This window comes from Dysidea avara, chromosome 1 (genome assembly GCF_963678975.1).
Source record: "Dysidea avara chromosome 1, odDysAvar1.4, whole genome shotgun sequence".
Lineage (NCBI taxonomy): Eukaryota > Metazoa > Porifera > Demospongiae > Dictyoceratida > Dysideidae > Dysidea > Dysidea avara.
The window spans coordinates 37,156,366-37,300,544 of NC_089272.1; the positions used below are offsets into that span (position 1 = coordinate 37,156,366).

Here is a 144,179-nt window from a genome sequence, read left to right on the forward strand (position 1 = left end):
AAAATGCATGCCACAGAAAAGGTTGACTTACAATAATAGAACAGTCGATGCCACTTATATGGCATTAAGTAGTTATCTGACACGGCTGTTATTATAGTTTACAATGCAGCCAATTTCTTAATGCACAACAAGTACTTTTTACATTTAGCCAGTTGTCAATATGCCAAGGTTTATCATTATCCATAGAAAGTAACAAAACATTGGAACTGTGGCAAAAAAAAAATTGAGCATAGCTAATAGGCAAAAATTTTTAGCACTGCAGCATAGCATAATAGGCTAAATTAACAGCATAATAGGCTGGTGCCTAAACCCAAAGCCACTTACAACCTTGCTTATACAACTAGTCTTTTGGCTACAACTCACACTGGGCCCCTCTCGTGGTTTACCGCATGCATGGGCGTGGTCTAGGCCGCTTGCCCATGATTAACTTGCACCGTCTTAGACTCGAGCTTCGTGAAAGTTACGCGTAACCGTGAACGCGAAGTTGACTGAATTCAGTTATCATCTTTTATCGGGTACGTTAGTATAGCTACTATACTAAACTACTACAATTATTATGATAATGGAAGGAATGATGGCCACGGTGGGACCAGAAATTTAATACAGGTGGTTGCATGGAAAAATGCTGGTTAATGGTAGCCAGGTCATTTTTCTTTTTTGTTAGGCTTCATGCGGCCTTAATGGCACTCCCTTTCACTTCTACAGAAGTATATATAAACTAAAAAATGCTTTAGCTACCTACTAAACACTGGCTACACTGCAGAATAGAGATCAAGCAACACTGAACTAGATCAATGGTAAGGGGATTCCTGGAGACTTAGTCTGCCACCGGCATTACTAAAGAATAATTATGAGGAGCTCCACTTTGCTCTTTACAATTGTGCCAGGTGCTCAGTAGTATTGACACCCATACCCATATTATACCACCAGAACTAACTAGAGGGGGTGTGGAGAGTAAAACCGCCATGCTAACTAGGTTTTATAATCTATTTGCAAAACTCACTCAGTCACTGTCATACCAGCATCACATTGCATGTGGCATTTAAGAAAGGGAAAGTGTAGCTATAGGCTTATGCTGTTTCCAGCATTCATCTCAGATGGAGCCAGTCTGTCCAATTACTCCGATACATGTACAGGTGGAATAAATAAGTTACTAAATCTACTCATGTGAAAGAATGCTGTATCAATTGCCTTACAATGCATGCAACTGTGCCTGACTGTTTTCTTTGAGGAGCTATTTGACACTGTGTTAAAAGTATCCTTGACAACCAACTATGCAGGAGCTAAAGGGGAGCTAGTTGTGACTTTGGACTAGTTGTAAATGGTCATGGTGAAGTTAGAATAAAATAGAAACCTGCAGCAAAGAAAGTGCTACAAGTTCAAAGTTATTTATGTACGTATGCATGTCTCTTATTCAAATGACCTCAGCATCCAATCTTGTGATAGCCATTTCCCAAAAATTTCTCCTTTGTGGTATGTACATTGTTTGATTAAAATTGCTTTACAATTTTACAATCCAATCTAGCCATACAGTGTAGATATACTCTTCATTCTTTTTTACAGTTCACTATATATAAAAATTAACCTCAAATTCCAATTGCACAATACAGAGTACACTGTTAAAATGAAGAGTAACCACAACTCTCAAAGAGTTCCCAGTGTATAGGGAGGATTTAACACCCCTGGAGAGTAACCATTACTCTAAAGGAGTAACTGGGGAGTAACACTTGCTCTGAAGGTAGTGTCACTTACTCTTCAGAGTAATGGTTATTCTCTTCAGAGTGTTGGTTACTCTCCATGGGGTGTTAAATCCTCCCTACACTGGGAACTCTTCAGAGTGGTGGTTACTCTTTATTTTTAACAGTGTAGTGTTTCAATTACAGTTGCTTCCAAACCCAATCCTATACCTACTGGTTAACTGTAAGGCTGTTTTAAATTTCCTCCCTAAAATTCCTTCCAGATCTTAAGTTTTTACACAATCTTTCAATGGTTCAGTCCAATATTTGGTTAAAATAATAATTTTCATTATAGATATTTTTCAAATATTTCCCTGGGGGTATGCCCCCAGCTGGAACATGTGAGTTAGCCTGCCATCTTTGTTGCATGACACTTTACCACATAAAGTCCTCTCTTCACTATAATTGTTTTAAGTATGAACCATAAGACTGTAGAACACAAATGTGACCTGGTCTGACAAAACCAGTCTTATAGACTTTCTAAATCCAATGGCATAATGGTTCTACATCAAGTATGTGTTATGCAACAGCTATAAACTGACATCAAAGTTTGTAGTTGTTACCTCATTCACAAGACAAATCATGAGTTGTCAGGTCATGCCAATTAGAAAGGCTGTAAGACTGGTTGTGCCAGACTGGGTCACTCACTACTGGAACATTTTGTTGTGAAAATGTAATGAAGTGGGTCATGAAATTTAAAATTTTCATGACCTGGGTACTGAAAAACTACTGAAAATTGGTTTGATTAATTAAATTGTGATGAAAAGATCTTGAATCATTTTTTCAGTAGTTGTGAATTAGTTATGAAATTGGTACTGAAAATTCAATGAAAAAAATTTCACAAGTTTTTAAAGACGACTGAAAACCTTTTTCTCACAATTGTTTCATAGAATTTTCCATACTGATTTCATGATTGATTCAGAAAAAGTAATGAAAAATAATTCAGGTTCATTTCATCACAATATAATTAATGACACCAATTTTCAGTAGTTTTCCAGTACCCAGGTCGTGAATATTTTAAACTTCACAACCCACTTCATTACATTTTCACAACAAAATGTTCCAATAGTGACTATCTAATCCAAAACAGCCAAGCTGTAAAAAAAGAGTGTGACCCTGAGAAAGGCTATGGTGAAAAAAGATGTGAAATCCAAGGTGGCGTCCAAGAAATGGCTGTGATGGTAGGTTAATGGTAAAAATTTTAATAACGACAATTCAGGTGAATTTTGTGCCAAGACCAAGCGGCACCAAATTCACCTGAATTGTTGTTATTAAAATTTTTACCATTAACCTACCATCACAGCCATTTCTTGGCCGCCACCTTGGATTTCACATCTTTTTTCACCATAGCCTTTCTCAGGGCCGCACTCTTTTTTTACAGCTTGGCTGTTTTGGATTAGATTTCACTTCTTTTTGTATTTGTATACCCCATGCAAAGCCGGCCTATGGCCGGCTTTAGGGCTTTTTAACCTGTCATTTTTTCTTTACTACAGGAAGAAGAAAAGATGAAGCAGGGTGATTTCTTTGTAGCTGACCTCTCTGCAAGGTGACCCTTCTAGCTGATCTCTCTACCGGATGACTTGTTTGTAGCTGAACTCTCTACAGGGTGGTTTGTTTGTAGCTGAACTCTCTACAAGGTAACTTCTTCTAGCTGATCTTTCTACAGGGTGATTTGTTTGTAGCTGAATTCTCTACAGGGCGATTTGTTTGCAGCTAAACTACTGAACTCTGTACAATGTAACTTCTTCTAGCTGAACTCTCTACGGGTGGCTTGTTTCTAGCTGATCTCTCTACAGGGTGGCTTGTTTCTAGCTGACTCTCTACAGGGTGATTTGTTTGTAGCTGAACTCTCTACAAGGTAACTTCTTCTAGCTGATCTTTCTACAGGGTGATTTGTTTGTAGCTGAATTCTCTACAAGGCAATTTGTTTGCAGCTGAACTCTCTACATGGTAGTTTCTTTGTAGCTGAACTCTCTAAAATGTGACTTCTTCTAGCTGAACTCTCTACAGGGTGACTTGATTCTAGCTGATCTCTCTACAGTGTAACTTGTTTCTAGCTGAACTCTCTACAGGGTGATTTGTTTGTGGCTGAATTCTCTACAAGGTAACTTCTTCTAGCTGATCTTTCTACAGGGTGATTTGTTTGTAGCTGAATTCTCTACAGGGAAATTTGTTTGCAGCTGAACTCTGTACATGGTAGTTTCTTTGTAGCTGAACTCTCTACAATGTAACTTCTTCTAGCTGAACTCTCTACAAGGTGACTTGTTTGTAGTTGAACCCTCTACAGGGTGATTTGTTTGTAGCTGAACTCTCTACAAGGTAACTTCTTTTAGCTGATCTTTCTACAGGATGATTTGTTTGTCTCTACAGGGCAATTTGTTTGCAGCTGAACTCTGTACATGGTAGTCTCTTTGTAGCTGAACTCTCTACAACGTAATTTCTTCTAGCTGAACTCTCCACAGGGTAACTTGTTTCTAACTGAACTCTCTACAGGGTGATTTATTTGTAGCTGAACTCTCTACAAAGTAACTTCTTCTAGCTGATCTTTCTACAGGGTGATTTGTTTGTAGCTGAATTCTCTACAGGGAAATTTGTTTGCAGCTGAACTCTGTACATGGTAGTTTCTTTGTAGCTGAACTCTCTACAATGTAACTTCTTCTAGCTGAACTCTCTACAGGGTGACTTGTTTCTAGCTGATCTTTCTACAGGGTGACATGTTTCTAGCTGAACTCTCTACAGGGTGATTTGTTTGTAGCTGGACTCTCTACAAGGTAACTTCTTCTAGCTGATCTTTCTACAAGGTGATTTGTCTGTAGCTGAATTCTCTACAGGGCAATTTGTTTGCTGCTGAACTCTCTACATGGTAGTTTCTTGTAGCTGAACTCTCTACAATGTGACTTCTTCTAGCTGAACTCTCTACAGGGTGACTTGTTTCTAGCTGATCTCTCTACAGTGTAACTTGTTTCTAGCTGAACTCTCTACAGGGTGATTTGTTTGTAGCTGAATTCTCTACAAGGTAACTTCTTCTAGCTGATCTTTCTACAGGGTGATTTGTTTGTAGCTGAATTCTCTACAGGGCAATTTGTTTGCAGGTGAACTCTGTACATGGTAGTTTCTTTGTAGCTGAACTCTCTACAATGTAACTTCTTCTAGCTGAACTCTCTACAAGGTGACTTGTTTGTAGTTGAACCCTCTACAGGGTGATTTGTTTGTAGCTGAACTCTCTACAAGGTAACTTCTTCTAGCTGATCTTTCTACAGGATGATTTGTTTGTCTCTACAGGGCAATTTGTTTGCAGCTGAACTCTGTACATGGTAGTCTCTTTGTAGCTGAACTCTCTACAACGTAATTTCTTCTAGCTGAACTCTCTACAGGGTGACTTGTTTCTAACTGAACTCTCTACAGGGTGATTTGTTTGTAGCTGAACTCTCTACAAAGTAACTTCTTCTAGCTGATCTTTCTACAGGGTGATTTGTTTGTAGCTGAATTCTCTACAGGGAAATTTGTTTGCAGCTGAACTCTGTACATGGTAGTTTCTTTGTAGCTAAACTCTCTACAATGTAACTTCTTCTAGCTGAACTCTCTACAGGGTGACTTGTTTGTAGTTGAACCCTCTACAGGGTGATTTGTTTGTAGCTGAACTCTCTACAAGGTAACTTCTTCTAGCTGATCTTTCTACAGGATGATTTGTTTCTAGCTGATCTCTCTACAGGGTGACTTGTTTGTAGTTGAACTATCTACAGGGTTATTTGTTTGTAGCTGAACTCTCTACAATGTAACTTCTTCTCTCTACATGATGGTTTCTTTGTAACTGAACTCTCTACAAGGTAACTTCTCCTAGCTGATCTCTCTACAGGGCAATTTGTTTGTAGCTGAATTCTCTACAGGGTGATTTATTTCAGCTGAACTCTCTACATGTTGGCTTCTTTGTAGCTGAACTCTCTATTAGGTACCTTCTTCTAGCTGATCTGACTACAGGGTGACTTGTTTGTAGCTGAATTCCCTACAGAATAACTTGCAATGTAATATAACTGCTTTTCGTGATGCAATTGCGCTTCGCTATCATTGGCTACCATCTGCCTGCCCTACTTCCTGTGTCTGTGGTCACTCTTTTACCATAGAACATGCTCTGTCTTGCCCAAAGGGTGGGTTTCCTTCTCTGAGACATAATGAAGTGCGTGATCTAACTGCCAATTTACTTTCCGAGGCCTGTAACAATGTTGTCACTGAACCCCACCTTCAGCCTCTTTCTGGTGAGACCCTTCAATACAAAATAGCTAATCGTGATGATAACGCAAGGCTTGAAATTGCAGCTAATGATTTTTGGGGAGGACGGTTTGAGAGGTCATACTTTGATGTCAGAATTTTTAACCCTAGTGCACCCTCAAATCAACCCCTACACTCTGCATACCGACGTCATGACAAGGAAAAGAGACGTGAATACCAACAACGGGTTCATGAAGTAGAGAATGCCTCATTTACTCCCTTAATTTTTACCACTACTGGTGGAATGGGTGATGCTGCTACTCAGTTTTATAAGAGATTGGCCAACCTTTTGAGTGCAAAGCACAGTCTTTCCTACGGAATAGTGATGGGATGGCTGAGATGCAAATTGAGCTTCTCTTTGTTGAGGTCTGCAATTATGTGCATTTGCGGTGCCAGGTCCAGTTTGCGCTGTCCCATTGCTGAGGCACCGATTGCAGTGCAGGTCGCTGAGGCCCATATGTAAGATAATTTGTTTTTGTTTATTATGTACTGTTTTATCTTATGTCATTAATTAGTGATTAAAAAAATGTAATATAACTGAGTAAATTATACATGCAGCTGAATGCTTTATTAGGGTGACTGTTCTATTAGAGTATCTCGATCTCGCATTTGCTGCACATAGTTGCCTTTCGAATCATAACTCAGTGATTTGTAATCCGATTCTTCTGTACTACTGCAAGAACTTTCCATGATGATTATTCCAGCTACATACTGATTTTCAGCTCGTTGCTCTAAGCGGTTTGCCTGGTAGACACGAAAACTAATAGTTTTTTTATTCATAAAAATCGATCGCGTAATTTTGACACAGGTTGGGTTTTGTGTCATATCTCCATGGTCTTTATTCCGATTCCTTTCAAACCACAAAAAGGCACTCCTACGATGGTTGCTCCATCTACATATCAATTTTCAACTGATTCCTCCAAGGAGTTTACCCTGTAGGCGTGACAGACCTTCGACCTTATTTTACGCAAATAATTGGTCATAACTCCGTGAATGTTCATCGGATTCCTACCAAAGTTGGTACAGAGATCCGCCTTAATAAGCCCTTTAAGTGTGCCAAATTTCATCCCGATCCGAGCACGCATTCGTGTTTTATGGCAGATTTTGCGAAGTGTGCGAAATGAAGAAGTAGAAGAAGAAAAAAACGAAGAAATTAAAACGAAATTTTGTTCGCTCGTATCTCGGAAATGGCTGGAGCGATTTTCTTCAAATTTGGTATGTATACTCCCCTAACTGGGCGGCACGTCTCTAGCAATTTGGTTCCAATCGGATAAGGGATCACAGAGCTACATAGGTGTGAAAATTGCGTTTTCTTTCTTCCTGTTAATGTACTCACGGTGTGGCGCGCCGGCTTCTTGGGCCGCACGACACACTATCGTGTGTCTTGATACTTCAAAACACACAAAGTAAAGTTATTTAGTATTGATAAAATGTAGCTGTTACACATCGATATTCCCCACTGTTCTGCAAATTAGGTCTGGCTAATTGCAAAAAGATAGCTTTTTGTAGCCACTGTTACTGCATTATAATTTTAGTTGACCTTCCTCTACTGTAGGTGATCCCAGTTGGGTATATAGCTAGCTACATTTTATGGAATAGAATCCAATTATAGATTTATATGTGGTATAAAATAAATGATGCGGTTGTTGTGCTGTTTTTGCTTGTTTGCTACTGCATGTTGCTACTACTGCTGCTTGTTTGCTACTGCAAATGTAATCAATGCCTAACTCATGGTAATTAGGTAAATACACTCAAGTAGTCAACCCAAAGTGATGTCTGCTGTTGCTGTTGCTGCTTATTGCTACAGGGTTGACTACAGTACTTGTGCTTAAATCTCTTGCAGAATAGTGAGCAGCTAAAAACTCAGCTGTTATAATTTGCCACTAAACAAACAAACTGAAAACCACAACGCAAGCTGCTAGACTACTTGCCGCATTACATAGTGGGCTGGTGTTTTATTTATTAAGACTTTACAGCACAAGTGCTGAAGGTCTGTAAGGCTCCTGGTCCTACAGCCTGTTTTAAGTTGATACAGATAGTACTGTATGGTGGAGAAAGGAGAAAAAATCCATGGCTGGACTTGGGCAGCCTCGAACCTGCAGCCATCCATATGTTGCTCAAAATGGCTGTCCAGTACAATCAAAACACTATACTAACTACACAAAAACACTGTTAGCTACTCCACCTTGACAATGAAACACTAATAATTTAATGCCATGCCCTTTGCCGTACACTGTTATCAAACATCAGTAAGTATTTAGATCTATGATTCATCAACACTTAATTTGTAAAAGCTGACAAAGTGTGGATTCATCAACTTTTCCTTCCATACTTTTTACAGTACCTCTTAGCTACAGTACTGTAACTCAAGCACTTCAAATACACTCCTCAAGGAAAGTGTCTGATACAGAAAATTAATGCTTCAATATGGTTTTGTTGCATGAAGGAGAGGACAATCAGCATGACTGTGGATAAAAGCAAACTCAAGGTGCAAAGTACTCATCAGGATCCCAAAATCCCAAAAAGGTACATGCCAGATGGGATGGGGAGTTAGGCATTGTGGTGTAAATAGCGGCTGTGAAATGTCTCCAGTCTTTGACTGTGGTCTAGCAGACAGACCAAAAATTGGGTTATGGATTTAAAAAAAAATTATGTTGATGCTCCATTTTCTTAGTTTTATACTACGTACATAGATATTTGATATTAGATACACTAGCGCTCTTTCCTAAAAGTGGTGGCAGCTAGATGCCCTTTAGTTTGGGAGATTCCACTATACAGTACTGTTATAATATAGTTCAGACTACAGGTTTATTGCACATAATTAATTTTGTTTTTGTTTTTGCAAGACCAGCTCTGAATGGGGGCAACCCCCCCCCCAGCTCTTTCTGCATTACACTCATTCCTTAGCTAGGTTAGTATATTTAGACTAACAGTGTAAGAAGCTATATAGCTACACACGCGCGTATGTTGTTTAGCGAACCTTACCATCGAACAAAGTTCTTGTGAGCTATGTATAATACTACTTTGTACTGCATGAAATAGGTTAGCACTTAGATACTGTGCTACATCAACCTACCAGCTCTCAAACATGGAATTTTTTGGGATATTTTAAGGATGCCTTATCGTCTAGATGGTGTAATTGAAGCCTCACCACAGCAACAGTGTAACTGGCCAATAAGCTCATGCAGTTTGAATACTGCAAGAACTATCTATGTATAAAAGACCAGCTACTACTGTATTGAGTGAATTGTACATAGTTATTGCTAAATGATCTATTTTATTGTGCAGGAAAAATTTCATTATGATGGAATACAGTATACTACTATTGGTCATTATCTGTGAGGCAACTGCACAAAGTATGTACATATATGTGTGTAGATGTACAGAAACATGTATGCATGTTCCTAGCTGTGCTAAACAAGTTGGTATGCTACTTCATGTATATAGCTGCTCAGTTAACCTTTAAAAACTGAATGTTCTGTAATTATCGATATTAAAAATTAGATGTCTTGCATGGCTGTAAACAAAGCAATGTAAATTTCCATACAGTTAATACTGCTGTGCTGTATTATATGCTATTAAAGTGCTATAATGGTGAGCACAGTGCTATATCAAGGTAGTTATAGTACTGTGCGTAGGCTTGAGATGATTAGTTACGCAGTGCCCGACCCTAAAATTGAGACAGCTAGGATGATTAACCGGAGAAGAAAGTACCCAAGAGGCGGAAACTCTAACAGGTCAAAGGAAATTCTCACACATTTGAACAGCTCTTGAAACTTGGAAGTTCTTTAAAGCATTGCCTTCAGTGCTCATGCCATACAAAAAATATGTAGCACTCAAAGAGTGCATGGTCTTGAAACGAAATATAACACTTGTGCTATATTTGTCTCTCACCCACTATTTTTGTGCTGTATTGTTTGCATAGCACTCGTAGCAATGCTTTAACTAATATTTATAATAACCTATGGTATGTTCACGTTGAGCTGAATCCTCAAAAACATTTAATAACTCATGGATGCAATTACACACGATCTTGAAATTTGGCTCATTTGTAGTACTGCTTGACCCACTAAAAATATTTCAAAATCTTGCTGTTCAAATGTTTGACATAATATTTACGGCCAATCAAAAGTTTCACAATACATTTCCTATGGAGAAGCCATATAAGTACAATGTCCATTACAGCACTTTCCCAAACTTGTAATGGAGCCAAACTGTACATGTCTGTTGTTGACACCTTTGCTGTTACCAATAATCATCTGGTTGGCTGAAATGTTAACTCTGTTGAGAAAAAATCCACTTTTGCTGTTTTTCAGGATTCAGCTCAACGTGAACATACTATAGGTTTTGATATTGTTATAACTAAAATACTTTCATATAGCTAGTCGTGATGATACTGATTGCAACTAAATTATAATATTGTATTTGAAATGTTGATAGCTAATAATTATGGGTAGGAAATAGCGGAAATGGGAAAAGCCAGCAGAAAAAGGTTATTATTTCGGTATACAGGTTAGATTTTACAATGCAATACTTCTTTGCAGAAATGTGACCCAGTCTGACAAAACCGGGCTTATCGCCTATTCAAAAGTATCGAGAAATGCCGGTTTTAAGTATTTAGTGTGTTGTAGCTCGCCAATGGTTGAAGCTATGTGTACCAAATTTTCACACATTTTACACCAATTCCTTACCTTCCAGAGCATCACTGTGCAAGTAGCCAACAATAAGTTTCCCGCCATTTTAGATAGTTTTTAAACCAAGGTTGACTCAGTGTATCAGGCAAGCTGCAAATTGGGTGGAAGGGGGGGGCCTGGAAGGTGGGCAAGATGGTGTTCAAAAATTGAAAAGGAAGGCCAGGGGATGAATCAGGCCAAGTTTTGAGCCATTGAGGTCTCAAAACTGGCTAAAATGAAAGGAAATTCACAGCAGAGGTACTAATTCAACACCACAGAGCTGTACAGCCACATACAGTCATTCCCAGGCTGACCAGAGCTCCATTAAGGCCCCACACCACACGTACGGATCGCCACTGGGCTTGGGAAAAGCAGCCAGCAAAACCAGACCACTCAAGTCTAGCTGATTTTAAATGTGGAATTAGATAGTTTATTCATGTAGCTGTGTGTCCTGGGTGAAAAATCGAATCTGCTGACATGGGCAATAAGACCGGTTTTCTCAGACTGGGTCATAAATGTTGAATCATTTCACTAAAATGATTGTAATTACGTAACACTCCAATAGAGTAGTCACCTGCATTAAATTGCTCTAATAGAGTAGTCAAGAATGTTTTTTTTTTAAATAAATGTCTTACCAAGGATTGTAAACCTGTGAATTTAATGGACTATAGCTGGTAAAGACTGGGTATTATAGACTATAGCTAGCTAAGTTTCCAACAGTGAAAGCTAGCTACTTCCTTGAAACCATTAAATAGATTAAACTATTAACATGAATATGTTTACAAAGTATTCTGTAGTTATTTGATATAGCTATAATATAGTGCTGCATATAGATGTAGGGAGTTGTCTTATAGCCTTAGAGTAAAAGTCATATGATGGGGTATGTGGCAGCTGCAATATGATTATCAAGCTGGAGTGAGTGACTCCAGTGATTAAGGATACTATGAACAGTCACGAGGCCTCCTCATAGAGCCGCTTTAGCCTCCTCATAGAGCCGCTTTAGCCTCCTCATAGAGCCGCTTTAGCCTGATAAGCATACTTACCCAGTCATTGTAAAGAAGCTGCAGGTGCAGTTTCTGAAACCTATAATAACTATAATAAGGTTACTATGTAACCCTCTTCATGTTATAAAGCTGTAGTAAAATGTTTGTATATATAATAAGGTTTATAGGAAGTAGTTAGCTTTCAGCATTGACAACTTAGCTTATGTTGCAAAATCCAACCTGTATATTGACAAGATGACTTTATCAAACATTCTGTTAGCCATTCCCATTCCCACTTTCTGTTCTTGTCCTATTCCCATTTTCCTAGGATTATACTTACTATAAATAAACAATTGCTATAATAGGTAACCATTCTCATAAGTGTTATACATAAATCCATCTTCCATTTGAGTCCACACCACCAGTGACTTGTAGTCTATAGCAAACAGTGTATAATATTATTGTGCTGTCTAAAGAATGCCATGGTTGTACATTGGATGAAGATAATGAAACAATATTAAAACTAAAATCCAAACTAACCAAGACTGAACTAAGTTTATCAAAAGTTCAAAACTAAAAATTGATACTGTTTTCATTAGAAAACTATAAACTAAAATTAATTTCCCTATACACTATGCATGTTTTACTCTATAACAAACTTTTAAGGTCAAAGCTTTCCATGCAGTAAAATGGAAAAGCAAATTATTAATGCTTTCAAAAAAAACAGTTTTACTTCTTCACTTGCACACATGCCCTCACGTACACACGTGTGCATACAAACACACATGCATACACACTGACATGCACACACACACACACACACGCACACACACACACACACACACACACACACACGTACACACATATATGTTTTAAAAGATACTTGTATGTGTATATTGAATGTTTGTTGAGTTTCAAGATGCTGCCATTGTTTTGGCATCCTTTGACCTGTAGCTATAGAGCTGACTGACTTGGTACTCATAGCTGTTCTGTGACTACACTTACATCACAATAATAGCTACAATAACAGTGACTAACCAACAAGCTTGTTAGGCTAACACAGCTGTAGAAGTTATGATTGACAACACAATGGAAATGTGAACAGTTGACACGGTAATTGTAGGACTAACCACAACTTGAATATATATTAGCTGCATATATCTAGACATCTTTGCTACTAGATATCTTTGCTGCTCTCAACAGATAAGGATAAAATTTTAACAGCTCATTGGTTTTCATTCTAAACAGCAGAAAAATTCATAAAATGAAATCTTAGAAAAATACTAACTGGTTGAGTTTTTGTTAGAAAGTACTGTATGTAGTTTGGTTTATATTAATAAAGTGTTTAGTACTTTAAATCAACTGTACTCTAATACAATTGTGTTCATTTTTATTGTTACAGATCTTGTTATTACTAGTGGGCCTGTGGATGCAATAGCATGTATTGGAGACACTGTTAATATTCCTTGTGGGTTTGTTAATGAAAGTGGCAGTGTTAGACCAGACTGGAGGATTATTAGGAGGAATAATGATGGCATTGTTATTAGTGATATGAGTGTAACTGGATTATCCATCATCACTAATCCTAATGATGGTCTACAGTGGATAGTTGATCCACCCGGTGGATTAAATCATACTAATAGTGTACTAGTTGTTGGTCCAGTGGATGAGTCTCACAACCAGTCATCATATCAGTGTTATTTCACATTGTTAACTGATGATAATGTTTTTGCCAATGTTACTAGTACTAGTATTGGAACTCTGACAGTGTATGGTTAGTATTATAAATATATATTTTAAACAGTAGAATTATATATATGTAGTAAACTACAAAGATTATATATGAATGGTACATTCATATCAGCTAATAGCAAAACAATTAGTATTTTTAATGCTAGTGGGTTTTTTGCAATAAAAAGCACTTGAAAGGGAATTTATCATTACTATAGTTAGCAAAAAGCAAACTTGATTCTTAAGTTACAACTGTCAAGTAGTAAATTATTATTCAATTTGTTCAAGTGCCAGTGAAAGGAATGTCTAAAGTAAGGAAGCTTGCCTTTACCATCCACTGTGTCTGGGCATTCAACAAAGTTAGGATTAAAATTCAGATACCTTGTATTCATAGACTTTATGTGCACCTAGTAGGATTATGATTATGATTATGATTATATACTGGGTCGAGACAGCATAGCTGATGCAGGTAATTACTTCCAAACTTAACTCTTTCGTGGTTCCCTTGTTGGATAACATTTTAATCTGGCAAAATAAAGGGCTTTTTTGGTGAACCTTGTAGTATCAAACAGTATGGTAGTACTGCTTAAGTAGGAATCACCCCTAAAGTGATGTGCACCATCTAAAATGTCCCTTTAAAGTCATCCTAGAGACATCCTATGCGACAACAATCACCTTTATCAAATAGTATTAGTCCATCTAACATCAAATACAGCATTAGAAACAAGAAAAGGTTTACAAGCAGCTGAATATAGAGTTAAAAATTTTTTTTTTCATCTGCCTGCCTAATTGACTACAGTCACAAGGCTGGAGGCCAAACAAAGTAGCACATGGCCACCATTTTATGCCACAATAGCAAACTCACCATAGGCATGTGCTTTTTGGGGTTCCGACAAGTGTGTGCTCTCTGCACCTTGTATTTTCTTTTATCTTCAATTCAACAGTCACACATGTATAGCTGTATATGCTACAACATAAACTACTATAAATGATTAAATGATGTAGGGATTCAAGTGATAAACAAGAGATGAATGATGGTATCACAGCAGGAAAATCCCCACTTTGGCATTAAACAAAATAAGTGCTATAACATGCCATTTCCCACCAAGCTATATAAATAATTATACTGTATTCATCTCTTGTTTCACTACTTTTTATCGCTTGGATCCTTACTTCATTTTAGAATTTTATAGTGATCTATATGGTTTATGCTATATATTTTCCCATATGATAGACTACCTGCTGGACCTAGCAAAATTACTCTAGTACTCATTGATGTCACATCTATAAAAAAATTGAACCACTCTCTCCAAATTTAGGTAGCATCATGAAACAAAATCGCACACAGAGTTTCATTTGACTCCTGTGTTATGGTTGCCTTTTGTAGTGATTGTGCAATAATTTTGACATTGCACTAATGTATTCACATCTGTGTATTTCATTGAACTAATAATGGTTTACCCAAACTGGTATAGAGTTATTATAACCAACTGATCATTATTAGCAATGCAATTGTGTTTTCTTCTCTGCAAAGGCCAGCAAAGCAAATTTCATATTGATTTCACAATTTCTGCACCCAGGCCTTTTGAAGGCCGTACCCTTTTTTATGCAGCTTGGCCATTTTTTCATGAATTATCTTATCCCTATAAGGATAAAAACATCAATGGCTGCCACCTTTGATTTCATATAACTTGGCTGTTTTGCATAGATTTCACTTATTTTTGTATTTTCAGTACTACCATAAACTCATCATTGTTCTTCTTCCAGTATCTGCAGATACAAATATGATGATACAAGGTAAACCAATGCTCTACCAATAAAGAAAAATACTCATCAATCTAATACCCAATAAATAATTAATACTGATAATTGCTCTATAATTTTGTGCTTGCTTATTAATGGCTATGGCTATATAAAGTTGCATTATAATACCACACAAAAACAGCCAAGCTGTGAAAAATGGTGCGGCCTTAAAAAGCCTGGGTGGAAAAAGTTGTGAAATCAAAGGTGGTGGCCAAGAAATGGCTGCAATGATGTTAATGTTAAAAACATTTAATAATGGTTGTGTGCATTGTTAAAATTTATTAGCATTAACATCATTGCAGCCATTTCTTGGCCACCACCTTTAATTTCACAACTTTTTTCACCCAGGCTTTTTAAGGCCGCACCATTTTTTCACAGCTTGGCTGTTTTTGTGTGGATTTCACTCCTTTTTGTACTTTATAAGACCCCAAACCAGCCTATGGCTGACTTTGAGGTTTGTTTTTACTCACATTTCTTCTTTTCTATGTAGATACAATGATGATTATTGAACACAAACTTATAAATGTATTTCATTGCATGAATATTTGATAATATTATTGTAATACTCTACTAATAGAGTGCACATTTTTTTTGAGGACTTCTAATAGAACATACATAGAATGTTCTAGAACAATCTAGTACTTCTATTGGTAGATCTATGAATTACAAACGTTTGATTATAAGCAGATTTCAACTAGAAATTTCATTTATAAAGCAGAAATTAAGTAAGGTGATCAGCCAAGGTAGCAGTGGTTTAGTGGCTAAGGATGCAGGTGTTAGGTATGGAGGTCCCTGGTTCGAACTCTGGTAAGTTTTTTTTTTAATTTTTTGCACACCTTTTTTACCTTGTGGTGACTGCTCTATTAGAGTATTTATTTGCAACAGTAGACATTTTAGCCCAAAGCTAGGTCAAAGATTTCAGATCCAGGTTGAAACGGTTTCTATTCTAGTGTATTAAGATTGATTGTTTAATTTTGTAGTTGTATTGTGTATGATGTTTTGTTTGTGATTATTGTTGTTTTGTAACTGTATGGGTTTTATGTAAGGGTATCACCTTGTACAGGCATCTGCCTTTTGTGTATCCCTTTAAGGTTACGGGATACTGTAAACCCCACATGTACACTAGATCAATCATTTTTCATGATTAGGGGTTTGCTTTTTCTTAATGCATTGTTATCAAATATTTATGCATTCTTAACTTCTCATTAATCGACATGAATTTCAAATGTTGTTAAGGAAACATGAGTTGTCTCCATGCCAATTAGTGAAAACTGTGAACCAAAAATCAGACCAATGAAGAACCATGAGAACTTACTAACAATTCTAAGGTTTGAAGAACATCACTTGTGAGGGACTGACAAGAGGATTTGTGAATAATGTGTATAGTTGCTGAAATATGACTACAATATGGCCTAAAGCAAGATCCTGTGGTCACAAAATTAATTTTAATTGATATCACAAGCACTAGAAACATTATTTCTAACAAATGGCTCCGTCAAGCACTAGACAAGAAGCCAAACTAGAAGCCTGTTTATACAAAATGATAACAATTAGTTTGACAGTCCTGATTTTTGGTTCAGGAAAATATTGCCATTAAACAGCAAAACTACGCATGCGCTTACAGGTGCGCCAGTTGCTAAGTGTGTTGTTTCTATGTTATCTTGTACTGTTAGTTACGTGTGTTTTTTTGTACCTTGTAACTGTCCAGTCAGCATGCTATTATTCTCCCAACAATTTAAGCCTGTTACCACCGATACACAACACAACAACACCAAGCCCGCCTTAATTACATAATAAAATTTATGTTTGACAGTCGCTCACTATCCCGTAACCTTAAACAATTTGATAATAAATAATGTTTAATAACAAATTCCTTCCAAGTTAGGTATGCATGATTGTACTATAGTATTTGTCAATTATTTTGCAGTGACTGTTCTGTTAGAGTATCGTGATAAGTTGCAAATGCTCAACTTCTTTAGCAAAGCAAATCCTGCACCTTTTATGCTAGAATGCAATATCCAGCCTGTTGTATCACAAGTTCTATTGGCTTAGTACTTATTATGGTGATTATGATGATGACAATTGGTCTTATTCATAGTATACTATCCCACCGATCTATACCAAAATGGCTATAATATTGGCTTTGATTCGATGGAGTTACAATACGTAGTATTGTATTGCAGAGTAATTTCATTATTTAGCAGCAATCACATTGTTCCCAGCAACTTAGACAATCCATGGTCAACAGTTTTTCTACTTCTTCAATTGTCACCTTACACAACAGCTGTTAAAACGTATACGTAATTACAAGCATGCATATGTACCTTGGTGTAATAATGTACTACAATAAATATGTGTGTACACTGATCCCCCGTATATGTGACCGGATTTGCGAAAAGGGGTCTTCCACACACATCCAATTCTATGACCTTGAAAGACCATAACGTTGTGTTCAAGCAAGATACAAACCTGAAATTTTCTTCATCCATTAACCTGTGTTGGTATACTCACTATCATCCAAATTTGAAGGCAATAACTTTTCCCAATCTGAAGTTATGAATTGCCAAAGTTCGTAAATTGGATGTGTGTGGAAGACCCCTTTTTGCAAATCCGGTCACATATGTATTTGTTGTATAGGAAATCCACCATCTCCAGGAGACATCACAATTACTGAAGGTTGTTTGAGTATTATTACATCATGGGATCCATTCACTAGTGACCCAGTATGTGGACCAGTGTCATATGATGTGACAATATCACCATCTGATGGAGTGACGATGATCAGAATAAATGACACCTCCTACAATTTCACTGGAGTAACACCTGATAATAATTATACAGTCACTGTGACTGGTAGAAATTATGTTGGTGTGGGGGAGCCTGCTAAAGTGATAGTGAATGCTCCAATTATAACAAATGTTCTTCCTTATGGTAAATACAGTGTACGTTTGTATATATAGTACATAACAAGTACGTATTATCTATTATGTATACTGTGTGTCCTTTTCCAGTAAGTACTGCATAGTTTGCACTAACTGTAAGACAGTTTGTAGAAATCATGATTAATATATTTGTGCCTTACTAATGCTTATAATAATATATCCATCAAATTTTCACCTTCCAGGCACCATGTGCATGTACTGACAGTGAAACTGTCGAAACTCACTTATTATACACACAGTAGCATTGTAGTATACAGTATTTACATTGAACTGATACTGAAGTCAACACCACTTATATGATAGTTGCATGTTTACTTGATCTTCCATATAACTCTTACTGTATTTTCATACAGCACTGTATGGAAAATATGCACTTTGATCCTACCACACTCCCAGGGTTTAAACACAGGTTTATAATAAGTGGCAACTGTAAACAAGGGCGAATACGTGTGGTGCTAAAGCACCCCCTCCGATATTATTACTTATACGCTAGAGCTAGGAAGCTAGTAGAAACTACAGATGTACAGTAATTCTACTACAAGCATGGAGAATTAAAAGATGGAAGGAGCAAAAGGAAGGACTAATCTATTACTATAATTAATGGAAGGCAGTCAAAATCGTATTTAGGAGGAAGGACTTAAACTGAAACTGATAAGAATCAGAATACCCTAATAGAACAGTCATGCTACTATTCCAATAGGACATCCAAAATGATTTCATTAGAACCATAATGAGTGTGTGAGCTGAAATCAAACCTCTTCTTCTTGATCTGTGCACTGTTATCTCTCACCATTCGTCAAACATCCTGCCTGCCATACCAATTGCTTCAATTATAATGTAATGAGGATTTTGAGATAGGAGTGCAAAGAGAAGGTCTTATTAATATAACAAACAGTGTCAGGTTACAGAGGTATTTTGGATCATAGTGGTGTTGATTAGCAAGATAGAACCTAGGCTAAATGCATGCTCCACAAGCTGAGTGTGCTACATAGTATATGTGCCTGATAGCAACCCCACCCCCTTGTGAATTCCTAGTTCTGTCCCTGGTAAATCTGATCACCATATTAATTATTTTACTTTGGGTGGGAAGATAAAAGTGTCTACAACAAGTACTGTATATTCCATACAGTAACAGTTAGTTACTGTACATAAAAGTACTGTATGAGAGATAATTGGACAAAATACAATATACTTGGTTTTAGATATGCAGTACAGTTGTCATGAAAACAACTCCACTCAGACAGTACGATGATCATGTGCATGATGTTTTAAATTGCTAAAACTAGCCAAACTATTCTTACCAGTTCGTTCTAAGACTAGAAATAGATTATATGAACACTTTCTGAGAGTCTGATCACCAAACATTGATGCGGTTCAGGCACTCGGTTCTGACTCGACATGAATGGCTCCAACCAAGACAACCAGGAAGTACAATATCTATAACATATTGTGCTTTGTGTGGGAAAATCAAAGTGCCACTGTGTACTGTATTTTCCATACAGTACCAGTGCAAATACAGTACAGTCTTACAGAATAGTTATGTAAGGAATGTTACAAAACCAATCCCACTCAGACAACATGATTGATCATGTGACATTGTACATCACTAAACTAGCCAGTTGGTTCTACGACACATACAATAGACACTTACTGATAATCTGATCACTGAATATTGAAGCAGTTTGGGCAAGCGAGATGAACACTCCAAGCAAGACCAGCAAGTACAATATAATTTTCACTTAAAGCATGCACCACCTCTTCTTCTGTGTATGGAGAATGCAGCACTTAGTAGGTATCTCGAGGCAAATACAGCACTCAACTTTGCCTTGTGCAGTATTAACATCTCAACATGCCCCCTCATGCTGTATTTTCCATACACATGCATGGAAGTGCTTTAACTATGGATGATTATGTATTGAGAAAAAGATCAATTTACTGCCATACTTATAGTCATTGCCATAGAGTTGATTAAACACACTGATTATATATAATAGTATAGCTACGTGCCTATATACAGTGTTTGTGGGTCATCTTACAGTATGTACTTACTATATATTACATGTATAATACATACCTCTATAATAAAATTATTTAATTCTTTTCACAGTGAGCAACTTGAGAAACACCAGAACAACACATGATACAGTCACTGTGAGGTGGGATGATAATGCTGGTATTTGTAGTGGACTTGTAACATACTTTGTTACCATATCAACTGCCGATGAAACTGTGCTTGTTTCTGTGGCTATCAGAAATTATCTACAGTTTACCTTCACAGATTTGATGAGCAATACATCATACAAAGTTACTGTTTTAGGTACTAATGAATTTGGAAATGGAACAGATACTATGATAAATGTGATCACAGGAGCAGTACCACTAGATAGAGAAGGTATCAAGACACATGGTTGTGTGTCGTGCGGCCAAGAAAACTGGCGCACCACACTGTGAGTATATAGATATTGACAGGAAGAAAGAAAACAGTTTTTGCATGCATGCATAGCTCCATGGCCCCTTCTCCAAAGCACACACTTTTTGCATTATAGCTGTCAGCCAGGATAGGCCACACAGCAAATTTGATTAAATTCGCAACAGCCATTTTCAAGATATGGGTGTTCAAAGTTTTCTTTTAATTTCTTTGTTTTTTCTTCTTAAGCCGTACGGGGGCTACAATTTATTTTCGTACACTTAGCAAAAAGTGCTATAAAACACGAATGCATAACTCAATTGCCTTGACCATAGGCACATATGAAGAGCGTGTAACAGTGGATTCACATACCAAGTTTGCTGTGAATCTGAGGAATGTCTAAGGAGTTATGAGCATTTATTCACGTAACAAAAGATAAAACTTCTGTCACGGCTACAGGGTAAACCGAGTATAGGAATAACTTGAAAATTGGTGTGTGCATAGGCTGATCATAGCAGTGCCTTTTGATAGTTTGAATAGCAATAGAGTTACAGCGACAAAGTTATAAAGCAAAAACCAAACAACAGGATTGAGATACTCTAATAGAGCAGTTGCCACGGGGTAAAAAAGGTGTACAAAAAATGTCGAAAAAAAAGCTTACCAGAGTTTGAACCAGGGACCTCCATATCTAACACCTGCATCCTTAACCACTGCCATCTTGGCTGATCACCTCACTTACTTTCTACTTTATAAACGAAATTTCTAATTTAAATCTGCTTATAATTAAACGTTTGTAATTTGATAGAACATTCTATGTATGTTCTATTAGAAGTCCTCAAAAAATGTGTAGAGTATTACAATATTATCAAATATTGAAGTAAATTATGCGATGCAATCATTTGAGTCCGTCTTCAATAATCATCATTGTGTCTGTATAGAAAAGAAGAAATGTGAATAAAAACAAATTTTAAAGTCAGCCATAGGCTGGTTTTGGGGCCTTACAAAGTACAAAAAGAAGTAAAATCCACACAAAAACAGCCAAGCTGTGAAAAATGATGCAGCCTTAAAAAGCCTGGGTGAAAAAAAGCTGTAAAATCAAAAGTGGTGCCCAAGAAATGGCTAAAATGATGTTAATGCTAAAAATTTTTAATAATGGCTGTGTGCATTGTTTAAAATTTACTAGCATTAACATCATTGCAGCCATTTCTTGACTGCCACTTTTGATTTCACAACTTTTTTCACCCTGGCTTTTTAAGGCTGCATCATTTTTCACAGCTTGACTGTTTTTGTGTGGATTTTACTTCTTTTTGTACTTTGTAAGGCCCCAAAACCAGCCTATGGCTGACTTTAAAATTTGTTTTTATTCACATTTCTTCTTTTCTATACAGACACAATGATGATTATTGAAGATGGACTCATAAATGTATTGTATCGCATAATTTATTTTGGCACCATTTTTTCACAGCTTGGCTGTTTTGTGTGGATAAACTTATACAATAAAATTTGTGATTGAAACCTAGTGAGTGTATATATGTACGTAATAATATACAGCTAAACAAATCAGGCTATAACAAGGGGATAACTATTGTCTGAGAAATACAATGCTCTTGGGTGGTTAGTGGCAATTACAGGGAATTTTGAGACATGCTGTACTTTTACTGTTGGAATCAGTTCTGATTTGTAAAAGTTGTATTTATTCAATGGCATGCCTTATTTGAATTGAAATACTCCACTTAAAAAATGTATATACCTATTATTTTGTACGCATTGAATACTGAACTGACAGTCGGTTCAATACTGTACTGACCAGCATTGAACCGACAGTAAAACTTGACAAAAAGTTTCTAAAACAACAACAAAAAAAATGCTGGGCTCAAACCCTAGACTACCAGTTTGTTAAGTCAGTGTGCTACACTGGAAACCAAGGCTGAACCCAACACAACCCTAACATTAACTTGATGTTTCCTGTTAAACATAGTAATGTTTTTCACTGTCTGTATGAGTTTGAGGAGAGCTAGCTTTACCAGGATGCTTGCTTCACTCGCTCCAACCCTAGGCCGCCTCGAACTCACCAAAAACTTACAACTAGCGTGTTTGATACTAGAGTAATTTGTGTTATAGAAAAAGAACTTTCGGTTCAGTAACCACTTTCTATTAACTTTTGTAATTGGTCTGGTATGTGTAGTACCAAAAGAAGAGAGTACCTAACACAGTACAGACCAAACTAATGGTTTAACTGGCCATTGTACAAAGATACATCACAAAACATAGAAAAAAATAAGTAGGTGCATAAATTTGCTGTACAAGGCTCTTTCCTTTATTTTCCATTGGTCACTATACAAAATGTTGCACGTTGCCAGATGCACATTTTATCAAGGATTCTGATAAATGCAACCCCATCCCTGTAAACTAAAGTATGCAGAAGTTATGGTGCGTTATTTAAAAGATGGTGTCATTTTCTGTAATATTTTGATTTTGTAAAAAAAATGATGTACAGTGAGTGTCAAAAGTTTTTGATATAGTACTGGCAGTATGTACTTCTTAACACATCTGATGGAATATCATTGACTCATTTGTGGAGGTCCTGTACTGTACTCCTGATTGATTGGTAACTGGAATAGGCAGTTTGTGGCTGATAATATCCCAGGGAAATGAAACACCACAGCTCCAGTAAAAACAAAATAATATTGCATTAATTATTGGCTACAAGTACTAACATGAATTTAAAAAATCATGACAAGTACTGGGTTGTCAATGAAAAATTCATAGTGATCACACACAATAATTTGGTGGGGTATATATTCATTCCAATCTCAGTTGGTCTTATTGAAGAAAAACAACTCATCTGATAATATGTGGTGGATGATCATGGTACTGCAAAGTGGAGCGATGAAATTAGCAGGTATTGTAGGTACATGGTCCATAGTGAGGTGGCATTTTTTACAAGGTTATAAAACAATTGCTATTAAAGCAATGCTGTTCTAGAGACCAATATAGTGTAGATATATGTGTATCATGTCTGAAACACTGTTTGTTAACCGATAGTCTCCCATGCCTCATCTTGCTGCTTTTTGTTGGATTTTCAACTAGATATATCTGGTGGGCGGGCGTCAAGGGCAGATTTGGGAGGGTAGTGCATAAGGTGCTGAAGCACACCCCTGCTAAAATTTTACCACATGCATAGTAGAAGCTACAGTACAGGTGCATTGCATCTTAAGCAACGAGAAAAGAGAAGAGCCAATCCCTTCTAGGAATCAACAAGAGGGGTTTATATTTTAGGGATAAAACTTCTAACTTTACCATGCCTCATGTAAAAGAAGTGAAAGTGGAGTCATATAGCTATATAGCAACATTAATAGTGTTTGTTGCAGCCCATTTTCTAGGAATGTAAGACACCAATACCTGCCTAGGTACTTCATTTAACTCACCGGCATAGGTGGTGAACATGCACTAGCTAGCTATTAAGTTAGTTATGCTATTGTTTTGGTGACAGTATATCAGCAGTTAACAATGAATTCTTGTGTGCATACTATAGTGATATTACAGCTAATTAACTAGTGTGTGGTTAACCACCGAGTCTCTTGGTAATTAGTACTAAGAGACTTGTACTTCAAAGTATTGCTCACATACCATTTTCTAATAACCTATAAGACTGGTGTGTATGGTGAAATTGAACACTTCTTCTTGACTTGTGTACAGGATATGTCACCAATGTACCAAACATCATGTCATACTAACAACTGTAAAAGTTAATCCTGTTCCTTTATGTACCATGAATCCTAAGACATCGATTCCTCTTGAAGGATAGAAATAACCTTCTTTTGGTTAAATATAACAAGTATTAGGAAAAATTAATTTTAAGTTTGATTACAGATCATAGAATTAAAATGTAGCGTAACAAGGGAAGTCGCCTATACCAGAAGATATACTAGTGGGTATTAATCCCTATACCCACAACTGAATTAGGAAATTAATGTCCACTATTATATTTTTAGCTATAGGCAGCCTACCTTGTTTCACTACTTTTTATTCCTATGATCCCTTATCAAATTTAAAATTCCTAATACTTGAATGTTTGTTTACTCACTATTTTGACTGGTGAACCCATGCATACTGCATTTGAACGGAAAGAATGGACCAGGCTTATAATTGTTTCCCCTGAACGTGTGCCCCAAATATAAATTACTGAAATAGCAAAGTAGCCATTCCGCATTGTTTTCAGTTATGTCCTTCCCGTTACACAGCATTACATATGAAGTAACACTAGGAGAATGACCTCTGCAATCAGTCAGTCACAATGGAAATTCAATTCATGGGGAAGCCATCACATGGCACTACCACCAATTGACACCTTCAGCAAAGATAAATGGGACACAAAGGAGGACACAGGCAAGTACATGAAGCATACATTGTACATGCTGCGGTATGTCAAAAGGCACCAGTCAAGCTGATGCGACATCAAACAGTGAAAAACTAATCCTGTAGCCTTAGCTGTTATAGAGTTACACTTGTCTGAAGGAGTCAGTCAAGCAGTCGGTCAATATAAAATTCCAATAAAATTAATTTTTGTAGGAACTGTTTGAAAGTGTTTTAGGTCATATTGAAGGCCTTGGTTATACACTGACTAGACACCATGAAGGTATTGCAAAATAGTTTTAGGGTGATAGTTTTGGCCAGAAAGGATAATATCAGTTGTAGCTACTTTGAACCTGATCAAGCTCCACACAGTTTACATAGATAGCTTATTAGAACAAACAAAATGTGACCACTTCTACTTGTATTGTACATTTGAAAGTACATTTATAAGTAAGTTCTTTTCTAATGATCTTTTAGCAGATAGGCCAAGAAGTGCCTTTAATACCAACTTTCCATAGGAGATGCTTTACAAATAACCACAGTATGAATCAAAAATTCCATTCAACCATAAGTAATTCCCCTCAACCATAAGTAATTCCCCTCACTGGTGAATATAAATAGAAATCTCTTTGAAGGCAGTTGCAACATCATTTTCAGGTATATTCTATCTGTTATAAACGAACAAATAACAGTATGAGAAGAACCTCTACAATCAGTCCACTTACTGTGGAAATAACGGACAATTCTTGCAACAGCCAGTTTGCACTGAAGCCACAGCCACTGCACTTTACCATAAATCAACACCTTCGAGGGAGTGTAGGATACAGGACAAATTAAGGTAAGTCCATGATGCAGGCACGTCTCATGCCAAAGTGATGTTGAACAGTGAAAAAATATATATATCCTGTAGCATCAACTATAGTTATGCTTGAAGGAATAAAATTTCATAGAAACTTGCTGAATTAGTTTGGGGTTGCTCTGAAGGAATTTTTTGAGCTTTGTAATGCTTAACCAATACCACCAAGCTGTATTGAAGGAAAACTGAGGCTGTCTTTTGGGTGATTTTGAAAGGCAAACTCCATGATCCCTAATATCAGTACTACTATACTGTGTAATAAGGTTTAGTCAAAACTATTGCCAAATTTAATTTCAGAAAGCTAAAGTTGCAGTGGGGGCATAAAGCATGCTCCATATTCTGAGTGCACTTTTATGTACCTCTAGCTACTAGTTGTATCAACCAGTTGCTACATTACTTAGCTACCACTATAAATGACCCTAGCTTAGCACTCCCCTTTGGGAAATCTTTGATTCGCCTATGTATTATCCTCCATCCCCTAGCAATAGCATACTCTTACAAAAATGCTGAAATAATCTCTGTAACTCAATCAGTTGCAATTAAATTTGTAGTTTTTTTTTGGTGAACAGTTATGTAATCTGTGTGTTAACTTATACACCATGCTTCAAGATGTTATTTTTAAAATTACAGATGTTTATGAGTGCCAACACTATTATAATGACTTTAATATAATAATCTATTCATACAGGTGCTAGTGAATCATCAGATGATGATGACCTCTCAACAGGAGCAGCAGTTGCTATCAGTGTAGTGGTCACATTTATTATCACACTTGTTGTTACTGCTGTAATGACGTATATCATCACCAGAATGTATTATAAGCATCAACCAGAGAAAATTGTTAGGAAAAATAACAATGAAAACAGTGCTACTCAAGATAACAGTCAGTTTGTTCTAATGGGTCGAGATGTCAAAATGGATACTAATCCATCTTATGCTCTTATAGACAAAGACACTATCAAAATGGATACTAACCCATCTTATGCTGTTACTAAGTGACTCATGCTTTAATGTACTGTACAATCCATGGTCATATAGTTCGAGTTATTGATGTATGTGTGGGATCATGATTGGTATTATTCACTGTATACTGGTTTTTACTTTGCTTATTATAATCTAATATGAAGTGCTATCCCACTAGGGACCTGTAAGAAGGCTAGGCCTGTTAATACAGGGAGTCAGAAACATGTAGCTGAAACATGAATAATGCAGAACAAAATCCCAGACCCAGTGGTGACTTGATCCCCCACAACATACAATGTAGGCATGCGCTAAGGGAGCTACAACAGCCGGGATCAGAGATCTTCTCTGCATTCAACCACTACTTAAATATTAATACATATTCTTGCTAGCTTTGTGTTTGCTAGGTTTGTGTATATAATAGACTTCAATAGACATTAAGTTAGAATAGACTTCAATATCAAGACACACGGTAGTGTGTCGTGCGGCCCAAGAAGCCGGCGCGCCACACCGTGAGTATATTTACAGGAAGAAAGTAAACGCGATTTTCACACCTTTGTAGCTCCGTGATTCCTTATCCTATTAAAACCAAAGTTGTTACAGAAATGCCGGCGAGGTAGGGGAGTCCACATACCAAATTTGAAGAAAATCGCTCCAGCCATTCCCGAGATACGAGCGGCCAAAGTTTGGGTTTTTTTTCTTCGTTTTTTTCTTCTACTTCTTTTCGCACTTTGCAAAATCCGCAATAAAACATGAATGCGTGCTTGGATCGGGCTGAAATTTGGCACACTTAAAGGGCTCATTAAGGCGAATCTCAGGACCAGGTTTGGTAGGAATCCGATGAACATTCACGGAGTTATGACCGATTATTTGCGTAAAATAAGGTCGAAGGTCTGTCACGCCCACAGGGTAAACCGCTTGAAGGAATGAGCTGAAAATTGCTATGTAGATGGAGTAACTATCGTAGGAGTGCCTTTTTGTGGTTTGAAAGGAATCTATTTAAAGGCCATCGAGATATGACACAAAATCCAACCTATGTCACAATTACGCGATCGACTTTTATGAATAAAAAAACTATTAGTTTTCACGCCTACCAGGCAAACCGCTTAGAACAGTGAGCTGAAAATCGGTGTGTAGCTGGAATAATTATCATAGAAAGTCCTTGCAGTAGTACAGAAGAATCGGATTACAAACCACTGAGTTATGATTCCAAAGTCAACTACGTGTAGCATATGCGAGATAGAGATACTCTAATAGAACAGTCACCCTAATAAAGCATTCAGCTACGTTTATAACTTACTCCATTATAGAATTATATGGCATTGCAAGTTATTCTGTAGGGAGTTCAGCTACAAAAAGTTAATCTTATAGACAATTCAGCTACAAGCAAGTCATCCTGTAGAGAGTTCAGCTACAAATATGTTGCTGTAGAGATTCAGAACATTATAAGTCACACTGAAGAGAATTCAAGTCACCTTGTAGAGAGTTCAGCTACAACAAGTCACTCTGTAGAGAATTCAGCTACAAACAAGTCACTGCGTAAAGGGTTCAGCTACAAAAAAGCTACCTAGTAGAGAGTTCATCTAGATCAGCTACAAACAAGTTACTTTATGCAATGTTCAGCTACAAGTAAGTCACTCTGTAGAGAGTTCAGCTACAAAGAAGTCACTCTGTAGTACAAACAAGTCACCGTGGAGAGAGAGTTCAGCAACCAATCAAAAAACCACCATGTAAAAGAGTTCAGCTATACAAACAAGATATAACTCTATAGAGAGATCAGGTAGAACTTAACAGATCACACTGTAGAGAGTTCAGCTAGAAACAAGTCATCCAGACTGAGTAGAGAGATCAACTAGAAAACACCACCTTGTAGAGAGTTCAAATTACCCTGCAGATAGTTCAGCTACAAACAAATCACCCTATAGAGAGATCAGCTAGAAGAAGTCACCTTGTAAAGAGTTTAGCTACAAAGAAACTACCATGTAGAGAATTCAGCTATGAACAGATCACCCTGTCGAGAGTTCAGCTAGAAACAAGTCATCCTGTAGAGAGATTAGCTAGAAGAAGTTACCTTGTAGAGAGTTCAGCTACAAAGAAACAACCATGTAGAAAGTTCAACTGCAAACAAATCAAACTGTACAGAGTTCAGCTACAAACAAATCACTCTGCAGAGAGATCAGCTAGAAACAAGTCACCCTGTAGAGAAATCAACTAGAAGAAGTTACCTTGTAGAGAGTTCAGCTGCAAACAAACCATCATGTAGAGACTTCAGCTGCAAACAAATCATCCTGTAGAGAGTTCAGCTACGAAAGGATCACCCTGTAGAGAGTTCAGCTAGAAACAAGTCATCCTGTAGAGAGATCAGCTAGAAGAAGCTACCTTGTAGAGAGTTCAGCTACAAAGAAACCACCATGTAGAGAGTTCAGCTGCAAACAAGTCGAATTGTAGAGAGTTTAGCTACCAACAAATCACCCTGTAGAGAGTTCAGCTAGAAACAAGTTATCCTGTAAAGAGATCAGCTAGAAGAGGTTACCTTGTAGAGGATTCAGTTATGAACAAACCATCATGTAGAAAGTTCAGCTGCAAACGAATCACCCTGCAGAGAGTTCAGCTACGAGAAGATCACCCTATAGAGAGTTCAGCTAGAAGAAGTCACCTTGCAGAGAATTCAGCTGCAAAGAAACCACCATGTAGATAGTTCAGCTGTAAACAAATCATCCTGTAGAGAGTTCAGCTACGAACAGATCACCCGGTAGAGTTCAGCTAGAAACAAGTCACCCTGCAGAGAGATCAGCTAGAAACAAGTCATCCTGTAGAGGGACCAGCTAGAACAAGTCACTTTGTATGTAGAAAGTTCAACTACAAAAAAAATCACCCTGTAGAGAGGTCAGCTACAAACAAATCTCCCTGTAGAGAGATCAGCTAGAAGAAGTTACCTTGTAGAGAGTTCAGCTACAAAGAAACCATAATGTAGAGAGCTCAGCTGCAAACAAATCACCTGTAGAGAGTTCAGCTACAAACAAATCACCCTCTAGAAAGATCAGCTAAAAGAAGTCACCCTGTAGAGAGTTCAGTTACAAAGAAACCACCATGTAAAGAGTTCAGCTACAAACTAGTGACCTTGTAGAGACATCAGTTACCTTGTAGAGAGTTCAACTACAAAGAACCATCATGTAGAGAGTTCAGCTGCAAACAAATCACCTGTAGAGAATTCAGCTACAAACAAATCTCTCTGTAGAGAGATCAGCTAGAAGAAGTTTCGTTCAGCTACAAACAAATCACCCTGTAGAAAGATCAGCTAGAAGAAGTTACCTTGTGGGGAGTTCAGCTACAAAGAAACCATCATGTAGAGAGTTCAGCTGCAAACAAATCACCTGTAGAGAGTTCAGCTACAAACAAATCTCTCTGTAGAGAGATCAGCTAGAAGAAATTACCTTGTAGAGAGTTCAGCTACAAAGAAACCATCATGTAGAGAGTTCAGCTGCAAACAAATCACCTGTAGAGAGTTCAGCTACAAACAAATCTCCCTGTAGAAAGGTCAGCTAGAAGAAGTCACCTTGTAGAGAGTTCAGCTACAAAGAACCATCATGTAGAGAGTTCAGCTGCAAACAAATCACCTGTAGAGAGTTCAGCTACAAACAAATCTCTCTGTAGAGAGATCAGCTAGAAGAAGTTACCTTGTAGAGAGTTCAGCTACAAAGAAACCATCATGTAGAGAGTTCAGCTGCAAACAAATCACCTGTATAGAGTTCAGCTACAAGCAAATCTCCCTGTAGAGAGATCAGCTAGAAGAAGTTTCCTTGTAGAGAGTTCAGCTACAAACAAATCACCCTGTAGAAAGATCAGCTAGAAGAAGTTACCTTGTGGAGAGTTCAGCTACAAAGAAACCATCATGTAGAGAGTTCAGCTGCAAACAAATCACCTGTAGAGAGTTCAGCTACAAACAAATCACCCTGTAGAGAGATCAGCTAGAAGAAGTTACCTTGTGGAGAGTTCAGCTACAAAGAAACCATCAGTAGAGAGTTAATTATAAGGTGCAAACAAATCGCCTGTAGAGAGTTCAGCTACAAACAAATCTCTCTGTAGAGAGATCAGCTAGAAGAAGTTACCTTGTAGAAAGTTCAGCTACAAAGAAACCATCATGTAGAGAAAACAAATCACCTGTAGAGAGTTCAGCTACAAACAAATCTCCCTATAGAAAGGTCAGCTAGAAGAAGTCACCTTGTAGAGAGTTCAGCTACAAAGAAACCATCATGTAGAGAGTTCAGCTGCAAACAAATCACCTGTATAGAGTTCAGCTACAAACAAATCTCCCTGTAGAGAGATCAGCTAGAAGAAGTTTCCTTGTAGAGAGTTCAGTTACAACAAATCACCCTGTAGAAAGATCAGCTAGAAGAAGTTACCTTGTGGAGAGTTCAGCTACAAAGAAGCCATCATGTAGAGAGTTCAGCTGCAAACAAATCACCTGTAGAAAGTTCAGCTACAAAGAAACCATTCTGTAGAGAGATCAGCTAGAAGAAGTTACTTGTATATTGTTCAGTTATACAAACAATTCACCCTGTAGAGAGAGCAGCAAGAAGAAGTCACTTTGTAGAGTGTTCAGTTACAAAGAAACCACCATGGAGAGTTCTGTAATAAATATATGTATTATATATATAATTTGTACATTTACTGATAAAATCAGAAATATTTAAAGTACATCAGCTTCATCTTTTCTTCTTCCTGTGGAAAAGAAAAAAAGACAGGTTAAAAAAGTTCCAAAGCCGGCCTATGGCCGGCTTTGGGGTATACAAATACAAAAAGAAGTGAAATCTAATCCAAAACAGCCAGCTGTAAAAAAAGTGTGCGGCCCTCAAAAAGGCTATGGTGAAAAAAGATGTGAAATCCAAGGTGGCGGCCAAGAAATGGCTGTGATGGTAGGTTAATGGTAAAAATTTTAATAACGGCAATTTAGGTGAATTTTTTGCCAAGACCAAGCGGCACAAAAATTCACCTGAATTGTTGTTATTGAAATTTTTACCATTAACCTACCATCACAGCCATTTCTTGGCCGCCACCTTGGATTTCACATCTTTTTTCACCATAGCCTTTTTGAGGGCCACACACTTTTTTTACAGCTGGCTGTTTTGGATTAGATATAATAGACATTAAGTTAGAGATACGTCAACTAGTTGCCAAACTTCTTGGCAGAATAGACTGGTAAATGCATTGAGAAAAATATAGGTAGGATTTATAAAGTGGGGATAATCACTTTACACAAAAGATGTAGATACTCTAATAGAACAGTTACTGCACATTGCTATTGCAGTTGGAATGGCCAATTAACATTAACTAATGCTTAGCAAATTTGAGCAAACTAAATGGAAAATAAAAGAATTGCTAACAAAAAAAACCCAAAAAACAAAACTAGATTGATCCCTACAACGTAATGAGAATGCAGTGCACAGGCCTAGCTAAAGGTTACACAATTTCATATTAATTTGCAAGAAATAAATGATACTTAAAATTGAAATACAATACTAATATGTAATAATTAACCCTCCATGATTATGCAAATTCTTATTGTATTTACAATTGCTTGCATGCATAGCTAAATACAGTTTTCATATAATAAAAAAAAACTGCTTTAAGAAAAAAATAATATGGCCTTGATAATGAGGTGGCCTTATTAAAGAGGTTACGAAGCTACTATGTGTTAGGTGCTACCTGATGTGACTACCACTAAGTGAGATTTTCATCAACATTATGTACTCTCAAGAGTAAATATTTAATGAGGAACAGAATGCTTTATAAAAGAATCATGTAATAATGATGAACTTTACTGCTAAGCTATACTTATAGGTTTGTACAGTAAGTGGTAAGTCACAGTAAATGTCGCAGTGTCCTTCAGTAGAGATGACTCCAACAGCTCCAGTTTCTTTGGATCTATACTTTTAGTGTCCGGCAAGTAGTGGTGGCATTTGTGTAACCTAATCCTACTCCATAAGATGGATCAGCTTGGCACATACGTACATCAGTCTTCCAAATCATACGTGTCTTGTAAGGGACCTACATACAAAACACACAAAATGATGTCTTGTGTGCTTGAATGTAAAATTAGTATGTTACAAATTTTACAGTAGACAGTGGGTCATGTTAGAAGTTGTACATACATCATGTAGGCATTGTATTATAATGGACAGGAATGGTCTTCCTTACTAAAATCCACAAAACCTGTGTCACACAACATGAAGTGTTCAAATAAGAGGTTTGTTCAGCACATTTACTTACATACAAAACTCTGTTAAACTACTCTAATAGAGCATACACTAAGGCTGTAATTTGTTGACACATGCTCCAATAATATAATTACTAGTATATTAAAAATAACTTACTCTAAAAATAAAGTAGGGATCCAAGTGATAAAAAGTAGTGAAACAAGAGATGAATGGTGGTATTGCAGCATAGCTCGGTGGGAAATCCCTACATTGGCATGTTATAACAATAGACCTTTTTGTTTAAGGCAGTGGAATGTTGTGTGATAACATAATTGGTCTATGACATGGCTTCTGGAGTGCAATGTTACCTTCAATGACTAATACATTAACATTGATATTGGCAGTGTTTATACCAGTACAGCTGCCGTATATATCGCTACAGTAACAATTTCGTATGAATGGGTAAGCGTTGGTGAGTGGTGGATTATTACTTTCAGTGCTAATCTGCGAGTAATTAGTGAGATTATCAAGTTGAAGCTGTCTTAGCTTTATTGCCATGTTAGATGAATGCTAGTCCTGTATCATTCACTGAAACAGCATGAAAGGAGAGTAGTGTATACAGGTAGCCCAGCAATGTAGCAGATCAACAGCATGGCACTCACAAGCTATCCAAGAGCTACAAAAGTGTCAAATAAATTCCCAGCAGTGCGTAGATTCCTAGCATCACTGCCAGCTATTTTTACTTTCTTTAGCCTCTCTAGTACACTGGTTTCTCTATACAATAACTACCATCAAAGTTTGGGAACACTGCACTGGTCTAACGGCACCTTCACCATTGCTCCAGGTATGTCGGCACTATAAGACCACTATTTTCTGTTGTTGCTATCCTTAGCTTGGCTTAAATGGTTGTTAGTGGCGAAAATGGTGGTGAACTATCATTAGCACTAGAATTATCACCAGTGGCTTCGTTAACTACAGCACTAAATGAAGAGATTAAGTACATGAACAGCTGTATAGACAACTTCTGCAACTCGAAGATAACGCAATGAGACAAAGTTATTCCTGAGAGAGGAAAACCACATCTAACATCTAAAGAAACTTGGGAAGCATATACGGTAGTATGAAAGTTTTAGCTTTAAAAAAATGTGTTTTTGTACAGGAGTCAATTGGAACCACGAGTTGTGGTTAACAATATTGCACTCCGGAAAAGTGAAGGAAGTAGTTATTACTAATGACATTTTTGGTTAGTTAAATGAAAAGGCCTATTATTTTGCTCAATGCCAAAGTAGGGATTTTCCCATCAAGGTTATCAGAGAAGCTGAAAATCTGCGTATTTTGCATGGTGCAGAATGGAATAGTGTGCAAACACAGTTCACAGCTACTTGTGAAGGAAAGACTAGTTAAAGATCATAATAGAACAATATTCTAACAGAACGTTCACAAATGCATTAGTACTCTAATAGAGCAGCCAAGACAAAATAAGCATAATTGTACACAACTCAGCATAACAGTGTAAATTTTGGAGCAATGCTCAAAAGCATAATTGGCTCAGGTCTACTATGGAGACCTTGAATACAATTTCTCTTTTCGATTGTTGCAGAGCTGCCATTTGCACTCCACTTTGTACGGTACACTTTACATTACATGATGATGTCTCCATATACTAATATCAAGCCACTGGGTTCACCACACTATTAAATTGCATATACGTAGGAAAAGCTTTTGACCGGCACCTAGTTTTCAATGAAACCCATCAAAGTTGCTCAATACAAATCCTATGAGCTATGTCATACCCAAGCTTTTGATGAGCCTTGACAACAAACAACTTGCAATGAAAGTTTAAATGAGTTGAGAGGCTGAGGTGTAAAATTCGTAATGTTGCAAGTGCTGTGTCATGTGTTTAAACCAATGGGTCTCCTGAAATCTCAGGAATCTCTTTCCCTGGCTAATTAATTAGGCCCCTACTCTACGATAAAACTCAAACACACACACACACAAACACACGTACAACATGTGACTAAAGCAAGAGAGTAACAACATGGCAAGTCTATATGATCATCTTCAAATTTCTGAGTTTTATTTCGTAGGTGGTAGGCAGGTAGCTTTTCAATACACATAATTATTAATGATGTGTGTATTTCCTGTAAATAAGAACAGATGCCTCGACTGAGTTGACTACCCAGTACCCAATCTTAAAATACAATATACAGGCTACACACATGCATGATAGGCACGCGTATGCACACACACACACACACACACACACACACACACTCAAAGCAAAGCAAAACCTCCGATAGCCATGCAAAACATAGCTATTGTCGCCCAGTGAACCAGCACTGGGATGCCTGTACACCACTCAGGCACTTGAGCCTTGTGCAGGAAAATCCTCCTGGGGCAGGGCTAGTAACCCATAGGAGGACTGTCCAGGACTGGAACCTAAAGTTCCACAACGACTCCAACATCACTAAGTGAGACAAGGACAGTTCGGCATTTGCTTCCCCAGTTTACACCAAGTACCCATTGATGTTACAGCTGGGTGGGCTGCTTCCCCAGTTGACACCAGGCCACCGGGTCCCCATTTAAACAGCTGGGTAGACTGCAGCAATGTGAGTAAAGTTTCTTGCTCAAGGAAACAACAACACCCTCAACCGGGAATCGAACCTGGGACGTTTTGATTACCAGGCTGATGTCGTAATCACTTGGCTATGCTGCCTCTCTCACACACACACACACACACACACACACACACACACACACACACACACACACACACACACACACACACACACACACACACACACACACACACACACACACACACACACACACACACACACACTAGTGGTGTGCGATATAGGATATTTTCCTATCACAATTATTGCACAAATATATCACAGTACGATATATATCACGATATACAACAACTCATCACTCATCTAGTGTATTTACACTGACCTTTGTAACACTGATGTACTATAGTACGTTCGCGTTGAGCTGAACCCTCAAAAACGATTAATAACTTACGATTGCTACATCGCATGGGGCTCCTGTATAGCTCGATACGTAGCGCTTCTCGATCCGCTAAAAATATATTAAAAGCGCTTCATTCGAATGTAAGACACTCCCGTTATGGCACTGTAAAGTTTCGCCATACATTTTCAATGGGGAAGCCTCTAAAGCGCGGCCCTTTGATGGTCGTGTTGACACATGTTTGTGGCGAAGCCAGACGTCACATTCCCGCCCTCAACACGCATGATTTCACCATCCCTTATGTAAGAGGCTGTAATACACTTTTACAAGAAAAATAAAACAGATTTTGTGTGTGTAAAACAGCTTATATTCAGGTAAAACATTCTTCAGCCTCAAAACAGAAAAAAACCAAATTATAACAGTTCAAAATCCGTTATGTAGCATTGGTGTTCCTGCAAGTGAGCCAAACAACATGTATTTTACTTCACATTATTCACCACAGCTGACTATCGTCTTCTGTTCCCATTTAGTCAATTTGTCATTTTAATACTTTTCTCATCACTTCGCCACACATGTACACAGTTTTTCCAGCCAGCATTTTGTTTTTGAAGTTACATTCCCAAAAAACTCTAAAAGTTTCAACAAATGAAATAATACTGTTTGTATGAATTTGGGCTGATAGTACCTGTAGTGACTTCCAAACACTCCTGCACTGATTAAATATACAAGGGATGGTATGTTCAACTTCGGATAGCACAATAAAGCAATGATATTTTTTATTAAAGTGCACACACTTACACGTACTTCATCTGTATTTTTATGTACTTCACAGAGTTTAATCCCAGCTACCTGATGACTCCTGGGGAACAAAATCAAGTTATAACACCAATGCTGCAAATATCAAACAATCTTACATCAGATGAAGTAAGCCCAGAAGAAGACTTGGACCCGCTGCTGCTAGTGGACAATTCATTAATACCACCATCACCATCTTCACTATCACTGCCGATTTGGATGAGGAATTGCTCTAGAAGTTCTTCATTACCCAAGTCTCATCCAAATACACAACTGGTCTTCCTTCAGTTCTGTTGCACCTCGTTCGTCTTTAATATTTATGATACTGATGGATTGTGCAGGGCTGCTCATAGCATACCCTGCACATACGTGTAGTGAAATTAAAGCACAAACAGTTTCAATGCTAACCTCTTGTCATTAATCGTCTTGTACTTAAATCCCATATCACTCTTTAAAGCAATGTTCTACCCCCAGAGAAAACACCATCATTCTTAAGTTTGGCCTAAGACGGAGTAAGTGACAAAGTTCCAGGTTTCAAAATTTAACTTACCAAAATCTTTCAGAGCAATAGATTTCCTCCCTTCCGTACAATGAATGGATCTTGTCTGATAGTATCTGGGTTAAAACTGTCTGTATCAACAAGGACTCGTGAACATTTGTACCTGACGATTACAGAATTGAGCGGGCTTGTGCAAAGTGCATTTTGTACCTTTTTCTTGGCGTAAATAAATCGCCTTTCTAGCGGTGCTCCATTCTAATGGATGTCCTTGAAATCCCTGCGTGGCGTAATGTATGCCAAAACCCAGCAAAGAAGGCATGATACAATACCGGTGGCCTTCGAGATTCTCTCCGTGATGTTGATAGAAATTTTACATTTCTTCGCTTCTTGCTTAAAGTACTCCCATAGTTTCATAAGTAGATACTTCGTTTGGCTGTTTAACGTCTTCCCAAAAGGATTTCGCTCCGCACTCGCTGACGGTACACTGGACGCCATATTCTCAACAATTAAGTGCGCGCCCGTAACATGGGCTTACGAATAAATGCGTCATAAACATTATGTTTAAAGTCTTTGAACTTGTATGGCTTCTTAATCAACAACTCAGGATTCAGCTCAACGCGAACGTACTATAGAAGTACAATACAACATGGTACATGACTAACATACAAAATTGCAAGCTCTTTTATCAAAAAAAGTACAGTGTACAATGACATCTTGGGTACATTATTCTCTAATTATAGTTAAAATCTATACCTATGCTTATATCACGATATAAAGATTCTATATCATATCACAATATAAAAATTTTTATCACGACATTTCGATATATATCACATATCGCACATCACTACACCACATGCACACGCATGCACACAGTATACAAGGTCCAGTAACTGTATTTACTTGGTTAAACGCTACAATGCTTATTACCATAGTTCATATGACAACTATTCAAACTCAACCACTACCTGATGTTTGAAGTTTGAACATGATCAACAGCCAAAAAAGAAATAATTTAAATAATACATTCATAGCAGCTTATCAGAAATGTTTCAGATCTTACACCAAGGCCACTTTTGGGCCTAACCAATACTGCTATTGCACTAAAAAGCTTTTGTGTGGCTGGTTTCAGGTCAACATTTTTTAAGAGAGTGCAAACCTCCATAATCCCTACTATACAGTACTACTGTGCTGTATGACACTTCAACTAGTTCAAACAATACAGTGTAACTCCTGAAAATAGATGCTACAATGTGTATGTGAGCACACAACTCAAATACACACAATATTGGCTGGGACATCACAATGAACAGAAGCCCATAAGTGCCGCAAGGAACCACAGTATGTACAATGCATGCTTCATGGACTTACATGCATCCTCCTTTGTGTCCTATTCATCTTTGCTGACAGTGCATGGCAAGAATCCACCACAATACATAAAAATTGCACACTTGATTCTACTGCCATAATGCAAGTATGGATAGCTCAGCCACTACAGTGTTACATTCACCTATTATAAGGTACTAATATACTAGAAGGACGAGAGCGCAGCTGGTCTGGATTCTGAAATTATGATAAAATCTCACTTTTAGCTGGAGCACTCACGAAGGGTGATGTTTATTCATGTTTACCATTGTGTTAAAAAATTTTCTGACACAATTATGAAGAAAGAAAGCAGTTTCTCCTCACCATACCAACTTACAGGTCGACTTGTTTCGAAAATGAGTGGGCAATGCTCAAAATAATGAAAAAGATATGTACTGCAGTGACTGCAGATCAAAACAAAATTTGCCCTGCAGTTGCTGACTATTGATCTGCGGTGCTACATTTTCGACTGTGCATATTGAGGGATGTAGACAGGATTGCATAACCAGTGTGCGTAGATGCTAAGCTAGGGGGTCTGGAGGCATGCTGAATCTGAGAGTTACTTCAGCAGAATACTGCAAATATTTGCTTGACACTATTATGACACATTAATACACTGCTAAGTGATATTTCACATGCTAGGCAGTAACTGCCAACCATAGCAAATATTGGTCAGTTGTAGGAGGGATTTGAACCAGAGGAGGTTGGACACGATACAAGCGCTTCTGAAATTTATTACTGTTAATTGCATATTTCTAATGGAGTAAGTGATAGAAGAAATGTTTAACAATATCCACACCACGTTACCTTGTGCTCCTTAAGATGAACAGCAAATTCTTATTGCAAGGCGGGTGTGCGAGTTTGTAATTCTCTTTTCGATTCTCTGTGAGGCCAAACTAGCGGCATCCGCTCTTCTTTTTCAATACTCTGAGAGGCTTTGTTAGCATGTACATTGCTATCTTCGGCAATTATTGTGCTTAAATACACGTACATAAGGCATCCCTATAGTATTACACATGGATTCCACCCAGCAAACACTTACACACGTGATCCCTGTAGATTTCAAGAGTAATTTACGTGCCTGGAGTAGTGGGGTTGAATGGGGTTGACCGGCTGAATAGACTAAACTTGAAGTGCACTCTCGAATGGTATTTGTGAAAACTTCCGTGAATGCTTGGTTAAACTTTCAATACAAAATGTATGCGCTCATGTGTGCGTGTCTAACCTCCTCTGGATTTGAACGGAAAACTGCAGACTGCCGACTGTTATTTTGAGCTCTGAGTGGGCAAATAGACACTATTTTCACCATGCACACAGAAATCAAACAGGCGATTATCAACACTGATGTAGTTTGGCTGTAAATCACCCTACAATAGCAAGACAATGAAACACACAATTTTCTTAGCACCTAGTTGTATAAATGCCACACGTTTCAGTTGAATGCTGCACCTGTGACGTACAGTTACACGCAACTGCTGTATCACGATACTGGGTAGTAGCAATAGTACTATTGAAATAGTGAAGTGGTCATTATGCTTCATTTTCAGCTATGTTCAACCTGTTACCGAATGAAGAACACTGAGAGAAGGACTTCTGCCATCAATCCAGTCACAATGGAAATCTCAGACTATTTCCAATACAAACATACAGCAGGGAAGTCATCACATGGTGCTACCGCAAATTGACGTCTACTTTTCCAGTCATATGGTAGGTGAGTACCTTAACTTCAACAATTAACCAGGCAAGTTTAAAACATTGTCCTTGCTTGGCAGATACGTATCTACAGTAATGCAACAATTTAGCCTTAGCTTGTGACAATAAGTTACTAGATATTTTTCCATAATTAGGGGCAGGTGTACTTACAGCCAGTTCAATTCTTATGTTACCATCACTTGTAAATAGTTAGTTCATTTCAACTGCCACAATAAATATGATTACTGCATTGTATGAGGGTAATCATAATCAAACCATAAATTTCAGTATGTGTATTACCAGGAGCTCATCGAGTCCGTAGGACGAGGGAGCATGTAACTCCGCATACTCACAACGTAAACAGCAAAATTCAAACATGGCGGACATTTCTTAACATAGTATATTCCTTATATAGTAAAAATTGGATCATAGGGTAAAGAATTACGTAATAATCATGCCACAAATATGCAGCACCTGGATTAATTCGTGAAAGAGATGGCAAGGAAGGAAATGTTGAGGAAAGGGCTTAACTAACGGAGTGAAATAGTGACAAGATGTTTTGGAGATTGCTAGGAAACATTCTTGCTTTATACCGTGTAATGTACTTGAAGTGGGCCGGCTATCAGTCCACGGCGGCAGCACAGATTATCTGCAGTAAATACTGAAGGAATCGAGTTTCATCGCTCACTGCTGGAGCAAGAAGACTACAGTATTGTGCCAGTGGTGATCGGTTTAGCGAGCATGCGCGGTATGTGTTTATCCTTATACAGTTACTGTTTAAATTACTATTAATAAATTGCGACGCCATGTTTGAATTTCACCATTTATGGAGTTACATGCTCCCTCGTCCTACGGACTTGATGAGCTCCTGGTATTACAAAGAGTATATAATGGAGAGGGAGAGTCTTGAACTGCGCTATAGGCTGTGAAAAATGAGCCTGTAAAGTAGCTCGCATATCTTCGTTTCTTCTCGTAAACCTGACTGCTGTTGACTGCTCAGATTTAACACCTTACAAGTTTTGATGGGTGGTCTGAATGGAATTGCAACAGCTGAAATTCCATCTAGACATGTCACTTTCGCTAGTAGAGCTGTCAAGGCAGGGGATGGCGACCATGATGAAATCTTGAATGAAATCTCGATCATGATGAAACCTCAATGTTTGCTTTCCACATTAGCTGCTGGTATCTTTCTCTTTGTATGGTGAGCTCTTCTGTGCGATGTGCCATACTTTTCTCGAGTACTGCACACCGTTCTTTCACTCAAAATGTGCCCACTGCACTTCTAATCAGCCACCAACCAACACAAATCGCTGAGTCATTTGAATGATGCCATAGGACTTTACGGGCTCATTTTTCACACCGTATAGAAAAGTTCGACACATTCCCTTCCCCATTATATACTCTTGGTATTACGTACCTCATTTTCAACTACACTGTAGATGTTCCTCACAACCAGTACCTGTGGCCAGCCATCATGATGACATGATTCACACAATCTGTGCCAGTTTGAGCACTAATCATCACTGGCTAGAGGCAAGACTAAAATTTGGAGACACTGGGGATGTAATACAAACTTATAGCATGTACATTAGTAGCATATCACTTACTTAAATGTTTCTCTGTTTCTTAGTTTCACTGTGGGTTGTTCCCATTAGAGCTTCTCCAATAGTTCTAGTCACTTCCAGCTGAAAGCTTTGTTGGAGGATTTTTATAATTAGTAGTGTTAAAATATAGCAGGAGTACTCACCTTTAAGCAAAACTTCCCAAAACTTAAAAGAAGCAGGTATTATGAGATGTTTAACCTACAGCATGATAAAATATACCAGTAAAGCACAAAACCTCACAACACTTCTTCAAGCATTGCATACACACATGTATGGTTTCATCAATACCTCACCATGTCAGTATTATAGTCTAGCTTGTTAATAACAAGCACCATCTGCCAAACATTTAGTAGCGCTGTGAAGTCCTTTAAATGCCAAAACTCTTTATCAAAAAAGCGCTTTGATAGGGACAAGAACAAGTGAGTCATGAGGCTTTAAAAGTATCCCATACATTTAGTATAGATAATTCAGGCATGCAAACTTGTTAAAACAACATGAAAACATGTTTGTTCCAGTACAAAACCATTGGGAGTGAACATGTGTTCACTTCTTTGATATTACTATATTTGGCGGGGCTCAGGTGAACACGTACTGACTATAGCAATACACATAATAAGTTACTGAAGTCACATTAAGCCCTAGTAATGAAGTTAACAATTCAAACAAATAAACAATTGATTCATAAACATTTCAGTGTACTAAATAATTCATCAGCCAATATAAACAGTCCCCACAGGAAAAGAGTGAATTGGAGATGAATAAAAATCCATATGCTGAAAGCAGCAAGTAGTTTAAAATGTCAATACTACTAGCCAGGTCTCTATATAAGTGTTAGTGATAACCAGGGACAGAGAAATAGGGTAGGGGGGCAACTCCCCTTCACTTTGAAAAGTGGATGGGGCAGTTCCTCCTCACTTTTCCCAATACCCAGTAACTATAGAGTAAAGCAACTATTGTACTACGGCATTATAAAGTTAACACTGTATACACACCTGATACAAGAGAACAGAATTAATCAGATATCCGGTGCTAAAGTAGTTGTTCTAATGTGACCGTGTGACACACTTGTCCAGTATGTCCTGTCATTGCAGTAGCCATAATCAGTAGCAACTACATTAATCAATCTGGTAACCATCGTCTGATAGTCAAGGAACGTGTTAGTTCCTTGTATGCATACAATGGTTCTATATAGAGCTGCACGATATTGAAACTTTTCATGGACATTATATTATCAACCATATATCACGATATTACTAAATATCATGATATCAGTGTTTAAATTTGAACCAACAATGAGTTAATGTACCAGTGACATGATATAAAGTGATTGATAAAAATAACTACAATGCTAGGATACAAAGTAAAAGCAATAAACTATGGTTTTGCTGTAGAAAACTACACATTACAAACTACACCTATTGCAAAACTCACTGGAGACAATCAGGGAGACCGAGATCTCTAATAAAGCAGTCACAGTTACATGTACACGTATAACTTAGCTTTGCTATAGCAAAAAAGTTGACGAACTAGTACAAAAATAATTAAATTTAAGGGTTCTAGTGATAAAAGCAGAGAAATATGAATGATAGTAGCAATTACAACATAGCTATGTGGGAAAATCCCTACTTCGGCATTGAACAGATGATAGTAACATGTCAGTGTAGGGATTTTCCCACATAACTGTTTTTAATAGCTACCATCATTCACATATCTTGTTTCTCTGCTTTTTATCATTGGGAAAATGCAAAATTTCCCAACTACATAACAATATTGACAGCTATTGTTATACAGGATTCTGATGCCATTGCTATATAGTTGTCACATTATTGAATGACACGTTATTAATTGAGATGTTATTATAGCACTTCATACTTTTATTACTCAATGGCATATCCATGTATTAGTGGTGTGCAATATCAGGATTTTTATTAAACCAGGCGCACGCCTGGTTTACTGAAATTGTTTTCGTAAAAGTGTGTGTGTGTACCTATCTATCTACCTATCTACCTATCTACCTATGTTTGTCCGTACGCACCCACGTGAGCAAAATCGTTTAATAACGGTCAAAGCAGCTTTTACGTAAGAAGTAAAAGTGAAATGAAGTCTGTATTAAACTTCTGCACAGGTGAACTTTGCTCTGAGGTGGTTTCTTTTCGGCGGACTGAAATACGGGTGTGGTGACTTTCCTCAGACTACCTTCCCCTTGAGGTTTTCAGGCATTTATCAACTGAAAAACAACGGTGCAGGCCTCGTACACTGCCAGGAATAGCCTATCGCTTCGAGTTGAAAGGGGGCGTATCCCTTACTTACGCGAACGAAAATGAAGAGCAGCTTTGAGGCTTTGTCGAGAGAATTTGTGGGAAAAAACACGTTAGTCACACTATAAAACAGTTTAGAAGATAGTTTTGTGTGTAATATGTTGGTAAAAGCGGTTTATTTAACAAACACTTCCTTAGCAGTGCATAGCAACGTAATTAAACGAATTACGAATATTTCATGAATTACGAATATTTCATGAATTACGAAATACGAGAAATAGCTAATTATATTATTGCACAACCCAAACTACCCTATTGCAAAGTAGTAATACATAGTTGGTTAATTCATAGTAGTATATACTGTTTATAGTTATTCCAGATGAGTTAGCTAGCTGCATGGCGCCTGGTTTTTAGAAGTAGCACAACATCAACTTGTTTCGATATGTTATCGATACGATATTGGGGTAAATATCGAAATTTCGATACGATTTTCGATAATTTTTAATTGTGTGTGTGGTGTAATTGCGTGGGCGGCCGATACTTATAAATATGCTTGAAATACACTTTACACACAAACTATTGCATAAAACTAATAATAAGCCTAGGAAACTGGTAGACAAGTTTTTAAAGTGGCTAGATAGTACAGAACCAACCTTCATTTCTAGCGTGATTGCGCGATCACACACTAAATGCTGTAGATTTATCGAAATATTCTTCGATATTTCGATAATTATCGCAAAATATTACCTTTTCGATAAATATCGAAATCTGCTAAAGCAGTATCGAAAATCGATACGATAACGATATCGACAAAATTATCGCGAAATCGATATTTTTTCGATATATCGCACATCACTACCATGTATGTATACATAAAAGTTGGGACATCTCTACACTCTACACTGTACTTGTATTTACTTTAATAAGTAACAATTAAAAGCATAACCTGTATAACATGATAGTCTCACATCTTGTTTAATGTAATGTAATGTAGTATTCATACTTCTGAAGACTGAAGTTTGTTTTGTGTGCCAGTAAACAACAAGTGGACTACTGGTATACAAGCAAATGTGCAACTATTGTATGAATGAGAAAATCCATGACTACAAGTAAAGTTTGTTTCTTACTTACAGTAAATGGAATACTATTTTGCTGAAACACCATCGCTCTATCTACGTATATCTTGCCACCAAGCAATGTAGTTTCAGCAAGGTTGATAATGCTGAGATACAATATAGCTATTCAGATATGAGGATGGTAGACAGTTTAATCGAGCACCAATATTGTACTGTACTGTACTGTAAATTAGGATCATATAGGTTTGAAATTTTTGGCCAAAAATATTACCAGCTTCACAATGGACTTATCTGCAATGACGTCAAAGCACAAACTGATAGTGTGGGCACTTTTGTACAGAGGGTATTGGGAGAGATGGTGGTTCGCTATGTTAACGTTTACATACTGCAGCAAGGGGCAAGGTGAGGGATACATACTTAATTACAAGACAGATGCGCATGGTTTTGCGTCGATAGCAAACTTAAGTCTGGTTTCATCTGGTGGGACTATTTTGCATCACCACATCATGCTAACTAGTCTTTCACCTTTATTATCCAATAGTTTCATGTCGTGAAATGCACAAACAAAGCTCATTTTAGTGATTATGCACGAAGTTCCCACACTAAACACGGCCATTTTGTCAATTATGATGTCATTGTGGATAAGGTCCATACCTTCTGGCAAGTACAACCAAGCCCAAAAGTGCCTTCAGTATGACCCTAAATAGATTGCTACATTTTTTTTTATTCAATGGATTTTTTCTCTTACTTGCCTACCTAATGCCTTCAGACAAGCATAACTCGATAATGGATAGGCTACTGTCTTGATTTTTTCACTGTTCGACATCACTTCAGCTTGACTGGTGTCTTTTGGCATACTGCAGTTTGAACAATACACTTGTCATGGACTTACTGTACCTTTATCTTAGCTCCTTTGTGTCCCATCCCCCTTTGCTGACAGCCCAAGGTGTCGATTCACAGTAGTGTGTGATGGCTTACAAATGTAATTGTCCATATTTTCCATGATGACTGGATTGGTATTTGATTGCAGGGATACTTCTTCTACTGTTCTTTGTTTGCAATGCTGTGTAATGGACTGAGTATAGTTGAAAAAGAAGTATAATGGCCACTTCACTTTAGAGTCAGTGATTGATAGTTGGGGCACACGTTCAGACGAAAACATCAACTCTAGTACCATCCTTTATTTTGATATGGTATGTGCAGGTTCGTCAGTCAAAATTATGTTACAAAAAGTAACAAACAAGATTGATTTATACTTACAGTTATTATAAACATGCTGCCACATAATTATACGACATATCAACCTACCAGAATTGCAATATAGTATGTTTTATTAGAATACAGTACTACCTTACTGTATGATAGTAAATGCATTCGCTACATACACCTGTAGCTATGGTAACACTGGAATCACCTCAACTTCAAACATGTAATCTATACAGGCTATGTCAGCAGATTTGCAGTATAAAATGCTCACAATTTACACTACATACCATAAGAGACCTACAGACCATAAGAGACCAATCCTAGTGCAACGGTTCAGACCTTCAAGATGGCAAGCTCAGCTCAGTTGTTAATCTGCTGCATTATGGCTCTTGCAAATGCTACTCAAGCTTATGTGAGTTACTATAATTGTCACTAGTAATAACTAACATACTCTTACAGAAGCAATTCTTGTCAGCTGACAGTGTTGGGAGTAACGCGTTACGTAATATTATTACTTTTGTGGTAACTAAGTAATATAACGAAATACGCTATAAAAACAGGTACATATAACTCAAGTTACTTTACTTACAAATATAACGCGTTACCTAAGTAATATAGTTACTGTAACGAGTCTAATATTACGTAATATTATTACTACAAGTAAGAAGTTACTAATCTCGTTAGTTATCCTCTGAGTAACGTCTAGCCACAACGAAGTAATGAAGCCTACTAAATGAAGCTTATTCACCAGCTTCTTACTTATAACCAAGATTTGCACATTGTCCAACAACGCAATCATGTCACGTGTTAAAGTGGTAGCTTCACACGTGACAGCTTAAGGCTGTGGATATAAAGTAATATAATATGTAATATTATTATAGTTACTTTATTTTATGAGTAATATGTAACTGTAACTAAATAGTTCAGTTGCAAGTAATATGTAATATGTAACTAGTTACTTTTACAAAGTAACTTGCCCAACACTGTCAGCTGACTACCTGTACTCACATGGAAACCTTGCACCCAACTACGAGCTGGTACCACAAACGTCAATTCAATGCAAATTCAGGAGTGTCTGGCAAAAACTACTCAGTGTTTCACTGCTTCCTGCTGGGTACACCTCAGCTGGTATGCACATCATTGCTGAAGTGAAGTTGGGTATTGACTCATCGTATGCCAACACTCATGACAGTGATTTCTATCTGGTTCTTTCTGATGGATACAATTCTACTGGATATACTGTGCAAGATCGTATGAACTATGAAATGCCCTGCCGTCCCATGGAGGGTACATCTGGGAGTTCATTAAAAAATCGTAAATATAACGAACCTGGGCCACCAATAAATACGAACAATCCGGTCCCTCAAGTGTTTGACTTCTTCTTCAGTACAAAGCAGAAATGGGCCAGCTGCGTAACTACTACAGGCCTTAATTTAATTTTTAAGGTGCCGAGAACAAATGTCCTTATATATATACAAATGTACAGACATAGCATCAAATTGTACAGACATGAGCTAGAGGAGCACTTTATGTACACTGCTGGAATTGGAATAGGGAGTTTCCATTGAAAGTTGTGAGGTTAAACACAACCACATAGCTGCAACATATCACCAGGCTGTGGTCATTACAGCTGCTGGTGATAGCAGTACACAAAGGGGAGGTGACATTGGTAAATCCTTGGGTTGGGAAAATGTAGTATCTCCTAGCAACCAAGTGACAGTTATTGTTAGCACTACAAACAAACATGTACACATCAGCTTTTATGGTACCACTATTGGTTTTACAAGGACATGTGTGTCTGCCCAAAACTAATTATGTGCAGAAATTGTGCTATTTGTGTGGATTTTGTGTGGATTTTGTGTGGATTTTGTGTGGATTTTGTCCGTTGACTGCACGTTAATTTAAGGCCTGCTACTACTGCCTATGAAGGTAGCTACACTACCTCAGGTCATTACACACTAATGAATCACGAGCACACAATAGACTCTCCTTGGAAATTTACTCAGAAAACAATTTTGGAGAAGAGTACACCTTCAAGTACATTATGGTAGACATAAAGTGGACCACTGGGGACCTATGTCACTAACTGTATTAGCTACACATGCTAGCAGATAATGATGCATAGCATAGCTTTAACTGTTTACGTTAACCGTATTTTGCATTGTTCATTCTTTAATAAAAATAGTTTTCAGTGTCTCTAGTCATGTTACTAATAAATTGGTTGGATCAGGATTCAGGATCTGACGATAACTGATTAAAATTTTCCTTGAGGCTTTATAATCCCAGACCTACAAATGTAGAAGTGTATAAAAATGCACTTTCCTCTGGGAGCACTTCCCTAGACTTTGCCATATACACTGTAGATGGTAATAAGTAATCCCGGTAACTCTGTACACTAGCTTGTTAGCTTTCAGTAAATTCTATTTACATTCTTACATAGCATATATGTAGCTAAGAAATTTTGCTAAACCCTGTTAGATGAACCATTACAAACCTGTTTGTGTACAGCACACAAATTCAAATTTGCCCTACTCAAGGCCCCACTAAAAATATTTGAAATGGAAAACAATTCCATAACAAAGCCATTAACAGAGCTCTGCCCACACTGGTTGGCAGTGGTTCAAAGCAACCAGTACCTCTAGAAACCGACTGGTACCTTCTTAAATCTGACCAGTACAATTCTTACATATCACTACTGCACATGTAATATACTCTAATATAACACACAGCATATCAGTTCATGTTAACTTTAGGCCACCACTTAGGAATTCCTGGGCAGAACCCTACGCATGTACATAAAATCTTGGTTGATCAACTATTTACAATTATTTCTAGAACTGGGTGACACAATCTGTTTGTTACCATAGTCATGATCAAATCAACTACCGTCAGTGTGTCCAACTACACTGTACTACAGTATCATGCAACCGCAAGTAATGAACCATTGTACAAACCTTATATGGAACGTCAGTAAACTACAATTGTTATTCTTTGTGTAATGAACATGTCAACTATAATATACATGGACCGTCAGTAAATCATGGCTGTCGTTTTCCATGGCATGGCTTTTAACACTAACCAAATAAGGTAGTGTCTGTATGATTGTAATTTGTTGAATCACACACAATTCCAATATCTACAGTGCTTTATCACACACATGATCGACATATGAAACTTTCCACTAATGTGGAGCTCACTCAGGCTCACCCAAATAACAAAAACACGCATTGCTAGGAGTCTTCAGATAAGCAACCCTCAGGAATGAATATTCACCTCGTGATCATTCACATTACAGAGATTATTGTGTCATTGCTTTGGGTTGTTTACCAACTGAAAAAATCTAGCTTACCTACTGTGTACTAGTTACAACTATCTCAAACATGAACATCGTGATAAACATTGAACATGAACAACCACAATGAAACCTCAGTCTTTGGAATCGACTTAATGTTGGATAACTGAAATGCCCAACATGTACAGTACTTAAGTTATGAGTAATGTAATACACAAAAAATGTACTTGAACATTATTGTAATACAGTAGGCAAAGGAAGCACCTCATAGTTGGGGAGGAGGCCGACACTGTTAAGAATAAGATGCAAGCTAAGCATGTAAAGAGAGGGGTCTGGCTCCCAACTCCAGAAAAACAATTATGTGCTGAAATTGAATTTTTAGACATGACTTGAGATGCTAGCCACTACCCCCCACCTATACCCAAGCAATAATTCTGACTAAGCAATAACTATTGGCCGATGGTACAATCAAGCAGTCACTCATGAACACAAACACAGTACAGTAGCTAACACACATTTGTTTCACTTAGTGACACAATACAGAGCTTACAGCCAGTTACAGTAATGTGTTAGGAATATGGTAAATATCCTTCTGTAGGTCTGACATTGCTTTTAGTACTAAAAAAGGCTACAGCTGTACATACTTGATTTTATGTGTATGTGACAGAGACATCAACAACATGAACAACTAGTGGAGTAAGTGTGTGGGGACCAACTGGTATCTAAATACATATACAAAAAAACAAAAAAAAACACACACACACAGTTTTAAAAGAGATTTCTACTCTACTCTAATAAAACAACCACTTAAATTAGCATTCATTAAACACACGATAGATGGTTACTATGGTACAATTGTGTTATACTTTCTTACTTGACACAATGATTTGAAATCACTCTTCCCAACATTGTGATTGATTTAGACTTATTCACACCAGTGATGATCAGATCCTGTGAACAAACAAAAATCCAATTTGTTGTGATTCTGATCATGATGAAATGTGGTAGGGACACTCCCATGGGCTGTATAATCTATCTCCTAGCAACCAAGTGACAGAATAAACAAACCACCTAAGCAACTCCCTCCCTCCACCTCAGAGGAGGTTGGTCATGCGTCATCAAACATCTCAAGATCTCAAAGAAAAGTTCAACTCATTCAACCCCAACACCTCAGTATAAATATAAAGTATTCTAATGCGTGAATTAGTATTGATAAATTATGGCTCCCAGTGCCCTTCTTTCAGCCATGAAGCATGTTGTGTGGCTTTCTTAGCCAAGAAACAAAGGCTACATCTTGAATACTTCGTGTGGATGTGATGAAAAGGGTAGAAAATACCAACACCAATTTCATATGCCATTTATGGTTGTGCATTAACACGTGTCAATACATCATAGGACTATGACGCATGACCAACCTCCTCTGCCTCCACCTGTTCCTGTTTTCCTAGAATTCTACTCCTCCATTGTGTACGATGTATACTCCAAATTACAGTGAAGGATAAACAGTACTAGATGGTACCAGTCAATATTTTTTTGGTGGGAAACATACACTTTTGTGATGAGTCCCGTATAGCCATGTAGACTATATTAGTTTGGTACAGGAGGGACTTATTGGTTAGTATACACTCTAAGTAAAAGTAAAATGTCTGGCACATTTAGGTACCAAAACTATTCTGCAAAGCTGTACAAACTCATTTTGACTCCCAAGCAATACTTCACAGTTCTACATGTACTACAGGTATTCAGGTGTTATTGACTGATGTGAAGGTCATTACTACATGTACCATATAACGGGAATGATTCGCGGAAGAAAACATTCGTGTATTTCGCGATTTTAGGTGCATTCGTGAATGTTTTCTTGCAAAATTTTTCCTACAATTAAAAGTTTTTCTCATGGATCAGTTGATGTAGCATTCATGTAACGATTGCATAAGTGGCAAGGGATAGTCACTCCATACTGCCAATTGATGCGCTCGCGACCGGGATCAAGAAGTTTGATCACCAAAATATTGCCTTGATCACTAGATTTCATCTTTCCAAGAGCCTTGATTCTTGATCGTCAACCGTAAAAGCTTAGTAAATTCTCGTGTTGCCCAAAGTTAGCTTTCAAAGGTGCTTGATCGCCACTTTTGTAGCCGCCTTGATCACTTGATTCACTGCAAAAATACCCCTTGATCACTTGATTAAATCTTGATCCCGGTCGCAAGTGCATCAATTGGTGGTATGGAGGTGACTACCCCTTGAACGGGTAGTTACTTGCTACTCGCTAACCGGCATGCGTACGGTATAGCCAGTGAGGCGCAGGACCATGGCGTGTGATTCGAACAGAGATTCAAACTTCAGTGACAGTTTAAAAATCAGTGCTACTAAATGGAGCAAATATAGCTAATTGCAGCCCAGCGATTCTCTGTGCCGGAATAGCGTGTCTTAGCCTTGGTTTTATTGCCGCCCCCGGCAAGAGGCTATAGGCATGCCTATCATCCGCGCTCATTATCGTGAATGCCTACTTCTTCAGCGAAACAGCAAAGGAAAAAAATTTATTTGTTGTGGGCACGCACCCAACTTTATGAAGTAAATAACTTTATGAAGTAAATCGCGAACGTTTTCTCGCGAATGAGGAAATAGTAAATCATTCGCGAATGTTTTCTTCCGCGAACCATTCCCATTATACGGTATCTCATGTTGTTTACACTTATACTTTTATCCCTGACTTTTAAGCTGGGTGTATTAACAACTTTTTCATCATTAACATTGGTTGCCATATCTGCTTGTACACATGTGAGACTTATAGTGCGTTTACACTAGTAGCTCCAGCTCGGTACGGTACAGCACGGTACGGTACGTTTTGGTGCACATTTAGATTGGTAAGGAAATAACCATGCTGGGCAAGTTTATACATAAGTACATGATAGCTAAAGTATCGTCCTACGAGATGCCCTCACCGTTTTCAAGCTCGTTTCAAGCTGTTGTTGTACAATTTACCAGCAATCCGTTTGAGGGACAATATCAGCGGCTACCGCTCGATGGACAGCTCATTTCAAGTTGAACGTGGTAACTGGACTTTGTTTCACGTTTGGCCATGGTAGAAGCCATAGTACTTACGTACAGCAGCCAAGGATATAGCAAGGTTTGTTTCAATTTGTCTACCGTGCCGTGCCGTACCGAGCCAGCACAGTTGAAGTAGCAGGGCCAGGCGAGCCCGGCATGTAACAGTTCGGCTCGGATTGATACCCGTTTACACTAGCAAAATTAAGCGTACCGTGCCGTGCTGTGCCGTACCGCGCCCAACTGCTAGTGTAAATGCACTATTAGCCCAATGATTTGGGGTCCCTCAGAATAACTTTGGTAGTGGAAATGTACCAAATTTTGCTAATACTAAAAATGGGTGCATATACACTGAAGGCAATAATCCCATAGTTATTCTAAAACTGTACCCTCTGGATACGCTAACAAGACTACACACCATATATCCTTGGTGATCTCTACTATACTGTACTACAACCAAAACAATTTCTATATACAGCTGTATGATGTATACAGTGAGACCTGTGTATTAAAGACACCTTGGGACCAACCAAACTGTCCTGATTATCATGGTGTCCTTATTTTTCAGGTCAATTTACATGCTAAGGGATACTTTTGGGACCATTACCAAGTGTCCAGATTACACAGGTGTCCTCATTGTCAAGTGTCCTGACTAACAGGTTTCACCGTATATATACATTAGGATTTAAGCCACTGAAAAGTCAAATCCTGACAAGTTTGATTCTGGGTAAACAATAATCACATACACTGGCTAGCTGGCTGGTTATATGTTGTAAGTATAGAATTGTTTCATGGTTGTAATCTGAGATTACAAAACACGTGTTTAATTTACACAACAGTAGTTGCAAAAGCTACAAAGCTATTTTACTAGTCACCTGAACATGTAGAATATTTCTCCTGTCCCTTCTGTAACAAGACAGTCACAAACAGGTTGGCTACATACCAGGTGGATAAGTTGAATACTTTGTATGTGGCCACCATTGGGACCACACAACAGCTTCAATAACTTACATATGATGAGTGCAGCAAGGTGGTCACATTCAAGAGGTAGACACATTCACCGTACATACTATATAAAAATACTCAATTCATTAAATGCAGGTCATTTTAGGCCATTGTTATGTACCTGCTTTCCATCACCATACACATCAACTTTTAGACAACTACACTACATATAATAGATCACATTCTATAGGTCAATGACAAAAGGGAAGTGCTACCCACATATCAGAAGGGTAACTAAGGGGTTTGTTTTGTTATAAAGGGTGCATAGTTCTTGCACTTTTCAATTTTTATACTCCAATAAAGCAGTCCAGCACAACTTAGTATAACCACCCACACCTGCTACTGCATTTTTTTAATAGTCTGGCTTACTAGATGCAGTCACGATGTGCAAAGTGCAGATGGGTTGTGGGTGAGAATCTGTCACCTAAACCATAGATACTATACTAATAACACAGGATTGGAAGCTCCATTCGCGGACTCAATATAGCATGTACATTCCAAATAAGCACTCCTTGTAGTTTTGCGGACCTGCCTTTCAGTTGGTGAAGGCTACAAAAGTCTGTGATTATTTCGATACCAACTTAGCTAAGAGTAGTGAAGAACCAAGGTAAGTGTATAGGATGATATATGAGCTAGTATTTCTGTGCAATTAAGCTCAAATTGTCTTGTAGCACAACGTAAATTGGGGAACACTATGAAACTGTATTTTGGACTCTTTGTCAAGTCTTTGAAGACATACAGTAAAAACTAATGGAATTATATTAAAGTACAGACAATTCCAAATGGCTTGTGCCGCACGTTAGTACAGTTCAACACTATTTCCAGAAGATTTTTAGTGTTAACCAAATGAGAAATCACATAGTTTGTGTACCTGTTTCGGGTATTTCTAAGCGTCCTCCAGTAAATTGCTGGAATTATGGCAAAGCTAAGTGATTCGAGTGGGTTTAGTGTAACAACTACAGTTCTTTGTTTTATACAGACAAACTTACAGCTCATGGAACAAGAGCCAAATCCCGTCCTGTGATAATAGAGCATAGCAACGAAGATAGCAACATAACTAATGACATGACACAACCGGCAAATTAATTACTTCCGGTACAACGAGGAGTGCCGGCACGCGAAATGGAGCTTCCAATCCCGTATTATTAGTATAGTATCTATGCCTAAACCCATCCAAGCAGGGGGATCCACAATAACGATTCAGGTGATAAAACTATTATTCACTGTGCACAGGGTTTGGAGAATTGTAACTCCTCTATAGGTTGGCCATAGACACTTTTATAAACAAATTAACCTACAAAACAGTTTCTACCTTCCAAGGACAGGCAGGCCAATTTCTAATCCTTCTTTCTAGCACTGCGCCTCAGAGGTGTGTCCCCGTTAATATATTTCATGGGTCCTACACTAGGTAGTGTCTTGATTGTGTTTGAGAGTCCCTCGTGTATAGCTTTGTAAATCTGATAGGTTCACAATTTAAACCTCAACATATCATGAACTCCATTACACTTCATTGATACTTCCAGTTTTCACATACTGTCACATTAGCTGGGCAGTTTTTAATATCAGGCATATAACATAAACTCAAAATTTGCATTGAACAGCTTTTAATAGCTATCACTCGCACAACATAGAGTACCTGTGAAGTCTTCACACAGCTGATGAGCAGTAAGACAATCCAGACGGTTGAAGCACGTGCGCTAATTAAAGCAATGGGCATTAATTAGATTAAACCGTGTAGGTGATCTTTAATTAGAAAGACTGCCTTCACAAGTTATTTCGGGTAGGTAACAACAAGGAGATTCCCAATGCTGGCAGTTAGGATGTCAATTGTTAGATTGCACGGAAAGGTCAGGTGAGTTTATTAGATCGTATATTCTGTGCACGAGCCTATCACCTGAGTAATGTGAGGTTGGCCAGGGGTCTGCAGAGAAAAGCCAATAAAAATATGTATAGTACAACAACAAAAATGTAAGCATGTGAGTCCTTGGACAACTTGCAACTACAAAGAGGACCACGAATGGTAGGCATGGCAAGGAAAGGAAAAATAAACTACCATGTATAAGACAATATAAATAGCTACTTAACCTCTAATTTTTTAGTTAGTGTTCCACTCCCTACAATCCGTTGCCAGAAAATGTTTCTAGAAGCCAATATTATACTGGCAGGGCAGCATTGTCTAGACATTTCTTGGTGAAAGACTTTGATGTACTCAACCCAGGATGAACAAATTAAGCAGATTCTTGATTGTAGAAAGCTGGTAGTGGCCCAGTACTGATATCTCAATGTCTCATACTAATTAGGGATGTTAAGGCGGTCGAATTCAGCCAGCAACTGGAGATATTCAACTTTATTCTATTTCCTGTCTTGTGTAGCCTGAATATGCTGAGCAGAGTCAAGAGGGCAAGTTAACTCCAGCAGGGAGATAGATGGGCTCTACCTAACGCCACCTCTTATATGTCTACCATGTCGCTTTGGAGCATAATATCCAGGTACATGTGTACATTATTGCTTATAAGCATATGGAGAATGATTCACTTTAGCTGCACAATAAATGTGTGCATATGATGTGAGTTTCAGTAAAACTCTTTGTACTTTTATACACAGATGTGACATCTCCTGAGTTGATGGATCCAATCACTGATGTTATAAACACAACAACATAATGTAAATGTGTCATGGATGGTAAGTTATGCATGTCAGTTCTTTCTGTGTCCATTTATATACACATGTATATATAGCTGCAGGTTCTCACTACCAGCTAATGCACACTACACCATCACTGTGATGTCATCACATAGCGATGAACCTGATGGAGTTAGTAGCCAACTGACTATCAGTAAGTTGACTGGTATACTGTATTTTTCCAAGATCTTGCGGTGTACAAAGTGCAGGGATTTTTCTAGGGGGGAAGGGGGCATTTTGCCCCCCCCCCCTCCCCTCCTGAAAATGATTTTCCCCCCCTGAACTCTGCCTCAACCAGCCCAATGATGAAACAATGATAAATTGATTTGAAATCATAAAATTTAGTCGATGGCTAGCTAGCTACAATAAAACAAATTTAGCCTAATTTAAGTTCTGCCTCCCCCTCCCCCTCCCTCGATTTCTGAAAAAACTTGGATTGCCCCCCCCCCCCCCCCCCTGAATTTATTTTCTAGAAAAATCCCTGAAAGTGCCATGCACTAATGTGCACGCATACATGTGGAGTTAAACTGCGTGGTTATGCCGTATACAGATACTAATACTGTACTGTCAATAACTTGTGGCAGTCTTCTACTGTTCATTAATCATGCTGAACAGCATAATATGATGTGTGAAACCGAATCAGTCATACTCATGTGCCATCTGTTGGTATACAGGTGTAAATGATTCCATTTTTACACCTTGTTGACAAACTAATCTAATAGAGGTTCTAATAATCCAGGGGTCACTTAATTATGATTTAAGGTACAATGAAGCCTGTTGTTTTTCTGACATGATGAATTGTTCTCATAGAGATTAAATGTACATGCTCCAAAAAGGGACCAATATGCTTGTTCCCATTCACCTGAGCACTCTTTTCTTTTTATTTACACAAACCAGCTGCCCAGACATTTAGTAGTGCTGTGAAGTCCTTTAAATGCCACAACTTTTTATCAAAAAGCACTTTGATACAGGCAACTGAACAAGTGGGTCATGAGACTTCCAGTATGAAGCCATTGGGAGTGAACACATGACTGACTATATTAAAGTATTGTATATACCCACAATGCAAAGTGGTTTTGTTGAGGGATTCTGCTTAATCCGCTTTACATGTATTATTTAAACTGTTTAATTTTCAGCCACCTTAAAGCTGACAAAACCTCACCATCTACTGTTACTATTACTGTGTCGTCACATCAGCTACTGGGATTACAGGAGATGATCCATGTGAATATAATCTGTACCAGTTGTACTAGTTCTTAACCTGTTACTAAAGTGGGGGATAGTCTACTTGTTATATCAAACCTTATCAGTGAAGATTATGCTGCTGAAGTAACTGGTGTGGATAGTCAATAGTCAGTGTGAGAGATGATAGGATTGTGGAGATGGTGACTGTATCCAGTGGACTACTTGGATCACCAACAAACAACGGTATGTGTGTGACTGTTTATAGTGAGTCCAGTATTATAACAACATTTCAGTGTATGGCAAGGACACAATAGCTGGGTTTAGTGTAATCATCACCTATAATATTCTGAGTGTTCAATTAGAGTGTTTTGATTTTAACCCTTTGAGGCCGTAGGGGGCCGATTCGACCCTTGAAAATTTTGAAAACTTCACGGCACCATAACTTCTGCGTGCTTTAGGCTATTACAATGGGGTCATGTTTAACAGATTGCTTGATGAATGGGGACTCCAGTGATGTATAGTTTTAAGCCAAAAGTCAACAAGGAAGTCATAAAGAACATCGTGTATAACAAGACGCCGTTTTATAAACACGCGTAATTTCTTCTTCGAAATAAACACGGCCATAACTTCCGCATACTTCAGTGTACAGATTTGGAATAAACGTCATGGGATTCGCCATGTGATTCTGCATAACATGGTTCTGAGGTTTTGATTATGGGAGTTACCATCACCGAGATATGGACGCTTGCCGAATTGGTGTCAAAAATCACGATGTAGCATCTGGAAGAAAGGCTAAGGGTTGTATGGCGTGTTCCACTCCTATGATTCGCCTGATAATCGCTGTAGAGGTGAGCCATTGTATATAGATCGCCTTCATAAAGTTTCCTTGTGTCTAGGAAGAAGAGATTAGACCATACAGCAAATAATCTATTAATACCACAAACCGCAAATATTTTAAACACACTTTTCAGGTCTCAAAGGGTTAAATTAATTAAGTAGCTAACTAAATTGTATAGATCATCTTTCGTCTTACTATCAACTAGGTGATAGCGTTGATGAGTATGTGCAATCCACTGGAATAGTGAATGAGCATAATAGCACAAACCATACACTTTTCACTTTTGTAACTGGTGACATCCATCCATCTCCAGGCACCCACAACTGTCGTTCATGTATAGGCAGAGACATAAATTACATTGTAGGGGTTTTTCATGTCTATAATAATTCAACTTCACAATTCAAGTCTGACTAACAATTTACATACTAGCTTCTTCAGAAGCTGTAGTCATCGTGTACTGGAGTATGTTTACAGTGTGTATTATGAACACCTTGGGGCCGACTAATAATGTCTTGATCTTCCAGGTCATTTTAAGGATACTTTGGGACCATCACTAAGTGTCCAGATTAATGGGTTCCATTGTATATTTTTGTGACTGGTGACAAAACAGTTGATCTCCTGTCATGGATAAAATATAAAGTAATGAATATCACATAAACTTGGCATGTACTCTATGGAATAAAAACACTCTAATTGAACAGCCTCTTTTTGTTGCCCTTGAAAGAAATTAAATCCTTAATAGCTACAACATCTTGTTATTAACATGATGGCATCGTGTGATCAGAAAAGCAAAATTATTTTTTTAGTACAAACCATACTCATAAAATTCTCAGTGTACAATTGGCATGTGTGCAACAATTAGGTCATCTTTTGTGATAAATTAAGTACAAGCCATGATTGTTATGGGTGTAATGTGTTAGTAAGATATTTCTTGTAACACTGACTATTGGGACCGACCAATATCTTGTGTAATACCAGGTGGTAGCCACTACATGCGTCTGTATACTACACACATACTATATGAAAATGTTTTAGACCAAACAAAGCTAATAGCCAAACAACACCAACAGGGCATGAATTATTAACCCTCACAAATATTGAGGCTACACTGTACTTGTTTACCTGGTTAACAATAGATGCTGTCATTGTTGTACATTTCATTATAGGTGTACCCAGTAGTTGGCTAGTTGCAGTGTGATGGTACTGATTCAGTAATATGTTACTATAACATAATATGTTATAGTAACATATTACTGTACTGTTGAATTGATTATGGATATAAAATGAATGTATTTAACGGTAAACTTTCTGTTAGTAACATGATATGTGTATGAGATCTGATCAGTGACCGTCAAACTCTTACTTGAATATAATGTGATTGTTCTGTTAGAGTATTATCTGCTTATAAAATATGTATGTATGTCAATCTTACAAGAGCTTATTATCCTCCTCACAAAAATAGTGTGATCAGTTGTAGTATACTACAGCAAAATACTAATTTATTGTCTGGTGTGAGATTAACATTTAAACTGTCAAATAGAGCAGTCAGCTTGAGCAGAGTGTTCATAATACTTAGCTTGTTTTTGTAGGCACACCTGATAGATAAAAGCATTGACTATATGTTACTACTCCTGCTACCAACAAGTGTAATGAGCTCATTGCAATAAGCTCCTTAAAACTTCTGTGATACCACTATAAGACGTTTTGATTAGTTTGACAAGCTCTTGATTGCATTAAGTACCTTAAAATATGTTGTAATAGTGATGGCTGGTTACTGAGTGTGTTTCAAAAGGATATCAGAGTCATCTTAAGCTATTAGAAGCATAGTAGTTATTCTACTAATATTTCTAACTGAATAGTGTAGCTTGCCATATACATGCTAGTACTTGTACAGGCACACCATCCACATGTGTGCTCCAGTACATACTGACCTGCTTCGTGTATTTTTACAAAAATTGTTTATTATTCAGTTGTTCTTGTCTGTGTGAACATGTTTTAGATGAGTAGCCATGTGCAAGATTTGGTCTGTTTATTTTACAATGCATAATAATTCACAGTGCTCGGCTAATGCACAGTCATGTTGATTATAGTCGAATAACGTACTGATATAACCTACCAAATCAGCTAATGCTGACACAACTGACAAATGTGTGCACATGTCTCAAGAATGATGAATGAGGTGTTGCTACAGCGGTTTCAGCACTTCTTGCAATTCGAAGGAGTGGTTGTGTACACATGTGCGTTTTATAGGCAATGTATCTGGAGGTGGTGGGTACTCAAATCAGGCCTCAGGATTCTGTATATACACTATGATTTCATTGTCAGAGATGTTAGTGCAGGCTATTTCCCTCCAAGAACAGTCAATTATAGCACACCCACATGAGCAATCACACTACGCCTTTCCTATCAAAAATTGCTAGAAGTGCTGAAACTGCTGTACTGTTGGAATTCACTAAAATCAAGCCTACTTGTTGGGGGAGATTTTTGACCAGAGACAGCAAGTTTATTATTTAGTGTTATAACAACCAACTTAATGACACATAGCTAAATATAGTCATAACATGGTTAAACTCAAATATGTTAACCATGATGTCACACACCACAACAATAGAAGACCACAGGTGGCAGATGTTTACCACTGTTCACTAATAGTAGTTATAGTCCTAACAGATGGTAGTGTTCATATGGTTTCTTGCTCTGATGTGAATCATGTGTGTATGTGTTAAAATTCCCCAACATTGACTAGGCTTCAACATTCACATACATGGAGACCTTTGTACACTAATGCTCTCCACTGTGCAGCTTTCTGTACTAGCATTTCTGGAGTTCTGTAAATCTAGGGTCAACAGTTACCTTGATTCCACTTTGGCTTTGCTGGAGCAGCTTATGTGGACTCAGTGAGACCATTTAGGCTGGATGCTTTCCGGGACTATAACAAGTGCAGAGAGTCTTTGCCTATGAGAACTGGTCCAGCTCCAATGGCCTTAAAATGATACTATTTTGCAAATTTGGTAGCATTTATTGTTGGAGATGCCTGATAGTGTGTATGTACTGAAATAAAATTTTTGACTTTGGAAAAACCCCCTCTGATGCTAATCCTGTTACACTTGTGAATCAACTTCAAACGCATCACATGCTATAATTATAATATAGTCAACTTGATAATATAAAAATAATCCAGTACACAGTAGAATAATATATAATGAAAAGTTAATGCAATAATAAGTTGTTCGTTGTATAAAATAATCTTGTTTTACTTCAGCTTCAATACAATATAGATGTAGCATTGTTACAGTGAAACCTCTTGGCCAGTATGTACATTTGTTTACTACATAAGATCATTTCTTCTATCTGAGAGCACACTGGTAGTACCACCAGGGACACAGGCCAGAAGATAAAAGTGGGGTCCTTACAGTACGAAAGGTATACCAAATACATTTTTACTGGGACCACAAATAGGCTAAGCTTTAGTCCCCCCAGTAGGCAACCTTGAACACTGGTACCACTCTCATATGGTGAGTAGCTGTTCAGAGCAAATATACATCTACCAGCGTGGCAGATATTTGCACAGCTGTAGATTCTAGAGTGCACTGTTACTTCCTTAAGAGCCCAAGAACTATGGTACATAGTCAATTTAGTGAACAAAGACTAAAGATATAGTCTTACTACTATGTTAGATCTTGCATGAAAAGCATACCATATTGTATAGCCTAAATATTTTTAGGGGCAAATTTTTTGAGGTTGAGCAATGTCGCTAATAATATTTTTTTGTGGATTTGCAAGCTCTCCAAATGTGATAGACTATATAGAGGTCTAAATATTTCAAGGTTAAAATTTTCACTGCTAACTCCCAAAAATGCAAAATCAGCAAAAAAAATTCCCCCCCCCCCTCTAAATATTTAGGCTATATGGTATAATCTTTTAACAAAGGAACACCTTTCCAATCTGCATTCCGTGTTTACAACATCCCTTTAAATTTTTCCCTCAAGGACAACAGCTAGCTGTTGAAGATGATTAATCATGACCTAGCTGAGTGGTGTAGGTACTAAGTGTACCACCGCAGTTACATCCACTGCGTTCGTTGATGGTCTTGCCATGTTTATTAATAACTTACAGTAGATTACAAGACAATTGTCAGTTAAAATTCCTTTCGTTCGTGATATAACATGAAAAACAGCCAATCAGTACTTTGTAAGGTCTGGCTGCTTATTATTGGTTGGTTTTCATGTGGATACTATAATTCCCTTTCAGAATTTTTTGTATGACTGACAACCGACGTGTATATGTGCATACTTATGGGGTGGGGTGGGTAGTGTTGCTGTGCTTTTCATATGTAACATTTCTTGTGGATTGTTACATAGTTATACTTTTAAGACAACTAATATAACTGAGGTAGATATGATGTTGGTATAGCTATACGTATGACCTTCACTACTATATCACTTATATGCATACGTAGTTCCATCACTTGATCATGATAAGTTCATAGTGTGATCAATCTATGATCTAATTGGTTAGACAAACACCAGAGTGTAATCGTTACCAAACATATCATGTTTATGCATGTCACAGGATGTTTTGGTGTAGTATAACAAGTATGTGTGATTTATATTGAAACCACTAAAATATACTTGCAAATTGCATGGATGTGACTATATATAGTGTATTATGTATATATTATCATGCATGACGTGTTGATTAGGATAATGTCACTGATGTATACATTGTATAGCTATAGCACAACAAAATTGCTAATGGAAAAAAAAATTAATGATAGATAAAATACTGGCAAAAAAAATCCGATCATACTGGTGGGAGATCTACTAGATTATATTCAGTATAATACTATGACTAAGAGTACATGTACTCTTGATATAATGTATCATGCAGAACTACACTGTCCACAATAATTAACCTGAAGCTTATCTCATGATAGTTCCATACCATAAAATGTACATGCGAACATATTAATTTACTAGGTGGAATCCTTTATACACACTGCATAGCTAAATTGATGGTATGATACTTCTATTCATTTAATATGATCATCATACTTCAGATCTAGAAGTATGTAAGTGATACCAGTCATACCACAGGGTCGGATCGAGGGGGGGGGGGGGGGGTTCAAAGGGTTCCATGGAACCCCCCTTTTGAAAGAGCCTCTCCTACTCGAGATACTCTAATAGAGCAGTCACAGTAGTCTTTTGAGGAGCAGTGTAGGAAGCTATGTATCTAGTTATAAATAGTTGGTGAATTGTCTGTCAGCAGGTGATGACCTTTTTTTTTTGGTCTTCAGCAATTCCAACCCCCTTTTTAAAAGTCTGGATCCGCCCCTGTACCATCAATTTACAGTGAGTACTACACAGCTTCTAATAGTTCTTGCGCGACAACAAAAACAAGCGAAATCACGTGCATAGAATTTCGACCAATCAAATCGATTTATTTTTTAACTTCAAACTATAATTACCACACGTGACTTCCGCTTTAAATTCGTCGACGCGCAAGAACTATTACCATAGATCCTTTATACCCCAAAGGATCTATGCTATTACCAAGGCTGGGATTTGTGAACAGAATTATTTCCACTGCACACATAAATTAATGACATAAGATAAAACAGTACATAATAAACAAAAACAAATTATCTTACATATGGGCCACATTCATTTTTTCCCTTCAAATTTGAAAATTCAGCAATATTGAAAGGGACTAGCTAGTTAAGTGTTTGAAATCTGTGATGCTTACAATGCTGTGGAGAAAAAAAAAAATTGTAGCTAGCTACATTTATTGTGTTTTCCAAATCTACACTACTCTTTATAGAACAGTGTTTAAAAGGCATTATAATTAGACTATATAGAGAGCTGATGTATAGCTATTGTCGCACTTCACAAATAAATGCGGTATTGAAATCACGGGATTCACCTCCAGACTCAGTCTGGATCACGTGACCTTGAATGCCACGCTCTGCCGTAGAATGTATGGATATTCAGCATGGATGTGTAGTGTGCTACTATGATAGTCATGCAGCTATGCAAAATTAGCTACCGTTGAAAGGAAACGTGCGGGAGACTACCACGCAATCACTGGCCGGGATGAAAAGCAGGCTGATCTGGCCAGTGTAGGTACTTAGTCATAATTTGTATTATTAACTGAATTTGGTAGCCTGAGACTGGCTCCGCTGTCAGAAATGAGGCACAACCCTAGGGTACACGTACAGGTACGTAGGTGCTGACAATGCCACTGTCAGTATTGAAAGTGTATTAGAGCCTATGACGTATGGTGTATCAGACTAGCTAGCTAGCTATTCCGGTTAAGGCCATGCATTTCATACGGACGCCGGAAAGCCAAGGATGGTAGCTAGCCTATTTCCAGAAAGCAAGTATGCTAGCTATATACCTTGATGCATGCAATCCATGCATATAGGACTGCATCTTGGACTGCATCTATAGCCTATAGCCAGGTGTCAAGAGAAATCAACTGCAGGGGTGAGGGGAAGGCGGAGTACTGGAGAAAATAAAGCGCGCGGGCCTCCCAACTGAACTGGGCATTTTGACTTTGAGTGATTGATTTTGCTTGCCAACCATCACTGCTCAGTGTGTATTTTTTATTATTATTAGCACTTTATACAGTGACCAGTACTGAAGGCCTGACAGCAACATGTGCTGCAGCCTTAGGATTACCTAACCAGATTTCAAGGACTTAGACCTAATGACTTGACTTAGAGACTGATAAGGTGTAACAGAAAAGGGGCCAAAGTAAGGAAAAAAACTCTATACCAAGTCAAACAGGCGGCAATGAATCTGGCATGCAGTGTTTATAAACAGGGGATCCACACCAACAAACACTCATACACAAGTTGATGATACAACATTGTGCTACGCGTTTTGTGTTGAACAGACCTTGGAGAAGGAACCATAGGGACAGCATAGCTGAAATGTTAGTAGAATTAAAATGGCCAACACTAGAAGTTCGTAGGAAACAGGCACTGTTATTTAAATTTGTAAACAAATAATTTATGTTCCAAATCAGTATCTGCCAGTGTTATCTCCTGCAACAAGTACCAGAGCAAACCACCCCTTGAAGACAGCTGCATGCCAGAACGAATCAATTATAGTAACTCTTTCTTACCAAGATTGATACCACACTGGAACAATATAAATATTGAAGATCTAGATAGTATAGACTTGTTCACTTTCAAGAATCATTTGCAAAATACATAGACACTAATAAATCTTTATTTCTGTACATTAGCATTTTTACGCAATGGGTTTTGCTAAGCAATAAATAAATAAATAAATACAGTCTATGTGAATGATCAGAAAATGAGTTGATAGCGAGCAATGGTTCAACTTAGTAGTGCTGATTGTAGAACTGGGGGGTTGCGCTACAAAATATTGTTGTGGCATGGCTGTAAAAATTCATTTAGGGGTTTGGAGGTTTAACCCCCACAAACGGGTAGGATTTCTGTAATTTAAATATCTTAGTTACATGGACTTAAAATTGGTCATATTTGATGATGACCCAATGATGATGACGACCCAATGATGATGACGACCCAATGATGATGACGACCCAATGATGATGACGACCCAATGATGATGATGATGGTCTATGATGATGACTGACGATGATGATCGATGATGATGACTGAGAATGATGATGATGATGATTGATGGTGATGATGATCGATGATGATGACTGACGATGATGATCGATGACTGATGATGATGATGACTGACGATGATGATGACTAACGATGATGATGATCGATGATGATGACTGATGATCAATGATGATGATTGATGATGATGACTGACGATAATGATGATGACGACCTAATGATGATGATGATTGATGATGATGATGATCAATGATTATGACTGATGATGATGATCGATGATGACTGATGATCGATGATGATGATCAATGATGATGACTGATGATGATTGATGACTGAGGGGTGATGATGATTATGGGTGATGCTGATGATGATGAATGGCGACGATGATGATGATGCATGATGATAGTTGATAATTTTGATTTATTCTTATAAAATAATAATTATACACCTGGATGTGTGAATTAAGGTCAATGATATCCTACTCCTTGTGGGGTTACAGTCTTCTACAGCATAATATTGCATGCATGAATAATAATTATTCTAGAGTTTATTAATATGCCTAAGGCATTGAATGAGTGTATATGAAGTACACACAGAGCTGTATCTTGTACAAGTGTGATTTATAAATGTAATCAGCCAGACCTTATAGTTTAGCAGCACAACACAAAAATCATGCATTTTTTCATAAAAGCATGAAACTTTCCACATAAGTAGTACTCTTCATGACATAAGTTTTTTTCCATTGCAGATTTGACCTTTATGACCACTTTGCAAATTGATCATTTATGTCTTTATCTCTGTGAGGCATTATTTAACTTGTTAAACATGGTACCAAAATAAAGATATTGTTGAATGAAACAACTTAGTTTTTAATTGAAGTTAATAGATGATTTTGTTACAAAGTTATGATCATTTATACTACCCATGAATTTAGAGATAATTTAACTCCCCTGAATTTTACAGCTATTAAAAGCAATTACAACTTTAAAATGGAATTACCTATTAACTTCAAAATCAAGTTGTTTAATTTAACAAGACCTTTACTTTGGTACCATACTTTAGTAAGTTACTTAATGCCTCATGATCAGGGAGATAAAGACAGAGATAGTCAAATTTCTGTGCAAATGTGGCCACAAAGGTCACCAATGGTCAAATCTGCAATGGCACTATATCAAAAAATACATGTCACAAGGAATACTATTTATGTGGAAAGTTTCATGCTTTTTATGAAAAAGTGCACTAATTTTTGGGGGGTTATGCTGCAATACTTATACTACTGTTCGCATGACACCTAATTATAGAGATTATAATTATAAACATAAAAACACCTCCACCAAGAGGGTAAAAATTAATGTGTTTTGACAGTTGCACTTTAGTGTCTGGTTGTCGCACCACATCATAATTGTGGGCTAGACGATTGCTGTTTTATACAGGGAGCAATATTATGAAGTGGAATGACAACTTGTATATATATATCCCCAGAAGGTTCATAAAATCACAAGCTTACTACTTAGTACTTACTATAAAATAATTATACTTATACCAAATTATGTGTATGTAATTAAAATTAGTGCTGTATCTTCATAATAATTGTTCATCATACTCCTGTATGATAGTATTTCCTAGCTATCACTAGCTACACAGCTGGTTGTTGAAACAGTAAATTGTTGAAGTATATGGCCATGGGTCTCTTCATGTCATGCATTTCCCATACTCATCATTATTGACTGTGCATACTTCAGAATAATTATTATGCTGTATAGCTGTTTTGATCATTAAGCCAACCTCCTAATTGTAGCTGATCATGAATTTCCATTTTTGTAATACGAGTACATCACCAAATGACACCAATAATAGAAATGCAGTCATATTATAGCCCATTATTAGGTTGCTTGTTTCTGTAAGGTATGTATGTGCATTGTAAGTAAGCACCTTGTACGGGGTTGAACTTTCAGTGTTCGGCAGTCTTATAATGGACTATGTAGACAACTATAATATATAATGGTAACACTAAGAGACTTGTGCCTAAACTCTTATCATGCACCCACTACCTCTTTAAAGACATTCTGAGCAAAGCTGCGTGCCCAGAAACCTTACAGGGCTCAGAGAAGATCAGAATTTAAAGATCCTGTAATTATTATTATTAGTAAACTTACTGATTGGTAGCTTCTTAGTTCTGAGTATGTTATGCACCTATCAATATTAAGTCCCTTATTAGTGGGGAAATTTAATCTGTGGGATATTTGGCTGCTTCAAATTTTTTGGTGTTTGGTTAACTTATAACCTGTTTCCTAAGTTTAGTGTAGCTATGCTATGTGGGGTTTTGACTACTAGTCGTGCCCCATTTGGTGGAGAATTTGATTTTAATAAGTCAAATCCCCCGTTGGCGTTTATGAAAACTATATATATATAGTGCTCATTAACATTTATTATCAATGTCTTCATCATTTTAAATGCCAAGTGCTATACTATCAGCTATGTACATACAGTGTTTTAGAATACACAACTATTGAACTGAAACACTCTACTTTGCCCTTTGGAAAGTGTATAGCAGTGCTTTCACTCTGATTGCTAATGTCATTAATAATAGAAATAATGATGTTTGTTTTTAGACTTTGTCATGTCATAAGTGTATATGACTAGAGACATTATGTAGTTATATTATGTTACTGTCGGATTTTTACCAAAACTGTAAATTCTATATATAGGTGCTCCTTCTCCCATAACCAGCATAAATGTATCTGACATCTGTGTGACTGCTTTCACCATATCATGGGATCCTTTTGCTAGTGACCCAGTATGTGGACCAGTGTCATATAATGTGACAATATCATCATCTGATGGAGTAGTGATGATGAGTCTCACTAATGCTACATATTCAATTGCAAAAGTTTCTGACTCCTCTAACTTTAATATTGCTGTAGTTGGTGTTAATAGAGGTGGCAATGGAGATCCTGGAATGATAAATGTTGACACTCCAGAGCTATCGCAAGCTGTGCCTAGCAGTGAGTGGTATATATATATGTGTGTGTGTGTCTGTTCATGTTTTAAAAGTACACATACTTCTGTATGACCACTGGATAGATATTGGACAAGCAATTATTTAATAGTGAGCTTAATTATCATCAAATATGTACTAAATTTTAGGTCACAGTCTCTACTCAGTCCTCTGTTGAAAGTATTGAAAATTTGTATTTGGTTTATTAGTGGCATTTTTCATTATTTTGCAAGTGTGGCAACATCGATTTCACCATAATAAGCATTAAATTGCAAAAGTATACCCTTATAGCAGGTTGTGTTTGCTGTGCTTTCTCTGTATCAGCTCACTCAATTGAAATTCTCAATTCTGCATATGCTTATCTAGCTACGAACTATAAAATAGGCTTTAAGTTAATGTAGTGCATATCTTGCTTCACATTGAGATATTAAATTGCATGTAATACAACTATAATGTTCTACAATGCAAGTATTACAATTATTTGTTTTGGTTGATACGTATTATTGCTGGTATGATCTGGTACATGTGGATTTGCACAGAGTACAGTCTATTGCATTGTACATATAGGAGTAATGAACTTGAGAAATACTTCTACAACTAATGATACAATCGCAATAAGCTGGGATGCAGCAACTACTACATTTTGTGGAAACATTTTGAAGTATTATGTCACCATATCATATGACGATGGAACTCTAGTCAATGGTACTTCCACTGAACAGAAGACCCATAGATTTGATGGTCTACAGAATAATACATGTTATATTATACTAGCATTGGCCAATAATGCAGCTGGTAATGGGACAGCCATTGCAATGATTGTGCAAACAACAGGACCACAAGGTAATTTAAAAGTAGTACAAGTTCACTTATCTACATTCCATATATGGTTCATGATCAGGGGGGCATGTTATTTTTCTGAAATCATTATATGGGAAAATCATGTTGTTTGTATGTATTTGCATACCTGTTGACTTACTTAAGAGAGATGTTTCAGGCTAAGAGCAAACAAATAAAGGGCTGTATTATGGTTGAGCATGCAGGTAAACATTTTACAATATAAAACAGCTGAGAAGATGCTTCACTATGTATGCATGTATTTCTGTTTTAAATTTGTGGAAAAATTACAAATCAATTATAATAATGTCACTAATTTTATTGGCTAGTTGGCCTCAAGTGTGGTAATATACAGCACGGCATAATATTGTTTATAGTATATTTACAATTTGCGATTTACAAATTGCTTAGCAGGTTACATGAACATATACGAGTGTGTGAGTATTGTAGGTGGTTGAACAACTAATCAATTTATTATAATTCCACTATAGAAACCTGTGAAACGTGTGTAGTAGGGAGTCAGAAACTTCAGAAAAAAATCTCAAATCAGATGGTGGTTTGTAATTAATTTCCAGACAACTTGTAGTGAGAGATAGCATTCTTGGAAATGTTGGATCTCCAACTTGCTTGCATATCATGTATTGTAATGGTTAATGATGTGGTAATTATAATAGGGGTGTAGGATAATAGATATGTGTGGGATCAGTAGAGCTGTACTGATGGTCTGATGCCACATTTTGCGTCCGATACCGATATCTGATATTTATTGCCTATTTCTGATACAGGTTTTCTAATGAACCGATATCATAATAACAGCTGATACTTATAATCAAACCGATATGCATTACAGCATAAGGAGTATGTAGCATGATCACCATAGCTGCATTAAATTACTAGAATTATTATGCTTTTAAACACTTTAATCCTTTTACTGTTGGTACTAATGACTGTTCACAAAAGGTTTTTATCCAAACTTGTCTGCTTTTTGTACTGTACAAAAGAAAATCACCACCAAACAACCAAAAAGTGGTGCAAAAAACCCTAAGAAAAATTAAAAAAAACAAACTTCACCAACCCGGGATTTGAACCTAGGCCAACTCATACTAAATAAGGAGTGCTAGGCTACCCATTTGACAACTAGGTCATTTGGCCAATAGGGCACTTTTCGTGTTACTTATACTTTTAATAGTGCATATAACTCAAGTGAAATATCTGTATTGTCGACTTGCAATTGACCGACACTGATACTTGAAATATCAATACCGATACAATATTGGTATTGGTATAGCCCTACGGATCAGGCATTTTGAAGTGATTATAATGCTTTAGCAGTGAGAAAGTCTGTAATTTGCACAATTTCATTAAAAAAATTTGGGTACTCAAATAGAACAGTCAGAAAATTTAATAGAACAATCACACAATTATAAAACTCTTTGTCACACAGAAATACTCTAATGTAGCAACCATTTAAATGTTATTGGCCAATGGTGGTGGCATAATTATTTTTGTGAATCGTGGGCAGTCTCAAAAGATAATTTTTGGTTTTTTGAGCACTGTTTAAAAGCATGCATACAATGCTCAACTTTAGGAGCAATAGCCTCATCTCCAACACATTCAATGAACTAGTGTTGAACATACAGTATGAATACAATTAATACTGCAGCTATAGCTAAACTTTTTTTTCCAAACGATTATACAGTGAACTCCATAGCGCAGCAATTGTCTCTACAAAGTCTCAACACTGTAGTCCCATTAATTGTCGTGTAGTTCCTCATGGATATGATCTGGACATGCACATGGCTATATCGAAGTTAATTTGCTAGGTTGATTCTTTAGAATGTGTACAATGTAATTTCAGAAGGAATAATACCATGAAGTGCATATACAACTCCTAATACAATTCTATTTCACACACTGTATCTACAATGTACTGTACTATATAAAACTGCGCTCATAACTACTGTACATTTTTAAAAGTATTGTGGTAGAGTAGGTCAATACTGGTGCCTACGAGTTATACTAAAACAGTCACAAAAAGAAAAGTTTTCTTGTTATGTTAATGATAATAAATTTTAATAATTCTTTGTGCATTATTAAATGTATTATTGTTAACATCATTGCAGCTATTTCATGCCCGCCACCTTTGATTTCACAACTTTTTTCACCCAGACTTTTGAAGGCCACGCTCTTTCTATATACACCTCGGCTGTTCTTGTATAGATATGGTAAACTACATGCATGATGTGCTTTTTAGATTAGAAACATGCTTGTATTACAATACACTGATTTCATTATTCAACCAATGAACTAATAATTTTATTGCTAATGCTCAACTACAACCATTATAACTACAACAACTATTACATACTAAGTCAGAGGGACATTTGTCAGGCATGCATGCATATATAATAAACAAAATCAGCTTGACAAGCTCAGATCAGAGCGCCTATAGAAGGAAGTCTATAAGGGTTGTTATGTGGTTGTTTAGGGTTTAAACAGTATTTCCCATGAGGTACTGCAGGACTTGCAATTGTTTATCCAACAGCCATTGAAGTTTAAAATAATAGCATGAAAAACATAGATATTTGGTAGGTCTGTTTGTAAATTGGAGACAGACAATGGTAATGGAATATTGTATATGCTGGGTAGTTTCCTAGAAGTAATAGTAAAGTGGAATATAGTGCAAAATTTACATCACTTGTGAGAAAACTTTCAATATCAATTATATTCCTAATAACACAACTACACAGAAAAAAATTGAAATTTTCAACTAGAGTAGGGACCATAGCACATCGATAAAAAGTACTGAAACAAGTATGAGTAGTGCATGATATTAAATCACAGTAAAACAATAAGAAGTGTTGTATCCCTACTGTGCTCAAGATACCATATAATGGAAATAGCTACACAGTAGGGATATAACACTTCTACAGTAGGGATATAACACTTCTTATTGTTTTACTGTGATTTAATATCATGGACTACTCCAGCTTGTTTCAGTACTTTTTATCAATGTGCTATGGTCCCTACTCTAGTTGAAAATTCCAAATGTTTCTGTGTACTTGCTGTTTGTTAACTTTTTTGTTAATAATTATTATGACTGGTGAACCCACGCATACCGCATCTGAAACAGTGCCATGTGCCCCAGCTATGTATATCAATTATTGTCTAAAAAGGTGAAGTATCTTTTACGCTTTGTTGTCAGCTATGTTCAACCCGTTACACAGCAGTACGAATCAAGAACTGTTCGAAAAGCGCCTCTGCAATCCATGCATACCGAAAGAAATGATGCTGTGCCCCCCAGTTATATCAGTTATCGTCTGAAAAGTGAAGTATATCCATTACGTTTTGTATTTGGCTATGTTCAACCTGTATGAATCAAAAACTGTTTGAAAAGCACCTCTGCAGTCAAAATAGCAACTATGAGAAATACGGATGATTTCCATTACGAAGGGAAGCCATCACGTGTTACCATCAAATCAATACTTTTCGCTGTCAGCAAAGATGAATGAGACACAAAGGAGGACACTGGTAAGTCCATGAAGAATGTATTGTACGTACTGCGGTATGCCAAAAGGCACCTGTCGGGCCGAAGTGACATCGAACAGTGAAAGAATCAAGCCTGTAGCCTTAGCAGAGTTATGCTTGTCTGAAGGCATCAGTTACTCAGTCAGTCAGTTACTCAGTCAATAAAAAATTCCATTAAATATATATATATATATATATATATATATATATATATATTCCATAGCAACTTGTTGAAAGCGTTTCGGGTCAATCTGAAAGCTTGTTTGGGCTTAGTTTTACCTAACCAATACTGCCTCATTATCGTCAGGGAAAACCGAGGCTGGTTTTTAGGTAATGTTATTTCGTGGGCCACGCCCACTCCCTACTATGCAGTACTATCGTACTATATGATTCATTTTTTTTGATATAGTGCCATTGCAGATGTGACTTTTGGTGACCTTTGCAGCCACTTTTGTACTAAAAAATTATCATTTTTGTCTGAGGCATTATTAAATATGGTCCACATTAAAGATGTTAATGTAAGAAACAACTTGACTTTTGTTGAAGTCAATAGTTCATTTCAATCCAAAGTTGTATGATTATTTTTATGTCATAAAGTTTTTAAAATTTACTTGCCCCCTGGGTGTAAATTACCAATGGACAGGTAACCTTACAAAATTTCATTGCTAATGCAAATGATCATAATAAAGATGTAGTTGTTTCTTTCAACAACTACAATTTGAAAACTGTTGCGGTGTTTTAATAGCATAAAATAATGCCACAGGGAGATTAAGACAATGATGAATATTCAAAAATGGCAAAATACACATGCACACAATAATTGTTATCCTAAACTAGATGTCATTGGAAGCACAATACATGTGCCAAGTTTGATTCTTATCTCACAAAGTGCACAAAATCACCACGTTTATGCACTATATATGCCAACTTTTCCCAAGTATAAAGCATTCATTTCAAAAATGTGTAACGATGAAATTCAGCAGCAGTGCCTTCAATAGTTTTTGAACAATTATCAATTTCAGACTACAGTAGCCATTCAACAAATTATGAATATTGTATGTCAAATAGTTAATGATTGACACTTTTCTATGTATATAGGGATTGATGTTTACGGGTGGGAGGATAGACAATTCTAGGGCAACTGTCTTGGGGAAAAGTTCCAGATTGGCATTATTTTTTTTATTCTTTTATGGTATCATACAGCTTCTGGGGTGCACCCCTTCTAAAATTTACAACTACGCATAGCTAGCCCTCGCATAGCATAAGGGACCATACATATTATTACATAATATATGCATCGTTAACTGTTTAAAAATTGTGCAATTCTTAAACATGTTTATTTGGGTACTTCTATAAGGCAAGATATATGCAGTGTTGCACACACATACAGTAGCATAGGGTGATACATCAATGTATGGCAAAACGTACACCTGTGGATTATGGCTCACTTCATGGTTTTAGGAATTGAATAGGCATCCATTAAACACTTACTCCTCTGTCAGTAGTTGTGAACAATAATATTATCTTTTCATAGTTTCGTATGAGAGGCAATATGGCTTGCAATCTTTTAGAGTTATCTATTTGCATGTCAGTAGCATGATGTGTAAATTGGTATATGTGTATTTGTATACAAGCAGTATAGTACACTACAATACATATATATTATTGTGTTTTCATGGATGTAACCAAGATGATGACGATGATACATGTAGTCTCAATGCAGCAGCAGTAGTCGGTGGTGTGGTTGGTACATTTATTATCACACTTGTTGTTACTACATTGATCAGTGTCATCATTACCAAAATGTATTTTAAACATCAACTCACTAACAAGAAAAGCAATGTTAGTACTGAAGAAAATGTTATGATGGGTCAAAATGTCAAAATGGATGATAATCCTGCTTATGTCACTGGTCCAATGGACAAGGACACTATCAAAATGGATACTAATCCAACTTATGTTGTTACTAAGTGACTGAAAGCTACTGCATCACACGTGTGAGCTTGTATAAACTGCTTTATTGTAGCCTCTGTATGCATATTACCTACTTTAGGACTGGACTAGCTGTATTTGCTTTATCATGATAATAATATGCTGCATAGTTATATAGCTTCAATAGTCTAAATACTCAACAGAAACACATTGAGCCAATATAAAGGAGTATTAAGGTTTGATTGTACTCATCCAGTACTATCAAAGGCACCATGCATAAAAAGGTAATTGATTGTTTAAGGAAGCAAGTTTTGAATTGACAAGGTTACTATTCTTTACAGGTGGATTTAGTAAGTATATATGTAATAGCCTGAATTTAAATTTGTTGTAATAAACTTGTATCTGTTATTGTAAACCTGTTATTTCCAGCCTGACATTGTAACCTTAATCTTTGTAACTGTTAGTATAAAATAAGCTGTAATAGTGTGTTGTATTCTCTTCTTCTGATGCTGAGTTATAATAAGAGTGATTCTAATAGTAGTTTGTTCAGTGGAGTATTACATTTGGGGGCTTGTCTGGGGACCAAGAATTTTAAGTTAATTCTTCTTTGATGGGAGAATAACAGTGATACACCTGCTTCTTTCCTTCAAAATTTACATATACACTAGCTTTAAGTAACAACTACACATAACTGTGTAGCCAGGCTTGCATCAATATTGTTGTGACTATGTAAGTTAACTTGAAAGCCATATTTGAGTTGAAACATATGTATATACAGGGTACATAAAGGGTTCCACCTAGTAAATTAATGCACATTATGGTGTGGAACTATCATGAGATAACTATAGTAAGCTTTGTGTCAGACTAATTATTGTGGACAGTGTAGTTCTGTATGATACGTCGTATCGATTAGATCAACTATTGCAATAACTATTGGCCGATGGTACAATCAAGCAGTCACTCATGAACGCAAACACAGTGCAGTAGCTAACACACATTTGTTTCACTTACTGACACAATACAGAGCTTACAGCCAGTTACAGTAATGTGTTAGGAATATGGTAAATATCCTTCCATAGGTCTGACATTGCTTTTAGTACTAAAAAAGGCTACAGCTGTACATACTTGATTTTATGTGTATGTGACAGAGATATCAACAACTTTGAAGAACTAGTGGAGTAAGTGCAGTAAGTGTGTGGGGACAAACTGGTATCTAAATACATATACAAAACAAAAAAAAACACACACACAGTTTTAAAAGAGATTTCTACTCTATTCTAATAAAACAACACTTAAATTAGCATTCATTTAACACATGATAGATGGTTACTATGGTACATCGTGTTATACTTTCTTATTTGACACACTGATTTGAAATCACTCTTCCCAACCTTTTTTTGATTGATGTAGACTCATTCACACCAGTGATGATCAGATCCTGTGAACAAACAAAAGTCCAATTTGTTGTGATTCTGATCATGATGAAATGTGGTAGGGACACTCCCATGGGCTATATAATCTATCTCCTAGCAACCAAGTGACAGAATAAACAAACCACCTAAGCAACTCCCTCCCTCCACCTCAGAGGAGGTTGGTCATGCGTCATCAAACATCTCGTGATCTCAAAGAAAAGTTCAACCCATTCAACCCCAACACCTCAGTATCAACATAAAGTATTCTAATGCGTGAATTATTGATAAATTATGGCTCCCAATGCCCTTCTTTCAGCCATGAAGCATGTTGTGTGACTTTCTTAGCCAAGAAACAAAGGCTACATCATGAATACTTCGTATGGATGTGATGAAAAGGATAGAAAATACCAACACCAATTTCACATGCCATTTTTGGTTGTGCATTAACACGCATCAATACATCATAGGGCTATGATGCATGACCAACCTCCTCTGCCGACACCTGTTCCTGTTTTCCTAGAATTCCACTCCCCCATTGTGTACTATGTGTACTATGTATATTCCAAATTACACTGAAGGAAATACAGTACTAGATGGTACCAGTCAATATTTTTTTGGTGGGAAACATATAGCCAGTTTGGTACAGGAGGGACTTATTGGTTAGTATACACTCTAAGTAAAAGTAAAATGTCTGGCACATTTAGGTACCAAAACTATTCTGCAAAGCTGTACAAACTCATTTTGTCTCCCAAGCAATACTTCGCAGTTCTACATGTACTACAGGTATTCAGGTGTTGTTGACTGATGTGAAGGTCATTACTACATGTACCTCATGTTGTTTACACTTATACTTTTATCCCTGACTTTTAAGCTGGGTGTATTAACAACTTTTTCATCATTAACATTAATAGTCTTGGTTGTCATATCTGCTTGCACACATGTGAGTCTTAGTCCAATAATTTGGGGTCCCTCAGAATAACTTCAGTAGGGGAAATGTACCAAATTTTGCTAATACTAAAAATGGGTGCATATACACTGAAAGCAATAATCCCCTAGTTATTCTAAAAGCAATAATCCCCTCTGGATACGCTAGCAAGACTTGGTGATCTCTACTATACTGTACTACAACCAAAACAATTTCTATATACAGCAGTACAATGTACATACAGTGAAACCTGTGTATTAAGGACACTTTGGGACCAACCAAACTGTCCTGATTATCATGGTGTCCTTATTTTTCAGGTCAGTTTACATGCTAAGGGATACTTTGGGACCATTGCCAAGTGTCCAAATTACACAGGTGTCCTCATTGTCAAGTGTCCTGATTAGCAGGTTTCACTGAATATATGCATTAGGATTTAAGCCACCGAAAAGTCAAATCCTGACAAGTTTGATTCTGGGTAAACAATAATCACATACACTGGCTAGCTGGCTGGCTATATGTTGTAAGTATAGAATTGTTTCATGGTTATAATCTGAGATTACAAAACATGTGTTTAATTCACACAACACATGTTTAATTTACACAGCAGTAGTTGCTAAAGCTACAAAGCTATTTTACTAGTCACCTGAACATGTAGAATATTTCGGGACATTGGAAACAGTGGAAATTGAAAACTGAAACTGAAACGGAAAAACTAAAATTGGTCAAAACTTCATATTAACAGGTACCTCTTAACAAAGACCACCTCTATAGCCTTTTTGTTGGACCTACTTGACATGACTACTATAATGAGGTGGTCTTATTAGAGGCAGTCTTATTATACAGGTGGTCTTATTACAGAGGTGGTCTTTGTTAAGAGGTACCTGTTAATATGAAGTTTTGACCAATTTTAGTTTTTCAGTTTCAGTTTTTCCATTTCAGTTTTTCAGTTTTCAGTTTCAGTTTTCAATTTCCACTGTTTCCAATGTCCCGAATATTTCTCCTGTCCCTCCTGTAACGAGACAGTCACAGACAGGTTGGCTACATACCAGGTGGATAAGTTGAATACTTTGTATGTGGCCACCATTGGGACCACACAACAGCTTCAATAACTTATGTGTGATGAGTGTAGCAAAGTGGTCACATATAAGAGGTGGACACATTCATCATACATACCTATATGCAGGTCATTTTAGGCCATTGTTACGTACCTGCTTTCTATCACCATACACATCAACTTTTAGACAGCTCCACTACATATAATAGATCACATTCTATAGGTCAATGACAAAAGGGAAGTGCTACCCACATAGCAGAAGGGTAACTAAGGGGGTTTGTTTTGTTACTAAGGGTGCATAGTTCTTGCACTTTTCAATTTTTATACTCCAATAAAGCAGTCCAGCACAACTTAGTATAACCACCCACACCTGCTACTGCATTTTTTTAATGGTCGACTTACTAGATGCAGTCACGATGTGCAATGTGCAGATGGGTTGTGGGTGAGAACCTGTCATCTAAACCATAGATACTATACTAATAACACAGGATTGGAAGCTCTGTTCGTGGACTCAATATAGCATGTACATTCCAAATAAGCACTCCTTGTAGTTTCACGGACTCGCCTTTCAGTTGGTGAAGGCTACAAAAGTCTGATTATTTTGATACCAACTTAGCTAAGGGTAGTGAAGAACCAAGGTAAGTGTATAGGATGATATATGAGCTAGTATTTCTGTGCAATTAAGCTCAAATTGTCTTGTAGCACAACGTAAATTGGGGAACACTACGAAACCGTATTTTGTACTCTTTGCCAAGTCTTTGAAGACATACAGTGAAAACTAATGGAATTGTATTAAAGTACAGACAATTCCAAATGGCTTGTGCCGCACATTGGTACAGTTCAACGCTTTTCCAGAAGATTTTTAGTGTTAACCAAACGAGAAATCACATAGTTTGTGTACCTGTTTCGGGTATTTCTAAACGTCCTCCAGCCAATTGTTGGAATTATGGCAAAGCTAAGTGATTCGAGTGTGGCTTAGTGTAACAATTACATATTCTTTGTTTTATACAGACGAACTTACAGCTCATGGAACAAGAGCCAAATCCCGTCCTGTGATAATAGAGCATAGCAACGAAGATAGCAACATAACTAATGACATGATGCAACCAGCAAATTAATTACTTCCAGTACAACGAGGAGTGCTGGCACGCGAAACGGAGCTTCCAATCCCGTGTTATTAGTATAGTATCTATGCCTAAACCCATACAAGCAGGGGGATCCACAATATCAATTCAGGTGATAAAACTATTATTGACTGTGCACAAGGTTTGGAGAATTATAACTCCTCTATAGGTTGGCCAGACACTTTCATAAACAAATTAACCTACAAAATAGTTTCTATCTTCCAAGAAAAGGCAGGCCAACTTCTAATCCTTATTTCTAGCACTGCGCCTCAGAGGTGTGTCCCCGTTAATATATTTCATGGGTCCTACAAACGGATAGTGTCCTGATTGTGTTTGAGAGAGTCCCTAGTGTATAGCTTTGTAAATCTGATAGGTTCACAATTTAAACCTCAACATATCATGAGCTTCATTACACTTCACTGATACTTCCAGTTTTCACATACTGTCACATTAGCTGGGCAGTTTTTAATATCAGGCATATAACATAAACTCAAAATTTGCATTGGACAGCTATTGCTATCACTCGCACAACATAGAGTACCTGTGAAGTCTTCATACAGCTGATGAGCAGTAAGACAATCCAGACGGTTGAAGCACGTGCGCTAATCAAAGCAATGGGCATTAATTAGAGTAAACCGTGCAGGGTGATCTTTAATTAGAAAATACTGCTTTCACAGGTTATTTCGGGTAGGTAACAACAAGGAGATTGTTTCAGCCCCATGAATTCAATGCTGGTAGTTAGGATGTCAGTTGTTAGATTGCACGGAAAGGTCAGGTGAGTTTATTAGATCGTATATTCTTCTGTGCACGAGCCTATCACCTGAGTAATGTGCGGTTGGCCAGGGGTCTGCAGAGAAAAGCCATCATGAATAATAAAAATATGTATAGTACAACAACAAAAATGTAAGCATGTGAGTCCTTGGACAACTTGCGACTACAAATAGGACCACGAATGGTACCAATGTGGGCATGGCAAGGAAAGGAAAAACAAACTACAAGACAATATAAGTAGCTACTTAACCTAATACTTAGTGTTCCACTCCCTACAATCCGTTGCCAGAAAATGTTTCTAGAAGCCAATAAATATTATACTGGCAGGGCAGCATTGTCTAGACATTTCTTGGTGAAAGATTTTGATGTACTCAACCCAGGATGAACAAATTAAGCAGATTCTTGGTTGTAGAAAGCTGGTAGTGGCCCGGTACTGATATTTCAATGTCTCATACTAATTAGGGATGTTAAGGCGGTCGAATTCAGCCAGCAACTGGAGATATTTAACTTTATTCTATTTCCTGTCTTGTGTAGCCTGAATATGCTGAGCAGAGTCAAGAGGGCAAGTTAACTCCAGCAGGGAGATAGATGAGCTCTACCTAACGCAACCTCTTATATGTCTACCATGTCGCTTTGGAGCATAATATCCAGGTACATGTGTGCATTATTGCTTATAAGTATATGGAGAATGATTCACTTTAGCTGCACAATAAATGTGTGCATATGATGTGAGTTTCAGTAAAACTCTTTGTACTTTTATACACAGATGTGACATCTCCTGAGTTGATGGATCCAATCATTGATGTTATAAACACAACATAACGTAAATGTGTCATGGATGGTAAGTTATGCATGTCAGTTCTTTCTGTGTCCATTTATATACACATGTATATATAGCTGCAGGTTCTCACTACCAGCTAATGCACACTACACCATCACTGTGATGTCATCACATAGCGATGAACCTGATGGAGTTAGTAACCATCTGACAATCAGTAAGTTGACTGGTATACAGTATTTTTCCAAGATCTTGCGGTGTACAAAGTGCCATGCGCTAATGCGTACGCATACATGTGGAGTTAAACTGCGTGGTTATACCATATACAGATACTAATACTGTACTGTCAATAACTTGTGGCAGTCTTCTACTGTTCATTAATCGTGCTGAACAGCATAATATTAATAATTATGATGTGTGAAACCGAATCAGTCAATCACCTACCTGCGCATGGTGCTTCGTGTACCGCAAGATCTTGGAAAAATACAGTACTTGATTGTCTGAATACTCATGTGCCATCTGTTGGTATACAGGTGTAAATGATTCCATTTTTACACCTTGTTGACAAACTAATCTAATAGAGGTTCTAGTAATCCAGGGGTCACTTAATTATGATTTAAAGGGACAATGCGCTGTTTACATGCTGTATTATGTTTGATGTATGGAAGCCACTCAACACTTGTCCAAGACCAGCTGATTGCATTGTGTATCTTGTCAAGTTCATGTTGCAGGTGGTAAAGTACAAGCATCACATGATTTTGTTGGGCCCCAAAATAGTCAGATGTTGTAAACAGTGCATTGTCCCTTTAAGGACCTACATGTGTACAACAGAGCCTCTTGTTTTTCTGACATGATGAATTGTTCTCATAGAGATTAAATGTATATGCTCCAAAAAGGGACCATGGACAGGTGTCCTGACTATGCTTGTTCCCATTCACCTGAGCAGCTGCCCAGACATTTAGTAGTGCTGTGAAGTCCTTTAAGTGCCACAATTGTTTATCACAAAGCACTTTGATACAGGCAACTGAACAAGTGAATTATGAGGCTTCCAGTACAAAGCCATTGGGAGTGAACACATGACTGACTATATGTATATACCCACAATGCAAAGTGATTTGTTGAGGGATTCCGCTTAATCTTCTGTACATGTATTATTTAAACTGTTTAGTGTTCAGCCACCTCAAAGCTGACAAAACCTCACCATCTCTACTGTTACTATTACTGTGACGTCACATCAGCTACTGGGATTACAGGAGATCATCCAAGTCAATATAATCGGTACTAGTTGTACTAGTTCTTAACCTGTTACTTAAGTGGTGGATAGTCCACTTGTTATATCAAACCTTATCAGTGAAGATTATGCTGCTGAAGTAACTGGTGTGGATAGTCAATAGTCAGTGTGAGAGATGATGGGATTGTGGAGATGGTGACTGTATCCAGTGGACTACTTGGATCACCAACAAACAATGGTATGTGTGTGACTATTTATAGTGAGTCCAATATTATAACAAACATTTCAGTGTATGGCAAGGACACAATAGCTTGGTTAGAACATTCATCACCTATAATATTCTGAGTATTCAATTAGAGTGTTTTATAGCTAACTAAGTTGTATAGATCATCTTTCATCTTACTATCAACTAGGTGATAGCATTGATGAGTATGTGCGATCCACTGGAATAGTGAATGAGCATAATAGCACAAACCATACGCTTTTCACTTTTGTAAATAGTGACATCCATCTCACAACTGTCCTTCATGTATAGGCAGAGACTTAAATTACATCGTAGGGGTTTTTCATGTCTTTATAATAATTCAACTTCAGAAATCAAATCAGACTAACAACTTATATACTAGCTTCTTCAGACATTGTAGTCATTGTGTACTGGAGTATATTTACAGTGCATATTATGAACACCTTGGGGCCGACCAATAGTGTCCTGATCTTCCAGGTCATTTTAAGGATACTTTGGGACCATCACCAAGTGTCCAGATTAATAGGTTCCATTGTATATTTTTGTGACTGGTGACAAAACAGTTGATCTCCTGGGGCGTTACTATTCAGTGGACTGGACTACTGGACTGGAACACTGGACTGGACTACTGGACTGGACTACTGGACTGGACTACTGGACTGACATATTTTTGGTTTTTGCACATTCTATGGTTGGATTTACGGAGTCTCACTGTAAGCACTCTTAGGGTACCTGCAGCCCACTTCTAAATGCTGAAGATGAACAGTGGAATATGCGAAAACTGTCTCTTAATAATTTCGCTACTGTTCATTATACCACTATACAATGCTTATTCCTTACCCTGGTGTGTAGTAATGCTGCAGGCAGTGCAGGGAATTGATTGTGACAGCAATAGTTAACCAGCAATCAACTAGCCAGTAGACAATATCCTTCGAGTTATATCCTTAGAGCAAGCTTGAGGAGCAACTGCAAGCTAGTCTCTCTGCCAGACTTTTATTTCAGGAAGATTATAAGCACCCATACTGAAAAATCTCTAATTGGTAAGCCCCTGCACTGAACTAGAGGCAAGTCTAGAGGTCTGGCCATGCTGGCAAGACTAGCTTGCTCCTCAAGCTTGCTCTAAGGATATGAGATATTGTCTACTGGCTAGTTGATTGCTGGTTAACTAATGCTGTCCCATTCAATTACTACACACCAGGGTAAGGAATAAGTGTTGTAAAGTGGTATACTGAATGAACAGTGGCAAAATTATTAAAAGACAGTTTTCGCATATTTCATTGTTCGTCTTCAGCATTTAGAAGTGGGCTGCAGGTGCCCTAAGGGTGCTTACTAGCAAGACTCCATAAATCCAACCATAGAATGCACAAAAACCAAAAATATGTCAGTCCAGTAGTCCAGTCCACTGAATAGTAACGCCCGATCTCCTGTCATGGATAAAATATGAAGTAATGGATATTGCATAAACTTGGCATGTACTCTATGGAATAAAAACACTCTAATTGAACAACCACTTTTTGTTGCCCTTGAAAGAAATTAAATCCTTAGTATCTACAACATCTTGTTGTTAACATGATGGCATCATGCGATCAGAAAAGCAAAATTATTTTTTAATACAAACCATACTCATAAAATTCTCAGTGTGCAATTGGCACGTGTGCAAAAATTAGGTCATCTTTTGTGATAAATTAAGTACAAGCCATGATTGTTATGGGTGTAATGTGTTACTAAGAAATTTCTTGTAACACTGACTATTGGGACCGGCCAATATCTTGTGTAATACCAGATGGTAGCTACTACATGCGTCTGTATACTATACATACATAGTATATGAAAATGTTTTAGACCAAACAAGCTAATAGTCAAACAAAACCAATAGGGCATGAATTATCAACCCTACACTGTACTTGTTTACCTATTTAACAATAGATGTTATCGTTGTTCATTTCATTATAGGTGTACCCAGTAGTTGGCTAGTTGCAGTGTGATGATACTGATTCAGTAATATGTTACTATAACATATACTGTTGAATTGATTATGGATATAAAATGAATGTATTTAACGGTAAAATTCTGTTAGTAACATGATATGTGTATGAGATCTGATCAGTGACTGTCAAACTCTTACTTGAATATAATGTGATTGTTCTGTTAGAGTATTATCTGCTTATAAAATATGTATGTATGTCAATCTTACAAGAGCTTATTATCCTCCTCACAAAAATAGTGTGATCAGTTGTAGTATACTACAGCAAAATACTAATTTATTGCCTGGTGCGAGATTGAACATTTAGACTGTCAAATAGAGCAGTCAGCTTGAGCAGAGCATTCATAATACTTAGCATGTTTTGTAGGCACACCTGATAGATAAAAGCATTGACTACATGTTACTACTCCTGCTACATATACTAGTGTAATGAGCTCATTGCAATAAGCTCCTTAAAACTTCTGTGATACCACTATAAGACGTTTTGATTAGTTTGACAAGCTCTTGATTACATTAAGTACCTTAAAACATGTTGTAATAGTGATGGCTGGTTACTGAGTGTTTCAAAAGGATATCAGAGTCAAGTTATTAGGAAGTGTAGTACTGAATAATTCTAACTGAATAGTGTAGCTTGCCATATGCAATCCACATGTGTGCTCCAGTACATACTGACCTGCTTCATGTATTTTTGCAATAATTGTTTATTATTCAGTTGTTCTTGTCTGAGTGAACATGTTTTAGATGAGTAGCCATGTGCAAGATTTGGTCTGTTTATTTTACAATGCATAATAATTCACAGTGCTCGGCTAATGCACAGTTATGTTGATTATAGTCAAATAACCTACTGATCTAACCTACCAAATCAGCTAATGCCGACACAACTGACAAATGTGTGCACATGTCTCAAGAATGATGAATGAGGTGTTGCTACAGCGGTTTCAGCACTTCTTGCAATTCGAAGGAGTGGTTGCGTACACATGTGTGTTTTATAGGTGATGTATCTGGCACTATAACAGTGGTGGGTACTCAAATCAGGCCTCAGGATTCTGTATACACTACGATTTCATTGTCAGAGATGTTAGCGCAGGCTATTTCCCTCCAAGAACAGTCAATTATAGCACATCCACATGAGCAATCACACTACGTCATTCGTATCAAAAATTGTTAGAAGTGCTGAAACTGCTGTACAGTTGGAATTCACTAAAATCAAGCCTACTTGTTGGGGGAATTTTTGACCATAGACAGCAAGTTTATTATTTAGTGTTATAACAACCAACTTAATGACACTTGACTAAATATAGTCATAACATTGTTAAACTCAATATGTTAACCATGATGTCACACACCACAACAATAGAAGACCACAGATGGCACAGCGCTTGATGTTTACCACTGTTCACTAATAGTTATAGTCCTAACAGATGGTGGTGTTCATATGGTTTCTTGCTCTGATGTAAATCATGTGTGTATGTGTTAAAATTCCCCAACATTGACAAGGCTTCAACATTCACATACATGGAGACCTTTGTACACTAATGCTCTCCACTGTTATATCCCTCTGTCATATATGCAGCTTTCTGTACTAGCATTTCTGGAGTTCTGTAAATCTAGGGTCAACAGTTTGCCTTGATTCCACTTTGGCTTTACTGGAGCAGCTCAGTGAGACCATTTAGGCTGGATGCTTTCTGGGACTATAACAAGTGCTCTGAGTGAACAGAGAGTCTTTACCTATGAGAACTGGTCCAGCTCCAATGGCCTTAAAATGATACTATTTTGCAAATTTGGTAGCATTTATTGTTGGAGATGTCTGATAGTGTGTATGTACTGAATGAAATTTTTGACTTTGGAAAACCCCCCTCTGATGCTAATCCTGTTACACTTGTGAATCAACTTCAAACGCATCACATGCTATAATTATAATATAGTCAACTTGACAATATAAAAATAACCCAGTACACAGTAGAATAATATATAATGGAAGTTAATGCAATAATAAGTAACTTGTTCGTTATATAAAATAATCTTTTTTATATCAGCTTCAATATAGATGTAGTATTGTTACAGTGAAACCTCTTGGCCATGCAGTATGTACATTTGTTTACTAAATAAGATCATTTCTTCTATCTGAGAGCACACTGGTAGTACCACCAGGGACACAGGCCAGAAGATAAAAGTGGGGTCCTTACAGTACAAAAGGTATACCGAATACATTTTTACTGGGACCACAAATAGGCCAAGTTTTAGTCCCCCCCAGTAGGCAGCCTTGAACACTGGTACCACTCTCATATGGAGAGTAGCTGTTCAGAGCAAATATATATCTACCGGCATGGCAGATATTTGCACAGCTGTAGATTCTAGAGTGCACTGTCACTTCCTTAAGAGCCCAAGGACTATGGTACATAGTCAATTTAGTGAACAAAGACTAAAGATATAGTCTTACTACTATTGCATGAATATGATTAAACATAGAATATTTTGAGGAGCAAATTTTTTGAGGTTGAGCAATGTTGCTAAAAATAATTTTTTTGTGGATTTGCAAGCTCTCTCCAAATGTGTTGGACTATATAGAGGTCTAAATATTTCAGGGTTAAAATTTTCACTGCTAACTCCCAAAAATGCAAAATCAGCAAAAAAATTTCCCCTCAAAATATTTAGGCTATATGGTATAATCTTTTAACAGAGGAACACCTTTCCATTCTGCATTCCATGTTTACAACATCCCTTTAAATTTTTCCCTCAAGGATAACAGCTAGCTGTTGAAGATGATTAATCATGACCTAGCTGAGTGGTGTAGGTACTAAGTGTACCACCACAATTACATCCACTGCATTCATTGATGATCTTGCCATGTTTATTAATAACTTACAATAGATTACAAGACAGCTGTCAGTTAAAATTCCTTTCACTGGTGATATAACATGAAAAACAGCCAACCAGTACTTCGTAAGGTCTGGCTGCTTATCATCGGTTGGTTTTCATGTGGATACCATAATTCCCTTTCAGAATTTTTGTATGACTGACAACCGACATGTGTATATATGCATACTTGTGGGGTGGGTAGTGTTGCTGTGCTTTTCATATGTAATATTTCTTGTGGATTGTTACATAGTTATACTTTTAAGACAACTAATATAACTGAGGTAGATATGATGTTGGTATAGCTATATGTATGACCTTCACTACTATATCACTTATATGCATACGTAGTTCCATCACTTGATCATGATAAGTTCATAGTGTGATCAATCTATGATCTAATTGGTTAGACAAACACCAGAGTGTAATTGTTACCAAACATAATTATCATGTTTATGTATGTCACAGGATGTTTTTGGTATAGTATAACAAGTATGTGTGATTTATATTGTAATACCATACCTGTTTCACTGCCCATACAAAAGTCTCAATAGTAGCAGTGAAATTTATCCCGTATTTCACTGACAGCAGTGAAAAGTTGTAATTGCAATTTCATTGGCTAGAATTTATGTTAACAATGTAGCCTTGACGCGTGTTTAGTACATAGTGACAAATTGCGTACATGGCAACGCTAATGCACAGCATGCGTATATGCAGCGAGTATGGTATTAACTGGGAGTAGCATGGGTAGCAGCATAGATCCTATGGTAGCAGTGAAATTTGGGATAAATACCACTCTTGTTGTATTGGAAATGGTAAATTTCACTCGGCTTCGCTTCGTGAAATTTATCCCCATTTCCAATACAACACTCGTGGTATTTATCCCAAATTTCACTGCTACCCATGCTATAGTATTACTAGTACAAACCACTAAAATAGTTGCAAATTGCATGGGTGTGACTATATACAGTGTAAGTATATATGTGACCAGATTTGTGAAAAGGGGTCTTCCACACACATCCAATTTAGCTACCAAATTAGGTGACTCATAACTTCAGATTGGAACTTAAAGTAGTGAGCACCAACATAGTTCCGGAATTGGATGTGTGTGGAAGACCCCTTTTCACAAATCCAGTCACATTATCATGCATGGTGTATTGATTAGGATAATGTCACTGATGTACACATTGTAAAGCAGCCTCAGTATAGCACAACAAAATTGCTGATGGAAAAAAAATTATGATAACTAGATAAAACACTGGCAAAAAAAATCCAATTACTGGTGGTAGATCTACTAGATTATATGCAGTATAATACTATGACTAAGAGTACATGTACTCTTGATAATACTTATCATGCAGAACTACACTGTTTACAATAATTAACCTGAAGCTTATCTCATGATAGTTCCATACCATAAAATGTACATGCATGCAAACATTAATTTACTAGGTGGAATCCTTTATACACACTGCATAGCTAAATGATGGCATGACACTTCTATTCATTTAGTATATATGATCATCATACTTCATATCTAGAAGTATGTAGTCATACCATCAATTTACAGTGAGTACTGCCAAGGCTGTATTTTGGGATTTGTGAATAGAGTTATTTCCACTGCACACATTCATTTTTTTCCTTCAAAATTTGACAATTCAGCAATATTGAAAGGAACTAGCTAGTTAAGTGTTTGAAATCTGTGATGCTTACAATGCTGTGGAGAAAAACGGAAACAAATTTTGTAGCTAGCTACATTTATTGTGTTTTTCCAAATCTACACTATTCTTTATAAAAGAGTGTTTAAAAGGCATTATAATTAGACTATATCAGTGGCGGATCCAGGATGGGGCATTTGGGGCAAATGCCCCCCTTCAAGAAATTGCATACAAGATCGAGATACTCTAATAGAGCAGTCAATTACTCTAATAAAGCAGTCACAATGTTCATGAGGCAGTGTAGCTTACCTATGAAGCTATAAATAGGATTTTATTTTACATAACAGACGTGATATAGTTGGTAAGGATAACTAGCTATTATTGTCGTGACCTTTTTTTTTTTTTTTGGTCTTCAACTGGTTTTCAGCAAGTTTTTTTGGTCTTCAACTGTTTTTTAGAAAGGTGCCCCCCCTCTTTCCAAACTCTGGATCCGCCCCTGTATATAGACTACATTGAGAGCTGATGTATAGCTATTGTTGCACGTCACAAATAGATGCGGTATTGAAATCACGGGACTCACCTCCAGACTCAGTCTGGATCATGTGACCGGGAATGCCACGCTCTGCCGTAGTATGTATGGATATTCAGCATGGATGTGTAGTGTGCTACTATGATAGTCATGCAGCTGTGTAAAATTAGCTACCGTTGAAAGGAAACGTGCGGGAGACTACCATGCAATCACTGGCCGGGATGAAAAGCTGAACTATGTGATCTGGCCAGTGTAGGTACTTAGTCATAATTTGTATTATCAACTGAATTTGGTAGCCTGAGACTGGCTAACCACTGTCAGAAATGATGCACAACCGTAGGGTACAGGTACACGTACGTAGGGGCTGGCATGGTGCTGGCAATGCCACTGTCAGTACTGAAAGTGTATTAGAGCCTATGATGTATGGTGTATTAGCCTATCAGACTAGCTTGATGCATGCATATAGGACTGCATCTTGGACTGCATCTATGGCCTATTGCCAGGTGTCAAGAAAAATCAGCTGCAGGGATGAGGGGAAGGCGGAGCACTGGAGCAAGTAAAGCCTGCGGGCCTCCCAACTGAACTAGGCATTTTGACTTTGAATGATTGATTTTGCTTGCCGACCATCACTGCTCAGCATGAATTTTTTATTATTATTATTAACACTTTACAGTGACCAGCACTGAAGGTCTGACAGCAACATGTGTTGCAGCCTTAGGATTACCTAACCTAATGCACCTATCAATGTATTGCCCCACTACCCCCCCTCGGGCATATATGGGGCTATAGTGGGGAATTGACACAGCCGAATGTCAAATGCCCCATAGTAGGGCAAACCTATCGTGTCAAATCCCCACCGTTGGCCCCAGTGCAACGCGGGATTTACTCGGGATTTGACATAGCGAAGGAAGTTATAACAAAAAAATATTTGGGTGCTTACTGAACGATCGTCAAATGCCCCATAGTGGGAAAGCAGTTTCATGTCAATCCCCCCTGTAAAGCCCCACTTACGCCCGAGGAGGGGGGTGGTGGGGCAATACATTGATAGGTGCATAATTTCAAGGACTTAGACCTAATGACTTGACGATAAGGTGTAACAGAAAAGGGGCCAAAGTAAGGAAAAAAAAATCCCTATATCAAGTCAAACAGCAATATATCTGGCATGCAGTGTTTATAAACAGGGGATCCACACCAACAAACACTCATTCACAATTAGAGATGATACAACATCGTGCTACGTGTTGAACAGACCTTGGAGAAGGAATCATAGGGACAGCATAACTGAAATGTTAGTAGAATTAAAATGGCCAACACTAGAAGATCGTAGGAAACAGGCACTGTTATTTAAGTTTGTAAACAAATTAATTTATGTTCCAAATCAGTATCTGCCAGTGTTATCTCCTGCAACAAGTACCAGAGCAAACCACCCCTTGAAGACAGCTGCATGCCAGAATGAATCGAACTCTTTCTTACCAAGACTGATACCAGACTGGAACAATATAAATATGGAAGATCTAGACAGTATAGACTTGCTCACTTTCAAGAATTGTTTGCAAAATGCATAGACACTAATAAATTTTTATTTCTGTACATTAGCATTTTTACCCAATGGGTTTTTGCTAATCAATAAATAAATAAATAAATACAGTCTATGTGAATGATCAATTATATCAAAGTTGAAAATAAGTTGATAGTGAGCAATGGTTCAGCTTAGTAGTGCTGATTGTAGAACTGGGGGTTGCACAACATAATAATGTTGTGGCATGGCTGTAAAAATTCATTTAGGTATTGGAGGTTTAACCCCCACAAACGGGTAGGATTTCTGTAATTTAAATATCTTAGTTACATGGACTTAAAATTGGTCATGTTTGATGATGACCTGAAGATGATGACGACCCAATGATGATGACTGATGGATGCCTGATGATGATGATTGATGATTATCTATGATGATGACTGAGAATGATGATCGATGATGATGACTGACAATGATGATGGATGATGATGACTGACGATGATGATCGATGACTGACGATGATGATGACTGACAATGATGATCGGTGATGATGACTGATGATGATGATCGATGACTGATGGTGATGATGACTGACGATGATGATGACTGACGATGATGATCGATGACTGATGATGATGACTGACGATCAATGATGATGATTGATGGGTGATGATGATCTATGATGATGATGATGATCAATGATGATGACTGATGATGATGATCGATGACTGACGATGATGATGACTGACGATGATGATCGATGACTGATGATGATGATGACTGACGATCAATGATGATGATTGATGGGTGATGATGATCTATGATGATGATGATGATCAATGATGATGATTGATGGGTGATGATGATCTATGATGATGATGATGATCAATGATGATGATTGATGGGTGATGATGATCTATGATGATGACTGATGATCGATGATGACGACCTGATGATGGGTGATGATGATTGATGACTGAGGGGTGATGATGATTGATGATGATGATTATGGGTGATGCTGATAATGATGATGGCAATGATGATGAATGGCGATGATAATGATGATGCATGATAATTTTGATCTATTCTTATAAAATAATAATTATACACCTGAATGTGTGAATTAAGGTCAATGATACCCTACTCCTTGTGGGGTTACAGTCTTCTACAGCATAATATTGCATGCATGAATAATTATTCTAGAGCTTATTAATATGCCTAAGGCATTGAATGAGTGTATATGAAGTACACACAGAGCTGTATCTTGTTCAAGTGTGATTTTGTAAATATAATCAGCCAGACCTTATAGTTTAGCAGCACAACACAAAAATCATGCATTTTTTTTCATAAAAAGCATGAAACTTTCCACATAAGTAGTACTCCTCATGACGTAAGTTTTTTTCCATTGCAGATTTGACCTTTATGACCACTTTGCAAATCGATCATTTATGTCTTTATCTCCCTGAGGCATTATTTAACTTGTTAAACATGGTACCAAAATAAAGATATTGTTGAATGAAACAACTTAGTTTTTAATTGAAGTTAATAGATGATTTCGTTACAAAGTTATTATCATTAATACTACCCATGAATTTAGAGATAATTTAACTCCCCTCAATTTTACAGCTATTAAAAGCAATTACAACTTTAAAATGGAATTACCTATTAACTTCAAAATCAAGTTGTTTCATTTAACAAGACCTTTACTTTGGTGCCATACTTTAGTAAGTTACTTAATGCCTCAGGGAGATAAAGACAGAGATAGTCAAATTTCTGTGCAAACATGGCCACAAAGGTCACCAATGGTCAAATCTGCAATGGCACTATATCAAAAAATAGATGTCACAAGGAATACTATTTATGTGGAAAGTTTCATGCTTTTATGAAAAAGTACACTAATTTTTGGGGGCTATGCTGCAATGCTTATACTACTGTTCGCATGACATGTGCACCTAATTATAGAGATTATAATTATAAACATAAAAACACCTCCACCAAGAGGGTAAAAATTAATGTTTTGACAATTGCACTTTAGTGTCTGGTTGTCACACCACATCATAATTGTGGGCTAGACGATTGCTGTTTTATACAGGGAGCAATATTATGAAGTGGAATGACAAACTTGCATATATTTAGCCCCAGAAGGTTCATAAAATTACAAGCTTACTACTTAGTACTTACTATAAAATAATTATACTTATACCAAATTATGTGTACGTAATTAAAATTAGTGCTGTATCTTCATAATAATTGTTCATCATACTCCCGTATCATAGTATTTCCTAGCTATCACTATATAGCTACACAGCTGGTTGTTGAAAAAGTAAATTGTTGAAGTATATGGCCATGGGTCTCTTCACGTCACGCGTTTCCCATACTCATCATTATTGAATGTGCATACTTCAGAATATGCTGAATAGCTATTTTGATCATTAAGCCAACTTCCTAATTGTAGCTGATCATGAATTTCCATTTTTGTAATACGAGTGCATCACCAAATGACACCAATAATAGAAATGCAGTCATATTATAGCCCATTATTAGGTTGCTTGTTTCTGTAAGGTACATATGTGCATTGATAAGCAAGCACCTTGTATGGGATTGTACCTTTAGTGTTCTGCAGTCTTATAGCTATAATATAATGGAATTTGTGGACAACTATAATATATAATAGTAACACTAAGAGACTTGTGCCTAAACTCTTATCATGCGCCCACTATCTCTTTATTGACATTCTGAGCAAAGCTGCATGCCCAGAAACTTTACAGGGCTCAGAGCAGATCAGAATTTAAAGATCCTGTAATTATTATTATTGGGAAATAAACTTATTGATTGGTACCACTTCTTAGTTCTGAGTATGTTATGCACCTATCAATATTAAGCCGCTTATTAGTGGGGAAATTTAATCTGTCTGAATTTGTGGGACATTTGACTGTTTCAAATTTTTTGGTGTTTGACTAACTTACAACCTGTTTCCTAAGTTTATGCTACATGGGGATTTGGCTACTAGCCGTACCCCATTTGGTGGAGAATTTGATTTTAATAAGTCAAATCCCCCGTTGGCGTTTATGAAAATGTGCTCGTTAAAATTTATCATTAATATCATCATCATTTTAAATGCCAAGTGCTATACTATCACCTATGTATGTACAGTGTTTTAGAACACACAACTATTGAACTGAAACACTCTACTTTGCCCGAAAGTGTATAGCTGTGCATGTGCTCACTCTGATTGCTAATGTCGTCAATAATAGAAATATTGATGTTTGCATGACTAGAGACTTTATGTACACTATGTAGCTATATTATGTTACTGTCGGATTTTTACCAAAATTAATTTTATAGGTGCTCCTACTACCATAACCAGCATAAATGTATCTGACATCTGTGTGACTGCTTTCACCATATCATGGGATCCTGTGACTAGTGACCCAATATATGGACCAGTATCATATAATGTGACAATATCACCATCTGATGGAGTAGTGATGAGGAGTCTCACTAATACTACATATTCAATTGCTAAAATTTCTGACACCTCTAACTTTAATATTACTGTAGTTGGTGTTAATAGAGTTTGCAATGGAGATCCTGGAATGATAACTGTTGACACTCCAGAGCTATCGCAAGCTGTGCCTAGCAGTGAGTGGTATATATATATGTGTGTGTGTGTATGTTCATGTTTTAAAAGTACACATACTTCTGTATGACCACTGGATAGATATTGGACAAGCAATTATTTAATAGTGAGCTTATTTATCATCAAATATGTACTAAATTTTAGGTCACAGTCTCTATTCAATCCTCTGTTGAAAGTTTTGAAAATTTGTATTGTATTTGTTTTATTACTGTAGTGATGTGCGATAATAAGTTTGCAACTATATCGATTAATCATGATAATTGCATCACGATACGATAGTTATCATGATAGTAAATCCAAATGATAAGATGTATAATGTAGCACTAATTTTACTTAATTTCTATGAGTACGGGTAAAGGCACATCCTATATACCCGAATGTATATATGTCATGCCAAAATATAGCAAAGTTCAATCTCAGAAAACACATAATTGAATAAACAAATGAATGCTTTAATTGTTCGAGTAATTCCAGTGAGTTAAGAATGTCTAATATCAGTGCTCAAGATAATCACAAGCTATTGTCATATCACAATAATGAACCACTGTGATACGATTATCATACTATCGATATTATTGCACATCACTATATTAATGGCATTTTTTATTATTTTGCAAGTGTGGCAACATCGATTTCACTAAAGCATTAAATTGCAAAAGTATACCCTTATAGCAGATTGTGTTTGCTGTACTTTCTCTGTATCTCAGCTCACTCAATTGAAAATTCTCAATTCTGCTTGTCTAGCTAAGAACTATAAAATAGGCTTTCAGTTAATGTAGTAGTGTATATCTTGCTTCACATTAAGACACTAAAGCGCATGTAATACAAGACTATAATAATTATTACAAGTGCACTATAATACAAGTATTATAATTATTTGTTTTGGTTGATACATATTATTGCTGGTATGATCTGGTACATGTGGATTTGCACTGAGTACAGTCTATTGCATATTGTGCAATCTATAGGTGTAAGGAACTTGAGAAATACTTCTACAACTAATGATACAATCACAGTAAGCTGGGATGCAGCAAGTACTACATTTTGTGGAAACGTTTTGAAGTATTATGTCACCATATCATATGACGATGGAACTCTAGTCAATGGTACTTCCACTGAACAGAAGACCCATAGATTTGATGGTCTACAGAATAATACATGTTATATTATACTAGCATTGGCCAATAATGCAGCTGGTAATGGGACAGCCATTGCAATGATTGTGCAAACAACAGGACCACAAGGTAATTTAAAAGTAGTACAAGTTCACTTATCTACATTCCATATATGGTTCATGATCAGGGGGCATGTTATTTTTCTGAAATCATTATATGGGAAAATCATGCTATTTGTAAGTGTTTGCATACCTGTTGACTTACTTAAGAGAGATGTTTCAGGCTAAGAGCAAACAAATAAAGGGCTGTATTATGGTTGAGCATGCAGGTAAACATTTTACAATATAAAACAGCTGAGAAGATGCTTCACTATGTATGCATGTATTTCTGTTTTAAATTTGTGGAAAAATTACAAATCAATTATAATAATGTCACTAATTTTATTGGCTAGTTGGCCTCAAGTGTGGTAATATACAGCACGGCATAATATTGTTTATAGTATATTTACAATTTGCGATTTACAAATTGCTTAGCAGGTTACATGAACATATATGAGTGTGTGAGTATTGTAGGTGGTTGAACAACTAATCAATTTATTATAATTCCACTATAGAGGCCTGTGAAGTGTGTGTAGCTGGGAGTCAGAAACTTCAGAAGAAAAAAAACTCCCAGACCAGATAGTGACTTATAATTAATTTCCAGACAACTTGTACTGAGAGATAGCATTCTTGGAAATGTTAGATCTCCAACTTGCTTGCATACCATGTATTGTAATGGTTAATGATGTGGTAATTATAATAGGGGTGTAGGATAATAGGTATGTGTGGGATCAGGCATTTTGAAGTGATTATAAAGCTTTAACAGTGAGAAAATTTGTAATTTGCACAATTTCGTTTAAAAAATTTAGGTACTCTAATAAAGCAGTCAGAAAATCTAATAGAACAATCACACAATTATTAAACTCTGTGTCACAAAGAAATACTCTAATATAGCAACCAGTTAAGTGAAAACTGATGTTATTGGCCAATGATGGTCGTATAATTTTGTGAATAAGGGGCATTTCTCAAAAATAATATAACTTGGTTTTTTGAGCACTGTTTAAAAGCATGCATAATGCTCAACTTTAGGAGCATAATAACCTTAACTCCAACATATTTAATGAACTAGTATACAGTATGAAACAATTAATACTGCAGCTATATGATATAGCTAAACTTTATTTCCAAATGATTATACAGTGAACTACATAGTGTAGCAATTGTCTCTACAAAGTCTCAACACTGCATGTAGTCCCATTAATTGTCGTGTAGTTCCTCATGGATATGATCTGGACATGCACATGGCTATACAGAATTTAATTTGCTAGGTTGATTCTTTAGAATGTGTTTAAGGTAATTTCAGAAGGAACGACACCATGAAGTGCATATACAACTCCTAATACAATTCCGTTTCACACACTGTATCTACAATGTACTATACTATGTAAAACTGTGCCCATAACTACTGTACATGTGTTTAAGTATTGTGGTAGAGTAGGTCAATACTGGTGCCTAAGAGTTATACTAAAACAGTCACAAAAAGAAAAGTTTTCTTGTTATGTTAATGATAATAAATTTTAATAATTCTTTGTGCATTATTAAATGTATTATTGTTAACATCATTGCAGCTATTTCATGCCCGCCACCTTTGATTTCACAACTTTTTTTCACCCAGACTTTTGAATGCCACGCTCTTTCTATATACACCTCGGCTGTTCTTGTATGGATATGGTAAACTACATGCATGATGTGCTTTTTAGATTAGAAACATGCTTGTATTACAATACACTGATTTCATTATTCAACCAATGAACTAATAATTTTATTGCTAATGCTCAACTACAACCATTATAACTACAACAACTATTACATACTAAGTCAGAGGGACATTTGTCAGGCATGCATGCATATATAATAAACAAAATCAGCTTGACAAGCTCAGATCAGAGCGCCTATAGAAGGAAGTCTATAAGGATTATTATGTGGTTGTTTAGGGTTTAAACAGTATTTCCCATGAGGTACTGCAGGACTTGCAATTGTTTATCCAACAGCCATTGAAGTTTAAAATAATAGCATGAAAAACATAGATATTTGGTAGGTCTGTTTGTAAATTGGAGACAGACAATGGTAATGGAATATTGTATATGCTGGGTAGTTTCCTAGAAGTAATAGTAAAGTGGAATATAGTGCAAAATTTACATCACTTGTGAGAAAACTTTCAATATCAATTATATTCCTAATAACACAACTACACAGAAAAAAATTGAAATTTTCAACTAGAGTAGGGACCATAGCACATCGATAAAAAGTACTGAAACAAGTATGAGTAGTGCATGATATTAAATCACAGTAAAACAATAAGAAGTGTTGTATCCCTACTGTGCTCAAGATACCATATAATGGAAATAGCTACACAGTAGGGATATAACACTTCTACAGTAGGGATATAACACTTCTTATTGTTTTACTGTGATTTAATATTGTGCACTACTCCAGCTTGTTTCAGTACTTTTTATCAATGTGCTATGGTCCCTATTCTAGTTGAAAATTCCAAATGTTTCTGTGTACTCGTTTGTTAACTTTTTTGTTAATAATTATTATGACTGGTGAACCCACGCATACCGCATCTGAAATGGTGCCATGTGCCCCAGCTATGTATATCAATTATTGTCTAAAAAGGTGAAGTATCTTTTACGCTTTGTTGTCAGCTATGTTCAACCCGTTACACAGCAGTACGAATCAAGAACTGTTCGAAAAGTGCCTCTGCAGTCAAAATAGCAACTATGAAAAATATGGATGATTTCTGTTACGAATGGAAGCCATCACGTGCTACCACTAAATATACACTTTTTGCTGTCAGCAAAGATGAATGGGACGCAAAGGAGGATACTGGTAAGTTGATGAAGAATGCATTATATGTACTGCGGTATGCCAAAAGGTACCTCTCGGGCCGAAGCGACGTCGAACAGTGAAAAAATCAAGCCCGTAGCCATAGCCGTTGTCAAGTTACGCTTGTCTGAAGGCATCAGTTACTCAGTCAGTAGAAAATTCTGTTAAATATATATTTTAAATATTCCGTAGCAACTTGTTGAAAGCGTTTCGGGTCAATCTGAAAGCATGTTTGGGCCTAACCAATACTGCCTCATTGTTGTCAGGAAAAACTGAGGCTGGTTTTTGGGTGATGTTATTTCATGGGCCATGCCTACTCCTTTGTGGTCCCTACTATACAGTACTATTGTACTGTATGATTCATTTTTTTGATATAGTGCCATTGCAGATATGACATTTGGTGACCTTTGCAGCCACTTTTGTACTAAAAATTCATCATTTTTGTCTGAGGCATTATTAAATATGGTCCAAATAAAAGATGCTAATGTAAGAAACAACTTGACTTTTGTTGAAGTCAATAGTTCATTTCACTCCAAAGTTGTATGATTATTTTTATGTCATGAAATTATTTAAATTTACTTACCTCCTGGGTATAAATTACCAATGGACAGGTAACCTTACAAAATTTCATCAAATGATCATAACTTTATGAATAAAGACTGAGTTGTTTCTTTCAACAACTACAATTTGAAGCTGCTGTGGTGTTTAAACAGTGTAAAATAATGCCACAGGAAGATTAAGACAATGATGAATATTCAAAAATGGCTAACACAATTACACTATAATTGTTATCCTAAACTAGATGTCATTGGAAGCACAATATATGTGCCAAGTTTGATCCTTACCTCAAAATCACCACGTTTACGTACTATATATTCCAACTTTTCCCATGTATAAAGCATTCGCTTCAACAAATGTAACAATGAAATCGGGCAGAACGATAGACAATTCTAGGGCAACCGTCTTGGGAAAAAAGTTCCATAGATTGGCAGTTTTTTTTTCTTTTATGGTATCATACAGCTTCTGAGGCGCACTCTTTCTAAAATTTACAACTACGTACATATAGCTATCCCTCGCATAGCATAAGGGACCATAAGCTATGTACATATTATTACATAATATATGCATAGTTAACTTTAAAAATTGTGCAATTCTTAAACATGCTAATTTAGGTACTTCTATAAGGCAAAAGAGATATGCAGTGTTGCACACACATACAGTAGCACAGGGTGATGATACACAAGTGTACGGTGAAACGTACACCTGTGGATTACGGCTCACTTCATGGTTTTAGGTATTAAATAGACAACCATTAAACACTTACTCCTCTGTAGTTGTGAACAATAATACTATTATTATCTTTTCATAGTTTCGTATGAGAGGCAATATGGCTTGCAATCTTTTAGAGTTATCTATTTGCATATGTCAGTAGCATGATGTGTAAATTGTATTTGAATACAAGCAGTATAGTACATACAATACATACATGTATATATATTATTGTGTTTTCATGGATGTAACCAAGATGATGACGATGATACATGTAGTCTCAACGTAGCAGCAGTAGTCGGTGGTGTGGTTGGTACATTTGTAATCACACTTGTTGTTACTACACTGATCAGTGTCATCATTGCCAGAATGTATTTTAAGCATCAACTCACTAACAAGAAAAGCAATGTTAGTACTGAAGAAAATGTTATGATGGGTCAAAATGTCAAAATGGATGATAATCCTGCTTATGTCACTGGTCCAATGGACAAGGACACTATAAAAATGGATACTAATCCAACTTAGGCTGTTACTAAGTGACTGAAAGCTACTGCATCACATGTGTGAGCTTGTATAAACTGCTTTATTATAGCCTCTGTATGCATATTACCTACTTTAGGACTGGACTAGCTGTATTTGCTTTATCATGGTAATAATATGCTGCATAGTTATATAGCTTCAATAGTCTAAATACTCAACAGAAACACATTGAGCCAATATAAAGGAGTATTAAGGTTTGATTGTACTCATCCAGTACTATCAAAGGCACCATGCATAAAAAGGTAATTGATTGTTTAAGGAAGCAAGTTTTGAATTGACAAGGTTACTATTCTTTACAGGTGGTTTTAGTAAGTATTTATGTAATAACCTGAATTTAAATTTGTTGTAATAAACTTGTATCTGTTATTGTAAACCTGTTATTTCCAGCCTGACATTGTAACCTTAATCTTTGTAACTGTTAGTATAAAATAAGCTGTAATAGTGTGTTGTATTCTCTTCTTCTGATGCTGAGTTATAATAAGAGTGATTCTAATAGTAGTTTGTTCAGTGGAGTATTACATTTGGGGGCTTGTCCGGGGACCAAGAATTTTAAGTTAATTCTTCTTTGATGGGAGAATAACAGTATGATACACCTGCTTCTTTCCTTCAAAATTTACATATACACTAGCTTTAAGTAACAACTACACATAACTGTGTAGCCAGGCTTGCATCAATATTGTTGTGACTATGTAAGTTAACTTGACAGCCATATTTGAGTTGAAATATATGTATATACAGGGTACATAAAGGGTTCCACCTAGTAAATTAATGCACATTATGGTGTGGAACTATCATGAGATAACTATAGTAAGCTTTGTGTCAGACTAATTATTGTGGACAGTGTAGTTCTGTATGATATGTCGTATCGATTAGATCATAGAATGATCACACTTAACCAACTACGAACTTATCATGCATACTGAAAGGGAATTATAGTATCCACATGAAAACCAACCAATGATAAGCAGCCAGACCTTACGAAGTATTGATTGGCTGTTTTTCATCTGATATCACCATCGAAAGGGACAACTGTCTTGCAACCTTGAAGCACACCTGCATTCTATGGGTCTAATCGGGAATGTGTAATGTGGCGGTACTCTTTAAGAAATTCCAGATGATTCTAGACCATTGTAGTAGATTATTTCAGAACTGATCAACCTAAAGTACACCTGTGACTGTGTGTGTGTGTGTGTGTGTGTGTGTGTGTGTGTGTGTGTGTGTGTGTGTGTGTGTGTGTGTGTGTGTGTGTGTGTGTGTGTGTGTGTGTGTGTGTGTGTGTACAAAAAGCAGCAGAAGTGTGTAATGTGGTACCCTTTTATAAGATGATTCTAGCCATAGACTATTCCAGAACTAAATAAACAAACATTTACAAGTACATGTTGGTAATCTATACATATAAAAAGCCTATATAAGTGTTATGATTTAGGGGGTGAGGCAGTTTATCAGAGCTAGAAAACTCCAAGACTAGACTCCCTGTGATAGCAAAAGACTATTGGTGTTGTGAAGAAAGTATGTTACCTGTATAGGAGGGCATACATATATAATACGCCTCTATATCAAACAGTACAGTAGTACTGTTTAAGTAGGGATCCTCATGAAATGACATGCACTGCCTAAAATGCTGCCTTCAAAAATCACTTTAGATGAAAATCACCTTTATGGAATAACACATTACAAACAAATAAAAATCAATAGTATAGAATTTAAAAGAAAATCGCTAAACTCAGATTTTAGTCTCACTGCCAGCTTGATTGCCACAGTTGCAAGTTTAGAGGCCAAACAAACCAGTGCACAGTCACTATTTTATGCCACAATAATAAACTAACCAGTGGGATGTACTGTACCTTTTCTTTTATCTTAATTCAGGTTGCTTGTCTTCTTCATCCAACAAAACCATATCAAGGCATTAATTTTCCATATCAACACTCTCTTTTAGCAGCATTTACTATGCTTGCAACTAGTTGATCAATAGTTTAACCTTTAAACCGGCAGAGAACTTTTCGGAAAGGTATGTTTACACAATATGGATACGCATGATGACACTAAGTGGGGTAACTTAATTCTTACAGCCTACAAATACACATAGATTAAAAGTGCATGCACTGGGCTACTTGGAGAAGGTTAAAAGGACACTATAACTATAGTAGCTTACTTGTTATGAAGCGGTGAACAGCGATGAGTCATGTCTTCATGTTTTAAAATTCTTGCCATGTGTTTAATTTTGATTGTGGGTTTACTCATGTGAGTTATATATGGCCCGATTGAAAATTTCACGATGAATCGAATGGAAGTTGATAGTAGCAACTACCATCGACTTATCGACCATTTTATAAAGGTATGTAAAGGGTTTCCTTACCGAAAAGTTATTTTCACGGCTAGTTTTGGCCTCACCATTTAGCATTAGGGGTAAAACCCTGGGTATCATTTAATCCTTGTTACATCACAAGTAGATTGACATAAATTGCATAGCAACAGGATGGATGATTTGAAAGTTACAGCGCTTAATGCAAGGCGTGCATATTTATTAAGTTTAAATCCAGTTTTCCGGATTATGCGGGTTTAAGGGTTAATTAAAAAAAAAAAATTGTAACAATTTGTGGAAAGAATTATGGGTCACTGAATGTATGTTTGGGTTTGAATAAACCTATAACCAATACCACAAAGTCATCATGAAAGAAAAGCCGTAAATGGGTTGACCCTACCATACAGTATTGCATGACAGTAATCATAGTAGCTACAGTGTATCTAATCAAAAACAGCCAAGCTGTAAAAAAAAGTACGGCCCCCCAAAAGGCCATGGTGAAAAAAGATGTGAAATCCTAGGTGGCGGCCAAGAAATGGCTGTGATGGTAGGTTAATGGTAAAAATTTTAATAACAACAATTCAGGTGAATTTGGTGCCAAGACCAAGTGGCACAAAATTCACCTGAATTGTCATTATTAAAATTTTTACCATTAACCTACCATCACAGCCATTTCTTGGCCGCCACCTTGGATTTCACATCTTTTTTCACCATGGCCTTTTTGGGGGCCGCACCTTTTTTTACAGCTTGGCTGTTTTTTGATTAGATATCACTTCTTTTTGTATTTGCATACTGCAAAGCCGGCCTATGGCTGGCTTTGGGGCTTTTTTAACCCATGTGTTTTTTTCTTTACCACAGGAAGAAGAAAAGAACTTAAAGAAAATTTGTAATACTTCAATTATTTTTGATTTTATTAGTAACTAGCTGTAGTACCTGCCCTATCGTGCAGGGCAGTATGTACAATGACATGGAAATTAAATGAAATTACAGTTGGTAATATACTATTATAGATACTTTATAAAAGACTAAGGAAACAATGTGGTGTAAGGATTGCATGAATGCAATAATTGTGGAGAAGTGCACTCTTATTGGAATATTTTGTGACTTAAGTTGCTCAAATTCTACCATCAACCAAACATACCATGAATTACTGTAATCTGCACTACAACGATTCTGTTATGACAAAATATAACAGCATGGGCACAGAGTGGGGGCTAGCAAGAAATAATAATAAATGAAAACAAAAAATTTTCAGTCATCCAGCCCAAGACAGCTCATGGAAAAAACCTGCCAGCCTTTTCTTTTGTTTTGCTGCACAGGAAAAACCGAAAAAATGCTCCACTCTGCTTTGTATACATGTGTAGAAAGAGTTCAAATCATTGCTGCAAAGTCTATAAATAGCTACCATTTTCACAACGTGCCTCACGTTGTGAAGAACAGTCTGCCACGGGACCGTGTCATTTCACTGTGTAGCTGCAGTCATCCCTCCTCCGAGCAAACCATCCAGGATATGCATAAAGACAAAAGAATAGAAAAGATAAATAGTTTCACACATACATAAATATACAAAGCAACCATCTGATACATTTTTTTTACCATAATACCTTCCTTACCACCATCCACAGGTGCTGATCCACAATATCACAAAGCAGCAGTAGCAGCAGATAAACCTAACTAAAGTGCATGTGTTTGCCTATCTAAAAACCTCACTATAGACTACATTACGTGTTTTGCAATCCCCTCTAACTAAAAGTGTCAATCTACCTGCTGAACCTACCCTAGATAGTGCCACATAAAGCATGCCGTGTGTGAAGCTTTCGTCCGTCAAATCTAATCCTACACCCTTAAAAGTTTGGCCCTGGCTTTTGTTAATGGTCATAGCAAAGCAAAGTGCAATTGGAAATTGAAGCCGTCTAAATTCAAAAGGCAAAACCGAGTTACTCGGAATGAGAGGAATGCGTGGTATTATAATATCGTGTCCTGCATATCTACCGTGAGAAATCTTGGCCTCTACTGTGTTAGCCGACAGTTTAGTAACTACACACCTAGTGCCATTAGTAACCCTTGGAGGATCTAGAGAGCGTAGAATAATAATTTGAGCGCCTACTTTAGGTAAGAGAAGATGCTGAGGTAGTCCAGATACCTCTAAAGAGTTCAAGAATTCTGTTGGAAAGTGAACAGCCTGAGATTCATCAGGTATGGTGTCTAAGGACCTGTACTCACAACAGTCACCAGGTAACTGCTCCACCAGAGTCATGTTGATGGAATGAGTGGTCTTGTTAAGAGGAGCAAAAATGCAGCGTTCAGAAAGCCAAGCCAAGTCCCTAAAGTTAGAGAGCAAATCTGGATACACCCTGGAAACCAGTTCCTCCTTGCTATCCACAAAGGTTCCCATGGTGTCAGGTAGCTGGACAACATCAGGTAGAGTGTCAATAGGAAACTTCCCATCTCCATCGCTTGAGGCAAGCATCAACAATGTTACCTCTAGTGCCACCTTGAATGACAGGTAGAATCTGTCTGAAGTCACCACACAGTAGCATGCACTTGCCTCCCATTGGATTATCATTCCCTTTTGCCATTCTGTTGAGTAGAGCCAAGCCCGTGGTTTCCCAAAAATCATCTCCTTTGTGAGCATCTCTAACAATTTCTTCACCTTAAGCCTAAACACACGTGCCACTAAGTCTGGACGGTCCAGAGGCTCTTGACCTGGTAGTAGATTGTTCCTAATCTCTGGCCAATTAGGATTGGTGGTCATGGTGATAAAGAGGTCGGGGTGGCCATACTTCCTAACGTAGGTCATTGCATCCTGCTGACGCTCATGCATGTAGCGTGGTCCACCAGTAAATGACGACGGTAGGATCACCCTACGACCAACATTCCTGGGGTCACCATCCCCATCTACCATTGCATCCTGCAAATCCTGGTAGCAATCAGCACGTAGTGCCTTTTGCTCACGCCTGAGAAACTGTAAGCGCTCAGTTTCAATCTTACAGTAGGCGTCAACCAGGAATTGCTGGAAAAGCCTTTTAGCCTTAAGCAATACAGGCACTTGCTGCCTGACCATGATGTGGTAGCGGTAATACACCATGGCTGTCAATTTCCTACCATTAGCCAATTTCAGGTTGATGTGCCATCCATCGGTGCCATAAGAAAAGAGTAAAGGATACTGTAAAGGATCATACCCCCTATGAAGTTCAAAAATGCGCTGCAAAGACCCATCCCTATAGTGCAAAACTATGTCCCTATTATTTACATTATCATTAGGCATTAGCACTCCTACCTCGTCACACATCGGGCTATTGTACCTCCTAGCATGCTCTCCTACAGGCCGTTTGTTCTCATTAATCACTACCCTAATATTTGCTGGCTCATCATGCTGCTCAAATATTTCTTTAGCTACCTTAATAAGTTGAACATAGTGATTATCGTCATGCAAAAGCTCAGTAATACCCCTAACTATGTCAAGCCTTAACCCATCAACTATCCCACATCTTGTAGCTACTTCAGTTTGCTGGTTGTCTATAAAATAAATTTGGGAAAATTTAGGAGACTCACCTGTTGATGGAACTAAACTACCTATACGATGATAGACTTGACCCTGTACTCTAAAAGAAGGATTGAAGCCAGCCATAGTTATCTCGTTACAGCCAAAGCTTGTCATTTGAAATGCACTATTATACTTACGTAGAAAATGTTTACCTGCTGTGTTTGTACCTTCATACAGGTGTCTCAAGAATGACTGGGGCTATGGAAATGCCTCTAACTGGACATTACCCTTCAAGCAACAAAGGGATTCGGTCTCCTGGGGAAATTTTACCTGCTGTGTTTGTACCTTCATACAGGTGTCTCAAGAATGACTGGGGCTGTGGAAATGCCTCTAACTGGACATTACCCTTCAAGCAACAAAGGGATTCGGTCTCCTGGGGAAATTTTAATGCGCCGCAGTGTGTGCATTCTACACTAAGTGTGCCTACATCTGTAGTGTTGAAGAAGTTGTGTGGCTGATAGTTAAGCCCCCTAAAGCTTGGGTGTGTGCTTGCACGTACAGTACCTGTTGTCTGCGTGCTGTGTTAGCCTGCTGCTCCAGAGCTCTGTAGAGTGGATCAGCTCGAGCTTGTTGATGGGAAGCTGTATCTTGTTGTTGCTCCTCCCTCCTTGTTACTGGGTCTTCACGCACAAGTCGACGGGCAGCTGTTTCACGCTGCTGTTCTTCTTCTCTGGTGGCCGGGTCCGCACGCGCAAGTCGACGGGCAGCTGCATCGTGGATCCGTTCCTGTGATCTTCTTTCTTCGTCCTGGCGGGCCACACGATGGGCTTCTGCGTCACGTTGTCGTCGTCTCTGTTGTGAGTCCAGTTCACACCTAGCACTGGATGATGTGGTAGCTCCAGTTGAAGCCTCCTGGCGGCGCAGTATTTGTCGTTCTGCTTCTTCCCGTCTCTTCTCTGGATCCAATCTTTGGTTCTGCTTGCGTCTCTTTGCTTGAAACGCACAAAAAGTAGACGATCGTTTTCGCTTAGGCGGCATGCGCTTAGGCGGCATGCTCGGGCATGCTTACACAGCACATCAAATGAATTTGAATTAGAAATATCACGTGTGTACAGTTGGCAAAAACACATGCAGTACAGTGCGAAAAAAAGGTGTACTGAAAAGGTGTCCAAAACGAAAAAAAAACAAAAAAAAACACCAGCTGGACTCGAACCCACAACCTCGCGCACGTAAGACAGGCACCTAAACCATTAACCTATCTACTTCACCACACTGTTACAGCAATATTTTTGTCTTATAAAGACTTGTACAAATGGACTGAGATAGGTGTTTACTTGCGGTTTGCATGCGGTTTATAGAAAGAATTCAAGCAAATTTTAGTCTACACACCTGCCTTCAACGGCCCCTAGACGACTAACGATAGCTTGCACGAACTTTTCGAAAGCGTCATTGTTGAGCTCAATAATCAGCGCTTCAGTGACGCCAAAGACGCTTCGAAATGCGCAGCGGTTCGAGAGTACAATGCGTGACATCAAATGGAATGCAGACAGACAGACAGACAGATGGCTTTTCACTCTTATAATATAGATTATACAAATTATATACATATATTTATTACATGCCCATTATTCCCCACAGGATATTTTTTAGCAGCTGATCTCTCTACTGGGTGACTTAAAATATAGCTGAACTATATACAGGATGGTTTCTTTGTAGCTGAACTCTCTACAAGGTGACTTCTTCTAGCTGAACTCTCTACAGGGTGATTTCTTTGTAGCTGAACTCTCTACATGATGGTTTCTTTGTAGCTGAACTCTCTACAAGGTGACTTCTTTTAGCTGATCCCTCTACAGGGTGATTTGTTTGCAGCTGAACTCTTTAGGTGGTGATTTCTTTGTAGCTGAACTCTCTCCAAGGTGACCTCTTCTAGCTAATCTCTCTACAGGGTGATTTATTTCTAGCTGAACTCTCTACAGGTGATTTGTTTGCAGCTAAACTCTCTACATGGTGCTTTCTTTGTAGCTGAACTCTCTACATGATGGTTTCTTTGTAGCTGAACTCTCTACAAGGTAACTTCTTCTAGCTGATCCTTCTACAGGGCGATTTGTTTGTTGTTGAATTCTCTACACGGTAATTTGTTTGAGGCTGAACTCTCTACATGGCGGTTTCTTTGTAGTTGAACTCTCTACAAGGTGACTTTTTCTAGCTGAACTCTATACAGAGTGATTTGTTTGCAGCTGAACTCTCTAAATGATGGTTTCTTTGTAGCTGAACTCTCTATAAGGTGACCTCTTCTAGCTGAACTCTTTACATTGTGTCTAGTTTGTAGCTGATCTCTCTACAAGTTGATTTGTGTGTAGCTGATCTCTCTACAGGGTGATTTTTTGTAGCTGATTTCTCTGCAAGTTGATTTGTTTGTAGTCGATCTCTCTACAGGGTAATCTGTTTGTAGCTGAACTGTCTATAAGGTGATTTGTTTGTAGCTGATCTCTCTGCAGGTTGATTTGTTTTAGCTGAACTCTCTACAGGGTGATTTGTTTGTAGCTGATCTCTCTACAAGTTGATTTGTGTGTAGCTGATCTCTCTGCAGGTTGATTTGTTTGTAGCTGATCTCTCTGCAGGTTGATTTGTTTTAGTTGAACTCTCTACAGGGTGATTTGTTTGTAGCTGATCTCTCTACAAGTTGATTTGTGTGTAGCTGATCTCTCTACAGGGTGATTTGTTTGTAGCTGATCTCTCTACAAGTTGATTTGTGTGTAGCTGATCTCTCTGCAGGTTGATTTGTTTGTAGCTGATCTCTCTGCAGGTTGATTTGTTTGTAGCTGATCTCTCTGCAGGTTGATTTGTTTCTAGTTGATCTCTCTACAGGGTGATTTTTTGTAGCTGACCTCTCTTCAGGGTGATTTGTTTCTAGCTGAACTCTCTACAGGGTGATTTGTTTGTAGCTGATCTCTGTACAAGTTGATTTGTGTGTAGCAGATCTCTCTGTAGGTTGATTTGTTTGTAGCTGATCTCTCTACAGGTTGATTTGTTTGTAACTGAAGTCTCTACAGGGTGATTTGTTTCTAGCTGATCTCTCTACAGGGTGATTTTTTGTAGCTGACCTCTCTTCAGGGTGATTTGTTTCGAGCTGATCGCTCTACAGGTTGATTTGTTTGTAGCTGAAATCTCAACAGGGTGTATTGCTTGTAGCTGAACTCCTTACATTGTGTTTAGTTTCTAGATGATCTCTCTACAGGGTGATTTGTTTGTAGTTGATCTCTCTGCACATTGATTTGTTTGTAGCTGAACTCTCTACAGGGTGATTTGTTTCTAGCTGATCTCTCTACAAGTTGATTTGTGTGTAGCTGATCTCTCTGCAAGTTGATTTGTTTGTAGTCGATCTCTCTACAGGGTAATTTGTTTGTAGCTGAACTTTCTATAAGGTGATTTGTTTCTAGCTTATCTCTCTACAAGTTGATTTGTTTGTTGCTGATCACTCTAAAGATTGATTTGTTTGTAGCTGAACTCTCTGCAAAGTGTTTTGTTTGTAGCTGAGCTCTCTACAGGGTAATTTGTTTGAAGCTGAACTCTCTGCACAGTGACTTGTGTGTAGCTGAATTCTCTAGAGAGTGATTTAATTGTAGGTGAACTTTCTACAGGGTGCATGACTTGTTTATAGCTGAACTCTCTTCAGTGTGACTTGTAATGTTCTGAATCTCTACAGTGATATAATTGTAGCTTAACTCTCCACAGGGTGACTTGCTTCTGGTTGAACTGTCTATAAGATTAACTGTTTGCAGCTGAAGTCCCTACAGAATAACTTGTAATGTAATAGAATTCTATAATGGAGTAAATAAATTAGCTGAATGCTCTATTAGGGTGACTGTTCTATTAGAGTATCTCGATCTCGCATTTGCTACACGGAGTTGGCTTTCGAATTATAACTCAGTGGTTTGTAATCCAATTCTTCTATACTACTGCAAGGACTTTCTATGAAGATTATTCCAGCTATACACCGATTTTCAGCTCATTGCTCTTAGCGGTTTGCCTAGTAGGCGTAAAAACTAATACTTTTTTATTACTAAAAATCGATCGTGTAATTGTGACACAAGTTGGGTTTTGTGTCATATCTCCGTGGTCTTAATCTCGATTCCTTTGAAACCACCAAAAGGCACTCCTACGATGGTTACTCCATCTACATAGCAATTTTCAACTCATTCCATGAAGCGGTTTACCCTGTAGGCGTGACAACAAATCGATCTTGTTTTACGCGAATAATCGGTCATAACTCCTGAACCATTCATCGGATTTGCACCAAATGTGATGCTAGGATTCGCCTTTGGACTCCCTTTCTGTGTGCCAAATGTCAAAGCGATCGGAGCACGCGTTTGCGTTTTATAGCAATTTTTTGCAAGTGTGCGAAAAGACGAAGAAAAAAAAATGAAGAAAAAAAACCCGATACTGTGGTCACTCATATCTCAGAAATGGATTGAGTGATTTCCTTCAAATTTGGAATGTAGACTCCCCTAGCTGGCGGGCAACTCTGCAGCAAATTTGGTTTCAATTGGATAAGCTATCACCGATATACAAAAGTGTGAAAATGACGTTTTCTTTCTTCCTGTCAATATACTCACGATGTGGCGCGCCGGCTTCTTGGGCCGCACGACACACTACCGTGTGTCTTGATCTGAGTACCAAAATAAGTGTATCGTACTATACCTGTATGTAGTACTAGGGTACTAACCAAATAGCAGAACCAGTCAGATAACATAGCATGTAATGCTTCAACTACTTCAGCTGCTATTCTAGCTCCCTCTCTGTCACTTGAAGTAGTCAGTGAACAAAAGTGAAATTGTTACAGCAGCAGGACTTCCTCTTAATATATGTATCTGTACAAGTGAAGTGTGTATATGTATTACATACACAGATGAGAATTAAATATCTATGTTAACACCATACCTGTTTCACTGTCCTTACAAAAGTCTCAATAGTAGCAGTGAAATTTATCCTGTATTTCACTGACAGCAGTGAAAAAGTTGTAATTGCAATTTCATTGGCTAGAATTTATGTTAACAATGTAGTGCCAATTAGTGTTGACGCTTGTTTAGTACATAGTGACAAATTGCGTACATAGCAACGCTAATGCACAGCATGGGTATATGCAGCGAGTATGGTATTAACTGGGAATAGCATGGGTAGCAGTGAAATTTGGGATAAATACCACTCTTGTTGTATTGGAAATGGTCACCTCGTGAAATTTATTCCCATTTCCAATACAACAATCGTGGTATTTATCCCAAATTTCACTGCTACCCATGCTATTACTAGTACAAATTACATAATTTACAATATGCCTATGTGTATCCTGAATTATTTATGAAAGTACATGTATGTATATATACATACAGGTACAGGCAGGTAGCATACAAAAAATGCAAACAAGCCATATACTGTAGTATGTTAAGCTGATTCACTGGTTACAAATGTTGGAAGATGCAAGACGAACGAACACTCTGCAATCAATCATGGCAATTGCTATCAGTACATTGCATACATATCTCTAATTTGGTACTACTATGTAAAGATGGGGCAACATTTGATCATTTGATTACAGTACGTACAACAGTAGATTCATCACAATCCTTTTTGTTTCTTATCTACATAATAGTTAGATGTCAAGAACCAGGGTTCTACGGGATTTAGAAAACTCGAAGGCCCTGGGCTGTAGCGCCCTTGCTGCCCTTGGGTGCTACTATAGGTTTTCTAAATCCTATAGAACCGGGCAATTGGAAATAGTGGAAATAGAAAAGGAAAACGGAAATGGTCAAATCATCAAATAAATGCACCTAGAATAAAACCCTTGTTTAGTGGCCACCTCTTAAGACCACCTTCTTACAAAGCAAATGACTATATTAAGTGCATGTACGTGATGGGATGGCTATAATGGGATTAAATGTGGCACATGTGTTGTAGTTGTTGTAAAAAAGAAAAAAAAATGTTGTTTTTTAGACTGTACTACATTATGCTGGACTACATGACTGTTGTATATCAGTTTCATGATACATGGAGGGACAATTTAACTGTAAACAATCAAGATACTCTAATAGAACAGTCACTTGGGTTGAGTATACTGCACCACGACCAGTAGGTGGAAACCCCCTTTACATAATCTTGCGAATATCCTTGTTGGAATTTCTGAGGCACTAAATAGTTAAATTATAGTATACAGCCTGTATAGTCAAACCTCTAGCATACAGATAACGCTTGCAAAGTGTCCTGGTGTGTAACGATATCAACTTATTGCTAAGGCTAGATTTCTTGACAAACCAGCCACCAGTTATGATGTGTACTGAATTATCTAAATACATAAAACCTGGTAATTGCAGACATTTTGTGAATGACTAATATTTTTTTGGAGTTTGATAAGGGACCAAGTATCCAGGAGTCACTAGTGCACTCTCAGTCTAAGGGAACTACCTGGTGTCGATGTACAAATGAACCATAACTTGATTTTTGACAACAAAACACCAAACTACTCTAATAGTACAATCATTTTTTATTTTGAATAGCAAGTTACAAAACACTGCACATTTCTTACTTACAAAACACACACTTACTTGATTCACCAGTCATAATCATACATGATAGCATTAAATCCACTTTTTTCAACTTGCTGTCACTGAGTTAGTCTCATTCCGACCAGTGAGATCCTGTGAAGAATAAGGTTCAGTAATTAACTATCCCTGGTGACCAAGAGATGGTTATTGGCCTTTGTTTGTACTACAGTAGTTGCAAAGGAACCCCCTCTTATCTAGAAGGTAATCTTATTCATGTAGCTGTTGGTACTACAGTATACAGCAGTTTCATTACTTCTTGCAATTTTGTATGAAAGATGCAGTGTGGTTGTGCATGTGTGAGTGCCACAATTTATTGTTCTTGGAATAAAATTCTACAATCCTGCCAATGAAAATCATTGAGTGTATAGCAGCCTGGGGCCTGATTTGGGTTCTTACCATCATTGAAACAATTGTGTAACTGTATAACCATGAAATGCTTTAAACAGAAACATTATAATTACCAATTGCTATGGAATGTAATGGGCACTAAGACACTCCTCAACCATGTGACAGGAGAGGAAGTCATAATCCTAAGACATGAATCAAGCATTGCTCCAGGTGTTAAGGAAGCTAGGAAAGCAGTGTTGTATTGTAAGGGGACTGGAATGCATTGGTATACAATCTGTCCTTTAGAATATTAGGTGTCTATGTTCAAGACTTCTTTGAGATCAGAAGATCATTAACAACACCTGACCAATCTCCTCTGGCTATCACACAAACACAACTCTAAGGCTCCTTCCTTATACTTTGATCAGTCACCTCGTATATCTAGATTACTAATTTGGTGTACCAAGTTAACAGGGGTGCCAGATGATCTCTACTGTAGGTATTGATAAATTATGACTCCCAGTGCTATTCTTTCAGCCATGAAGCATGTTGTGTGGCTTTCTTAGCCAAGAAACAAAGGCTACATCATGAACACGTCACGTGGATGTGATGAAAAGGGTAGAAAATACCGACACTAATTTCATATGCCATTTTTGATTGTTCATTAACACGCATCAATACGTCATAGGGCTATGACGCATGACCAACCTCCTCTGCCTCCACCTGTTCCTGCTTTCCTAGAATTCTACTCCTCCATTGTGTACTATGTATACTCCAAATTACAGTGAAGGAAATACAGTACTAGATGGTACCAGTCAATATTTTTTTGGTGGGAAACCTACACTTTAGTGATGAGTCCCATATAGCCATGTAGACTATATTAGTTTGGTACAGGAGGGACTTATTGGTTAGTATACACTCTAAGTAAAAGTAAAATGTCTGGCACATTTAGGTACCAAAACTATTCTGCAAAGCTGTACAAACTCATTTTGTCTCCCAAGCAATACTTCGCAGTTCTACATGTACTACAGGTATTCAGGTGTTGCTGACTGATGTGAAGGTCATTACTACATGTACCTCATGTTGTTTATACTTATACTTTTATCCCTGACTTTTAAGCTGGGTGCATTAACAACTTTTTCATCATTAACATTAATAGTCTTGGTTGCCATATCTGCTTGCACACATGTGAGACTTAGCCCAATGATTTGGGGTCCCTCAGAACAACTTCAGTAGTGGAAATGTACCAAATTTTGCTAATACTAAAAATGGGTGCATATACACTGAAGGCAATAATCCCATAGTTATGCTAAAACTGTACCCTCTGGATATGCTAGCAAGACTACATACCATATATACTTGGTGATCTCTACTATACTGTACTACAACCAAAACAATTTCTATATACAGCAGTACAGTGTATACAGTGAAACCTGTGTATTACGGATACCTTGGGACCAACCAAACTGTCCTGATCGATTATCATGGTGTCCTTATTTTTCAGGTCAGTTTACATGCTAAGGGATACTTTGGGACCATTGCCAAGTGTCCAGATTACATACGTGTCCTCATTGTCAAGTGTCCTGATTAACAGCTTTCACTGTATATGTGCATTAGGATTTAAGGCACCAAAAAGTCAAATCCTGACAACTTTGGTTCTGCATGGGTAAACAATAATCACATACACTGGCTAGCTGGCTGGAATTGTTTTATGGCTATAATCTGAGATTACAAAATACGTGTTTAATTTACACAACAGTAGTTGCAAAAGCTACAAAGCTATTTTACTAGTCACCTGAACATATAGAATATTTCTCCTGTCCCTCCTGTAACAAGACAGTCACAGACAGGTTGGCTACATACCAGGAGGATAAGTTGGATACTTTGTTTGTGGCCACCATTGGGACCACACAACAGCTTCAATCAAATGTGGCAAGATATGGGACCAAAAATCATTGTAAATATTGTGTAACAACAGTTACAGTGGTTACATTGTTACACTAGTGACACTACTACTTGTATCTCTATTATGCTGTACCTGTTATACTATAGCTTCAATAACTTATTATGATGAGCATAGCAAGGTGGTCACATTCAAGAGGTGTCTTTAGCTCCACACACTATATTCATGCAGCAGAGCCTATGCATGCGATGCCCACTGAAAAAGCACTCTGCTAAAATGAATTTCCAGTAGCTTTGCTATACTTAACTAGTAGCACAAGCTCAAATGTTGGCTGACTCAGAACAGCAAGCTGAAGAAGTGTCTCAACTTGCACACGCACACAAACGACTTCATTGGACTGATACTTCCAGTTTTCACATACTGTCACATTAGCTGGGCAGTTTTTAACATCAGGCATATAACATAAACTCAAAATTTGCATTGGACAGCTATAATAGATATAATAGCTATCATTCGCACAACATAGAGTACCTGTGAAGTCTTCATACAGCTGATGAGCAGCAAGACAATCCAGATGATTGAAGCACGTGTGTTAATTAAAGCAATGGGTATTAATTAGAGTTAACAGTGCAGGGTGATCTTTAATTAGAAAAGATTGCTTTCACAAGTTATTTCGGGCAGGTAACAACAAGGAGATTGTTTCAGCCTCATGAATTCAATGCTGGCAGTTAGGATGTCAGTTGTAAGATTGCACAGAAAGGTCAGGTGAGTTTATTAGATCGTATATCGTGTATATTCTTCTGTGCACGAGCCTATCACCTGAGTAATGTGTGGTTGGGTTGATTCCAGGGGTCTGCAGAGAAAAGCCATCATGAATGATGAAAATATGTACAGTACAAAAAAAAAATGTAAGCATGTATAACTTGTGGCTACAAATAGGAACCAATGTGGGCATGGCAAGGAAAGGAAAAATAAACTACCATGTATATGACAATATAAGTAGCTACTTAACCTAATAATTAGTGTTCCACTCCCTACAATCCATTGCCAGAAAATGTTTCTAGAAGCCAATAAATATTGTACTGTCAGGGCAGCATCGTTTAGACATTTCGTGATGAAAGACTTTGATGTACTCAACTCAGGATGAACAAAATTTAATAAATTAAGTAGATTCTTGATTGTAGAAAGCTGGTACTGGCCTAACTAATTAGTCAATGCCTCATACTAATTAGAGATGTTAAGGCGGTCAAATTCAGCCAGCAACTGGAGATATTCAACTTTATTCTATTTCCTGTCTTGTGTAGCCTGAATATGCTGAGCAGAGTCAAGAGGGCAAGTTAACTCCAGCAGGGAGATAGATGGGCTCTACTTAATGCAACCTCTTATGTGTCTACCATGTTGCTTTAGAACATAATATCCAGATATATGTGTACATTATTGCTTATAAGTATATGGAAAATGATTCACTTTTAGCTGCACAATAAATGTGTGCATGTGATGTGAGTTTCAGTAAAACTCTTTGTACTTTTATACACAGATGTGACATCTCCAGAGTTGATGGATCCAATCACTGATGTTATCAACACAACAATGTAATGTAAATGTGTTGTGGATGGTAAGTTATACACATCAGTTCTCTTTCTGTGTCCATTTATATAAATATGTATATAGCTGCAGGTTCTCACTACCAGCTAATGTTCTCTACCAGTTAATGCACACTACACCATCACCGTGATGTCATCACATAGTGACGAACCTGATGGAGTTAGCAATCAACTGACTATCAGTAAGTTGACTGGTATACTTGATTATCTGAATACTCATGTGCCATCTGTTGGTATACAGGTGTAAATGATACCATTTTTACACCTTGTTGACAAACTAATCTAATAAGTATCCAGGGGTCACTTAATTCTGACTTAAGGTCCTACCATTCTGTATATGTACAATGGAGCCTCTTGTTTTTCTGACATGATGAATTGTTCTCAGAGAGATTAAATGTACATGCTCCAAAAAGGGATCATGGACAGGTGTCCTGACTATGGTTGCTCCCATTCACCTGAGCATTCTTTCCTTTTTAGTTACACAAACCAGCTGCCCAGACATTTAGTAGTGCTGTGAAGTTCTTTAAGTGCCACAACTGTTTATCAAAAAGCACTTTGATACAGGCAACTGAAACAAGAACAAGTGTGTTGTCATGTCAGCTACTGGGATTACAGGAGATGATCCGAGTCAACGTAATTTGTACCAGTTGTACTAGTTCTCAACCTGTTACTATAGTGGGGGATAGTCCATTTGTTATATCAAACATTATCAGTGGAGATTATACTGCTGAAGTAACTGGTGTGGATAGTCAGTGTGAGAGATGATGTGATTGTGGAGATGGTGACTGTATCCAGTGGACTATTTGGATCACCAACAAACAACAGTATGTGTGTGATTGTTTATAGTGAGTCCAATATTATAACAAACATTTCAGTGTATGGCAAGAACACAATAGCTGGGTTTAGTGGAATGTCATCTAATTGAACATTTAGGGGATTTGACATCACCTATAAGATTTTGAGTGTTCAATTAGAGTGTTTTAAATTTTTAGTAGCTAACTAAGTTGTATAGATCATCTTTCACCTTACTATCAACTGGTAGGTGGTACCGTGGTAGTGTTGATGAGTATGTGCAATCTACTAGAATACTGAATGGGCACAATAGCACAAACCATATACTTTTCACTTTTGTAAGACTGCTCAAACTAGTGACATCCACCCACCATGTATAGGCATACACATAAATTAGGGGGTTTTAGAGATGCAACAATATATTGATATATCGTGTATCATATCGCTTTAAGACAATATCGCTGTATCGATACAAAGTCAAACCGTATCGATATATCAGGTATCGTGATATATCAACATATTGTGGCTTATTAACATGGCTGACAATCAAATTATTGTACATTGTGGTTAAACTGAATAGTATGTAATGCTTCTCAAAGAAAAATTAGCTCACTTATTTCTCTTAAAGCTATGTATGTGAACGAAAATGAAGGGTAGCCTTGAGGTTTTGTAGAGAGAATTTGCAGGAAAAAACGCTATAGACAAACTATAAAACAGTTGAGAAGATACTTCTGTGCATAATAAGTTGTTGAAAACAGTTTGTTCTAAACGCGCTTCCTTAGCAATGCATAGCAACGGAATTAGAGAATTACCAAATAATTCACCAATTACAAAATAATTCACCAGTTATGAAATCCGAAATTACAACAACTGCATTATTACAAACAGAAGCTTAGTTAAAATAGATTTCCAGCTATGCAACTAGTGCCTGGTTTTTAGAAGTAGCACAACATCAACTTGTTTATATCCCACTAGGGACCTGTGAGAAGGCTAGGTGTACTGCTACATACATACGTCAAATGTAGTGTACCACATCAAAAAGTTGCACAAAAAAACAAGCCTAGTCATCTGGGGAATTGGTAGTACCAGAAACGTACAATTAACTTTGTATGGCCTAATATACACACTTAGATTTTCAACGTTAGTCAATTGGACAGAGGGAGTTTCTCTCACACACCTCCAGGGAGAAGTCAGTGAAATCTCTCTATAGGGTCAACCAGCAGTGGAGTGGCTACCACAAAGACACATATTGGCTAAGCGTAGCAGGGAGAATTATTACACTCTGCAGTAGTGCTGTACACCTACAAAATTTTTGTCACCAGTTGCAATGACCGGTTTATTGGTTGTGTGTAGTAAAGTGATATTGGCAGACATAGTATGTACTCAACGGAAGTGTATAAACAGTGAAATTGACTACTGAAATGGTGGAATACTGGAATGGTGGAATGGATTTTTTAAAGTTCAATATCAGTTTTTACATACAAATAATTGCAACTCCTCTCCTTAAGTAAGCAAATAAATAGGATTCCCCTTGAAGTCAGCTCTTTTAGCATAATTCACCTCACCATAGACAAAGTTTACCAATGTAATGTACTGCAAAGTCAGTTATGAACATGCACAATAGCAGTTTATAGGGAATACCAAGAAGACTTCTGACTTAACCCTTGTTCCCAAATAATAAAAAGTTAGCTAGCTAGCTGATTACATTTATGCATTGTAAAAGTACATTCACTGTATAACGAAGTATTATTTATTTACTATCAACTTTACCAGTTAGGCACTGGCAAACACAGAAGGCAGAGCCTATATGAGGTATTTACCACTAACCTAGAAGCCTAAGCGAAAATCCTTGGGTAAAGTGAAACGGACTGGGACTATCTTGCAAGCTGTGGCAGTGCCACATTGCACACTGAACTGAACCCTCATTAAGACAGTTAGTTTCAGACAAGTAATAAAGTATTGAGTTATAAGCCATACAAGTGTTGTGGTGAGGAAAAGTATGCTAAATAAGCTGATTTCAATAGGGAATCCTATTTATTTGCTTACTTAAGGGGAGGAGTTGTACTTAAGGGGGAGGAGTTGTACTTACTTGGATGTAAAAAATTATACTGAACTTTAAAAAAAATTACATTCCACCATTCCAGTATTCCACCATTCCGGTAGTCCATTCCACTGTTTATACACTCCTGTACTCAACAAGCCTGCTGGAAGGTTTAGGGTGGTACCAAAGGGGTAGTTGGAAAAGGTGGATACGATCGGACATGGACACGCATGCGGACATTTTCAAAAAGCTTACATTTATTTTTCATACCTAACGTTTTTACAGCAGTCTTCGCTTCTAGACTTGGGCGTCAATCTTGTCATAGCATTTATCCATTTATAAGCACATGTGCGAAGGACTAGACCAGCACTCCACAGAATGCCAAAGACCATATAGTGTTGTACACATGCTCTAAACTCTAATACACGGTTATATAATTGTAGAGATTAGCTTGTATGCCACATGCAACTTAGCTTAGCAGGCACAATCTTACGCCTTTTAGCATAAGGCGTAGGCGCTTATACCAAGCGTTGAGGGTTTCAAGGATCTGGCCTATGAGATTAGGTTGGGACATGTCACTTAATCTCTATGACACTGAATTAGATTTCTAGAGCACATGTATAACACAATTTGGTCTTTAGAGTGCTAGTCTATCCTTCGCACATGCGCTTATAAATGGATAAGCGCTATGACAAGATCAACAGCTGGGTCTGGAAGCGAATGCTGCTTTAAAAACAATGTTAGGTACGAAAAATAACTGTTTTGTAAATGTAAAAGTGCATTTTAAAAATATCCGTGTCCATGTCTGACTGTATCTGCCTTTGACTGTATCCGCCTTTTCCAACTACCCTTACCAAAGTGACCATCAACATCCTGTCTTGCAATAACAGTTATAACAATCACATATTTACACATTCTTTGAGGTTATGTTATGATGTTAACACTTGTCAGCAGGGGTAATTTATGGTTTACCAAGTGGGTAGTGTCTAATTACTGTACTAGACTGGAATGAACTACTGGAGTAGACTGGAATGAACTACTGGACTGACATTTTTTTTTGTTTACACATTTTTAAGGGTGGGGTTACTTACATTTGGGTGACTGGTGACAACATTTCAGCACTGAGTGCAGTGGCGGATCTAGATGGGTACCCCTTTTTTAATTTACCTCAGTTGCAGTCTAAAAGCATAAACATTGTTGTACTGACAATTTGTCATATTAAACAACTATAGCTATACTGTGTACTGTATTTCAGTAGCATGCATGCAGCTATACACTTAATTACTGTTAAACCCTCAGCAACACTTCACTTTTCATCTCCCACTGCATTAAAAACGATTGAGATACTCTAATAGAGCAGTCATGTAACTACTCTAATAGAGCAATCAAAGCTACAGCTTACAGTCACCATCTTTAAGCTACAGCTTACAGTCACCATCTTTACCCTATAGCTAGCTATAGTATTTACAGTTTAAAGCATTGGATTTATTGTATTTGCTAACTAAAAGTAGCCTAAAATCTAATTTCAGAGCTTCTAAAATCTCAAAATTTTCTGGAGAAATGTCATTACATGCCTTATTCAGCTATACCAACTTTCAGAAACCTTCTTTTAAAAATCCTAGATCCGCCACTGGAGTGGTGAATATATGATACTTTAATCTTAAAAAGTAACTGTGATAAGCCAAATGGGTTCAATTAAATGTATTCTAATCACTACTTGACAGTATCTATTGAAACACAGGGTTCTACCATAGATAATAGAGTACATAAAAGGGATAGGAAACGCAATAATGTGACGTCACAAAATACGTACATTTCTATTGGAATTCTGTGTATTACGTCACGAACATACTCGTTACGCTTGCTGCGGTTGTATCAAAGAGAAACAAATTGTTGTAACGACTGAATTTTGTAACCAATGACTGTGAAACTTCGCTACAGTGAACTCAAGTAAGTAATCGAGGGAACTAGGATGGTACCAACCCTCAAGGAAGTTATATGCAAAGTTAAAGGAGATTGAAAGTGAAAAAAAAAAAAACAGCCCAAAATTACTTTAAACCACTTAACTTTCTTCGCAAATATATTCTTATAACTGTGATAAACCTATTCCTTACCATTTAACAGAGGGAACCAGAGGAAATATCAGAGCAAAACAGGAACTGTTGCTTGAAGAAACGACTAAGTATCTTCCATTTTTTGCCAAAAGTTTAAACGACCTTGCAGTACAACGCAACGGTAAAAGACTGTGTTGGTGACACGCCTAGCTTACCACAAGATTCGAAAGTGGAACCGGCTATACAAGAAGCGGTATGGACAAGGCATGAAGGTACTATGAGTGAAAGTATGATGGCATGTAACAATCACGGTTAATGCGATACGCTGTTACAAAATCTATGGTCTGAATTCTCTCGCCAAAATCTCTCACAAAGGCTTAAATACTCACTGTAGTCTGTTGGATTATTATTTATGCTGCTTAGAACACTAATTCCCATGCTTGAGCACAAAACTGTCTTGTCCTTTCAAGTCACGCGTAACGGAAATCAAACCAGAAATTGCTTGCGTTTTCTATCCCTTTTACTCTATTATCTATGGTTCTACAGACGAAAGGCCCTGTCTTGTGGCGCACGAGAAAAGCAAGGGCTACCACAGGGCCTGAGGGTTTCTAAATTCCATAGAACCCTGTGTTTTGATGTCTAACTAATTTAAACCACAGCTGGTTGCTGTACCATCACTGCTGCTTGTTATACCTTCACAGCTGCTTGTAACACGAGAACAAGCCCCTGTTAACTTGTAACAGCCTTTGCTATCCAGTTAAATTCCCATGTGTTGCCAATGTTACAGGCGCGTAACACGAGAACAAGATTACGCGCCTGTAACATTCACAACACATGGGTATTTAAGTGGATAGCAAGGGCTGTTACAAGTTGACAGGGGCTCGTTCTTGTGTTACAAGCAGCTGTGAAGGTACAACAAGCAATTGCATAATTGCCATGTTTTGTATAACCCCAGAGACTAGTCTTGTGCCCAGCCAGGCTCGCGCTAATGCGCAAACACCGTCTGGTGACAATACTCGAGTTTCTTGGGCCTGGAAGTGCGATCCAGCCAAAATATTGGCTGGCCAATCAGAATCAACGAGTTGCATAATTGCATGAATGTATTGGAAAAAGCAGACTATTTAAAGCCATTTTATCAGAAGTTACTCACCTAGGTTGTTCAAGATGTTTGTTGTCAAGTTGTTTTTTCTGATCTCACCTTATGAATCGTGACTTGACGTTTCACCAGAAATGAAACACTTCCTCTACTAATACAATGAATGAAGAGATCGCATCTAGTAAACGCCCTATTCTGAGTTTTACTTTATTCTAGCCATTTTCGAATGGTTTTCCACTGTTTTAAAACGATTATGCAACTCCTCAATTCTGATTGGCCAGCCAATATTTTGGCTGGATCGCACTTCCAGGCCCAAGAAACTCGAGCATTGTCACCAGACGGTGTTTGCGCATTAGCGCGAGCCTGGCTGGGCACGAGACTACCCAGAGACAGGGATCTATTGAGACATGAACAGGGGATCTACAGGATTTAGATACCTGTAAGTGGCCAATGAAATTGGAGTATTTCACATTGCTGTGGTCTAAACTACTGTAGAGTACATACTAACATGTGTATGTCCAAAAATGTTTCTCTCACTGTTAGGCACACGTGATTATTGTGATACATTTTTTCTATAACATATATGGTGTGAGTGAACACACAAACAACCAACAGTGCAACTAAAGCAACTGAGAACACTCCTGGAATAGTTGAGGACGCTTCTGCTACAGTTGTGGATGTTCCTGGAACAGTTGAGAATGTCGCTCCTGGTACAGCTGAGGATGCTCCTACAACAGTTGAGAACACTCCTAGAACAGTTGAGAATACTCCTCCTGGAACAGTTGATGACAGTACTGAAATCAATGAGAATGGGTAAGCACCAATGGAAGACACACTTGAGAATGGACAAAGACAAATAGAGGATGCACTTGGTACAATTGAGGATGGACCAGGAAGGGCTCAGTGAGTATTGTAGATGAATGTTTGTTTGTCATACAAACTAATAACCAAGTGGGCACTAGTACTTTTATAGAGCAAAGTGGAGGTAGTTTAAAACAGTTTTCTGAATTGTCTTGTGATGATCTGTCTCTAAGTAGTACCGATCAACTGTCAGATGCTAGTAGTTCAGAGTACTGTCCAACACCGATGAAAAAGCAACGGCTTAGTACTGTAGACCTCGGAAACAGTCTGTTTGTCTGCCAAACCACCCAGTTACAGTCATTTATTGATAGTATAAATGATACTAGTTTGTGCTATACACCTGACTGCACTGGTAAGCTTGTGCCAGTTGGTATGAAACATGTTGGGTTGGGAGGAAGTGTAGTCGTACAGTTTTCATGTCCTATGTGCTCAGTGCGTATGCTAAACTTGACTAGCTCAGTAGACATTGAGTTCTCTAAACGTTCAGTATGTAGTTTGGCTTTACAGGTTGCTTTTGTAGCAGGTGGTTGTGCACATGCGCAGTACAGCAAGATTTTAAAACAGTATCTAGGCCTCTCAGCAGTAAATTCTGCCACATTTTATGATACTGTTAAACTCCTCCAACCTGTTGTAGATGCTACGCTTGTACATATGTGCAATGAATCCAAGGCAGAGATGAAGGCTCAAGATCCAACAGTTGTGGGTAGCTGGAACGAGCTATCACTTCATCCGACGGTGTTTGGTTGACAAGGGGGAGGTTTAACCAGAACTGCTCATTCACTGTGAGAAATTATATGAACAACTCCTTACTATATTTTGTTCATCTCAGCATGCAAGGAAAAGGTGGTGAAGTATATCATGGTATAGCAAAATGAGCAGAGGGCCATGCTGTAAGTATTGCTTTTGGCAAAGCCAAAGATGAAGGCATGCACATTGAAGTGCAGTGGCAAGATGTAGACTCCTTAGCTGTTAAATATTTTATGCAGCATTATCCTGACTCCCAAGTGATGCTTTGTGGAGGACATGTAGCCAGAGCTCATACAAAGCGATTGGGGACAGACCCAGTACCTTTGCTTCCCGTCTGCTGGTACTAGGCAAATACCATGCGTGTGATGTTCACACATGGACTGGGGGTCAGTGTGACTTTCATGCTCTAATTAATGGCACATGTGGCAGCTGTGAATATGACAATGTGTTGTGTTGGGGTGAAGATTATAAAACAAAGAATCCATTAACTTCTCCATTTCATTCCCTTGAATATGAAATTGAGTATAGCAACAGAGCTGCTCAGGCATCGCAGACTATTCACACTGAGTTGGGACGTGGACATTCCAACTACCCTGAGGCTTCACATAATGTACTGGCAAGGTTTAGGTCTAAGGACAAGTACTTGCAAAGCATTCATTACATGGTCAGTACAAACCTAGGATTGCTCATACATGATGAAGAGACATGGGCTTTCTTACCATTGGCTTTTAGACCTGTTTGCTCACTTGAAACTTCCCCAGTTTGATGGTATGGCTGAGGCACTAAGGAAAGCAAATGAAGTTTGTTATAGGAACCTTGAGAAGAAACAGACTGACCGGGCCAAGGAAAAAGGAACAGAATGGAAAAAGGCTAGAGTCCAAAAACAAGAAGAGCAAAAACTTTGGAGTCGGAGGCAAGTTATCCAGATGATAACGATCAGTCTGTTTGGATGGATCTTCTGATGATAACGATTCTACTGAACATGATGATGATGAAAACTCAACAACACGTAGTACTAGTAGCAGCAAGCTTAGTATGTGTAAGTGTGGATCTATACAGCACAAATACATCAGTCACCACAAGTGTCCTCTGAATAAAAAATCTAGAATGCCTGTCTGTGAAACTACTATACAGACACAGAATCTGATGAGCGTGAAGTTGGTTTGTGTACATGCCAGTCATTGAGAGGAGGTATGCATCAACAAAGTTGCCCACTAAATCCCAGAAACATTTCAAATCGTTGACTACTGCTCAGCAGTTACATGTGTATGTGATTCTAATCTTACATATCACTTGGTTTGTGTTTTGTTTTCAAGTTCTCTATAGTTAACCAGGTTTTTTAGTGTCTGTGTACGTACATGGTAAAGATTTTGTTTCTCTTGTAATGTTGTAACAATAACTAGTTACGTACATTTACACATACTTGTATACCCTTTTGATATGTCTTACTACTTGTACTTTGAGGTGTTTTGCTGCTTTTATTTTGCTACTTGCATTTTGAGTTGTTTGGCTATTTGTACTTTGAGCTGTTTTGCTACTTGTACTTTGAGATGTTTTGCTGTTTGTACTTTGACATACTCTACTTGTGTTTTTGGTTGAAAGTCATAAAATGAAATACATTATTAGTTGTTCGTTGTGAGCTTGCTGTTCCTACAGAGATAAAAAAGAATACCACAATGTAACAGTACTAGCAAAAAAAAAAAAAAAAAAAAAATTAAAGGCCTTCTGGGGGGCGCGCCTAATCAAAAGGTATAAGCTACTGGAATGAATTTATGCAACAAGGTAAGCTAATGGTAGGTAAAGGCCATGCCTACCACCTTGGCACAGTCGGTTCAGTTGCATATACTGACATAAATCGTTCATGCTGTAACGCAAGGTGTCACGTGATCCCACGTAAATCACTGTTGATGAAGTAGTCATCGTACTGACAGTGAATGAATTCAAATAATTGCTAGTTCAACAGTATACCATATAGCCTAAATATTTCGAGGGGAAAATATTTCGAGGTTGAGCAATATTGCTAAAAATAAATTTATCGTGGATTTGCAAACACTTCCAATGTAATAGAGGTCTAAATATTTCAAGGCTAAAATTTTCGCTGATGATCCTTAAAACTGCAAAATCAGTGAAAAATGTTCCCCTTGAAATATTTAGGCTATACAGTAAATTACGTGGAATAAGGATATTTCGATAATTTTATTTCTAGGATGTGTTTCTACTTTAATTGAACGCATTTGGCTTATCACAGCTACTTTTTAGGATTAAAGTATCATATATTCACCACTCAGTGCTGAAATGTTGTCACCAGTCACCCAAATGTACAGTAACCCCACCCTTAAAAATGTGTAAAACCAAAAAAATGTCAGTCCAGTAGTCCATTCCAGTATTCCAGTCCAGCAGTGAATAAAAGAGATGACGACGTTATATTTCTGGCTCTGCTTCAGAGGTTTCCCTAAAGAGTGGTAGAGCAGTGCAGTACCGCTCTACTTTACTCAAAATTCTTTTGATGTGTGTAAAAGAATGTATATAATTAACACATTGACTTTGATGTTGGTAATAAATTGACAGTTTTACTGTTCTACTTTATTTTGCTAGGGAAAGCTCTGTGCTTTGTGGCAAGAAGTGAGGCTATCGGTTTGAATGCAATTTCTGTTGGTTTTCTCATCCCACCTAACGCTGAAAATACACACTCCTTACTAGTATTCCCATTGCCTCCACTGACCTTTTAAAGTTCTTAACGTACTAATAAACAGTATAAAATAATTACTTTGGCACAAATATTATGATAATCGCATGAGGTTCCGCTCTACACTTCTCACTCACAAACACATAACACAATCTTACTTGATTCATTAGTCATACTGTAGAAATCATACTCCACATCGTGGTTATTTGCTGTTCATATCAATATTGGTTTGATGCTGTGAACAAAAACAACATTACAGTACTCCAGTATTCTGAATACTCTGATCATGACTTTCACACTATTTAGCCTGGTTATCAAATTTGAGTCAGCTAGCTCTTGTTCATACTACTGCTCAACATACAAGCTAGGGACCATACATGTGAATAATAATAAGTGCTCAATGTATAATAAGCTATTTTGTGAGGTGCTTAATGAAACTGACCAAATTGAAGCTGATTTTGATATCAATTAGTATTAGTTTTTAAGCTATTTTGATGCTTGATTAATTATTACTAACCACTCGTGCCAATTTTTATCATCATAAATACTATGTTACACTATAATATACAGGCTGGAATTGCATTGCACATTATTCAAGCATAACAAGTGAACGATTTTGCTTTGTTAATGAAACTTATCATGTTTGTATGAAAAAGATTGAGACACTCCAATAGAACAATCACTGCAAAATAAAATACCAATGACACATATGTAGCTAACTTGGAAGGCATTTACTTAGTTTCCGTAAAGTGGTTACTCCGTAGACACAACAGAAGATCGATTTATTTAGCACAAAAAATGGTTATAACTCAGTCAGTGCATGTCAGATTATACCAAGTTTGGTACTGGAATTTGCATTAGGTCCCCTTTGCCAAAGATTAGGTTATGTGTGTGTGTGTGTGTTTATAACAATTTTTCAAAGCGTGTGTAAAGAAGAATAAGAAGAGAGAGAGAGAGAGAGAGAGAGAGAGAGAGGGAGAGAGAGAAACTTCGGCTGCTGGGATTGACTATGGGAATTTTCTTCAAGTTTGGCATGTAAACTGCTATACCAGGTGGGCACTCCACTGCAAAATTTGTTCCATTGGATAAAGGATCATGGATCAAGGTACATAAGTAATTACTGTATATGCGTGTGTTTATGTATATGTTGTGTGCAGTGTGTAGCTGAAGAACAGCTTTGGCTGTATCGATGTTGCCTCCCTGTTAAAATAATGCACCTATCAATGTCATGCCCCACCCTCGGGTAGGGTGGGGGAATACAGGGGATTTAACAAAGTCTAGTGTCAAATTCCCCACTACTGGGGCTAAGAAGCTTGTCAAAACCCCACTATGTAGTATGTCCCCACCTCAAGAGAGGGGTTTCTATGGGGGATTTGATTTACCTATTAAAATAATTTTTTGTTCAGCAAAGTAACGCCGTCAAAAGCCCCAGGGATGGGGCAAGTGTAGATGTCAAATCCCCAGTGGGTGTATGGGGACCCCCGGGAGTGGGGCTTGACATTGATAGGTGCATAACAATTGAAAAAAGAGATCATTTATTCACCTTCACTTTAGGATATTTAGCTCAAAGATTTTCGCTTAGGCTCCTAGGCTATGGGTAAACACCTCGAACAGGCTCTGCCTTCTGTGTACACCCTCCAGTGCCTAACTGGTAAAGTAGATAATAACAACAACATTTCCCTACTTAGGTGGCCTCCCCAAAGTTGGCTCCGAGCGTGGCGCTTGGCTGGAATCTGGGTGGCCTGCGGATCAAGTCACGATGGGGTTGGCTTTTTTTCACCCCTTCTAGGTATTTGTCCCGTTTCACTTTAGGATATTTAGCTCAAAGATTTTCGCTTAGGCTCCTAGGCTATGGGCAAACACCTCGAACAGGCTCTGCCTTCTGTGTACACCCTCCAGTGCCTAACTGGTAAAGTAGATAATAACAACAACATTTCACTACTTAGGTGGCCTCCCCAAAGTTGGCTCCGAGCGTGGCGCTTGGCCGGAATCTGGGTGGCCTGCGGATCAAGTCACGATGGGGTTGGCTTTTTTTTCACCCCTTCTAGGTATTTGTCCCGTTTCACTTTAGGATATTTAGCTCAAAGATTTTCGCTTAGGCTCCTAGGCTATGGGCAAACACCTCGAACAGGCTCTGCCCTCCGTGTACACCCCCCAGTAGGCATTCCAGTATCCGAGATTTTTTAATAAAAAAATTCTCCGTATATTCCCCAATAGAACCCTGGCACAAAATGACAACTCGTGTTTAACTTGGGATTGTTCCGTCGTCCGAGCTCCAATGAGGATGAAAATCGCTGTGGGGTTTGTCCACACGCTGATCATCATGAAAATCTTAGTTTTATCGTGCGCGTTACATATAAGTAAGTTCTGTGTTGTTTTGTAATCTTTTCAAACCTTGTAATGTATGTAGAATACTTTAAAACTTAAAAAAACGTACTGTCGGGTGGAAGGTAGTCACTGGTGCTTACTTTAAAGTGCGTAGTTATTTCACTCGGGTTAGCGATTTTCAGCTCCAGAGCAATTTTCTGATGGTTGTGTCATCAGCTCAAAAGTATAAACCACTTCAAAGTCGGCATAACAATGCCATAATTGAAACCACAACTCCACCTTAGGTATTGTTGCATCATTGTGGCACCTCCACTTTAGTTGTTTACCTTTATAAGTTGCTAACTTGATGTTTTTACCAACTTGAGATAGCCACTTGCCTATGGGTGTACACCACTGTATTGAGAAGTGCGCAGTAGGTGAAACATATTTGCTCACCACAAAGATCGCTGAGATCCAATAAGACCTGAAGTTACTCTCATTACATGTACAAATTTGCAGCTAGGAGCAACTGCAGTTTCAAGATAGTCCAGATTGCTAGATGGCTTCCTGATTCAATTGTGCCATTTTCCCCTGTAAAATGTATGGGGAGCCCTGGAGAAAAAATGTACCTTTTTTCAGTTTTTAAGCATTGTGCATGCCAAAGTAGCTAATTCCAACCCAACAAACTATATATTTCTGAGATCGACAATCAATACTCTATCTATTGAGCATATAAAAAGCCCGTTTTTCCAAAATTTAAAAATTGGTCTGGAATGCCTACCTCCAGTGCCTAACTGGCAAAGTAGATAATAACATAATAATAACAACCTTGAGTTCATGATATAAAAGCGGGGTTCTAATTTATGTACATATGTATATAGTACCTTTCTGTGGTATCCCAATCAAACAACTGTTGAGATATTCATGCACCAGGCGAGCAGCAGGGCATGCAGCAGCCACGAGTAGCGTGCATTAATTAGAATAACACGCTTTATTTATAGAACAAGAATTGGTGCTATTTAATCAGAAAGATCACCGTGTGGTGTTAGCCTTCATAAAGTTTTTCAGTTGTGAGGAGTTGATGAGCTACATGGCTACGAAGTTGAGGAACTTGTTACTGTACTGTTGATTTCATTTTCGTTTGGACATTCGGTCCGCGCCGTGAATTATTCCGTGGCAGTTTTTTAACCACCAGCACCTTACGGATTGGTCACAACTACTCATAAGAAGTCACTATGACAATAGCTACAGTGGCAAAGCTAACCTGAAGAAAGCTTTGAGCTTTACCTCATCGATAACACGGAACTTGTGTCGCGGACGGAACTGTTCAGACGAAAATGAAGTCAACAGTACTGTCAGAGTCGACATACCGTTCCGTAGGATACTGTATGGAGATAAAGACCTTGGACTGGCCTTAGTGTAAAGGAGCTGTGGACTAGCTATTGCTCGAACTTTTGTCTACTGTACCAATTCTCAGTTATTTTCCCAGGAATGAACTTACGAGGTTTGTTGACCTGGATGCCCAAGATGATATGCTCAACTAAAGTAAAGCCTACTCAGTGGTGGCGGAAGGTGGGGGCTAGAGCCCTCAACTTTTACCTTGTGTGACATCATGAGTGTATCACGTGATTAAATATCATCGTGGTTTCCAAACTGGAAGCTATATATCACATATAGTGGAAGGATTCATTGTATGTAATAGATTTTAATTGACAATAAAAAGTGCCACCAGATTCAATCTTTTCAGTTTCTGGGGGGGCATGTCCCCAGACCCCCTTAAAGGAGCATGCTGAGTGTACACTGTTGTAATCACTGTAACCATGAACAAGCTAAGCCTCCAGCTTCTATACAAGTGTCAGCTCAAAAAATTTTGAGCCCCTCCCCCACCCCCCACTTTCCTCTGCCTCTGCAAGGGGGTGTCACATAGGCTGTTATTGTGGGTCAACCTGCAACATGTGACTGCAGTCAAGTCAACAGTCAAGAAAAAAAAAGGAAAACAGGTCTTAAGTATCAAGAAATGCCAGTTTTAAGTTTTTAGTGTGTTGTAGCTCGCCAATGGTTGAAGCTATGTGTACCAAATTTTTTCACACATTTTATACCAATTCCTTACCTTCCAGAGCACCCACTGTACATGTAGCCAGCAGCTAGTTTTTACATCGAGGTTGGCTGTATCAGGCGTGCTCCAAAAGGGGTGGGAGGCAGAGGCCCAAAAGGAGAGGGCAAGCGGCTGTTTAAACATTGAAGAGGAAGGTGCAGGGATGAATTTAAGCAAGAGTACAAAATAAAAATAGGGATGGAGAGTGTCTAACTAGGGCACTTTCAGCCAAAATCACTCTGTATTATAGAGCTTCATTATATTGGTAGTACAAAAGCTTTACCTTATTCAACACCTATCAACAGATCTCTATCATCAATAAAAGTGTTAATTTGTTCAAAGATCATTGTCTATTCAAGAATATGCAGTGATTTTGTACAGGCTACATTGGCAGTTAGACACTCTCCCTCCCTATTTTTATTATGTACTCAGGTAATCAAAACTAATATAAATGAAAGGTAATTTACAGCACAGGTCTTTATTAACACCTCAAAGCTGTACAATTACAAAGAAATCATTAGAAATGCAGGTACAAATTAGAAAATGTAACAGTGTTCAAAACTTCAAAAACAAAACACTTATTAGTCAAGTACTAATAAACTCTTCAAGTCACAGGTCAAGGTGATAAAATTTTGTTTGGTTTAGACTGACTGCATTTGGTCGCAAATCAACCTACAGCATGTGTCTACATGACACTCCCTTGATATAAAACTATGTCCTCAATACTGAGACAACCTTAAGAATGGTAAGGTATGTTTGTGACCTACTTTAGGTAGCCACTGTAACAAGATGGAGTTATAAATGAGGTTTCACTGTACAACTTTACATGACAAGTTGTATAATGTACGCAGTATTTGACCAGAATAAAATCAGTTGATTATTTAATGGCAAAAAATCATTTGTAGTGAATGATCTTTCTGATAATACATTATGTGTTACAAGGGATGAGGGGTACTTTAATGCTATATATACTATATTATCTAATCTGGTGACAAATGTTCCAAGTTTCCTGGATCCAGAAGTGTGTAAATTTTGGAAGGAGTTGCATCATCACATGCATCCATTGGAAGTTGATGAAAAGCAGACATTTTAAAACTGTTTTGTTAGAAGTTTCATCCTGGTTGTTGGAGATGTTTGTCATGTTCACCTTATACAACCGAGAAATTATGACAAATATTTTCATCAGAATTGAAATGCTATGCTCTACTAATGCTAGATTTTACTAGTACATTGTCTATCCTATATACTGTATGTAGGCTGTGCATATTTTGTAGTACCCTGTCCAGAGTTTCCGACTGGAATTATTGAACTTGGGTTGGCACTTGTTCACATTACTGCACCAGACATGTGCTCCATAGTGCGAGTGCCAAATAATAATTAACTAAATGCAAGAGCACAAGCTTTTTTTCATTATTTTGACGCTTAATAAAAGGCACTAGAATTGTAGCAAGGAAGCATAGAACCAGCTGAAATAAGTCGTACAATGTTATAGCTGCCATGTTTAAGCCAGTGGGTGCTACTTTCGCCAGGAATATTAACGCATTGTTTAAGCGTAACTGTCACAGTCTACCAGAACTACAGTACATCATAGCCATTTTGAAGAACAGTAGAGCATAGAATATACTCGTGTGGTTGACTGAAGCAAGTTCCTGAGCAGCCCACTTCTCCCTCCCTGCTTGCAATTCCCACAGGATGCAAATCATTATGAAACTCTTGCCACCATTTACCATATATGTATACCACCACAATCCGGATGTGCCATAGTGTCCATGTGACATGTTCTGCCAGATGGAGTACTTAAATTAGTACCAAGACATAATACTGTAGGATTATTGTAGTACATTCATGACTAATGAAGCATCTGATGGTCATATGAATTTTTTTATGGACACATTAGTCATGCACTAAAATGTGTGAAGTTTATATGTGCCTATACTCCCACATAATGTTTTATTGAAACCATAAAACTAAACAGACCTAATATGGATACTGTATCAAAGTAATGGAGGGAGCCTATAGTATTGCATGTAGTGTTGAGCTGGATCCTCGAGAAGCGTTTGTCAATGAATACAACTGCACATGATCTTACAATATGACTCATTTGTAGCACTGTTTGACCTGCCCTAGCATTAGCACACCAGGAAATGATGTCACTAACGAAGTTAATGCACTCCTGACTAATACTGTATCCATGGCATTTTTTTGAGGTATGTAATTTTTGCAACTTTCACCATTTCAATTTTTTTCATGAATGGCACTGCCTGCACAGCAGACAGATGAACAGCTTATTTGAATTTCACATGTATATTGCATACGTGTATGTGCCAATAGTATCAATGCTTCTGTACATCAACACTGCTATATTATTGCTGATTAGGCTTTCTGTGTTTGTGTTTCTGTAGCCTTATAGAAAATGATATGCTGTCCAACTAACTGATATCACTCTGGCTTTGTTGGATCACCTCATATGGACTCAGCTAGAAAAGTTTGACTGGTTAATTGACAACTTAATTGTGTCAACCTAAACCAGGGTGCCTAGCAGCTTTTCACTTGTCTTAATTTTTTACTGCCAATATATTGCAACTTGTCTAAAGTACTATTAATTTTTTTGAGTGGTATAATTCATTCATAGAGAAAATTTGTGAGCGGATCTGTGAAAACCTGACATTTTTCAAATTCTTATTATTAAATATACATTATTCTACTCACCCAAGTGTATGCTCTGGCAGAGTTTCAGCCTTTTATGCCAATAACTTTTGGAGTTATAGCTGAAACAGAAAAATTGATTTGTACAGCAAGTATAGGGAAAATAAAGTACAGGCGCTTGCTTACAAAGTTAACACAGCAACATACTGAGTTGAAACTTGTACCATCCTGTTTGCTGTTAAGTAGAGAAATTGATTTTACTTTTTTCATTGTAAACATACAAAAGCAAATTCAGTAAAGAAAGATTGTTCGCGTACTATCGCTTTGACCAGATGTTACATTTTTGAGCTTCTCTTGAGTTTTAGCTTCTTTGAGCTTCTCCTGATGATATCCAGGTTTTTATTGTTAGACCTTTTCTCCACTAAGAGTAAAATTTTCTTTAATTATATGCAAGTATTTTATCCATCGTAATCAATGATAAATTTAGGCTTGTATGTTTTGCAGATCCAATATGCCACTAGAATCTAAAAGATAAAATTTTACAATGCAGGAATTTGCAAATTTGGTGACTTCCCTTTGCTAATCCAATCACACTTGTAAATCAATTGTTATAATTCCCTTATACAAATCCAATTACATTTTCCACATGTAATGCAATTGTATAAAATCAACTTCAGTACACAATAGAATAATGTATGGTGAAACCGCATAGGATTATAACAAGTAACTTGATCATTGTATGAAATAACCATGTTTTGACTTCAGCTTCAATGTATATACATATACAGGGAAAGATATCTAAAACAACAATTTTTAGCCTTTTGTTGCTATAATTTGATCAAGGTTTTCTGAGGTAGAAAAATGTATGAAGTCGAGTTCGTTGGGACCAAAATCTTTGTCTTTCTTTTCATAATAATAATAATATAAGAGAGGTTCCATTGTGTAGGTACAAAGTTCATGTTACTATACAGTTACAGGCTTGTATAATTATATTGTGTATACGCACAGTTACAACCCACAAAATACATGCCAGCTACAGATTGATCAGTGTTTGTAAAAATTACATGGATGGCAGCTTCCTACTGTACCGTTAAAATTTTGCTCAAAGCTGTTTATGTAGTCTGAAATGGATTCTGACAGTCATGTCAAGTGCAGTCGACATACAAATATAGAACTGTTTTCTGTATATCCTCCACACCACGCCAACCCAAACATGTTATCTAGTTAGGTCATACTATCTGCTCTAACTACAGACACAACCAAGGATTGTTTGTCTTCCAAAAAGTATAGCGGCTGGCACAAGAAGATATCGGTAATGTTTCTATTCAAGTATCTACTTATATTGAATCATTATTTGATCTGTGATCCAAACATTATACACGTTTATCGCATCTATTAGAATACATGCATATGCATCACATATGTACAGCAGGGAGGTAGGACAAGACCACATGCACTACGAAGTGCTAACAAAAATATTTTTGTTGAACATAGTCATACTAGTAATAGATTGTACAATGAACGATTGTATTGTAATCATTGATTACCCTGAAAGTTGTGACTTCAAGAAGCTTGCAAGATCCTGGAAAGCTATTGCAAGATTTTACAGGGTTCCTGCAAGAAATGACCAGATTTTCTTGCAAGATCTTGCTTAATATTCTTGGAGGATTGTTTTCCTGGGAAACTTCATGTCAAGCCATGGCCAACGGTAAAAAGTTCCAACCCACAATTGAGAAGTACTGAAATATTTGTCACCAAGTCACTGGTCAAAGCCAAGGTTCTTAGTCACAAGTCAAAGCAAAATTTCAACCGGTCAAGACTTTGGTCGTGGTTGCAGATCTGTGTTACTGTATACCCATGTAGTGCCCCCATTGTATAGTGCAGATATATGGCCTACAAGTCAGAATACGTATTTACACGTTACACCCTTACAAAAATTTAGTCCTGGTACAGGTATGCAATTAGCTGTTTTTGTATGTTAGCAGGCCTGTAACCTGCTCTATGGTGTACAACAGGCCTGTATTGCATTTTATACAGGCCTGTATTATAAACTGGGAACAAGCCTGTGAAATAGTCAAATCCTGTGGCAGGCCTGTAAAGATTCATTCATTTTGATGGCGTGGATGTAAAGTCCTGTACTAACTGATACAGGTCTGTAAACACTGCTGCATTTCGAATCCCACAATGAGAAGTTTACTTGTTAGTAAGATTATAAATACAAAATGAAAAAGATGGAGTGGCAAGTTAGTCTGTATGGTGTAATGTATAACTGCTCTCTATACTGCAGGGAACTTGGAAATCTACTATGTGGGCTAGTTAGTATAGTAAATAAACAATACAGTAACTAGTAGCAACAGTGGTCACCATAGCAACAAATTACATGTATGTGTTCCAGGCCTGTTGTACAATTTTTTTTTGCAGGATACCCTGGTTCTTGACTGTGACAGGCCTGTAAATTGAAATTACATAACTGCCACAATACTATTACCACCCTGCAATCCTGCCAGACTGGCCTGCCCCAGGAATGGTACAACAGTGTAATCTAGAATACAGTGCTTTGACAGGCTAGTGACATTATAACATTGACAGGCTTGCAGAAGGCTGGTAACAAGCAATAATTTTTATAAGGGAGTACTTACCAAACCATAGTTAAGGCCACTCCAAATAAATTGTTTCCCGTTCTGGACTCAGGCATATTTGCATGTGGGCGGGTGGTCCATTTCTATTATTTCATTATAAGATTGGCAGCTTTCAAGCCATTATTTGTCTGGCACAACCATAAAAAAGCTGCATAAAAGCATGCTTAAGCTTGGTTCTTTCCTTTTTAAATTGCAAAATAGCATTAAAAAAAAAATTATTAAGCATGCAAATGTGAAGTTTGTGCCAACTCAATAGATAACACTGCTGACACGTGATCTGACACTGTTTCAGGATGGCTTTTACTGACCCTGTTGGTATGCAAGAATAACCGGAAAATAATGGAAGAATACGGAATAATGGAATAAATATTTAGAGCTGTCAGTAACCAGATAAGGGTGGTGGATGGGAAATAGAATTTATTTGAAGTGGCCTAATAGACAAAATTAATGTGTACTAGTTGAATAGTTTATTCCCCAATGTTCACTGAAGTATAGTAGCTATGTGTATTATTTACTATTATCATGTACTACAGGACTCAGAGTCGAGCTCAGTCTGTAAGGGAAGTGCGGGTAATTAGGACACTTAGATCGTTCTTAACAATGGTAAAATCCCTGGGCCTATTATTTGGTATGCTAATGCAGTGTCCTATGGCCTATCTACAAACCAAAATTGAAGGAATCCGTTATTCCATTGCAAAGTTTGACATGAATTTGTAGCCTAATCACGGGGATTTTTGTTCAAAAACTTTAAAAATGTTAATCTCACCAGGCAGCCCAAGCTCATATTTTCGATTTTCAGAGGTTTATAAGATCAGATATACCTTCGGGCAATTGCATAACAAAAATCATAAGAATCCATGCAGCACAGGCTGAGTGCAGACATGCCAACTCTCACGCATTAGGTGTGAGTCTCACTTTTTGGCTAGTAATCTCACGCTCTCACGCCTAACCCTCTGTTTGCCACTCTTTCAACTTAGTTCTCACGCCCGATCTGCTTCATCATTAGCCTTGTGCTTATTTATGTACTTTGAGCAAGCAGCGACTTTTTTTTTTTTTTTTGGTCTTCACTACCAAAAATCCTGGAGCTGCACTTGAGTCTAGTCCACATTGCTGGTAGTGTTTGAGGTCTCACTCCTAAAATTGTTGAGAGGTTGGCATCTCTGTGAATGGAAGTCGATTATTCAGCAGCTGTTCTGAAATACAAAGAAATTGTTCTCGAATTACATAAACTTTTAAAAATATGCACTGCTGCTTCCTCCCAAAGGGTATGAACTTTCTACTTGATTTATAAGCTGCAGATGAGTGGTACTTTAGTCTCTATACTTTTAAAGAGGATTGGTAACCTGTAGAAGGCTCTACTTGTTTGTTATTCGAAGTGTCCGGAATTAGCCGCATGTTGCATTTTACACCTTGTTAAATTTCGGCTCGTGTTAAACTCCTCAGGAGTTGATTGTATCGAAACGAAATTTGTACTGCAGATGCACCATAACACGATTCCTAGAGTTTGTGTTAGTGATTTTATCAAAGAGTGTCCAATTTACCTTACATGTACAGATACTACTCAGTAGTTAATTACAACGTACTAACTTCAGAAGAATCGGCTATAGATCGCGTAGTATTCACGTACTTCCACTCGGTCGTGATTCCTGCCTCGTCAGCTTTCAATCTACGCCGGCCCCTACACAAAAGGCGGTCTCTGGCGGAAAAGGGTGGAACGTGCGCTTTGTCGTTGTAAGAGCAGAGTTTGAGTTACAACTAATCGCAATCATCGCGTTGAAGTAGTCATTATTGTTTGGTACGTTTATGTCACTAAGTTAGAAGTAAAAGTGTGTAAATTTATTATAACAATGTGGGCGGGTAAATTTATTGATTTTTATGTAGTCTCTCCTTTACCTACACAACATACATTATTATTAGCTGTGAACCCAGAAGCTTAATCACTGTATGTACGATGGTAGAAAAATCACTTGTGGCAAAAGAAATTGATATGGCCTGCGAGTAATTGATACGCAAAGAAAATAGTGTAGCTGTTTGTTCAGGCTAGGGACCACTTTAAAGTGCAATATTTCACTGATTGTATGCAGAGCAAACAAACACGGTATCACCGGCCAGACATAAACTTGATAGACGGTATTCCAAATGACGTCACGAAATAAATATGGCGGCGTTATGTGGGGTATTCTAATGTTTTCGAGTTGATGTGAGATGGGAGTCCGGGTACCAAGTAGTGTCCTAGAGGATCTGTGTTTGGGAAATGACGATGATTTAACGAAAGATGACGATATCGTAAGTAAAGACAAAGGCTGTATTGTTAAGAAGTCCCGTGATTCATTGTGGAGAGGCCAGTATTGCTGCGTGCCTCTATGCCGTCATTCTCATGGCGAACAAGAAGAACGGAAGGAACTGTTTAGCGAAAGACTGTCATTTCATTCTTTTCCGGATATGGCTACAGACAAGGAAAGAGTGCAGCAATGGATAGCAAAAATTAGGCGAGATCCTGGCATCAATTTTGTTATCCACAAGAGCACCAAAGTATGCTCGAAACATTTTACTCCTGATGATTTTACTTGTGGTGGAGGAGAGCCATTTGCTCCAAGACGTGTACTGAAGAAATCAGCGATTCCGTCGGTGTTTCCGTGGAGCTCCTCCACCTCCGAACGTACAACGACCACATCTAAACTAGCTGCAGGGGAAAAACAGTGTTCCGATAATTATTTGCAAGCCAGTAGTGAACTTACTGATGAATTTAGTATTGAACTTTCAGATGGTGCTGAATTCAGTGAAGTTGATGTAGATTTTGCTTCAGAGGTTGATCGTTTGCGAGCTGAAGTGTCAGATTTGGCTGGAAAATTAACCAAGTTGCAATCAAAATATGATAAATTGTTATTTCGCTTAGAAAACATTAAGGAAGATGATGAATCGGTCCATTTTCATACTGGGTTTCCTAATTATGACACTCTCCTTGCTTTTTATAAACATGTCTTAGAAGAAGATGCTGAGGTGATGAGGCAGTGGAGAAGTGGTGAGTCAAAGGAAAGCTATTCGGAAATGAAGAGTGGTAGAAATTCCAAACTTTCCTTACTGGAACAGTTTTTTCTAACCTTGGTGAGGCTTCGTTTGGGACTTTTAGAATTTGACCTGGCCAATAGATTTAGCTTGTCTCAATCAACTGTTTCTAGATTTACAATGACTTGGATTAATTTGCTGTATCATAGTTTAAAAGGGTTAGAACGTTATCCTCCATGGAATGTAGTGAAAAAATATATGCCAGCAGCATTCAAAGAGCAGTACCCTAACACTAGACTCATCATTGATGCAACAGAATTTGGAATTGAACGTCCATCATCACTAGTGTCCCAATCTTGTACTTTTTCATCATACAAGAATAAAAACACTGTCAAAGTCTTGATAGGTATTATTCCAAGTGGGCCAATTGTGTTTGTTTCACCTGTCTATGAAGGCTCTATTTCAGACAAAAAGTTAGTCCAAGTCAGTGGGCTATTAGACAAACTGGAAATCAGTGATGAGATAATGGCCGATAAAGGCTTTGACATTCAAGATTTGCTTGCTCCATTGGGAGTAAGATTAAATATCCCTCCATTTTTAAGCTCAAGCACTCAATTCTCGTGTGAGGATGTATTAAAGACTAAGAAAATAGCTAAGTTGAGAATTCATGTGGAAAGAGTCATACTACGATTTAAAGAATTTCGAATTTTGCATTCACCTATTCCAGCATCAATGTGGGACTCGATTAATGAACTTATTTATGTTTGCATTATGTTATGTAATTTTAGTCCACCCTTAGTTTGCTGACCATAACTTGTATTATAAAAATGTATGTAGTCAAAATTTCAACAATACATGTACAATCGTATGCATCATAGTACGCACTATCACATAGTAGTATATACTTTACATGTGGAATCATAATGATTACAACCATTGTAGATTATAAACAATGTATCCTGGGAGAAATTTTTTGTACCATAAATGTCTCCATATGTTAATGGTATGAAAACTCCCCCTTTCATTTTAGGAATCGGTGGTGGTGTACAAGGAAAATATCGACCAAAAACATTTCCTGATGCAGAATCTGTTATAACCATAATATTCCTTTTTAAACCAATGGCCATAAGTCTAACATCTAAATCTCCTCCCCAGTTAGTGGGAATTACAGTTTCTTTCTGCTTTTGTAGCCACTCTTCTTGTGACATAATAGCTTCAAGTCGTACAGCTGGATAGTTTAACATTGATAATAATACAAGGCGTCTCAGGTGTCTGCTAACTACTTCATCACCAGTACTGGAAGCTGTGATTAGTCCTGCTTGGTGTGCCACAGCATGATAAAGGCAGCTTCCATCACCATTAACAGAATGTCTCTTCAACATCAAGTGGTCCAATAGTATTTGCAAGCTTTGCAAACATGTTGATGGCTTACTAAACACTGCAACCAATTCCAGATCTTCAGAATCTGCAACCTTCTCTAAATCAGTACCATGACTGATGCTACCATCACCAGTAGTATTGCTACCATCTCCAGTAGTGTTGCTACCTTCACCAGTAATGTTGTTACCTTTACTGGTAGTGTTGCTACCATCACCAGTAGTATTGCTACCATCACCAGTAGTGTTGCTACCTTCACCAGTAATGTTGTTACCTTTACTGGTAGTGTTGCTACCGTCACCAGTAGTGTTGCTACCATCACCAGTAGTATTGCTACCATCACCAGTAGTATTGTTACCATCACCAGTAGTATTGCTACCATCACCAGTAGTATTGCTACCAAAACCAGTAATGTTGTTACCTTTACTGGTAGTGTTGCTACCTTCACCAGTAATGTTGTTACCTTTACTGGTAGTGTTGCTACCATCACCAGTAGTGTTGCTACCATCACCAGTAGTGTTGCTACCATCACCAGTAGTATTGCTACCATCACCAGTAGTATTACTTCCAATACCAGTAGTATTGCTACCATCACCAGTAGTGTTGCTACCATCACCAGTAGTGTTGCTACCATCACCAGTAGTGTTGCTACCATCACCAGTAGTGTTGCTACCATCACCAGTAGTGTTGCTACCATCACCAGTAGTATTGCTACCATCACCAGTAGTATTACTTCCAATACCAGTAGTATTACCAAAACAGGATGGCTGTACAATGAAATATTGAGCAACTGCTGGTAAAAATTTGTGAAAATAAAAGGCCTTGGCTGTTAAAAGTGCTTTTCCCATGAACACAGCATCGTAATTAATTTGTTGGAGAAAGGGTTCACCTGTAGACGACCAGATGAAGAAATCACACCAGTGAAAGCCTGTCACATACATCTGGGTCTGTACTTGGTAAAAATAAGCATGTGACTTGGAGAGCTGCAAGATGTCTTCTTTCTCCATCAAACAAAATCCACTCACTTCTTTGCAGGAATCCTTGATTGAGCGCTTCTCGCAAACATAAGGACATTTAACCTCTAAACAGCCTTTCTGGTGATTCACTTCAGTGCTGTCATATACAATAGCATCAGGACTTCCAGCCAGCCAACAGTTTTTGTGATGCACAAAAATACCACAGGATTCTATTTGGATTATCTTGCCATTGCTTCTCTGGTGGTTCACATACCCAGTAATTGCAGCATGTTCATTGCTCTTTCCATAATTAATTGCAGGGACATTGATAGGAGTAGTAGATAACTTTTTCCTAATAAACGCTTCACACTTTGTACTTGCACGGTGATGGCAAACTTCTTTCATAACCGAAGCTGTAATACGCAATTGTCGCTCACATAGCCATTTCTCTGATTTGCTTTGTTCTCTTGTCAATGCCTGTTTTGTCAATTCTACTTGCCTGTTTTCACTAGGAGCAGGTTCTTCATCTAAAATTTGTAAAAAAACAAGATGTTCCATAACTGGAAAGCATGCATTTCTTTTCGTGTGCTACTTTTCTTGTTTTTTTCAGTGGTTGCAGTGCACATATCAAACTCTGCTTCATCCATCCTCTTCTTCTCAATTATAACAAGACTCTCTCTTAATTTTCTAGTCCTATTTGGATTAACAATTCGTCGACTGTCTGGCCGACAATCCCACTTGTTGACATGTTGCCTTTTTCTGTGCTTTTCCTTTCCATACTCTGCCTTAAAAGGACTCACTTCATCAGTTGGACGTGGTTCCATGTGCTGCTTTTTGGGCTGGTTCCATCTCTGTAGCTTCTCAGTACAGCCCTTTAGTTCTTCCCTTAGTCCCATATGTACATAATCTTCTAGGCAATACAATGATGCATTAACATGATTACAGCACCCTGACAGTCCTGCTGGGCAAGTACAATAAGCAGTAATCACACGGGCACTCGATTCCCTAATTATCAGAGTGACATGGTAAATACGATCTTTGCGCATGGATGGCAGTACTGTAGTTGTTACACATACAACATCTGGTTGATTATCCCAAGGGTGGTACTTGATGTCTTGAACATGACCATCCTTAAAAAACCTATATGCTTTATCTAATGACCTTGTGTATTCCACTGACTCATACCATGATTCACCATCAACTTTAACTGTTGGGTTATCCATGACATTTTTTAGTATATCACTAGCTTGTGGGTTGTTCTTTCCAATCGGTGCATCTTCTCTGCTGTCAAGAGCATTTTCAATGTAGCTCACTTTTCGTAATAACATTTTGCGATCAACAAGGAAGTCATAGATGGTACTAAATGTGATAGTTGGCAACAGATACAACCGGTTTGTCCTATCCACATCTTTCTGACTTGGCAAAGATCGAAGGAGATTGTAGGATTCTGTACCTGGCATGTGCACTGAAGTTGTCAGTTTATGACGACTATGAACTCCTTTATCAGGATCATTGATGAACTGATCCCACCATGTAACACTCGACTCTATTTGTGGAGACATGCATTAATCATAATTGTTATGATATTAATGCTAACCTTTCTATAAGCTCAGGTTTTTTCCCACTGACTGGAGCTCCACGACACGTTAACCAACGCTTCAACTGATGAACATTTAGTTCACGAGGCTTTTTTCCATTGAGTGAAGCACCTGGGATATCCTCTTCATTCAGTAACTCGAA

At 37.6% G+C, this 144,179-nt stretch overlaps 4 protein-coding genes and 3 long non-coding RNA genes across 18 annotated transcripts; 5 read left to right on the top strand and 2 right to left on the bottom strand.

The window, feature by feature from the left end:
* Positions 1–10,471: 10,471 nt before the first annotated feature.
* On the top strand, positions 10,472–26,892 carry LOC136246455 (protein sidekick homolog). The gene is made up of 5 exons (XM_066037937.1): positions 10,472–10,514; positions 13,061–13,432; positions 17,830–18,123; positions 20,242–20,526; positions 26,442–26,892. Exons 1-5 carry the CDS (start codon positions 10,472–10,474, stop codon positions 26,750–26,752), a joined length of 1,305 nt encoding a protein of 434 aa, XP_065894009.1. The 3' UTR covers positions 26,753–26,892.
* A 5,606-nt stretch (positions 26,893–32,498) lies between these two features.
* On the bottom strand, positions 32,499–55,423 carry LOC136263561 (uncharacterized). Of its 2 annotated transcripts, XR_010704703.1 has the most exons (6): positions 55,357–55,423; positions 50,545–50,709; positions 41,982–42,036; positions 41,842–41,926; positions 41,652–41,789; positions 32,499–32,761 (listed from the first exon to the last, which is right to left on the bottom strand). It is a non-coding gene; the product is annotated as an uncharacterized lncRNA (long non-coding RNA). The 2 variants fall into 2 exon arrangements; XR_010704698.1 differs by lacking the exon at positions 55,357–55,423 and having other exon boundaries at positions 50,545–52,118.
* LOC136263547 (uncharacterized) lies at positions 36,182–37,727 on the bottom strand. Of its 6 annotated transcripts, none has more exons than XR_010704696.1 (7): positions 37,507–37,727; positions 37,388–37,454; positions 37,229–37,340; positions 37,087–37,180; positions 36,798–37,037; positions 36,569–36,742; positions 36,182–36,512 (listed from the first exon to the last, which is right to left on the bottom strand). It is a non-coding gene; the product is annotated as an uncharacterized lncRNA (long non-coding RNA). The 6 variants fall into 6 exon arrangements; XR_010704690.1 differs by having other exon boundaries at positions 36,569–36,627; positions 36,682–36,742; positions 37,388–37,726; XR_010704689.1 differs by having other exon boundaries at positions 36,569–36,627; positions 36,688–36,742; positions 37,388–37,725.
* A 100-nt stretch (positions 55,424–55,523) lies between the features above and the next one.
* On the top strand, positions 55,524–84,998 carry LOC136263596 (uncharacterized). Of its 5 annotated transcripts, none has more exons than XR_010704723.1 (7): positions 55,524–55,572; positions 56,093–56,209; positions 56,325–56,402; positions 56,459–56,556; positions 57,539–57,830; positions 82,581–82,874; positions 84,834–84,998. It is a non-coding gene; the product is annotated as an uncharacterized lncRNA (long non-coding RNA). The 5 variants fall into 5 exon arrangements; XR_010704726.1 differs by lacking the exon at positions 55,524–55,572 and having other exon boundaries at positions 55,845–56,209; positions 57,539–57,674; positions 57,713–57,830; XR_010704715.1 differs by lacking the exon at positions 55,524–55,572 and having other exon boundaries at positions 55,848–56,209; positions 57,539–57,851.
* On the top strand, positions 64,347–75,514 carry LOC136263581 (uncharacterized). Of its 2 annotated transcripts, none has more exons than XM_066058214.1 (4): positions 64,347–64,547; positions 68,755–69,051; positions 69,612–69,887; positions 75,100–75,514. In XM_066058214.1, the coding sequence occupies exons 2-4, from the start codon at positions 68,898–68,900 to the stop codon at positions 75,381–75,383; spliced, it is 714 nt and encodes a 237-aa protein (XP_065914286.1). In that variant the 5' UTR covers positions 64,347–64,547; positions 68,755–68,897; the 3' UTR covers positions 75,384–75,514. The 2 variants fall into 2 exon arrangements, with proteins under 2 accessions (XP_065914286.1, XP_065914278.1); XM_066058206.1 differs by having other exon boundaries at positions 64,347–64,543.
* An 8,208-nt stretch (positions 84,999–93,206) lies between the features above and the next one.
* On the top strand, positions 93,207–101,045 carry LOC136246467 (chitinase A1-like). The gene is made up of 4 exons (XM_066037945.1): positions 93,207–93,228; positions 94,769–95,065; positions 96,032–96,307; positions 100,631–101,045. Exons 1-4 carry the CDS (start codon positions 93,207–93,209, stop codon positions 100,897–100,899), a joined length of 864 nt encoding a protein of 287 aa, XP_065894017.1. The 3' UTR covers positions 100,900–101,045.
* A 38,260-nt stretch (positions 101,046–139,305) lies between these two features.
* LOC136246474 (uncharacterized) lies at positions 139,306–140,913 on the top strand. The gene has a single exon (XM_066037949.1). The coding sequence runs from the start codon at positions 139,306–139,308 to the stop codon at positions 140,911–140,913; it is 1,608 nt and encodes a 535-aa protein (XP_065894021.1).
* Positions 140,914–144,179: the final 3,266 nt, after the last annotated feature.

Excerpts from the sequence above, each read along its gene's own strand:
- LOC136246455 (XM_066037937.1), top strand. The coding sequence starts at position 10,472 with ATGGGAAAAGCCAGCAGAAAAAGGTTATTATTTCGGTATACAG. Across the intron at positions 10,515-13,060 it reads GTTATTATTTCGGTATACAG|ATCTTGTTATTACTAGTGGG; the intron begins GTTAGATTTTAC and ends TTATTGTTACAG. Across the intron at positions 20,527-26,441 it reads AGTACCACTAGATAGAGAAG|GTGCTAGTGAATCATCAGAT; the intron begins GTATCAAGACAC and ends CTATTCATACAG.
- LOC136246474 (XM_066037949.1), top strand. The coding sequence starts at position 139,306 with ATGGGAGTCCGGGTACCAAGTAGTGTCCTAGAGGATCTGTGTTTGGGA.
- LOC136263581 (XM_066058214.1), top strand. The coding sequence starts at position 68,898 with ATGATGAGTCTCACTAATGCTACATATTCAATTGCAAAAGTTTCTGAC. Across the intron at positions 69,052-69,611 it reads ATCGCAAGCTGTGCCTAGCA|GAGTAATGAACTTGAGAAAT; the intron begins GTGAGTGGTATA and ends TTGTACATATAG. Across the intron at positions 69,888-75,099 it reads GCAAACAACAGGACCACAAG|ATGATGACGATGATACATGT; the intron begins GTAATTTAAAAG and ends GATGTAACCAAG.
- LOC136246467 (XM_066037945.1), top strand. The coding sequence starts at position 93,207 with ATGGCCACAAAGGTCACCAATG. Across the intron at positions 93,229-94,768 it reads GGCCACAAAGGTCACCAATG|GTGCTCCTACTACCATAACC; the intron begins GTCAAATCTGCA and ends TTAATTTTATAG. Across the intron at positions 95,066-96,031 it reads ATCGCAAGCTGTGCCTAGCA|GTGTAAGGAACTTGAGAAAT; the intron begins GTGAGTGGTATA and ends TGCAATCTATAG.